The 143,048-nt window shown below is 39.3% G+C and overlaps 4 protein-coding genes and 1 long non-coding RNA gene across 6 annotated transcripts in view; 1 reads left to right on the forward strand and 4 right to left on the reverse strand.

Moving 5' to 3' along the window:
• Nucleotides 1-12,708: 12,708 nt before the first annotated feature.
• chsy1 (chondroitin sulfate synthase 1) lies at nucleotides 12,709-87,428 on the reverse strand. The gene is made up of 4 exons (XM_040139188.1): nucleotides 87,193-87,428; nucleotides 86,734-87,086; nucleotides 83,257-83,752; nucleotides 12,709-15,252 (listed from the first exon to the last, which is right to left on the reverse strand). Exons 2-4 carry the CDS (start codon nucleotides 87,042-87,044, stop codon nucleotides 13,660-13,662), a joined length of 2,400 nt encoding a protein of 799 aa, XP_039995122.1. The 5' UTR covers nucleotides 87,045-87,086; nucleotides 87,193-87,428; the 3' UTR covers nucleotides 12,709-13,659.
• On the reverse strand, nucleotides 51,270-54,166 carry LOC120796396. The gene is made up of 3 exons (XR_005708379.1): nucleotides 53,661-54,166; nucleotides 52,627-52,758; nucleotides 51,270-52,079 (listed from the first exon to the last, which is right to left on the reverse strand). It is a non-coding gene; the product is annotated as an uncharacterized LOC120796396 (long non-coding RNA).
• A 3,527-nt stretch (nucleotides 87,429-90,955) lies between the features above and the next one.
• selenos (selenoprotein S) lies at nucleotides 90,956-101,894 on the reverse strand. 2 transcript variants are annotated; one of them, XM_040131634.1, is made up of 6 exons: nucleotides 101,083-101,894; nucleotides 100,101-100,229; nucleotides 97,542-97,648; nucleotides 97,362-97,451; nucleotides 96,206-96,278; nucleotides 90,956-92,145 (listed from the first exon to the last, which is right to left on the reverse strand). In XM_040131634.1, exons 1-6 carry the CDS (start codon nucleotides 101,177-101,179, stop codon nucleotides 92,066-92,068), a joined length of 576 nt encoding a protein of 191 aa, XP_039987568.1. In that variant the 5' UTR covers nucleotides 101,180-101,894; the 3' UTR covers nucleotides 90,956-92,065. The 2 variants fall into 2 exon arrangements, with proteins under 2 accessions (XP_039987568.1, XP_039987561.1); XM_040131627.1 differs by having other exon boundaries at nucleotides 90,965-92,145; nucleotides 100,101-100,232; nucleotides 101,083-101,891.
• Nucleotides 101,895-106,371: 4,477 nt separating this feature from the next.
• Nucleotides 106,372-114,658, reverse strand: snrpa1 (small nuclear ribonucleoprotein polypeptide A'). Its single transcript, XM_040137041.1, has 9 exons — nucleotides 114,437-114,658; nucleotides 113,249-113,396; nucleotides 111,325-111,403; nucleotides 110,704-110,750; nucleotides 110,500-110,602; nucleotides 110,039-110,118; nucleotides 108,426-108,501; nucleotides 107,500-107,593; nucleotides 106,372-106,655 (listed from the first exon to the last, which is right to left on the reverse strand). Exons 1-9 carry the CDS (start codon nucleotides 114,516-114,518, stop codon nucleotides 106,501-106,503), a joined length of 864 nt encoding a protein of 287 aa, XP_039992975.1. The 5' UTR covers nucleotides 114,519-114,658; the 3' UTR covers nucleotides 106,372-106,500.
• Nucleotides 114,659-138,093: 23,435 nt separating this feature from the next.
• Nucleotides 138,094-143,048, forward strand: part of LOC120789637 (mucin-5B-like) — a 19,286-nt gene continuing 14,331 nt past the window's right edge. Inside the window, exons 1-8 of the mRNA XM_040126471.1 lie at nucleotides 138,094-138,157; nucleotides 138,329-138,388; nucleotides 138,527-138,791; nucleotides 139,314-139,428; nucleotides 139,543-139,633; nucleotides 139,719-139,825; nucleotides 141,759-141,987; nucleotides 142,791-142,916. Coding sequence (XP_039982405.1) covers nucleotides 138,097-138,157; nucleotides 138,329-138,388; nucleotides 138,527-138,791; nucleotides 139,314-139,428; nucleotides 139,543-139,633; nucleotides 139,719-139,825; nucleotides 141,759-141,987; nucleotides 142,791-142,916 — 1,054 coding nt within the window. The 5' untranslated portion in view covers nucleotides 138,094-138,096. The remainder of the gene's footprint in view (nucleotides 138,158-138,328; nucleotides 138,389-138,526; nucleotides 138,792-139,313; nucleotides 139,429-139,542; nucleotides 139,634-139,718; nucleotides 139,826-141,758; nucleotides 141,988-142,790; nucleotides 142,917-143,048) is intronic.

Consider the following 143,048-nt stretch of genomic DNA (forward strand, 5'->3'; position numbering starts at 1 on the left):
GCTAAAGCTGCAGACCCACTGAGTCCATGGGGCATCTTAGACATGCACACATCACCAGACAGGATACCTATCTGAACAGCCTATCGGCTTTCTCACTGCTTAATCTGACAGGAAGACATTTACCAAGCCACTCAACAGGAAGTCAAAAGATATGATAATGGTGTTCCTTCCTTATGCAGTGTAGAGAGTGGTGGCTCAACAGCATGTGTCTGCAAAACTTCATATAGTGTTATCACTTCTTACCTTCATCATTAACACAGCTTACACATTTTGCTGCAGTCATACCAGTCAGACTGACATCTTGCATTAGTGACTGAAATGATGTCCGGTTGTGTGAGTGGATGGAGTGTAGAGGGTCAGAGACCGAGCAAAGAGAGGAAGAAGATAATGCTGTATGGGGAAAACAGAAGCTGTAGCAACAAAATACAATATATTCAGTATACTGTATGTATATACATTGATCAGCCACAACATTAAAAGCAGTTATTGGCTGATCGATGCATTTTTTTTCCTCAACAGAGCCCCTTCATCTCCACTGATGTCCAGTTACACTAACTTCTGCATGTGTCATTTGTCCGGGAGCTTGGTTTCGGTTCTTCTGACTCATCAGACATTCTTTAACCAAAGGCCAGTCTAGACTACCTCCTTCCCTTGACTAACTGACTTAATCTTAGGATTTAAACATATAGATTAAGAGCATTTACAATTATCCGGGATAAAAATACTAAAAAAGCCTTAAGGCTTATTTCCATTGTGATCCCCCACCCTTCTTTTCATTTCAATGCATTCTCTCTCCAGCCTATAGTTCAACTACTTTTAGTTTGATGAAGAGGAAGAACTGGAGATACAAGTGTGTGCATTGTAAGATCAGGTTAAATTTGTTATGTGAGTACTCCAAGCAGCTGAGATGAAAGAGAAAGAGAAGAGCTGAAATTAATTGAACTGTTGATGAGTGAACTTGAGTTGTCACTTGGTGTGCAGGCACTAGAAAGCAGTTTTGCAATTGCATTCAGCTGTCACATGTCAGCAATGGATGAAAACAGTTGAAGTGGCAGGAAAAGTGTAAGGTATAAGAGCATGCAAAACTTGAAACAACAGTGTAAACTTTGACAGCAGCTGAACTGTGAGTTTAAGAGTAATATTGGTTGATGTATAACTTGATGTGTAACTTGAAATGTTAGTTGAAGTGTAAGAACTGACAGCAGATCGAAATGTCTCTTAAAGTGGCAAAATCAGTTATGGCTCAGCAAATAATTAATAGTTTAATGTATTTGAACATGTTTAAAGTGTTTACACCTGTAATTTCGGATACTAGTGAGAACACCTACATTTTCTCAGAGTATCCAGCCTCTTATGGTTTGTAACTGTAAGGTATCATGAACTGTCTGCTACACGGGAGGCATCAGGTACAGTTCTGTACTTTGGTCCTACTGATTAATTTATATGCAAAAGAAAATCAAAAAGAATTCGATTTAGCTTTTCATTTAAATTTTGAAGCTCCTTCATTGCCATTGGATTTGTCCAGAATACTAACTTCTACGTGTGTCATTACACTAAGAGCTTGGCTCTGGTTCTGCGGACTCATCAAATATTCTTGATGTTTCTCCTTCACCTGTCAGTCTAGCTGTAGCACCAGAGCCCTGGTATTCAGGTTCATGTTTCTATTGCAGTCACTGCTGTCACTGTTTGTGTGTCTTTTTCTGCTCCCCCTGGAGTTTCTTAGTAGCTCAACACCTTCTAACATACATCAAAAATCTGTTACTGTATGATTTAAAAAAAATACTTAATTATATAACTTTAGTTTCAAGGTATGATTGCAATGCAAGCTACAACCACATATACTTGTGTTTGTTTGTGTGTATATATGTTCATACAATTACATATATATATATGTATGTATGTGTATGTATAGGTAATTATTGCAGTGTGGCAGGGCGCATTATCCTGCTGAGAGAGGCCTCTGCCACCAGGGAATACCATTGCTATGAAGGGGTGTACTTGGTCTGCAACAATGTTTAGGTAGATGGTACATGTCAAAGTAACACACACATGAACGCCAGGACCAAAGGTTTCCCAGCAAAGCTTTGTCCAGAGCATCACACTGACTCCGCCGGCTTACCTTTTTCTCATAGTGCAATCTGGTGCCATCTCTTCCCCAGGTAAATGATGCACACGCAGCTGCCCATCCACATGATTTAAAAGAAAACGTGATTCATCAGTCCAGGCCACCTTCTTCCATTGCTCCATTGTCCAGTTCTGACACTCACATGCCCATCGTAGGCACTTTTGGCAGTGGTCAGGGGTCAGCATGGGTACTCTGACTGGTCTGTGGCTACGCAGCACCATAAACAGCAAGCTGTGACAGCTTTCTGTCATAGCCAGCATTAAGGTTTTCAGCAATTTGTGCTACAGTAGCTCTTTTGTGGGATTGGAACACACTGGCCAGCCTTTGCTCCCCACAGGCATGAATGAGCCTCGGGTGCCCATGACCCTGTTGCCAGTTCACCGGTTGTCCTTCCTTGGACCACATTTGGTAGTTACTGACCACTGCATACTGGGAACACCCCACAAGGCCTGCCATTTTAGGGATGCTCTGACCCAGTCGTCTAGCCATCACACTTTAGCCTCTGTCAAACTCGCTCAGATGTGTACACTTGCCCATTTTTCCTGCTTCCACGACATCAGCTTCAAGAGCTGACTGTTCACTTGCTGCCTAATATATTCCACTCTTGACAGGTGCCACTGTAATGAGATAATCAATGCTATTCATTTCGCCTCTCAGTTGTTTTAACATTACAGCTGCTAGATGGATGGATAGATAGATGATAGATAGATGGATGGATGGATGGATAGGTAGATGGAAAGATAGATCATTATGATCAAAAGCAGCCACACATGGCAGTACACACACACACACACACACACACACACACACACACACACACACACACACACACACACACACACACACACACACACACATAGTGTGGTTTACAAAGGCTATTCTTTTGAGTGAGCCAAATCTCCTTGAGACACTGAACAAGAAGCAAATGTGGTAAACAAGAGAGGCATTGTCCTGCTCTGAGGGGGTGTTATTTATTTCATAACCCAACCAACCAGCCAAACAACCCCCCCAAATACACCAGATTTATTGCATTATTTAATCTCACTCTAAGTGGTTTCCAACAGTGGATTCGGGCCCCCCAAGCGGTCAGTAAATCTGAGGGGTGGTGAGAGGACTCACAGGATAGGAAATAAGAAAGCAAATTATTTTAATTTCTTCTTGCTTTACTCATCTACTCTGAGAACAGGCTGTCTCTAAGACCGCTTTGTGCTAGGCCCATATGGCTCCCAAAGGACAGGAGTGGGCAGGACGAGTGAAGTAGCTCTGAAACTAAAAGTGGGCAGTAAGTTATTGGCAGTTTTGTAAGCGATCAGCTGTACACTCTTGTGCCTGGGTGAGCAACCAACAAATTGGTTCAAGGTTAAAGGAACCTTCTCAGTTTGTAATAGACTAAAACACACCCAGATCCCAGCAGGGAGCCCCCAGGGAGCTCAGTTTATCCCCATAGAGCGGCTGCATTACACCTAATGAAAAAATTGTGTGGTTGCCTGTCAATTAAACTACGGCTGCGGTCGAATAGTCCTTTTTGCTTAGGAAGGTTCCCAACGGAGTGAAATAGCCCAGAAGTATTTAAGTGGCAGCCAAGATAAATTCTCTGGTCGAATTCTCCAAATGCTAGGGAAAGAAGATTCAATGCTTGCAATCTCATCGTCTTTAGCATAGGATACACTGGACTTTCCTTTATGAAAGGAGATAATACCATCCCACAACTCCTTATGGAAGCAGCATTTAAAGCAACGCACCATTCAGCCGTTCACATAAACAAATGATCATAACCAACAAAGAGACGCAGATCATCATGTAAGAGACTGTTACTTATTGACTCTCAACGATGTTATACTCACAGGTCAACTATGAACATTACGTTGCTGTTGTAAAATTATCAAAGTCAAGTTAATGTTGTAGCGTAACCTATGCTCAGTTTGCATTAGTTATATATCTTTATTTTGAGTGTTGTTGTATTGCCACCCCTTTACGAATATCATCAATTAATTGTACTTCAATCACAGATAATGAAACGTTAAACTGGATCATCCCTTCAGCAATGTATAGCCAGTGGTGGGAGAAGTATTCAGATCCTTTACTTAAGTAAAAGTACCAAAAAGGTACTTTTACTTAAGTAAAACTCAATTAATACTCCATTGAGTAAATACTCCATTTAGTAAAAGTCTTGCATGGAAAATCATACTTAAAAGTACAAGTATTAGCAGACAATTCCTCTGTCTGTCTCTCAAGAAAAAGGTTTATTCAATCAATGGAAACTCTGTAATACTGAAGTTATTGTACTTGGCCCCAAACACCTCAGAAACACATTATCTAATGTTATACTGTAGTTACTCTAGATGGCTTTGCCCTGGCCTCCAGCACCACTGTTACGAATCTCAGAGTTCTCTTTGATCAGGACATGTCCTTTAAATCCCAAATAAAACAAAATTCAAGGACTGCCTTGTTTCACCTATGTAACATTGAAAAAATCAGGCAAATCCTGTCTCAAAAAGATGCAGAAAAACGAGTCCATGCTTTTGTTACTTCTGGGCTGGATTATTGCAACTCCTTATTATCAGGCTGTCCCAACAAATCTTTAAATACTCTTCAGCTGATGCAGAATGCTGCAGTGTGAGTACTGACAGGAACTAGGAAAAGAGATCACTTTTTTCCTGTGTTAGCTTCTCTGCATTGGCTCACTGTAAAATTCAGAATAGAATTTAAAATCTTCCTCTTCACTTACAAAGCCCTTGATGGTCAGGCACCATCATATCTTAAAGAGCTCATAGTACCCTATTACCCCAGCAGAACACTGCGCTCCCAGAAGGCTGGCTTACTTGTGGTTCCTAGAGTCTCCAAAAGTCCAATAGGAGGCAGAGCCTTCAACTTGTCAGGCTCCTCTACTGTGGCACCATCTTCCAGTTTCAGTCCGGGAGGCAGACACCCTCTCCACATTTAAGAGAAGGCTTAAAACCTTCCTTTTTGATAAAGCTTACAGTTAGGGCTGGCTCAGGCTTGGGTTGAACCACCTCCTAGTTATGTCACTATAGGCCTAGACTGCCGGGGGACTTCCCATGATGCACCAAGCTCCTCTCTCCTCCTCTTCCTCTCCAACTGTATACATTCATATCCTATCAATGCTGGTTACTAACTTGACTTCTTCTCTCTCCCGTAGTTTTCTGCTTCCTCCTCTCTCTCGTCTCTCCTCCGGTTGTTTTCTGCAGGTATTTATGCCCCTGGTGCTAGAGTCTGGACCTGTGACTGTAAACCACCTACTGCCCCCATGATCCTGCTCAACACCCACTGCTTCAAATATTATGGTCATCATCTATTATTATATTTAGTTTATTAGTACTATTATTCACCCTATTATTATAATTATGAGTTTATTATTAGTCTCATTATTATTATACATCTTTATGTGGAACCTGTACTGTATTATATCTAAATTCTACTTTGCAGTCAGATCAAACTTCCACTGCTCCTCCACCTGCCGAAGTGATTTTCTTCTCATAGATCATCCCAAAGATGACTCTGGGAGGTCTGTCCCTAAAGTCCTCAGTTACTCGCTAGGTATCCCTCTTTCAAATGAGAAAATGCTTGTTTCCTCCACTAGTCTGGAGTCCCTGAATATTACTCTTGACAGTCACAAGATGTAAATTTCAATTTACTATGTAGCCTATAAGAGTAGGCTAACTAAACATGTCACTGTAAAGGTATCACCATTCAAATGCACTTTAGTACATACAAGAGTAAGTGAACACATCCCTGTTCAAGGCACTGAAGTTCATACAAAACTAAGTGAACACATTACTCTTTAGATACTTCTGTATATACAACAGTAAGTGGAGGTACTAAAATGCTATTCAGTACCGACAGCATTAGGGAATGCATGTCCATTCATAGAGCTCGTCCTTCTCTGTTTCTGTCAGTCTTTTGCTAGACAGAGCTGTTGCTTTCACTTTATTTCAAAACTAACCATAAAGCACATCACACAAGGTTAATAGAGCAGCAGCCTATTATTTACCACAGAGTTATCAGATTGGGATTGATTCTGTTGCTCTGCTGTCTTTTAATACGCTTTCAACAAGGAAGTAACATACCGTGAAGGTAAGCTAAGCTGACAATGGAACTCAGTCACTAGTTAAGAGCTCCACTGCTTCATTTGGTCAGTAACTTTTATTTATTTTGGGAGATCTATCCTATCTTAATATGGGCCTCAGTTAATGAAAGATTCTTCACATTGATGGAGGCTAATTGCCAAAACTCTCTGCTGCTTACCTGAATCATTTTTTTATTCACTTCCATTTCATCCTGAACTAGAGATTATAACAGCCTGTGTGAGTGTGTCACAAATGTTTGGCTGGTTATGAATTTAATGCACACAGGCCATAAATGATTTTCAGATCGGCTTTCAGCCAGTGATGGCCCACGTCCTTTTAGAGAGTCTGCGAACTTTCTTTGATGAAGTTGTGCTTTTCTCAGCTGTTTTGCTGCCAGGTGACTAGTAGCAGCTAATCATTTTCATGCAAGAGTGCAGTCCATTATAACCTGGCACGTCTTACTATTACTCTGCTTAAACTATGTTCATATCAATTTGTTGCTGGGGGTCCCTCCAATAATCCAGCGTCCTAATGTGCAACTTTTTGTTATTGTTAAATCAAGATCTAACTTTCATGTTTATGATCCATTGTATATGTTTTCTAGGGAGGGTTTACTTTTTCAGTGGAATCCTCTTTGCTGCTCAGAGAATTGGACGTCTCCCCTAAAGAGCAGAGCGTTTTCTATCAAATCTAACTGTATAACCATATATTATGAGTCGTCAATTCATTGACAAAACTGTCTCTGACTGAAAGGTAATTTCAGTTTCTTATGCCATTTAACTCCAGATAGGCTGATAGGAGTTTTTGATCCATTTTTATCTAGTAACAACAATCTGTTTACTCTGTTGCGGTTAAAAAGTGATATTGATTAGCACAGGGCATGGATACCTCTCGGAAGTCAGCCAGAAAAGATGGGCAGAGGGAGAGAAGGGTATGATATGTACCATACGTCAACAATCATACAGACACCCTGGCTCTTAGACTACAGGAACTGTGATTGGTCAGCTTGGGCTGCTTGTGTTTTCTTGTACACGTTTGTGATTATTGTGAAGATGACATCAAATTGAAGAAAGTGACTTTCTTTTCAGTAACACATTTGCTCACTGCTATCGCTACCCTCTATCATGGTAAATGAAAGAACATTAACATACTTAGTGTGAGGTATATCATTAAATGAAGATCCAGCCTGTTTTGTAGTGGTGCTATTAACAGGTGAATCTGAATCTGAACATAAACATATCTTCCTGCTCAAAGGGCATCTACGACCACAGCACCATGAACCAGACAAATTTAATTCCACCATTATTCGTACTATAATTTCTTGATTTGACAGGAGTAAACAATTATGCTGGTCACAAAAACCATTGGAAATTGAATTAAAAATGCCAATATATTTTTTTGACTGGACAACGACAAAATGTCTTTGACTGACTGACTGACTAAGTGATCAAGTTTCCCCATTGGCCGTAACTCTTTCAAAATTAATTGGTGCAAAGTTTCTATTACATCATCAGGGGGGGTGATATGTGGCAGTGATGCCAACTTAGCTCTCTTGTCACTAGATTTACAGACATTTTTACATCCCTTTAGCGACTTTTTTTCACAAAAGCACAGAGCAAAAATCTGCCTCTTTTGTTCAAATCTTAGCTACTTTCCGTAGAAGAGAGTCGCCAGTGTTGCCAGGCGAGCGTGAGGCCAGGCTTTCCCTCAGCAGGCACACCTCTGTGTGTGTCTCATTCAAATTATCACATGGTGGCTGCCAAAGACATGAATGAGCTTCTAACTTTCTCTCTGACTGATCATTTTACAAGTAAATTTACAAGTAAATATAAATCCCAGCACAGCCGTTGACTTTAACTTATGTGTACGGGGATTTTGTCAGATGACGTTGTGGTAATAAAATCAAGATTTTAGCAGCAGAGCAGAGCAAAAGCTTGGAAATGGCCTGGAAGTGACTGATTAGTCTTAATGGGCTGCGTGTCAGTCACTATTTCATATTGTTCCATTGTCTGACAAGAGAAACTGAAAAACATGTAAATGAGAACAACTTTATTGGCAGTTCAGCTGTATTAAATTACTGTATATGTGAGCACAGAGAGTAGAGGAGAAGCAAACAGATAAAGGACTGTGCAGCCACATACTAGGTTTTGACATAGTCTTGTTTTAAATAAAAAAAAGAAAATACAGGTGTTGATGCTGGCTACACACACATTATCCTCACTTCTGGCGGACAGACAACCAAATACTGCCAGGTTGGTTGTTTTACATAACTGTCAGCCTGGTCTGTTGGTCATTGTGGTGGGACATCAACACGGAATGAGGCTGGAACCTGCAGGGCAATGTTAGAGCACAGCAATCATTAAAAAGCAGAAGTCATTTTCAGTTGACTAAAAGGGAAGACATTAGGGCAAATTGTGTTTTAGTGTCTTTGAAAGAAAACCCCAACATTTTAGTTAACCCTCTTGTCTTTTTATCTTTCCAAGAGTCAGATAAGAAGGTCAATATCGGCTACATGCTTAGCACAAAGACTGGAAGCAGAAGAACACAGTAAACCTCTGTCAAATATGAAAGAACCCACAACTTGAAATAAGTCCAAAGATGTCTTTAGCTGTAAACAGGATATCCTATACTACTACTAATGATAATAATAATAATAATTATTATTTATTTTATTACTAAGCACCAGTTGAAAAAAAATTCATATTGACCATTTAAAAAAAAAAATAAAGAATAAAATGTGTTGTGTCGTTGTATTTCTGAAGAACTTGTTTCAGAATCATCGGATGAGCTCCAAGTACTCAAGCTTGAGACAGTTTTTAAGGCAATATACCTACAGTATCTACAGGGTTGCCCTTTGTCTTTCCAGGGTTGCTCAGAGGTGACCAGGGTCACCACCACCCACGCCACCCCCATCGCTCACGTTAGAGGTGGACTTTTCAAGCCACCGCACTTGACCTCTACTCGGTTTCTGCCTGTCATGCAGAGCAGAGAGGGGGCTAAACTAGTGATCATTAGCTGATAACACTATTATCCAAAAGATTTAATTTGCATTGCTAATGTTATCATCAATTTTACATTTTCGACTTTTATTTTGAAAATTATATTTCAGTCAAAAAGTAGCAGAATGAACCAAAAAACTGAACAAAACACCAGAAAATATCAGTGACATAATGTGGCTAATAATATGGGAGGTCATAGAGGGCATTCGTGTGTGTGTGTATATAGGGCAATATGTGTGTGTGTGTGTGTGTGTGTGTGTGTGTGTGTATGTGTGTGTGTGTGTGTGTGTTGTCATGATGTCAACTTTGTTCACTCTGAATAAGATAAGACATAAGATAAAAACATTAGCATGGGTGACAAAATAATCTCAGAGTTCCCACTCTCTAGCTTTTGGTTTCAGTTTTCAGCTTTCGGTTGAATCCGCAGTGTTTATCAGCGAATGAGCCGGTTGCATTTGCTGATGATCATGAGAAAGCTCCTAAAAGACTTTTGAGTTGAGATTATTTTGTCACATATTAAAGATTTGTGATGATTTGATTTATAATCAGTGGTTCACCGACAACAAAATCCTGTTTACATATTTATTCATTAATCATTTATCACTGAACAATCTCACAGAATAAGAAAAACTTTTCCTTTCCACACTATGAAAAAAAATTAAAGGAATGCCTGTTTACTTTAACTGTGAGTGTGTATTCAGTAGAATGAGGACATTGTTATTGGTTTGCTGAATTCAGAATCACATGGTGTGCTCAGTGGTGGTTGGGATGCTGTTTGATTGATTATATGTTTATTCCGGAGCTGAACGTTACATCAATGGTTGATTATGAGAATCCGCACTGATGTATGTTTTTAACTTTCAAGTATGCATTAATACTAACTAAATCAGAGCAGCTACTAAACTGACCTTGAGGTGTGACTCATTTGTTAACTTGTTTCAAAGTTCAGGACTGAACATTGAAGCTCAATGCATCAATGCATTTTATAATTTTAAAATGAAGTAAGTTATTGCTTCATTCACACTTCAGTTACTAATAATACATGCAGTGAGAAGAAAAATATAACTGCTGTACATTGTAATTTAATGCATTACAAAAGTCCTGTAATAAATACTACCTTTGTGAAACTTATCATTTTAGACTGTTGTTGACAGGTGTTTTGAATATTTTTGCTCCAAATGAATACCTTTCTAATCCCAGAGTTGGGATGCGTTGGGCTTTATTCTGCAAAACAATGTCTATAGTTATTGGACACCAGAAATAATAAGCATGATTTTCTCTGAGACTGTTGGTCATGTTTTCTGAGGAATTGTCAAATGAGAACAAGCCTTAGAAAGCGTTGAATAAAAAATGGCTTTACAGCCAGTTTATCTTCTCTCTCTTACAAACATACGCACATGCAGAGACAACAGCACAACGTTGTGTCACATGGGTGATCTTCCATGTTTATCAGACATAATCTGTCACTGTCAACCGGTATTATTTTAGTAGATCACTACAGTGTACATAGTACATAAATAAATGACCACACACATAAAGCCATTACAGTTGTTACCTTTACTGCAATCTTCAACACAGTTCACATCACAAATGTGAGCATGTGCAGCCATGTCTAATATGTTCGTGTAGTGAAAGAATTGAGGATGATCATAGTCAATCAAGAATCACTTTTAAGGTCTGGATCAGTTGGAACACAGGGTTGAGACTCTGATGACCTCCGTCTCCCCTGCCCTGCCTGTCTTTACAGCTCTACAGCACACAAAAAGGCAGAGTATTGACTTATCCCAGCACTTGCTTTAGAGGCCCTGTTTTACTGTCCCTGCAGGGGCTTCCTGTGATGGTGGTCCAGCTACAAGAGCAGGCCTCCCTCCACACACTCTCCCTGAGCACAGCTGACTAAAGCAAGAGTGTGCTTTGTGTCTGCTGCTTCTTGTCTTTTAGTAGACAGAGGGATCACACAGACTACACAGAACCTACAATAAGCTTCAAGTCAGCTACTCAACACTTTCCCTCAGAATTTACTCAAAGCTGCTGAGTGAGAAGATTCATTGATTTGTAATATGATATTATTGATGTTATAATTAATCGCACAATCTCAATTACTGGGGAGTCATCGCAGTTGAGCCTTTTGTGAAATGATTCTTTCCTTGGATGGGTAATGAATACCAGCACAGGAATGTCCCCAAGGCTGGATAACTAAAGCAGGCAACTGCTCCAGGCCCCACATACTTTGGGGCTCTGATGACCCCTCATTCACTGTGTCGCTATAGATGAACGGAAAATTTGTTTGGCATTTGTTTTGCACCACTTCAGAGGTCAGTATACTCCATCAGAACTGCTTAGCTTCTGAGATCCCCTCCCCCAATACCTTTCCATGTGGATCAGGGGAGTCTGTGTTCCACCATTTGGGCCAGGTTAAACTAGAAGTTGTTCGTATGACTTGTTGTCTGACCACTTTGACACTGGAAAACAGAGTCAAAAGCTGGCTGTCACAGAAAAGGGGGGAGACACAATATTGTTAAATATGGGGATAATGGTGCAAGTTTCATTTATAGTGTTGCAGGCAGCCACCCCCTAATCCAGCACAGCAAAGATGTGGGGGCAGAGGGTTTGCAAACGTATCCGACAAGCACCTCTGACAGAGCAAATACTGGCCCCTTAACCCAACCCTCAGGCACAATTAAAAACCAAAATGATAATGATGTCTCTGGCATTTTACCTGGTGTTTCTGTAGTGACCATCATCCTGGCACGTGATAACTGAGAATGTAACAGACTGAGAAAAATACCACAAAAGCAGCAGATTTTCATACTTTTCCCCCCATTTTATTTCTTTTTTAAATAGAAAACATTGCCCAGTTGGACAGAGTTGAATGAACAAAAAATACAAAAGTCAAAGAAAATTAAAAAAAACAAAACAAACAAACTGTGATGACAGCACAGTCATTCATCCTGTTATATCAGTCTTAAAAATCAGCCATTCTTGTTGTAATGCTGAAAGAGGAGCATCAACCCGATGGAGTGCTACAATGTACAGTACCTGCCAAAAAGCAACATGGGCAGGAACAGGACGGTGGTTCAGGCCTGCCATGAGGAAAAGTTCTGCCCTAAAACCTGTAACACAGGCACAGGCACAGACAGTGTCACAGTGTGTATCTCAGCTCATTCAGCACAGAATCCAAGCCACACCAGACTTGACCCAGACCAGCCACACAACACTTTGTATTTCAAAAAAAAAAAAAAAAAGAAGAAAGAGACAAAAAAAGTGTGTTGTGTGCTGACCAAGCAGAGAGCACTGCACTTTTCAACACCCCACTGGAATAAAGGCCTGACTGGTTCCCCTATCAGAAAGAAAGAAAGAGCTTTAAAGATTTTGCTTTTTGTTTACTCTCTATTTCATGTTTGTGCCTGCAAATGCCCCAAAACCCCATCCCCCAGCCAACAGCACACGCACACACACACACACACACGCACACACGCACACACACACACACACACACACACACACACACGCACACACACACACACACACACACACACACTCAGGCAACATGATACCTAAAGCAGACTGTGCAAAACTCTTTGGTGATAATGAGTTTAAGAAAAGGAACATGAAAAAAAAAAACTATCCCACAACTGACATGGTTATACAATCTTTCCAATATACATATTTAAACAGTCAGAGAGTAGAAAATGGAGACTGCAAATTCAATAAATTAGACAGCAAAAGATGAATTGCAGATATCAAATCCAGCAGTTGGGTTCACAGAAAATATTATTAAGAAAAATACAAAAACAGTAACAGTGTTATGTTGTATTACCAAAACCATAAAAGCAAATGGAAAAAGAAAACCACTGTAAATCAAAGAAATCAAATTAAATGGCCCTTAGTAATCACTCAGATAGCTGTAATTTGAGTTTTCCTTGATGAAATGTTTTGAATCAGTTTTTTGTAAACATTCACAATCAAGAGTTGAGTTATGTTTCGAGCACTGCTGGTCTGAAAATACATGGACACATGTTCATCTATTTTCTGCATACAGGACAAATGAAATATTTAAGGGCCATGGCAATGTACTTCACTGAGGTACACATTAATAATCCCTGGGTCCCCTTATCCCACTGCCCTGACAGATAACATGTAACAGGCTAGAGAAGCCTCTGGCCCCTGTTTAATCAGGCTAATACAAGAATATCAGTTAATATTCCTTCTATCATGAATCAAAACAGGTACTTCCATATAAGGGCCCAGACTGTCTCTATGAATTGTTCATCATGGCGTTACTGTATATTTTCTTTTAAAAAAAGACACGTTTTCAAAAGATATCCATGTGAAGTCTTTCATTTTAGTAAAAAATAAATTAGGTAGTGAAAACACCACTAAGAAGAGGAAATGAGCACAGAGAAGGTTCAGGTTCAGTTTATGATAGTCTGCAGCCTGGCTTTTTTCACACTGTCCTAACTGAGCCATTATTGCTGGCCAGTCTCCTGAAGCCGAGGTCGTTCTTCTCCAGCCAGAGCTCGGCCAACTGCTGGGCGGAGCCGTGCGATGAGGCTTTGGAGCCCAGGCACATCTTATATTGCTTCGCCTCCAGGTTGGGATCACATATGACCAGGTGGTGAACGTGTACTATGCCTGTGTCTGTACTTCTGAACAACTTAATACCCGACTGGACAAATTTATTAAAAAGGTCGACGTCCTCTAGTCCCCACCCCTGTATGGAGGTATCAAAGCCTCCAGCTTGGACCAAGTCCCCCTTGTAGACACAAACGATCCCAAAGCCGTAGTTCCTCCACAGGCCTGTCTTGGAGGTGAAGACATAGTGGTTGTTGCTAGGGACCTTCCCAGCGTACACCACCTTAGGGTCATACTGGCTGAAGATGATGGGGAAGTAGGTCTGCTCCCCAACGGCCGTGTTTGACCGACATCGTTTGAGGAAGTCGCTGGTGAAAAGCAGATCCACATCACAGTAGAAGAGCAGTGAATCATTAGAGAAATGCAAGGAGCCCACTTCCAAAGCAAGAGCCCTGGAGAAAGAGCCAGCAACAGGCTTTATCTCCATCTCAGCTCGTGGATACTTCATATGATACTCTCTCATGAGCTCCACCTGCTTGACCCGCTCTGTATTGTTGTCTGTGCTGAAGAGCAGGATCAGCAGCTTGACATTCTGGTTTGGGATCAGACAAACTCGTTCAAAGTTGGCCATGAAGCGCACAAAGATATCATAACGTCCCGACAGAGGTACCAAGATGTTGACTTTCTTCTCTTTTGGTTCCCTCTGGTCCTGGCCAGAAGTGGCCAGCTTAAAGGGCACCAGCATCTTGAGGGAGTTTGACAGAAATGAGAGGGAGTCTGACTCCTTGTTAATATGGCTGGCCAGAGCTCTGGCATCCATCTCCTCCTCCTCTCTAAACTGGATCTGGCTAAAGGTCTGCTGCAGGTAGGCGTGCCTCCTCACAGGAACTGTCATGGTCTTTCCTTTGTGTTTCTTGTACAGCAGTAGCAGGTCCAGCACATACTCCGCCCCATATAAAGGATTGACCCTCCGGTAACCATACTGGATTTCTTTGAAATCAATGACCCGGCCCCGTGTCTTCGCATTGGCATTGATCATCTCCATTACTTGCATGATGATGTCATCCAGGGCTTGCCTCTGGGAGGAATCCATCCCACGGCGGGGTGGCTGACCGTCAGATGATGAGAACAGGTACTTCCCTGTCAGGAACTCCCACTCCAGAACCTCCTCTCTCTGTCGTGGGTGGAAGCGCATAAATGAGGGCGGCATGCCGAGCTGGAGGTCGTCTCGGCTAGGCTCAGCTGCTCCGTAGCGTCCCATCTGGACGATCTCTCGGTGGAGCTCAATGGTTCGGTGACGCAGGTCTGCAATCTTGCGGCTGAGCATATAGCTGTGTAGGCGATACTGGTAGGGAGGGTTCTTGTTGGGATGGAGAGTGATGGCCCGATGGATCTTGCTGTTGTGGAGATCTCGTATGTAGCCCTTCTTATTTGGTTCATAGTTCTCATAGAAGAGTTGCTGCATCTGTGGAAACAGGAGATGGATTGCCATTAGTACCACTAAGGCATGTACATTTGGAACACTGGAAGTGTAATTCAAATTGTAATACAAAGTCCACAGCTCACTGTGACAGGACAAATGAAGGTACAGATATGACAAGCAATTTTTGTTCTGAGCTTCACTCAAACCCATGATGTTTTAAGGACATGATAAGTGCCTTGCTGCCCTACTTCCATAGAAGTTCAATTAAGTTTGATTTTGGGTGGCCTACCCAACAGTTCAGACAATACTTAAAGAGATTTAACATAAAATAATAAAACTTCCTTTATTGAATTTTAGCTTGAAAAAGCAAAGTTGTTTTGTAGTCAACTCCTCATTCAAAGACAGTTTCAAAAATCTGGATGTACGTTACATTGTTGGCCGATATATAATTGGCTGATAAATAAGAAAATTAAATTATTGTTATGGTTCCGATAACAAGCCAATAATTACGTCCAATAATATTGATCCTTGACTGTGAACTAAAGACACCACTCGTAACCTGACTCTGAATAGTGATTTTGCTTCTTGTCCTTTCTCTCCTCTCCTTTCTGTGTCACTGCGTATTTACAAGAGGGTTTGGTGGAGCTACCCTTACACACACAGAGCAGACAGCAGTTCAGAGCAGAGGCCACAAAAGAGGGAATGAGACACTGTAGGTGTATTTTTCGTGAGTCAGCGACGACAATGCTCAGTATTATTAAGTCCAACAAAATCCTCCAGTAAGGAAGACAGTATGAACATTTTATCAAACAAGCAGAACATAAACTTGCAAAAATGCAACCATTATACCCACAGTCAAAACCCTCTTCATCCATAGCTGGTATCTTTTGCACAGCTATGGAGCATATTATGCTAAAATTGCTATGAACAAGCTAAACATTGCAACAATGTAATGGTTCCGTTCAATTCAATTCAATTCAATTTTGTTTATATAGCGCCAAATCATAATAGAGATTATCTCAGGGCACTTTTCATATAGCGGTCTAGAACGTAACCTTTATAGTTATATTTACAGAGACCCAACATTCCAACCACGAGCAAGCACTTGGCGACAGCAGCAAGGAAAAAATCCCTTTTAACAATTGTTGAGCACCCATTGCACCCTCTTTTAAGAATGGGGTACAATGGCTTTAGATAACCATTAACAGTCTGTAAAGCTATTCCAATGTCTTTTGTAGCCTATACTGGCTTGTCAATACGGAGATAAAGCCTGGCATTAATTTGTCTATATTAAAAAAACTAAAATAAGGTTATTAGAAACAAATTTACAATAGATGAATATATTCTTTCTTCTTGGGGTGCTGAGGGATCTCTAAACATTGGTGCTGTATTGGCAAAATATATTATCATATTATTAATTTATAATTTATTTACCTTTGTAAGATCAGTTATCCGTTATCTGCCAAGAAATTCCATATCAGTGCATATCTAATTAAAAATACTACACAATGAAGACTTATGTGTATGAAAACACACTTAAGCTTAACCAGTATTCTCCTGTATTTTGCTGATGCAAACTCCAAATTAAGGGCCTCAAGGGGTGTGTTGTACAACACCCACTGCAGTCCACTGCTGACAACAAGTAAGTGAGTGAGTGTTACTGCAGACCTGCTGGAGCTTTACAAACCTACTGTTCCTCAAATTGCAGGAGGCTAAAAGTGTGAACAGTGGGACAGCTGTTTTGGAGCCACTGGCAGGATTTCAACCATGGTCAAGAAGGCAGGGTTTGTGTTGCGTTGCGTCTCAATGAAGGGAGCATCAGAACGGCTGCAGCCCCCAGAAAGTCTAATTTGAGAGGAAGGCTCTGGAATGTAGCCACAAGCCTGATCCCCAGGGAAAGGCCATACGGAGAATAAGACAAGACCTGCCTACGAGCTATGGAAAATGATACTTGAAGCTGAATACGATCACAAGAACTGCCAGATTAACTCTTTGCTTTTCCGCGGCTTTAACCTGTGTACCTCTTTACCAAGAGAGGGCAGCCTGCCAATCAAAACACAATGTAATCTTGTCATTAATGGTAGTCTTGAGCTGAGCTGTGCCTTCAGAGGTGAGCGGCATCTGAAGCCAGGCCACTGCATGTGCAACAACAACAGAAAACACTGCCTGCAGTTTTATCTGAAAAAATTAGCGACCTTTTCAGACAAGGAATATGCAACTTTGCTGGCTTCATCTGTTAAAGTGGTGGCTTTTTGTCATCCAAACATGGGTGATTTTTACATTAATGTTCCTAGCGGCCTTATTCAGATAGAACAGCACAGTTACGGTAAGAGCTGCATGCTCGTGCAATATTTGGCACTTGATACAGGAGAGGAGCAGAGAAAAAGAGAAAGACAGCAGGAAGCTATAAATGTTATGATAGCGAAGAAGACAACTGTTTTCTGTCCTCTTGGAGGCTGCATCACTGATGGATTTTAAAAACTTATTTTGCCATTGAAGCCTTAATTAATAACTACTGTGAGTGCGGGGGAAGCTCACCCCACTTCTCATGCTGACTCCACATGATGTGAAAATGTATTAATCCATTCAGCCAATAATACATTTTCACATCCATTTCATTATTTAAAGGTATAATATGTAATTTTTCTACATTAAAATGTTCAAAAATGACTAGACATGTGCTATCTATTTTGTTGAGTGGTGTAACTACACTATCCCAAATCCATAATTTTAATCAAGGTAATGGTGCATTTCATTTGGTCGTCTTTCAATGGCATCGTATTCCCTTTGCACATACATCAGAGTTGTGGTTTTCTGCCAGAAGCTGTCAAAATTGATCTTTTATCCAGTTATAAGTCACATTTTTCCGATACACTTTTCAAATCTCACTTTATCACTATAAATTTTAACCGGATAAAGGATTTTATTCATTGGATGTGTAGATCTTAAGTTATCAGAGAACGAAGCTGTGCAAACATTAGTGGCAACTTGGCTTGCAGCCCCTGTGAGATGTCTTGTGTTCGTCGAACAGCATCGGAGTAACACTGATTTTTAACAGGAAACTGCTTTATTCAATGTTTTTACAGGGTTTAATCAATGGGTCTGTTTGTTCAGGAGATGGGGATACCTCTTTGGATAATTTGGTTCCCGGTAAAAACCTCTTGAACAATTAACACTGAAGGAATCCAATCCGGGAGAAGCTGACTGCAATGACGGCAACGATGATGAAGACAACTCAAATGATCCCACGCTACTTCACAACGTCACCAAACTCTTTTGTTTTTGTTTCGATTGAGAGACCCATCAAATTACATATTGTGCATTTAAAATTATTACATAGAAAATTCTGCTGCCTGTTTCATAATATCCAACAGTACACAAGCATTGAATGGATAATATGTTGGGCCTTTTGTTTAATTCCTGTTCCTCACATGCTCTATGTAAAGTGCTTTGCTGGATAGTCATACTGTATATTCATCCATGCAGTTGTCATGAATAAACACTGAGAATATATGGATTGACTTAGATTTTTTACTGTGGTTGTGTGATGGAAGATAATTTTTATACTGATATGATTTAAGAAAAAAACCTCCTCAAGAACTTAAAATTATCTTGTTCACAGGGTTTCCTAGTTTATTAAATGGATATTGTGCATAAAAGGTGATGATTGCGATAATAAATGATGATGATATAATTACTAATGAATTAATTATATAAATAATATAATTTGAGGGTTGATGCTCAACAAACTGTGTAGTTTCCCCCCAATTTCCACAGTATTATTCAAGGTAGTTCAGTTGATAGTGATGCTGGAGGAGAGCTCTGTACCGGCTCAGACTGTATCCAGCAGGTTAACACCAGTGGTCATCAGCTGACAGCCAATTGGTCAGGATGTTTATGTCTCTCTCCTGTGGCTTCACCATCATTAGCACGCTTCCTAATTTTATGACCTCCACTTTTGTGGTCACTGTTGCAACTTAAGACTCATTAGTGCGATTTTTTCACAGTCATTAACCTCACAGCAACACTGCCTGCTAATCAATTAAAGTGGTTCTCTAAAAAAGGAAAGACAAAGCTAAGTCACAAGTTATTGCTGGGAGCTGAAGCCTTGTATGCTTCATTTCAGCTGTTATGGAGATAGCTCTGGGATGATAAGCACAACACTGAACTCATTTTAAGTAACCACTGTTAACACACTGTATTAGAACCAACTGTGGAGAAAATCAGGCAAGGCTTGTGCTTAACATTGAATCCTCACACTACAGATCTATATAGGTTTATAGTTTGGTAATAACATAATCCACCATTGTATGTCTCAAACACCCTGTTACACAACTCATACTTTCAACTGAGTAAATACAAACACAATAATCACTGCAAAGCTAAAGAAACAGTATTATCAGACCAATAACACAGTTAATGACAAAGGACAAAGTTATCTGAAGTGAACGGAGATGCCAAACTAATGAACACAGCCTTAGTCAGTGAGAAGGGTCTGTTCTGTGATTACATTGGTGAAATGATACCATTATCCTGAGTGGTTCAGACCCTAAATAAACACACTGCTACGCACCACAAGCAAATGCTATGAAATTGATTCTCTGCAGAGAATTACTCTTCAGTCTGGCAACCCTCAAGACTCACTCAGGACATCCTGCTGGGGGAACCCTGAAAAACCACCATCAGACCACCTTGGTTTACTATTTATTACAAACTGAGACACAGGAAAGAGGATCTGTGACTGGGATTGGTTCCGTAAGTTCTTCCCCCAGCTGTAAATTTCAACTTCAAAGTTTTCTTTCAACGATCTTCTCAGTGTTCTCCAAGACAGAGGGGTGTTGTGACATGCATCAAACTGTGTTGCCCTTCAGGTTTCTACGAAGCCAGCTTACTGTTAGCAGCAACTACACAACAGAATTTCGAGTTCGCTGACTTGGATGTTTCTTACCAAAGGAGTTTTAATTGTTTTCTCTCCTTCAGGTTTTATGTCCATAGACTTGAATCTTTGACTTGTTATGAACGAACCAAATATTTTCTAACACCAAGGCCATCTATGCCTTGAAGTGCTCCAACTGTTACTCACCTACAGCAATACTGTCGAAGAGTTTTGTACTTCTGGAGCCCTAAAATATATGGAATAACTCCAAAAACTTTGTAACACCATTAGTATTATTGGTAAGTATAGAAACTTATTAGGTGGGAGCAATGAAACAGAAAACTAATTCTGAAACTTCTATAGCATTCAAAGACTGTTAAAAATGTGGGTGATGCCTCTAAATAAATAAATAAATGAAATCAGAATTGGAACAAAACGGTGGAAATGAAGCTCTCTCAGTGGAATTCAGATGTCTCGAAATGTCATAAAGTTGTCATTAAGTGACATAATCACATCCCAGTCTTAAAGAATGACTTTCACTTTTAATGGACACCATGTCCAAGTGCCATGTCCAATTGCTAAACTAGCAACTTAACTTTAAAGTGGCAGTCCAACAGTCATCCTCATCAAGATCAGTTTACTGGGAATGGTTAGTACCACTCAGCCTGTGAAAACAGTTGTATAATGTCTTTGTTGGCTCAGGAGGAGTTTTGACAAGTCTGAGAAAATAACCCCTGATGATGTCATAGTGATGTCATCAGCGTTATATCAGCTTGTGCTTTAGGGCCACAAATTTATAACAGAAAGCTTTCCATATTTGGTTTTGAAAGACACAGGCATTTACTGGGCAGAGCAGGCTAATGAAAATTTGCTATTGAGTGCATTATGTTAAATATAGTGATTAAGAACTTACAGTCAGGATATTTTATCCTCTGCGGCTTCAATGTTGACCTTTCTTTTTCTTAATTGGTCTCCTGAGTCCCCTAACGTCATGGAATTGCAGCACTAAATTGCAGGAGTACATCTTTACAATTGAACTTAAACTATGTATATTCTAAGTATGTTTCTTTGTCTGCAAAAAGAAAAACTGTGAATGTCAAGGGCAAGCAGTGTTCAGCCAGCTCTTTAAAGCAGAATCATAGTACTAAATGATGCCCCATTCGCGCAGAGTAAATGCATACTAACAGTACCCATCAGAAGACTATGTGTAAGTGTTTGGATGGACACATACAGTATATGCTTGTGGAAGGACAGCTCGCAGCAAAGGGAGTATGTGCAGGCAGTGGAAGTGAAGCCTGAGGCTCAGTCAGAACAGTAGGTGAGACCAGCAAAGCAGCATTGCTGCCACTCTGGCTGGGTTTAATCTGCAGGACAATAGGCAGTGCCTGCCTCTGAGTGGGCCATGCAAATCTAATTGGAGACAGCATTATACTGTTGTAATTGGTTCCTCTGTAAACGAGGGCGGCCTGTCCAAACTAATTTCTCAACTCAGGGAAAAGCGTCTTACACATAAGACAGCTCAACAATAGGTCTGGTATTGATCTGTGTGATGGGATGTTGTACCATCAACAGCATAATGACACCAGATGACTTCATCAATATTAGCCATCTAACCCGTGGACTGCTGGTGAGTGACACTATACTGTCCACAGAGAGCTGTTGATTCACACTGTCAAGCTGATATCTACACCGGGCTGACCATGTTTCATCAAATCAGAAGTATGTTGATTCAAATCTGACTGGCTCCTCTCAATGGCTAAATCCTACAGTTTCTTAGTGGCAGAGCAGAGCTCCAGTATGACTCATCTTCTGAGAAATTTCACAAAAGAATATGAGCAACCAATTTTATTCCAAGTTTGCTGTCTGCTCCTTCTCCTAATCGTTTCTGTTTAATTCTTCATTCTTCTCAATCTCTACTCTCGTAACATTATTTGTCTTCTGCTACTCACCTGGTGCTAAATCCATAGTTTCAAACTTGCTACTTTCTACTTTGAAACATTCTTAGTGTTACCTGGTAGCCTGCTGCTACCCTGGTTGGAGTTAGGTTAGTTATGGTGGTTTGTGATAACTGTTCGGCTTTTGCAGATGGATGTTGCTTCCAGAAACATATATCTGTCAGTTGGAACGGCTCCTCTCTCTTAATGTTACCTTAAATGTGACAGGCACCGGCCACAGCCTTGATAGGCAGTCAGTTAGCGTTAACACTGGTACAGCGTACGCATAGCGTAGCATATAGCAAGCAACCTATTGTGTAGCCTGGTCTGCTGTTACCCCTCCGGTCTGCAAACCAGTTTTTGACCCTTGCCAGGCCCGTTGGTAGTCCTGTAGGCCTGCGTGTCTCCTCCAACTCCGGCGACAGGGTTAAAGAACCCACAATAATCATAGGGGATTCACCTCACCTGCAACGTTAGATTAGCATTGCCAGCCACTGTTTACTGTCTACCCTGAGCCAGAGCTTCTGACAGAGGGTGCTGGTATAACAAAGGGATATACAGGGAACCAAGACACACTCCACCAGCAGTTTTAGCAACATTGTAATTTATGTCAGCACCGATAACGTTAGTATGAAACAGTCTGAGATCAGAAAAGAAAGCCTAGTCAGGATGCTCTCTCTCTCCCTATGTGTATTTTTTTCTTTGTCCAAGATGTGTAAATGATGTGCTTGGTTCTGCCTCTTGAATGTTTAGATAGTCTGTCATCTTTCCAGGTCTTCATGGTGGAGAAGAGTCCTTGTGGCTCAGGTTCTATCTGTTGGCGGCACCTGGAAGTTGCTCGGCCTCCTCCTAGATCATATTCTTCATTAATGTTTATAATCTTTAATCTTGTCATCCTGATTGTCCATACTACTAACTTAAACTAAAACTATATGCTCTATTCTAGGGCGCTATTCTGTGAGCTAAAGCAGGTCGTTCAGTAACCGGAAGGTCAGTGGTTTGATCCTTGGTATGCATGTCGAAATTTGGGCAAGAACCCCAAATTGCACCTGATGGCTGTACCTGAAGTATGTGTGAGTGTATGAATGGGTGAACGTGGCATGCTTTGAGTGGTTGATAAGACTAAAAAATCTGTATATAAGTGCAGCCCATTTACCACACAATATCTACTGCGTTTCTCAATCCTCAGTTGCTCTTCCTGAGGGTTCTTCCATTTTTCCCCCCATTGAAGGGTTTTATGGCGAGTTCTTCCTTGTAGCACTTCCTCCATTCAAATGAATGACTAAGGCTGTGTTTTTACATAGAGAGCATATGTCTGTGTAAACACGGCCTAAGACTGGGGTGCCCAGTGGAGAGACGTGGACGTTGAGAAAGGTTCAACTTTATGCAAATGTGTTCTGACATGCAAGAGCTCAACCAATCTATGTTGTTTTGATTCCCTTGTAACACAGAAAGTGTTTTGTATTCCACTCAACTACATACAAGAACTACAAACAAAAAGTTAGAGATTGACTGTAAGTTTAACAAAGTTAATGATGATGTCAAATTTTTAGTGAATGCTGAGATTTCAGGGATTCAGATTTAATATGAGAGAAATGACTAAGAATCAGGAGTAATTGCTTGTATATTCCTGCTTTTTCTCTGCAAAGCCTCATCTATAAACTGTTGGTCGAAAACTGTGTGGCTTTAGCACAAACCAATTACAGACTTTATTTACTCTATAACTGTTCCAGCTGTTATTTCATGTCTGTTTGTGTTTAACTACAAAATGTATTTATATTTCTGTCTATGTTATTTCCAGTAACATTCTGTGACACAAACAATAGATCCTGAGGGTCTAGGCTCTGATTTGTGCAGAAATGCCTTAGTTGTCCAGTAATTTTAATGACAGGATTGCCAACCTAGTTCCAATCATAGACAAAAACAAGCAGAGTCAGATTAGTTTAAAGAAGAGTGAAAAGTATAATGCCCATTAAAACATATAAAGACTATGGCAAGAGGAGAGATTCTGTACAAATGATTCTGTGTCAGCATAAGAATCGCAGAGATACTGAAGGTTGTGGCCTGAATTAATTCGATGAACCAAACCAACCAAACAAAGACGCTATGTAATTTGAACGTCATGTGAATATTGTTAAGGACCCAAGGAAGTGCAGTGTAGACTGTAAATGTTTTTGGATGAACGTTCTCAAGAAACATAAAAAGAGAAACATTAAATGACAATTGGTCTGAGCTGACACATTCAAGCAGCCGACATCATTGACTATGACGATGGCACGTTGCAAAGATGGCGGATACAGAACCTGGCATAGGATTATCTAAAGAGGGACTATTTAACACAGAAACCCAAGCTCTGCAAATCAGAAATTGGAAATGGCTTATCACAGCAATACAACTGCTATGCATGGTCTTGAAGTGAAAGCATCCCAGAGCACTTTGTTTAAGACCAGACGCAGCAACAGGAAGACAGCAGCGCTTTGTTTACTTTTTATTCCCATCCAAGCATGATATATTAGGATTATTAACAGGCGGAGTAAGTAATTAAGCATTACTGTTATGGTAAAGTAATGTTACACCCTGTGTCATCTAACGTTGTTATTTGGACGTTGTATATTTTCTGTTTCCTTTACTGACCATTTAATAGTGAGAAAATGGCTTAAAATGACATTAAATATTTTCAAACATCTTCCTTGCTGATGTAAAAATAAATTTGCCATTGATTTTTTTTACTGCATATTACTCCATGTCAATCCATGTCAAACCCATATTAAGTTTTAAGTTTGCACTGCACTGGGTCATACTGAGAGGTGTTCCTAATATTTTGTCAACCTTAATTCATATAAATGGGATGGACAAAATATAAGGAAGACTTCTCAGTATAACCCAGTACAGTTTGAGAGCACCACAAATTACAGCCTCCAAAATGACCAATAAAATAAATCAACATCCTCTGAAACAGAATCAAATAAAAACTGAACATTATAATCCTCATGAAAGGATGATGTATCTCAGGCCTGTTGTATTATACTGCATTCATTTTATCTGGGTGTACCTAATAAATTGGCAAGTGAGTTTATCTTTCACAGCAATCCTTTTAAATTTGTGGTGCAGTGTTTTCTGATCAGGTATCTGACTAATAGGGTCCATCATTATTATTATTAATATCATAACACAGCAGTGACGTGGAAATTAGATGATGATGATTAGATGATTTAATAAAATATTTAACTATTAATGAGATAACAAGCACTTCTGAACAGGCACTGCACTAGTTAAATAAAAAAATAAATACACATACACATACAATAAACAAACATACTGACAGATTCTTATCTTTTCCAAACCACTCTTCCAGAACAAAGCAGAAGTGTGATCAAGCAGCCTGTGGTGTTGCTGTGGTATGAAAATGCCTGTGGGGATAGGATGCAAGCACTAACATGTTCCTGTCAGTTCAGTGAAGCACAACAAGAAGTATCCGACTTGTGCAAATCACAATCACTTTATCTTACATTATGCAATCCTGTTGCAGTATGTCTGAGCTTCATCGTCATCTATCTACTATCTCTATTATTTCTATTCAAGGTTGCTGCTGCTGGTGGTGATTACTGCCACCCTATTGACCAGCTGCCTAATAAAATAGCACAGAGTAAAATCAAAGTAGCACAAGTTCAAAAAGGAAAATATTTATCATTTTATGTCAGGGTATAAAATCTTTGACAGTTGAATTAACTATTGATTTCCTTTACTCTGCAGACATGTTGGATCACTGCTAGTCTTGATGATTCATCACACTGGCAGAGATCCCCAGTTTACAGACCAGCTGGAGAAATTTAAACTAGGAAACTGACTAACACTACTCCCTCCTCCAGCAAATACACTCCCTTATTTCCAGAACGGCAAACTTCTGGGCCTATATTTATCAAACTTCTAACATTTTGGACTTAAAGTGAAAGATCATTATTTTTACCTTAAACTCCAGCACTCACACTTAAGACTTAATATGTAGGATTTGAGGTCTTAAATTTGGTAGTAATTAAACTAATCTAATTAATTAATATATTATTTTCAAAAATTCTTCTGCCTATAAATGTATTACACTGCAGTCTTATGCAGGTACCATAAGACACACTTTTTTGTACATTATATTCTGTACATTAAGACATTTAGACCATAAAATACTGTATGCTGTATCACTTAATGTGACTGTGCTGATTTCAGATGTATGATATATATAAAGGCTTACAGAGACATTACTAGATACTGAGTGGACAGATTGCCGCACAGACTTTTACAGAAAACGACTCAGGGTCTTTTTCAAAATGTTAAAGTATAGGCCTGGTGATGTTCAGTTTTTTTCTTAATGACAACAAATCTCATGGACAGACCCAAACCAACAATCAAAGTATTGTACCTAGAAGCATTATGTGTGTATCCAAAGCCCGATATATCTTATTCCTGTGCTATACTGTAGAGCTTCACTGTTGTCCAAAAAGCTAAACACATCAATAAGCCACACAGTTGCACTGGGTGACATGTTTCTTTATTACCCCAACAAATGCACTAAAAAAAAAAAAAAAAAATCCAAAAAATTACAACTTCAATGGGAACCAATAAGCTTGGAGTTCAGTGCCACAGACAGTTTAGGGAAGTCAGAAAGTATTGAGAGACGGACTACCACATTGTTGGTTTGTGTCTTTTCATGAGATTTGCTGGTAATAAGAAAATACATAATTACCAGACTTATTTTCCAAAATGCCAGTGCATTAATGCAGAGTTAGTTTCAATCTTAATCATAAATCCAAGTATGATGTATCCGGTCAGGCTTTATTGTGATGTGCGACACGCATATCACAATAAGATGATGATCACCATGACAAGTGCCATTATCCCTTATTGCTGCCACTGGATATAAGCTCTTACTACTTCTGCATGATGAGAGCACTAATAAAGGAGAAATACGAAAAGGCCATTTTGTTTGTATGTACACTTAGAATGAGACAGAACTAGGTGACGGGGAGCAGAAAAGGCCCTTTGTTCTCCCCAGCCGATCCCTCTGTCCAGATGTCTTCTTCAGCTCAGGCTCCCAGGGAGGGATGGGAGATATGCGCTGTTACGCAACTCAATTGCAGAGAAGACCACAAGAAAAAAGGGGGTTCTCTGATTTCTCACAGTTTTTAGAAAAGGAAACTCAACTAGAATTTTGACAATAAAGACTGAACTCTGAAACAATATTAAAACTGTGAGATAGATTCTTAGATTCAAGAAATTATATTTTTTTCAGATTCTGATTTAATTCTAAATTTTGTCTTCTGACTTTCTCTCAGAATTGACTTCAGATCAGGGAAAACTGCAAAAACAATTTTTTTATCACTTTACCGAGAGATATCTGCACTGCTGACACTTCACCATCTCCCCAGTACAATGAAGGTTAATGTAATTATTTGTGGTGCTCACAGCATTAAACACATTACATTTGAAAAACTAAAAAGCAACATGTATTTTCACTACTTTTTCATACCTTCAGTTAAAAAACAGCCTCTTTCATCAATGAGAGCAGTTCTTAACTTCTGAAAAAGGCATTTTAAGTTTATAATGAGCCAACGGTCATAAATTACCACTAGGGTTTAAACCGTTACAGTTGAAGAAATCCCTCTAAGATAACAGATACTGAATAAATTCATCCTGACTCTTGATTTTAACATCCTGTCCTGATCCTCATGACTCAGCGTAGCCCAAACATTAGAGATGGATGGATGATTCTGAAGCTCTGAAGCTTGTTTCACTACTGTGAAGCTCACTGTTTCAACACTTCATATGAAGGATATCATGTGACTAATAATCTTCAATGTCAGTGGTGGTACAGAAAGTGCTTCATTCATTTTGACAGTTTTGCAGCTAAACTATGTGATCTAATTTGACGGATTTTAGTGGTATAAGAACAGAGGAGAATAATTAAGAAATACTGCAATGTACAGTGGCAGCACTTAAAAGTCTCATTCTTTTCCACCATGGTGTATTTACAGCATTAAGGACTCTGCACCAATCACATACAATCAAACATGCTGTTGTCTTTTCTGCCACCGATTCAGGGTTTTCCCTAGGTTTCTGGTGGGCATTGTGCCTTGTGAAAATATGCATTTTTACATCATTTTGGACCATTCAGAAATCAGTATATGTATAAAAACACAACACAGGTTGTTGTTTTTCACGGTACACTCAGACATTAGCAAGAAGAAAAGCGAAACAAATATGCTCACTGATGAAGTGAACGCTACGTCCTGAAGTAATCTTTCACATTTTTGTGCGCCACACAAAATAACACTGGGAAAACAAAACTTATTGTAAATGGATTTGAACTGCAATTTTTCTCATCCTCCCATAGCCATCTGACAATGTAGCAGTATTTGGCTGCTTACCAACATTTTTGTTCAGTTGGACGTCTGTAGACAGCTCGCTTTCCCAGTGGCCACTAGTCAGCTGACTGAGTTACTGTAGCGAGTAAGTTCCTCTCCCACTCTCATTCCTCTCGCATAATTATTTTCTCTGACAGTTAACATTTTTCACACTGTATTTTTGATCTGACAGATGTAATTCTTGGCTGTCTGACAGATTTTCTCTCTGGTTTATCTCTGCAGTAAAAACGTCTCTCAACATGAATTTCTTTCTCTGTGGCAACAGAACATATTACACCAGCCTTAAATCCAGTTTAACCTGCTGGTTACACTGGTACTCTCTCAGTTCAAAAAGAATATCTGTTGAAATGAGTCACATATAATTGTCTTGTCCTGAAATATAGGACAAGCCCTAAGTTTTAAAACCCAAGTTTCCAAAAAAAAAAAGAAAAAAAGAAAAAATAGTACTGTCTTAATGTATATTTAGGGTATATTCTTCCTCTCTAGAGCGGTAGAGAACTTTCAGCATAGTTTTTTCCGTTCATTCAGTTTAGGCGGTGCGCAAAAATGCTTAAGCACTGCACCGAGGTCTTATAATGGTAGGGAAAACCCTGCAGGTTTCGTAAAGCCGCCCCCCTCATTGCTGTTCTAAGCTGATGCAGTGAGGAGACCCAAAGCAACTTGTGCTTTGCCTCACTGTATTTCATATGATACAGAGACTCAATTCGGCTGCGGAATTGAAGATATAGTTCCTCAGTATGGGTGACCACAGAGAGGGACAAAACAGAGCAGCGCAGCAGCTTGGGAATGACATTTTGACATTTGAGCCGTGATTTAATCACTGGGCTATTTCTTTATCGCTTAGTAGTCTTACAACATAAACAGACAGATATGTTAATGAGAACTACAACTGTATATCATGAATTAGGTTGTATTAAAACACAGTATAGATGACCAGAGAGGCCAGGAGGCAGGAGATTTGAGGCGCTGATGCTTAAGAGTACTGGATTTCTCAACACTTTTTGGGGGAGTAGCCAGGAAGGGGTTTTTCCTTTTTTTCTGGATTTATACTCAATTTCAGCTTTCCCTTGTGGGGTTTAATATATATTAAAAAAAAATTAAATCGAAAGGACAGATTTTTTTTTGCAACACATAAAGGTGTGTCACTTTTGAGAAACAGAATAGAAGTGGGTTTTGGCTTGGTTGAACATTAGTACTTCACAGAGCACATCATTTCTCACTCACCTACAAGAGCTCCCACTATTTGCATCGTAACGGAAAGAACTGCGGTAAAATGTAAAATGTCATATAGGCTATTAAGTTAAATAATGCAGTGCATGATCCATGTGTGATCTGAACAAATGTTAGTATTACGGAAGATCCAGCTGGGCTTTACTCCACGAAAATAGACCTGAGGTCTCGGAGAAGCCTCAAAAAACCAATAAATAACCATTAGCATTTCTAATGCTGCAATGATATAAGAAATACTTAAAATCAAATTCACTGTACAGTCATTAGGCATTTTAAATATTTGTGTGGCTTTGCCCTGGTCAAGGCATCTAACTTTATCTGCTGTTAATACTGCGCATAACATGAGTAATCTGGACATGTGCAGGGTGTTTTTTTTTTTTTTAATGTACTATGGTTCATGAGCTGCTTTCATGTGTTGTTTTGTTTGTCTATGTGTAATTATCGTATGTGGATTCGGCGATCCGCGCTCTGGAAACTTTGGAGCACACCTCTTGTCAGAGCTTGCCAGAGGTCTCTCTCTTTAATGCTTTCACACAACCATTGCAACCCTTAACTTATCTAGAAATTACCTGGAGCAGCTGTATGTGAGAACACAAATGTCCAAATCACTTGGACCATATATTAAACGGACTTTACCTTGCCAGCTCCCTAGTACAGAGTCTGTGCTATGTCTGACTGAGCCAATGTGTGAATAAAGCAGGTAACTGTCTGGAGAATTCACAGTGAGAGAGTGGATGTGTTGATCAAATTTATAATGTGACTGGCACCAAACTGGAAGAATACAAACATTTGAGGCCGAAAAAGAAGGATCATTTACACAAAGACGCCAACGAAAATGTCTAACTGGAGAGACGACGAGAGTAAAGAACTTGACTCGGTAAGTGCCGACGCTGGAATCTTCAGACAAATTCAAGGAACAGCAAGAGACTTAGTTGTTTATGATGTTAACAAAAAGAGTATTTCCAGTAGTTAAGAATGCATCTGACACGGACAATCTCCTGTTGTGTGCTACATGAGAAAGGGAAACTCTGGAAAATGCCTGGACCTCATTCTCCAGACATTGTCCGGAGTTCATATGAGAAAATGCCTTATCTCTCTCTCTTCATCCCTCCTCCTGAAGTTATCCAGCATGCTGTTGTTCTTATTGTCCTCTGCATGTTTAAATTTTTTTTCCAATAAATAAGCCCAATTAATAAAACGAATCCAGATGAGTCCAGCAAAAAACAGTCCTTATTAAGCTCTTCAACAGTTGTCTTTAAGATCTGTGATATATGATCAGTCATTTTAAATGTTCAGTTCTTATGTTATACAGTTGTTGTCATTAACCTGTTTATGCTGATTTTCTCTGACAAAATTGGGATTATAGTATATATAGTATAGTATAGTATAGTATATATATATAATTATAGTATAGTAATGATTTGCAGCAGCAAAGATTCAGGCTGTAATTCACTGTTCTGAGATATATTCCGTTGGGGCATTTCTTTTTTAACTCAACAACAACAACAACTCAAGTGTAGGATATACATTATATTGCAGACAGTGGAAATGTTTTACACATGATTGAAATAACTGTTATAAATTGTGTATATAATATATATAATTATAAATAAAATGGTTAATGTGTTGTGTTATGTTCCAATTTCAGCTATTTCAGGTACACAAAAACAAGTGTACCTCACTGCTTTGCGGTGGATAGGTGTCCCACTGCCTATGAGGGTCGCACTGATGGGCCATTATTGGAACAATGGGATATGTTGTTTCACTGTGATGTGTGAGACACTACTGCTTCTATGTCCACATAAATTGGCTAAATCCACAGAAAACTGTATTTGTCAAAATGACATTTTCAGATCGTTTTTTTTAAAGACATAAACATCCATGATACATCCATCAAATATATTTTTTTTAATACACATGAAGTCCTCTGGCAAAATAAAAAGCAAGACAAAAAAGTTTATTGACAACAGTTGTTGTCACTGTGAGTGTGCATTTCTGCACATCATGAACTCATATCAAAGCAAAGCTGGATGTCCCCTGTGAAAATGAAGATCTGGACAACTTGAAATAATTCTTCCAACTACCCCACAGACTTTCCCTGCAACAGCAGGTAACGTTTCCAAGACACAAGAGTGTACAGGTGTGAATGCTCGTCCCTTTTAATCCGACTGTGCCGACCCACACAAATGTTTTTACATCATGAATAGACTATGTCAAATACTTCCCTGGCTTTTAAATGAGATTATGGGACACTGAGTATGGTTGGTAAGGGGTGTCTGTTTTTTTCATAATAATATAGTATATCAAAAATGACAAGTTTGTCTGCAGAAACAGCTTGGCAGGGATTTTTCCCTCCCTCCTTGGGGCCTTGTGTGTGTGTGTGTGTGTGTGTGTGTGTGTGTGTGTGTGTGTGTGTGTGTGTGTGTGTGTGTGTCTCTAAAAACCAAAAATTAGTTCTGCTCTGTGTATTATCACAGTCAGTGACGTAGGAATTGCATAATTGAAAAAAGAAATTAGGACAACTGTCAAATATTACAGGCATTTACATTCACAAGTTAATTTCAGGCTTCAGATAGAGATGTGAACCCGGCAGAAATAGAGCCGGCATGTAGAGATAGCGGAATGGAGAGCTGTAGTCGCCCATGGTTCACAGACCCATTGGACACACACACACACACACTCACATACTCGCACAAACATAAACACAGACACACACACGCACACACACACACACGCACACACACACACACACACACACACACACACACACACACACACACACACACACACACACACACACACCTGCTAGAATCACGCAGTAGGAGCAGTGTATGACATACAACAGAGTCAAAAACAGCAACACACACAATCACAGCAACAGAGTAAAAATTAACAGGGTTTACTTTTTGCATGACTTTTAATGGCTTTAATGGATGATTTTTATTTCTTGGTAAACTGGTGATTATTTCACAGCAGCCATCAATGACAGCGACTGCAGGAACGAGTGGCAGCCATCTCTTCCTCCCTTCCACTCCCCTCATATTGTAAGTAAACCGTGAAAGCTGAGCACCACCTACGGACATTGTACTGTAACAAATGCAATGCTGCAGCTCATATGCATCGCAACCGCAGTAAAGGTGCGCCATTATCACTCTTAGGTGTGACACACATGTACTGCCACTGTACAGTAGACATAATCATAAATTTGAGAACATTTAATATCATCATTTAATAGAATTTAACAATATAAAAGTCATCAGATAATGTAATGAATATCATCCTCCAATCAGATCACATTGTAACTCATATGAAATGTTACAAATATATCAACCACAAAGTTAAAATGCATCACTACCTTATATCCTCCCACGTGGGGGACTCATGGGCTCCACGTTCCTCATCAGATGTCAGCCTCTGGTTGACATGCCTAAAGTCTTTATCTCTCACTCTTTAAAGACATTGTGAAATTAAATATGATTTTCCAAGTTCTAGTACTGTGTCCCCACTAAATAAGTGTTCATTTATCTCTTGTTACATGCTAAATATGTCAAAAAATATTTTTTACATATTTTTATATCACAATTTTTCTCTTTTCTCTTTCTGTGCAATGTAAAAATATTTTTGATGACTCATCTTCAATTTACATAAATTTATCCGATCTTTAGCCAATTTAGCCAAATGTGATTTGATTGGCACTTAACCGCAATATCATAATAGGAGGTGAATGTAAAATAGTTTTACATTTTCCAAGAATGTGACTGAGGTTTACTTTATTAATTGAACCCATTTTCTCCTCCTCCTGATCTAAAAAGGTGAGTGAGGCACGTGTGGGTGTGCTCTGTATCCCATCTCTATCTTCTAGCTCCATATTTGTTTTGAATAAGCCATTCACACTTTTGCGTGATTCAATCACATCTGCAGGACTTGATTTAAATCCCTCTCATAATTAAACCCTACCCACATATTCAGTTTTACTTGGAAATACATCACATATCTGAAGCTTAAGACGCTCTACCATCTGTTTCACTGTGAATTTAACATAGCAGTCTCTCTTTTAATTCACCAGTGCCAAAATGGAACTTTGTCGATGGACAGACAGGATATCAGTGGAGGCCTGAGGGACAGCTGATATATCTAACAAAATGAGAGTGGTTCAACTAAGCATAAAGGTTTTGGAAAAAAAAAGCCTATAGAAAGCTTATCCCTGAAGCCCTGTTAATGATGGAGCACCAACTCTCCTTACAATAACTAACATCATCTGTGTAAGTATAGAATAAGAAGAATGTTTTCATGGTACAGTCTGAAAACACTACATAAAAAGAGCCTTTGTCCCAATTTCAATATCTCTACAGCATCTCTCTTATTTTTTAATAAATGAAGACCTAATCTAAGTAGTAGCTTTACCTTTGGCAAAGAATCCTCACACAAAGCTCAGAAAACTGCCACAGAAAAGAGAGGAAAATGTAAAAAGCCTAAAAACTAAACGATTGTTTGGAGATAGGACGACAAAAAGCACTAATGAAAACCCCACATGAACTTGTACCTTATCTCATGGGTCAACAGACTAAGGGGGCCAGTAATGCCTCTGTTGGATGGTTGAATAGATTTGGAAAGTCACCCCATCGACACCTTTCTGATGTCAGAATAGGAGGGGCTGTGTCTGGCCAATTCTGTAACTTTCTGAAACCGAAAATCTGACATTCACATCCACTTCACACCGTGAAAGAAAGGAACCATGCTTTAAACTTCTCTCTCCAAGTCTCCAACAATTGTTTCTGTCACGTTTCATATGTACAATCAATTGAAACCCCATATTTTAACAATATGGCCTCTTCCCCCCTATCTTTCCATTTGCCTTCGAGTGTGGCTGTTTGGATCAGGTATAACACTTAAATTTCTGACGTGGTCGGACAATGCATTGACAAACCTCTTCTCTTCTAGCATAACCCTGCCCTAAGGAAGGCACGCCAAGCACGTGTCAGAAGTACTTCATTGGTGTCACATATCAAAAGCACCCCAAAACACAGGATACAATGCTCTCTTCATTCCAGTTTGCATTTGTTGGAACTTGACTTTTTGAAAAAGTAGCAGCCCCACTAAGTATAAATTCACCAGCACTAACAGCATGAGGCGATGCTGAGTGCGTACGTTGTATACACAGTAAACATTATTAGCTCTATTGAAAGTGCAGTCATTTGTAAAGAACATGGGGGTCGATGTGCAAAGCTGCTTAGTAAAACTGTTAACCCTACCACTCTGTACAAAATGTATAGGGAAACCAAAAGAGAAGGCAACAAGACCACAATGACCTTACACGAGGCAAAAGCAGAACTAGACACTTGCTTCACTTCTGTCTGCACTTTAACAGATACACTCTGTTCAGCCAGTCTAACTTTTCATTTTCCATCAGCTAAAAGAGGAATCAGAGTTTACTGAATATTCACTATTACTAAGAGGTGAGTTCGCAAAGGTCTTGATCACATTGCACTGAATCTATGGGTCAGCAAAATTCAACATAAAAAGACTATAAAATATGCTACCACACGTATTGTTACTACTAACTAATGCTTGCAGGTGCACAGCTCCTTATGGGTCTATGGTGCATATGGTCTCTCTGGGCCTCTTTCCTCTCATCCCTACGGCAAATTTTGACCGCACACACACACACACACACACACAAAAAAAATTTAAACACCTCTCTTTACATGAATTTACTAACCAATTATCATATATATCCACTTTGTACAGTTTACAGCTTAATGAATAATTGTAGTTTTTGACTAGAATACTACCCAGAACCAACTGCACAGTTGATTTTTTAATTTAATTTTTTTATCCGTCTGAGAGAACAACGCTATAAGCGATTGATTAGCAAGCTAATTGGTAAAATAGTCCATAGATAAATTGATAAAAAAATAATCGTTAGAGGCAGCCCTAGTGTAAACTGCGAGAGATTTTTCAACCATGAACAGGGTACGTGAATCTTATCTTTCTCTCAGAACTAAATATATTTGCATTTCTGCGTAGTTAATTCAAAGCTAGGTGACAGGTTTTAATCTGTTTTTCCAGTCAAAATTGACGTGAAAAACAGATTGAGATGCTCCATGTCTGCAAATATCAATAAATGGACCAGCACCAGAGTCATTCCCTTATGCACATGTTCAAACTCTTCTTTGAAAAACCCAGAAAGATTAAGTACTCTGACAAACAGTGCCATCTTTGTACACACTAAAAAGTGTTTGTCTGAACTGGGTTCTTCTGACCCATGCTGAAACTCTTACCCTGTACAAAAACTTATGTGGACTTGAATGACAAGCAAAATGAGAACAAACTGGTGAGGTGACAGTGTGAGGATGGATAGCAGGTCATTCAGAGAGCCTGTCTTTAGTTCAGAGGCAGTGTAATATGGTGGAATGTTGAGGACTCAGGGCCAGGGCTGTGCAGCACAGATACAATCAGTGGAGTGTGACAGAGGGGCAGCAGGCCAACGGGATGAGCATGTCCTAGACAGAACTCTGGCACCACAATAGAGGGATACCACCTCTTCCTCTCTCTCAATCCATCCTTCCTCTAAAAATACCAGTCTACTACCATGAGAGGCCAGGATCCCATTCAGACTTGTCAGCTTCTGACACACCTCCCATTTTCCGGAGCTCCATTTTTGTTCATGTAGCTTTTACAGAGGATTATCTCTCCTTCTGAAACTGATTTCATATATGCATCACACTGAACCTCATCTTAATTGAATCTAATATAAATTTGAAATGACCAAAAATTCAAAATGATTACATGTAATGCATCACAATGTATGTTAATAGCAAAGTGCCACCAGTTCAGTCCTCACCCTACCCCAAAGAAGTGGCTAAAAAGCACTCTTGGTCTTTATTACAATACTCTGGAATACCAGACGGAAACGTTTTTCCTAAGTTTGATCAGGTGTGATATGGATGTTGCTTTCCTTTCGCCTCGGCCATGACAGTCACTTGTCATTTTAAGAAGAAGGCAACAGCTGACAGCTGCTTCATTAATGTCTGACTATGGGCGGATTCACAACATGAACTGCTTTTTGACATCAAAGTAAAAGGCTAAATTAAAACCTTTCCTTAAAAGTGAAGGGAAAAACTACCCAATATTGGTCATTTTTTTCTTTTTTTCTTATTGTTGAAGGTAATTATAGATGTGTGGTGGGTAGCAGCATACTTGTGGAGTCCTGGTGGTCCATGGAGCTAGCATTTAGTGAGCGCCGCCCAAGGAAGCTGGAGGAAGAACAGGAACTGGGATGTGGGTGTAGAAAAGCCTGGAGACAAGTGTTTCTACTCACACATCAATTGCAGAAAGTGAATACAGAATGTTTATGTAAACCTATAATCTGCACCTCAGTTCCTGCCCTAAACAATCCCTCCAATCCAAATGCAACTCTCCTAGGTGAGGAAGTGCATGAAACAGCACTTGCTAAATATGCTTAAGGAAAGTTTAGGTTTAGAAAACTAAAACCACTTAAAGTTAAAGTTAAAGTTAGGGAAAGATCATGGTCAAGGTTAAAAGAAAATCAACATTGACTGCCATAAGGAAATGGGATGTGAATTGTGGTCTAAAGTCTAAAAGTCAGACAGATGTTTTGTGCTGTTCCATCATGCTAATTCTTCTTTGACAAGAGATTAATTAAACAGTTATCAGAGGTGGCTTGTTAGGGAAATGCACATATAAGCCACACAAATACATCAGCACAACACCAATGCTCTTGTTTTTCTGATGAAGACAGACTCATTTTGTCCAACCATCCCAAGGCATTCAGTATAGAGCCACTGACATTAAAACACAAATCCAGTTGGTGAATTTCAAACTTCAAACAAATTTTAACCCTTTGCTTGGAAGGCAGTGCTTATGTGTTCTTCCACATGTGTAATGAATTGTTCCTCCTCAGACAAATGCAGCATCTCAATTGTAGTGATGAATTGAGGTGATGAAAATACTCATTAAATAACTGGCCTTTTTTGTGTTTAACTGCTCCTCTGTCTTTTAGGCATGAAAGTTTTACATCCAGCATACTTGAGTCATTTGTCATGTTTCCAGCGTGAATGAAATACACACTCAAAACAAAGCAAGGCCCCAAAATCTTCTCCTACAGCGAAAGTAGTAAGTTTCACTTTTCCCACTATGTTTGGAGTAAACAAAGAAAAACTGTTTTGCTAATATGTGAGCATGATACAGACCACCTGAATAGACAACAGACAACAGTGCTGCCCTCAGAAGCTTTCAATTCAACAACAGAAAGTCCAGCAGCACAGCAGTGCAAAAACAGATATTTCAGCAACAATGTTGGCAACAAATTAATTTCAGATTACTTATAACTGAAAATGTTGCAGATTATATTTGTATATCGGTCTTTTAACCAAATGTTTACGAAACAAAATCATAGTGTAAATGAGGGTTTCTACAAGACAAATTCCACTCTGTCAAATTTGATGAAAACTATTTATCTCACTGTTCCTGTTAAAACTGCAGAGCAGTGAGGTGTTGCAGGCTCTCAAGGTCCAGGAGTGTTTGGGGAGTTTAGTTGTGGAGCTGAAACATGCATACAGTGATCAGTCCCTCCCCCTAACCCTGAGGCCTGCCCAAGAGGGGATGGTGGGAGTGGGGCACTAATTACAACCCTGCCCTGTTTGATCCCACCGACAGCATGGCCGCCTGACCCCCAGGTAAACAGGGCAACAGCTGTAAACTGATGGTTATGGGTCATGGTCCAGATGTCACCACTGACACACACAGCAGCAAAGATCTTGGATCACTTCAGATTCCTTCCAGCAGCCATGTGACAACCACCCTGCAGAAATGTAAAGTCATGGCCTGTGAATTCAAAGGACAATAAGCTCTCTATGTAATAATACTAAGTGCAATCAAACTTGAGTGTGACCAATTTTCAAATTAGCTTTCCTATGGTGGATGTCACTGCAATTCTATCAAATATATGATCCTCCTGCCAGAAAGAGAGACATCCTGACAGTGGCAGAACGGGGAAACACCGAGGAGGCACAGGGTAAGGGCCAGTTTATGGTCTATCAGAACTTGAGACATGCTGTCTCACCATGTCGAGAAATCAAATGTGTTTATGGTTCTTTCCAATGGCCACACTGGAAGGCAGATTGAAAATCCGACCATGATACAGCTGATATAATATAATATATATATAATATTTTTGATGATCAGTCTCTCCAGCAAGATATTCATAGTGTTGCACTCGGTTGTTCACACTAAAAAGAGTTAGAGAGAAAAGTACAATGCCTGGCTCCTTTCTCACCTCTGCACAGCTGGCAACTCACAGCGTGATAAGGGTGGGAATGTTGGATCGCTAGTTTCGGAAAGTCCATCCGACATGAACTTCGGAAGGAATATAATCCCTCTGAACCCTGTTACATCAGAGACCAGGTGAAGGTCAGCAGGTTGCCTTGGCAGCACTGATGGATGGCTGCAGGGGGATGGGGTGGATGGTGCTACCACTAACTGGATTTACAGAGCTTTGTACTATCTTGATGGTGCCAACTAGGAAAAGAGCCCATTCACTCACACACGCAGACACACGCAGACACACGCACACACACGCACACACTGCAGGTGTAATGGTACAGAACATTCGGTACATGACTTGTTTCGGTCCTGTACACCCAAATGGGTTGGCTTATTAGTTTGTTACCCTTGTTGGATTGATACAGTCTAATTACAACCTGTCCCTGTCTGTCTGTTTATTGGCCCTCTCTGTGTACCTCTCATTCGGGGTGCGCATGAGAGCGTGCTGCGTGCGTGTATCAGGACTGGACTAACTGGCCAGATACAATATATAATCAATATTCATCGACCTGACCCGAGTGCCCAGCAAAAAGTCAAAAGTGCCAGTTCCACTCACCCTACATCATCTTTATGAGAAGTCAGAGCTGGAGGAGCATACCTTTTCATTTAGATATCCTGTTTAAAAGCATTGGGGATTTTTAGTAAATTATTATAACATTGAATCGGACTGAAACTGTTTGTCGACATTGTTTTATTTAAGTCCTATCACGTCTTTGTATCTAATAGCAGAGAATGTCTACAATGGGAGGGGGCAACAACTGCACTCAGATGTTCACATGGAAAGTGAAAGAAATTGTGTCAAGAATTAAAAAAGTCTCTCTGGCTCATTTCTCACCTCTGAGCAGCTGGCCAATCATTGTAGAATTGGGTGTGATGTTGGTCAATTGGTTCGGAAAATTACAGAAATGGTTTGACATTGCCCCCCAATCCAAACTTTTATTCTGATGGAGTGTACCAGCCCCTTAAAACAGGTACGCAGAGCTCCAGCTGTTTGTGCAGAGTACATTGTGATTGAACTTTGATTTGCAAAATAACAGGGCTCTCCAATGCCCAGCCATTTTGAAAGAGGAGTTGGGAATCACCTCTCATTCAGGAAATATCATTTGTTTATATTCTTGTTTTATAACTGCATGGCTAAGTAATACAAGCAGCAGAGAAGAAGGGATTTGGTTTGGCTCTTTTGAGTGTAAAGACAGTGACAGAGGTTAATGAGAATAAAACACTGTATAATTTAAAACTTTGTGGACTGCTGTTGTTAGCTAGCTCCGGCAGTTTATATTCCAATGGAAACACTGCGGCTTTTGGTCTGACTGCACCATAAAGCTGCGTTCAGACTGACTTGAGCGCTGCAAAAAACGCAGCGCTGTCAGTCATTTGAATGGAGTCTGTCTGTCGATGCAGCAGTTTGATTAGTAGAACATTGCTACCTGCTGGATACAGGTGGAAGAAAGACAAACATCCACTGCATTATTAGGTGATATGAATTGTCAATATTTTCTTTTGGGAAAACAAACATTCATTTGTAAAGACGAGTGAATATTTGAAGCCAGTAAAGTAAAATTTGGGCAAGCATTTTATTTTCTGTCTACAAACAGTGAAACATTACTACAGATAAAAACAAATGCGAGTAGGAAATCCCTCAAGACACATTCAGATGCTAGAAGTGAATTGCAAGTCCTCTCAACTGGATCCATAAACACACTGGATATACAGTATGTGAAATCAAGACAACAGGTCTAAAGACTTCCTATGAGACCGTGTTAGGGGATCACTGGTCCCTCTGCCTAATAAGCATCATCCACATCATCACTCAAAGTGGCCACAGTTTATTCAGAGTCACAGCTACTACAGAGCACAATAAACAAGCACAGTCAGTCCACTGATTGTAATGAGGTCTCACACTTCCTAATGAAATATTGTTGTTGGAGGAAGCTTGTGCAGTGCCAGGAGTGCATTAGCCAGGGCTCAAGAGAAAGAAACCTCTTATTGTTCACAGAGGAAACATTCAACAACCACAGTAAATAAAAAGCAACAATAACATGTACATATGTACATAATAATAATGTACATATTTTCATTAGTGTGGCTGTTTACCATTTCAATATGTGCAAACACACATGTCCGTTGTCTATCACTTCCTCCTCTCAACTCCTATTTTGTTACAGAGCGGCGCTAAATGACTGGCTTACAACATATGTAGTGCCAATGTTTGGCTCTAAAAACGACAAGTAATAACTTTCAGCTTTATCCTCCCTCTCTGAAACGACCAGCTGTACCAGATGTAGTACCAGTAGTGGCAATAGTGGTAGAAATATAGTCTCAAATACTATAGATGTGACAGGATGTCATTCACTGAAGTTAAAAAAATTGCTGGCACCACCCACCACAACTCAGCGTGAGAAGTCACCTAGTAATGCGATGTGGAGAAAATCAGTAAGGCTCAGCTTTGTGCAAATGTCCTCTGATGCACAAGGGGCGACAACCAATTGTGCTTGTTTTGTTTCCACTGTGTTTTTTTCTACTCACGCAGAAATATTTCAAACAAAATGAAGGTAAAGCTGATCATTACAGTCAATGATAATTCTCTCCTACGGAACTTAAACCTGCAATTACTGACTTTTTTTTTTTTTTTTGGGGCCACTTGGGGCCAGCAGAAGTAAGTCATGAATGCAATATTTACATATCACCTTTTAAGGTGATCTTGATCTTGTTAGCAAACAGTTCCTTATTTACACATCAAGCAGTTTTGGAGCAGCTTTATTATTCATATGGAAATTAATTCTGTCCACTTAGTCAATGTTGGTCCAAGATTCTTTCTCTTTAAGCTCAACTCAAACGAAGCACATCACAGAAGTGTACCTTAATGGACAGTCAACGGAAAGATTACAGACTTTGATTTATCCACTGCTAAAGCACAAATTAAGCTTTGAAAATCAAGCAACGACAGTTCCAGGATGTGCACCATCAAGTTATCATGCAGGTGATGTCATTCTGTCATCAAATTACCATTCCTGAGCAGATCTCTATCAGCAACTTCACTTGACATGTGAAGTAATGGAGCTGTATATATCATTCAGTTATTTATGTGTGACAAAGTACTTGGCAATTCATATAATAATAATATATTTGCAGTGGAGCACCTGTTATATGGTATTATTTAATAATTCATTTAATTAAGTATGGTTTTAGAAATTTCTGCACATTATTTAAAAATCAAAAAACTGAAATCTCTCATTTACAAAAGTATTAAGACCCTTAATGCAGTACTTTGTAGAAGCCCCTTCGGCAGCAATTACAGCTTTCGGTCTTCTTGGGTAAGTCTCTAAAGCTTTGCACACCGGGATTTAGGCAGTTTATCCCATTCTTCCTGGCACATCCTCTCAAGCTCTGTATGATTGGATGAGAATGGTCTGCGAACTGTCATCTTCAGGCCCCCCACAGATGTTCCATGGGGTGCAAGTCTGGGCTTTGGCTGGGCAACTCAATTACAGTAGCGTAGCGTGCAGTCTGGGGTAGGTTTTCTTCAAGCACCTTTCTGTATTTGGCTACATTCATCCTTCCCTCAATTCAAAGTCAGAACAGAACTCAGAATAGCATGCTGCTGAGATAGTAGCCCTTCTGGCAGGTTCTCCCATCTCTCTAGAGGACTTCTGAAGCTCTGTTAGAGTGACTGTTGGGTTCTTGGCCACCTCCCTGACCAAGGCCCTTTTTGCCCGGTTACTCAGTTTGGCCAGACGGCCAACTCCAGGAGGAGTCCTGGTGGATCCAAACTTTTTCCATTTCACAGTTATTGAGGCCACTGTTCATCTGGGGAGACTCAAAGCTTTAGAATTTTTTTATACCCATGGCATGATCTATGTCACACCACAATTTTATCGCAGAGGTCTACAGAGAGTACCTGACCACAGTTTGGAGTGACACAGCAAAGGGTCTGAATACTTTTGTAAATAAAAGATTTCAGTTTTTGATTTTTAATAAATTTTCAGAAATTTCTAAAAACATGTTTTCACTTTGTCATTATTTGTCAGCCTTCTTTTGTTCAGTAACCTTGGAAATTTTATTAAAAATGTTTTGATTATACAAAATTGGTTAATTTGCATTTATTTCTGAAGATATTCTAAATTCTGAACTTAAAATTCAGGGGTGTCAATAATTTCAACCAGGACTGTACATTCTGAAGCCACTGCATTTATGTACACACACTAGACTGACGCGAGAGACAATAAGATGACGGAAAGTGGAATTTCCTGTAGATTTGATAGAAAAAAACCTTTCCTTCAAGGGTGCATTAACAAATAACGTTGAATTATACACTGAATTTACAAGAAAAGTCCAGTATCCTAAACGTTTATCCATTAAAGTGCTACACTGTCTACTTGATGTCATTAGATTAATTTTGAAAAGGCACAACAACTCCCTTTCAGAAACACCATGTGACTTAAAAAATAGTTCTTAAAATTGCTTTTAGGATCATCTTAGCTTTTAGAAAACGAGGCCCACATGGACCCTAGTGATTAGCCTCCCATTGAATAACTACTGCATTCTGTTTCCTTCTGCTCTGCCCTACAGTCTGCTACTGTCTACAGCTAACAACTAACAGGATGAAGTGTGGCAGCCTTGGCCATGAACACATGGTAGAAATCAAGCATTATGGCACAAAAATGGTTTAGGTCTGCTTGCATTTGGCACTCTAAGCTTGTGTCATATGACTTTCTGCTTGGTTTTAGCAACTAGAATGATGAATGGTAGCTATGCATCAGTGTGAAATGGCTCTCAGGAAGACAGACACGAGAGGAGTCTCAATATGTGATCAGCTAGTGAAACGGACTGGCCTGAGGTGAGGTGTGTCATACAAGGGTAGTTATAAGAAGCTCTGTGTGTGTGTGTGTGTGTGTGTGTGTGTGTGTGTGTGTGTGTGTGTGTGTGTGTGTGTGTGTGTGTGTGTGTGTGTGTGTGTGTGTGTGTGTGTGTGTGTGTGTGTGTGTGTGTGTGTGTGTGTGTCTGTGTATCTACTGGTCCTTTTAAAGCTCTCTTTTTCAGCAGGAATCCATTTAACTTGTTCATTTATAAAATTACAAATTACAGCAATTAGTCTTTGAAGTCAAATCCTTTGACATTAGGCATGAATTCCATCAAGCCTCTGCCTCACACAAACAGAGAGAGAGAGAGAGAAAGAGAGAGACAGGGCAGAGGGAAAAGCAGTTGGTATAATACGTGCTATAATGCATGTCTCAGTATCTCCCAAAGAATTAGATTAAAATATACTTTGTCAGCCTCTAATATACCTGGGCAGCCCACCCAAGTAAATTCTGTGTGCGGGAAACACTGATGTCTGTTTTGCACTTGTGGTTTTAGAAACAAATGATAACCCTTACCCAATAGATAGAGGTAATAATGCAATAAAGAAACAGTCTCTCTGCAGGAGAAATGAGGGCACTGGCTGGTAATGAAAGGGAAGTTTTAGTCTATGCTTTAAAGGACCAGCTGCACAAGGTTTTATTTGGAGTCCAAGCCACAGCAGCTCATTCTAACATCCCTCCAAATGTATTAGTAGTTAAGTTGGGGCTTTCTGAAGACAGTAGTCATGTCTGGCATTTCTAAAGATATTCTGAGGCAACAGCACATCTCCCTAGTCTGAGAAAATGCCTTAAAAATGGCAGTGATGGGTTAAGATTTGTCAGTTGATTTGTTGCTACTATCCTTAGAAAAGAGGCCACTTCTCCCATGGCAATAATAACCATCTCCAAGTCTAATTAAAAGTGTCTCAGTATGGAGCAGATTAGTGGAAGAATATCATGTCTTGCGTGAGGACAGATGACTTTCATATCGCATCTCAAACCATGCACATAGAAAGTGACACTTCACAGTCCAACACTGAATTCACATTCACAAACATTCTATTCTATTCAACACACTTTCATCTTGTCACCAAAATAACTGGCACTGTAACATTCACCAAAGAAGAGGAGATAGAATTCTATCAGAACTCAGGATCCATGTAAAGTGCAGCAGCGATAGCTGCACATGCCACATTTTATTAACATATATGACTTTGCTAGGAGAGTTGATCCCACAGAAAACAAGAATTTGCCTTTGCCAAGAGTTGCTTTGCAAAAATTTGAGACTTGGAGTTATTTTGAATGATTTGAGAGTTGATTTGAATACTTAAAAACAGTTCTAGACCTAAGACAGACGTAAAATAATATTTTTAAATAAGTTAAATCAAATAATAATACTACTACTACTAATAAAGATGATGATACTTATACTAATAATAATTGAGTGACTTGAATAGCCAAGCACAGATGAAATGACATAGGGCAAAAAAAAAAAAACCCTGCACCATAATACTCATGTTCACTACACCTGAAATCAATCAACTTTGAAAGGTTACGCTGTCACTGCCCCTCTTTCTGGCTGTGATGAAGTTCTTTTTATTTATTTGTTTATCTGTTTGTTATTCTTATCCTAATTTCAAGGCAATTCTCAAGTACTGAACCACAATATAGTAATTGCTTGGTAGTGAAATGAATAAAATGAAAGTGGTTGTGAGGGCACTCAAACTTCTGGTACTATTAATGCTGCTGATACTGCCGCTATGGTTACAGCTGATTCTACAGCTAATATCATTATCAACACTATAACTGTTAAGTGTCTATGCCATCACCACTGATCCTATAGCTGTATATCAAGGCCTGATAGTACTGTCTCTCCATGTAGCAACAGAAAAAGAAAAGGCACGAAGTGGAAAGCCAGGATGCCTTGGATTTTGAAACAAGCTCAAGTGGTTTGAGGATTTGCTTCGTCACAACCTGTGGATTTGGTGAGACGACTATTTCCGCTGAGGAAAGCAGAGCAGACAGAGAGGAGTGAGAAGATGGAAAAAATGAATCACTTCTAGACTGCACAGGTTGGAGAGAAAAGAGAGGAGGGAGCTGAGGAAGTGGTAGATGGGTTAATTTGGGGAGTGAGGGAACACGTCATAATAGATGTAATTTTCGAGTGTTGAGGTAAAAAAAAATTATTTCTTCTTCTGCCTGTTTACGCAGGCTGCTTTCTGTCCTCATACTCTCTCTGCAGTAGATATGAATGCAGGTGGCCTGAGGGCGCTACAGTCCCTGTGTTTTATACTGCAAGCAGCTAAGTGCTGTCCAGACTGCTGTCTGTGATAAAAAAAACTGCATTATTAAATAGTAGCTTATATTGACATGTCAGTAATTCAAGATGTTAAATTATGTGGGTATACTCTAGAGCTGCTGAAGGAACTGTGAGGTGACTGATGCCTCAACTATATGTCACATTACAGAAAAAAAGCATAAGCCAGTAGAGCTGGCTCTGATCCTGATACTGTCCAACTGCAAAATGCTAGAATCAGATTACTGGGGGATGTTGAATTACCTACTCAGACCCAGTCAGAACAGGACGACGACAGCATCCAGTCAGCAAACAGTCAGCCCCATACTCCAAAAGGCCTAATGTGTTTCCAATGGCCTTCTTTTTCTATCTGACAGCATCCCTCTGTAGCCTTGAGATTGTCTGCTCTGCTCAGCGGCCCTGCCAGCCATACACCACAAAGCTCCATCATCTAAGAATGCAATCTCAGCTATGCTATTCCTGAAAAGATTTCAGCACCCCAGTTTTGCAGTCCCCTTCTAGACCAATCAGTGACAAATATGGTAGGTACTGGCTATTTATTTCAAACCTAGCAGGAGCTTTCCTTAAGTGGACATGGCCTCCTAAAACATACTTGACTTAGTGTTCAATGCCCTCACACTCCCCCCTTTCTGGGGAAGTCTGCCTAAATCGAAAGTTTGTTAAACCCTTGTGATGAATTTGGACATACAATCTCCATTGAAGTGTTGGTGCAGAACGCAGCCCTGTAAGTGGCTGGAGCTGTCCTGCTCCAAAACAAGAAAGCTGTAGATGTCACCTAGGGCTCTGGGACACTGATGGGCACTGAACTGAAATCTCAAAATGATTAAACAATTACTAATAAAAAAGATTCATTTATATATAAATAATCCTGCATCTGCAGTCCTAATTATATCACCTTTCTGTATCGTTAGGAAATGACTGTACAATCCAGATTCCTAATTTTGTAGCAAATCAGAGGCAGCTACTTGATGATAGTTTCATCTGTAAACAGTAATTACACTGATATCTAAACATGAATGTGGAATTGATTGATTAATATGGAAATACAACAAATAACATCTTTGAGGCATGCCTAAGGACAATTGTTCTCCTGCCTCTGCGCCCTGATCCCTTCCTGCCTCTGAGGCATCCTCACCTCTCCCCTCCAGTCATTCCTCCAGCAGCAACCTGAGCCCTCCACCTAGCTCCAACCTGCTGCAGCTCAAAGACAAAGGCTGCTTTCTAATCCCACAGCCACACATAACACTCTGTATAAGTAGCAAGGAATTCCTTCTTTTAAGTGTAAATGCATAGACACACACCTTACACTCTCAGCCACCGTAATCATACTTTTCTCCCGTCCTGACTTTCATACCTCAGCATAGGTGTTTCTAGGAGCTGAAAAGATCTGGGATTGAACCAAGATCATCCTGGCCTCCTTCTTTTAAATTAATACAAATGTTCTGTAGTGACAAGCAACACCAATGAAAAAAGATATTTATCTCTCTTTGACTATGGTTTTCATAAACAGCATAAAAAAGTTATGCTGTGTACACTTCACCTGTTTTAAACCAATGAGGTATGGTTAATGTGCCAGTCATATCTTGTTTCAAATTTGTGAAATGTTTTTCAGTTGGATAATGAATTATATAATTACTTTTTGTGGTTATACATGTATTGTCAATGTCAACAGTTAGGCAATTCTAGTCATATTTTGGGAGAAGAATCAATCTAACTAAACTAACAAAACCTGGACAAATCAATCCAATAAGGCTACAACAATTGTAATTTATGGTACCATAGAATGTCATTTCCTTAACAATTGACTTCATAGATTACAGAGAGTGTGTTCTGTATATTGATATGCTTCCTTATTGTATTATTATATATTATATCATATTCATTCCATATATTTCCAGAAAAACTGGAAACTTTAATAGTAAACCTGACTGGAGAGATTTTTTCTTGACTATCAAGAGGAGACACAGTTTGGATGTTTGACTACTGAAAATAAATATGGCCTGACAGCTCTGTTGGAGCTCAGGACTCATCTTGAGTCATCCTGGTATCTGTGTGTAATAATATCTTACCCGTCTGATAGAAAACACAACAGATTAATTACTTGGTATGTCGGAATATTTAAATAATTACTCCGACTTTACGATGTGCTATCCATGTATAAATGCAGGCAGCGCTTCTCTCAATTTAGAAATGCAAATATGGTTCCTTCTGTTGTGCACTGACTATAGGTATTTAATAAAGTCAAAGGCAATAATCCTACACAGCTGTGGGCAACGAAAAGAACATCAGTTCAGTATTGTTGTTTCTACAAAACCCGGATTACATTCAGTGACAAGTCAACAACATTTATGATTTGTATTTTGGAGCTCTTTGTGTTTATACTCCTGTGCCAGCTATAGCCATGCAAACTCTGGCTATTGCATTCTGTAATGTTTATGGGCCAATTTTGGTGTTGAAATGTAGAGAAAAGCCAGAAACACCGATGGCAGCAGCGGCAACTATTCCACTTGCTGTCTGTAAGTAACTTTACTCTGTATCTGTATATGCCTCGTCATTTGTAGCACGTTATTACTCCCTCTCCCTCTGACGTTGTAAAGTTCTGCTATGCTACATTAAAATGCCGATTTTTGAAGATCAAAAATATCTGGGGTTAGGCTCAAAATAGACTGGTTAATCTGTATGAAAGGATTTGGTGCCTTTGCTATGGCAGGCTGTATTACAGGTTTGTAAGCAAATCCAGTTTTCTCGTACATTCAAGAGCAAATCTAGCCCTGTCATCAATTATCTGCATACTAGACATGCTGATGTTCTTGGGGTTTCCCAACTGGGTTGTGATAGATTACTCTATCAAGGGAAGCTGATGCCATCTGTTTTTCCCACATACACCAAGGGGAGTAAGCCGTAGTGCAATTCTTAACTAGAAATCATTTAATGCAGTTGGCTGGATATTGGACCTCAATCAGTTTAGAGTACTGGCAAAACTGTGTCCATAGCATCAAGTATCAAAAAGTGAAAGCTGACAATAGATGTCTGGTGAATTTCTTGGTCTTTTTTTTTTTTTTTTTTTTTTATTTATTCTTTGGTCAAATATTTGGTCAAATATATTTACTACACCTTCTTATCCTGTTCAGGGCTGCAAGGAGCTTGATCCTGAGGTGTAAACGTAGGTAGGAATTAAAGTGCAAGGTCTTTCCATTCTTCACACAACTACTGTCACTTCCGACAGTACTGTCTTCAAGGAGAGACTGTCTGAAAGCGTGCTCTGTCTTCCCTACTTGGAGGATTAATCGCATTGAGACAACAAATACACACACAAAAGACAGAGTTCTTTGCAGGAAATGCAGATACTGAACCCCTCACACCTACAAATGGGTTACGAAGAGTTAATCTAACCTGCATGCCTTTGGATTGCAGACAGAAAACGCAAAAAGAACATACAAACTCCTCACAGAGAGCCAGAAGGCCAGAACCTAAGACAACATAAAAAAGAGGAAGGAGTGAGGATCAACGTCAGTGCTGATCAGCTGGCGGCGAGTCAGTGGAGTATGTGGCTGATAGATGCTTAGACCTTGGATTGCTATCAGATTTCATTTCTGTAAAGTCAACCATGAATTAAACATCTGTGCACAGATGGAGAGTGGTGACAGCAGACTTTATCCTCACACCCAATGTATACATGATCCAGCTGGGTCACATCCTGGCTCCGTTGAAGCCATCGGAGACAATCCATAGCCATTATAGCTGGTGTTTGTCTGTCCATGGGCGCCATGACCAGAGAATATCACACTCTCATCCCTGTACTGCTATCTATATGTGCCAGGTCTATTTTTTCCGGTGCAGCTCTTATCTCTGAAGCATGAAATTCACTTGTAAATGTAATATAATAAATGTATATATTTTCATTTGGTATGGCAATTTCTACTTATATGCTTAGTACTTGTGTTAAGTCCTAGCCTGGAACAATTGACTAGCAGTGTTGGCTTGCCACCCACTTGAAACTGAGGCCTGTATTTGATGGGCCACAGCACAACTGGGAGTAGTGTAAGTTTCTGTCACGCTAACTAAGCCTTCATCTTGCTAACTTCTGGGTGGTGCCTCCACTTCTCCAGGTTATAAAAATCAGTTCAGGTGTACCACACTTTCAAGGTGGAGGGATTCAGGGTCAGAATTCCTAGACTTCACCTTGATTTGGCTGAGTAGATTCTTGTCAGAATAGGTTTAGTCTGGAACACTCAATCAATGACTGCAAGGCAGTTTTTTTTTCTCCACACACTTGAGAGTTTCATCAGGTTTGTCTTAGTTAACAATACATCTCCAACACATACAGTTAGGTCGATAAGTATTTGGACAAAGACACAGTTTTTGTAATTTTGCCTCTGTACACCACCATGATGGCTTTGATACAAAGCCATCAACTGACATAGTAACTGCAACCAGCAGTTCTTCAGCTTATCCACATTATCATGTGGATTGTTAGTGTGGAGTGCCGATTATGGCTGAGCTGTATTTGTTTGGTAGGGCTTTATGACAAAATCTTAAAGAAACGACACACACTGTGCCACTGACAATGGCTTTTCTTTACACACATCATTCACAGGAGCACACATAGGGGATACGCTGCTACAGTGAGTGTTACTTCCTCTGACTGGTGGTCTCCTCTGGTATATTTTTATATAGTATGTGTATACTTGAAAAAAAATGCATTTAATGCATACAGTGTGTATATACGGTCATCTTAGATCAGCTGTATTTTCTACACCTCAGTTACCATCATTTTTCCCTGGCTCAGGTCCAGGCCTGGTCTAAATATGAGAGCAATAGAGGACTAGGTGTCATCCACTCAACTATGAGATTGTAACAAAGCTAATTCGACAACATGTGAACCTCAGAAAAGCAACTGCATGCAAATACACATACATTAAACATACAATAAACACACTGTCTCTTATTGTCTCTCCCTCACCACAACTCTGTATTTAGTCATATCGATCAGATATGGGTTGTCGTACTAAAGAACACAATGATCAGAAAAAGTATTCATTCTGGTTATAAGCTTTTATTTTATAAATTAAACAGGATTAGAAAAGACTTGTTGAAAAACCTTTAGTGTGAGGATGAATTTTGAGCAAAAATTATGTGACATTGTTTTAAAAATAAGTTTTATTAATTTATTTTTACTTCACTTCATGACTAAATTACAAGACTAATGTGTGGTGTGCAGTCATCTTATTGCTACTTGCAGCTACAAGTAAATGGTAATGTTTAAATGACTGAACAGTGACACCAAAATACTGTTTTTAGGTGGTACAATCAACAAACTTTGATTTATGCTTTCAAACATCCATGTTAAATCCTCTTTACACAACAACATATGGCATGCACGTAAAAGGCCATGGTGATTTGAACATGAATCGGTATCAGTGCCAGCTCCTCTGTGATCCATGTATGAGGAGGAAACACATGGTGAGGACCTGTATGGTCATTGTAAGACTCTTAGAAAGTAATCTCCTCTAATTGGATGCTGGAGGCTTAACAACACCGCTATGATTGACTGTGATAGGTGCCATGATGCATCGTGCACAGTGAATGGACCAGCCTCAGGGCCCCTGCTGCAGCTCTGCCAGGCCCCAGTGCTCCAACTGGATTCTTGTATACTGCTTGCATATTACAGTTGTGTCAGCTGGTGCTGGTGCTCTCAGGGCAGAGAGTCAGACTGGTCATCCTGGCATGTCTTCTTGTGGATTCCTTCCTGATGCTGCTGGATGCTTTGTCGTCTTCAGGATGTCACTTGACTGAAGCACAACACCCACCCAGCGATAACTTCCTCTTCTGATGGTCTCTCATAATGTGAGGAGAGTCTGATGGGTCCCAGAACACCTGATCAAACACAGGCTTCATTCAGGTCACTTGGATGATCTGTAAAACATTTCAGATTCGGTGTTACTGGTACATTATACTGTTTCACCGTCTCATTTACATTTGGACTTGAATGAAAGAAGCATCTACTTAACAGGATGTATGGTGATCACATTACTAATGTCACTGTACAGTATGACAAGAAGAAACCAAAATGACAACAACATTTGCAATTGAATAAAGTGACCAGTGAAGCAACCTGCTAACCGTAACTTACATCTAGCTTTCAAAGAATACTATATATTTAATTTCAAGGTGATCTGGTCATAGTTACTGACATTTAAATATTTTCCTTCTTTAATTCCACTTCTTCAAGGACCACTACGAGTGTTGATACAGCCTGATAAATGTGATAAAAGTGTTACCTTTGGACAGTTGTTTTTAATATGTTTATTTTAGTATTTACAGTAATTATAGTGGCCATGATCTAATTTCATTTTTTATTATTTTGCGCACTGAAAAAACTTTTCCTTATTTCTTTATTATGTACGCATCTTTCAGCGCATACATATGCTGTACTTATCCATATTTTTTTAAAAATCTTTACCTCTCAACATGTTCTTTCTGTGATTCCATGGACAGCAGTGTACCCACAGATACTGTTGGTGGTGGGTCTGTCTGGCATCGTAAATGCTGGTAACATGCTGTAATGCTGCTACAGGGGTCTTGCTGTGATATACTGTATTAAGGAAAAATGAAAAGACTAGCTTCAGTTTCATAAACTTCAGCCTCTTATCAAAAAAAAAAAAAAGGTCCTGTCAATATTACAATAATCAGTTCACACATACACACAGTTTCTCAAAGCTCACCAGTATAGCAGAGGGTAACCATGATGTAGGAAAAAGTGGGCCACATCTAGCTTTTTACTCATGTGAAACCCATCAATGGCTCTTTGAGATAAATTGATATCAGTGACTAATTTATCATCAATTCATCATCAGCACCAAGATCAAAAATCTGATAATGTTACACCACTCTTGTTTCCAATATACCCTTATGGCAATAAGAATCAGTATATGCAGCTGGACAGTGTTATCTGACATATAAAAAAGAGTGACATGTTGTTTATATGGAGTTACTGAAACAACACTAATATACAATTAGTCACCTTACAAATTCATGCAGACAGCCTAACGTTAACCACTTAAGATTTCTTGCTCCCATAGAACTTGTTAATGTCACTTCTAAACCCTAATTCAGGGCTGTACCATTGACTGAGAATCCTGGATCAGAGCTAATGTTACTCTGCGACTAATATCAATAGCTAGGTTACATACTAACATATGCTACTAAGGCAGCTGAGGCTGCTTAATGCTGTGAGAGAAAGAAAAGGGGAGGACTGGCCTCCTCTTTACACTGTGAAAAGACTGACTGGAGCTGAAATTGTTTGAAATTGTTTGTGCACGAATGCACAAACTCATCAGCAAGCTAGTGAGTTTGCGTTAGCAAGCTATCATCTCTGCAGGCACAGTTCAGCTTAAAATAGAAACCCACCAGCACATTTTCTCAAAGAAATACCTAGTTATGTGTAGGCTGATGATAAAAAGCCACAAAGAAAAAATGTTTTAGTTATATACTTACAGATTGGGGTTCTGAATTGACACACTGGCCCAATAAAGTTGGTGCGGCCCATCCTTCAGTAGCAGTGTAACCGACATCATGGCAAGCCAGCTAAGCAGGCGGTGGTCGCTGAAACGGCCAATCTCGTGAAACGGAAAGTCCAGACAAAAATGTAGGTGTTGTACTGCTGTATGGAGGTCCAAAAATACAAATGATATTCACTGGTGTCCATTGTTGCCTTCCTTCCACTGCAGCAACAACAGAAAAACTTTCTTCTTTATATTGTGGTCGCTAATGTAGCAGTCCCTGCAGCCTGTAATTTGTTTGCCTGCTCCGGTGCTGGGGTCTGCTGAACCTGGAGCTGAGGCCGGAGTGGTGATCTGTTTATGGACTTTAATGACGTTTCATACATTGCAGTGTCGGGAATGTAGAAATATAAACGTTGGGAAGAAGCATTCAGAGCAGACTGAAACCTTTTGTGTTACGGGGAGAATTTTAACATACGTTCACCTCAAGTTTTGTAACTTTGGTTATGTTTAGCATTGACGTCCACCATCTCAATGGAGACCCAAAAAAAGCACAATATGTCTCCTTTAGCTAAGTAACCTCAACAAATTCCAAGTAAAGTCAAGATTCAGTTTCTGTGTGCTGGGTGAAATATGAGAAAGAGCTCAATAGAAGCATTTGATACATGATTTTTGAACAAACATGCAAACCCAGAGACTTTTGCAATCAAAGATCCTGTGTATTAACTGCTCTTTCCAGGGTGAATAATGATGGGAGGTGCAGACAGCAACTAAAACTCAGCAAATCGCCAATGGCTGAGCTGTCGGAGAGGAGAGGAGTTATCAGTAGGAGGAGTGTGGGGGAGGCGAGCAAAGATATCTTACACATCAAGATGCCATTCAGCAAACACCAATATACTCAAACATGAAGCAGAACAAGTGGGTGGATTGACATACAGACATGCAAATACATTCTAGCATGGATGGATAAAGATTATGGCTTACTGGTTAGTGCACAGCCCCTAATGTAGGCCAACAACAGCAGCAGAGCTTAAATCTGGTTTATCTGCTGGGTAGATGAGTAGCTGTTCTCTGCTGAGCAGAGAGAGCTGCTCTGAAGACAAGGAGGAAGAGCTTTTGAACACTTTACACCAGGTCACAACCAACCAGTACTGTAACCAGTTCTGTTATTTCTATGCCCTTTTCAGACATGGAATATGTAACATTACTAGCTTCATCTATCTCTTAAAGTGATGGCTTTTTCCACTCAGACATAGGTGTGAAATGTCAGGATATATTGAAGAGTAGGAGTGTTTTCTATCCTCTCACTGGCTGAATCACTGACTTTAAAACCTATGCTAAAACTTGCTAAGCTGTGGAAGCCTCAATGACTGTTGTGTACGCAAGGGATGCTCAACCCCTTTTCCTACAGCAATCCACTAATACGTTGAACACACTAATACATCAATTTCCTCATTTAATTTTAAAAGATGGAAAATTCTGATGCCTGTTTTTATAGTGGAGTGCACAAGCATTGAATGACACAGGATTTTAGGTCGGGAGTCTTGTTTAATTCTTATTTGCTCACATGCTGTATGTAAAAGGTTTTGTTGGGTATTCATTTATTCGTCCACACAGCTGGCATGACTGAAAATTAATGAAAACGGGTATGGACTGCTTGTCAGAGTATTACTTTGGTTGTACAAAGGTTTTTTAAACCTCTTCTCTCAAGTCACTCTTTGAGGGAAAAAGGTTTTTATAGAGGGATCCTATTTGAGAAGAATCTCAAAAACTTAAACTTGTCTCTTTCACAGTTTCATATTCTGTTAAACTATGTCATTTTTTTCTTTGCTTATAAGAGATAGTGATTAAGAAATTAAATTTTTGCAGTGATATTAAAAGGAGGTACAAGCCACGCATTTCTCTCTCTCACTCTCTCTCTCTGCATGTTTTACCTTGTGTTGCTGGAGCCTTTACTTTAATCCGATGGCATTCAATTCAGACTTGTGCTGAGTTGAAAGTGATATGAAATATTACTATGTCCGACCTTGTAAGATTGTCGCTTTGAACTCTATTTAAAAGTCACTGACTGAGGAACATCACAACTACCTGAAACACCTGTGCTGGAACAACTAACATATTCATGATGCATACCCTTGGAATCCCTCCAAAAACACTGACAATGTACTCGGAAGATACATTCACACTAAACATAGTCCACAACATTATGCAACTGTAATAAATACGCAGGACTAAAATACAAAAAATTGAAAAACATGAATAAATAAAACAATTACAGAATACACCTAAACTCAAAATGAAGACATGCTGCTCAGCATTACTTATGTCACTGGGTTTTGCTAATTCCTCAAAATACTCTGCAATAATGGTGAAGGGTAGAGTTTCCGGACTTTCATTTTAATTTCTCCAGTGCTAAAACACAATGTTTAAAATAGGCCCTACCTGAAATAGTGCTAACAACAGCAGCCTTTATAGACTAACATCAGTCCAAGTATAATGTCAGCAGAGTGTAAAATGGTAAGGTACAGTCTTTCTGCAGCACTAACTGGCCTAGATAGTTGGCTGCTTTGTTCATGTCTATCCACAGCTTCTCATCTGCACACAACCAGGACAACTAACAAATGCTAGTTTTGTAGCTTGTTCCACTACTTGAAGAGAGGAGCAGGAGTGTTTACCTTCACTTGGCTCAGCTAGATATTTCCAGCCAGATTTCAAAGCGGCAACTTTCCAGTGATTCTGCTGCTGCCTCAGTCCCAAAAGCTGATCGGTTTATATTCAACGCTCTGAGACTTTATTTTAAATACATTTTAAACTGGCTGATTAGTGTGTGTGTGTGGTTTTTTTTAAATATATATATAAAAAATATGAATAATAACAAACAATACCAGGTACAGTATTAGCCTTAAGGTAAAGGTTAGTAATGGTTTGCTGAGATTTTAACAAGTGGAGCTTGTTCAGGGCCATAAACAGACTGAGAGTAAAATCTGCCTGAAAAGAGTCTTTGGCACTAAGGAGAAAAAGTGGAGGAGAACAGAGAACAATCGCTCGTAGATATGCTGCCTGCGGTTTGCTGTCCAAACCTGCCTGGGACCCGCTGCCTGGCAGGTGATTGAATGGCACACGCACACACACACACGCACACGCGCATACACACAATTTTCTGTCCTTATGTAACATGAGCTTGAAAGTTTTTAAGTTTACTTTCTTCTGAGCCCAAATTTGGCTGAACCCCATCTGAGACAACTGATAATCATCTTCCTTTGGGTGGACGTATTCCCACCTGTATCATGACAAACAGCAGAAAGGGTGACTTTTCCTGGGTCACAGTATCCAAAGCGCTGTTTCAGATATGTCCTTCACATATCTGTGAAACCATGGAATGCAAAAGACAGCATTCTCTGCATGGAATAGATGCCTGTAACTAGGCAGAAGAGTTGATTAAGACAATGAAAGAGATATTTACCAAGGATTTAAAGCCTTTTTTTTTGGGTGCTAAAAAGTGAAATTGAGCTTATTTACCAAAAGACTGCACTGAGGTTTTATACCGGTAAAATGGACAAAGTGGCATCCTGAAAATTGCGTGTTTGGTCTCATGAAATATGTGTTTCAAGGCGTTCCAGCATAATATGGGAAGAGCAAATGGTAATTTATAGAACTGCACTCAGTGTCTGATCTTTTGACAGCATCAGGCTATTCAGCTAAAATTTCCTCATCAACAGCCTTCCTCTTGTGGGAAGAATACACACTTTCAGTTGCCATTGTGTCTTCTCTTAAGCCAATATATAAAGACAGCTGCTGGAAACATTTTCTATTATTCCTTGCTTTCCAGACATGCACAGCATATGTTACAACAGTGGGGCATCAGATTGTATTTAGTGGCATTTTATGCAACTCAGACTAAGTGTAGGCTCATTTAGATCTTGATTCTTAGTAAATACCCCACTAAATAAAAAGTTGCAATAATGCAAATATTTGCATTTAATTTAATTTGCAACAGGCTTTGTAAAAATACCCCTAAAACACTACTCTTTCTACACAAAGGAGTGAAATATTAGAGGAAGTACTAATTAAATCTCCTAATTTGATATTTGTCAGATCAGAACTATTATTGTATATTTATGTATTTATAGCTTTGGTCGGTCAACAATAATCAGTTAATTTCAGCTGCCAACTGTCTGAATTTTCATTCTCCCCTTCTATTTTTTGTAGTCCTACATAGAACATCCTCATATACGGATTGCTTTACACGGAATGTTTATTTCAGGGCTTTCACACAATTTTAATGGTTCTGTCATTTTATCAGTGAAAAAAACTCTGTGCGGCCCAACAGTTAATATGATCAAACAATGTTCGGCTACTTAATGCCAAAAAAGGTCTGCTTATCCTCAGGAAATATGCCCCCATGTAAACGCCACTTTAGAGGTTTAATGGAAAAATAAAGAAGCAGAGAAAAATCGTAATGAATTAACGAGATCAAGAACCTAAAGCTGTAATAAGTCATGTTACTGGAATAGGTAATACATTCAGTAAGTCATGCTACTGGAATGAGTGATATAGATAAATAAACGCTTACTTCTACTGACTGTACTGTGTTTTAAGTTTCACTGAAATTTGTGCCAGCTGAGCAGCTGCGGAAGAAATTCAGGTTGATTCATTAGTTTGGGTTCAAGCAGAAACCTTTTAAAGACGTGGTTTAGCTCACTGAGGCTGCTCCATATTGTTTTAATTGTTTTAAGGCCCTTGACATTAAAAGATAGACACGGAAACACATAATGATGAGTAATGGCAGCCAGGCCGAAGCCAGCAGCAAGCTGACAACTGCTCAGCCCAATTAAACAAACTGAATGGGCTAATCCTCCCCTAAACGCCAAACACAAGGAGATAACTGCCTACTTGGCCAGTTCACACGCATGTCTAAAATATCAATAGTGATTTGTCAAATCAAAAGAAAGAGATCAGTCAGATCGAACACAAGGGCAAACTACACATACCTTAGTTCTGAATCAAATGATATGATATGCCACCATACAAACTAGAATTACTGCCTCGCAGTTGTATGCCTCCTTCAACCAAGTTGCACTTTACATCCATGTCTGTCCAGACTCATAGAATATATGTAAGGAAGACTTTGAAGGAATTTAATAAAAAGGTATTTAGTTTATTTGCAGAACATAATGATGTCACAGAGAAGTTGACCTGTGAACTTTAGGACATTAAATGTCATCATTTCATCATTTTATCCTATTACATATTTGTATGAAGTTTTTTTATAATTAGCATATTAATTCTAGAGTTATGGCCAAAAACGTGTTTTGTAAGGTCACAGTGACCTTGGTCTTTGACCTCTGAGCACCAAAATCGAATCAGTTCATCCGTGAGTCCAATTGAACATTTGTGCCAAAAGAAGTTCCCTCAAAGCATTTCTGAGATATCAAGTTCATAAGAATGGGACGGACAGACGGACGGACAAACTGACAACATGATAACTCCGGCCATGGCTGTCATTGGTGCGGAGGCATAAAACTGCTAACCATATTGAACATTAGGATTTGCCCTCACAGACCTACATGTTGCCAGGCCCCAAATGCTTCTTCCAAGGTTAAACACAAGACTAATGTACACATTCAAATGGAGGGTATACTGCAAGTTGGTTTAAGCAGTTCCTTTAGAGATAGATGCTAGAAAGGTTCACAAGTCAATGACGTGGCACTAATTTTTTTGTGTCCATACGGTTTCATTAGTTTTAAGAAGATTAAAGTTTGAAAATATTTTGAGAGAATATCTGCAGGATGATGGCAAAAATGTAAATGTGGTGTAACATTTAAAACTTTATACCAAATAATTAAACTTGCTTAAAAAAGGTGAAATTCTCACCATATCACCTAGTTTGGCAAAATCTTACATTAGAATTATTTAATAGTGAATAAAAGTAATGGAAAACCATTGTTCTGTATATTATAATTAATTTGGGGAATCATGTCAGTCAAGTCAACTTCCTAAAGTGTCAAGGTGATGTAACCAACATTCAAGGAGCCATTTTGTTAATATTTTGCAAGAAGACCATATGATAGGAAATTATATCACAGAAAAGAACCCCTGATAAGCCTAACTGCTGCATGCCAAGGTTAATAACTCTCTTTCAAATATGAAATAGTTTTACATTTTTAGGGTACGATCAACTTACAGTTTTAACCAAGATATAATGTAAAATATGTATGTAATTTCATAATGTAGCTAAATGAAGTGGGTGAACAGTGACACCCCCCAGCAGCTTTAAGAGACCTAAAACCCCCATAATTTAGTGATAGGAGAAATGTTACTCAAAGATTAAAATTTACATCTGTAAAATACAATTTATTAAATGTATGCTATTTCATAAATAATACAATATAATAGAGCCTGTTTTCCCCCAATAGATGCCACTTTCAAGCAAGAAAAAAGTGGCTTGTCAAAGTACATGTGTGAACGCCGATCCTGCTGAATTTACCCTGATGAATCTTGATGTTAGATGTTTTTTCTACATTGAAATAAAAAAAAAAATACCCCTGTCAAGTTCAGTTGACCTTGTTGACTCTCATGCTTGATTTTTAGCATCAATTTCTTCAAGAAACAATGACCTTTGACTGTAGAAGCAACATGGTCAGGTGGTGTAACTGGTTTGTGCCAATTGTTGGAACCTATCATAATATACAATAATGTAATGATTACTTATTATTGATTACTATAAAATGTAAACCTCTATTGCAGTGTGATAGCATGATTTTTTTAAACAAATTTTGACATAATTCATCAAAGATTATTTCCAAAACAGAGGTGTTTTCATCATATTTCCGGCTCAATACTGCAAAAATGCATAAAATTTAAATGTAAAGATAATCCTAATAAAATTTATTTTCATGTGATATTTCAAAGTGAAGTTTTTATTTTTATGAGTACACTTAGATACAATCTAGATGGATAAAATATTTAATATTTCTCATTCTTCTGTGTTTTACACTGTGCATTCAGTCTTTCCTTTTGTAAAAAATGCGGCAAATGTAATTTCAAATATCATGAAACCAAAATAAATACAAAATGCACATAACATAACAAACTTGATGCATGCTTTTAAAACAAGTTTTTAAAAGATTTTTGAATTGCTCCTCTTGTCAACCCTTATTAGTTCAGAGTTCACATTATCAAGACAACTCAAGATAGTAACTCATGTGAGGGTTGAAAATACTGTGCACTGACAATGGTCGTGCTGTGAGGCTTCTATGTTTGTTTGTCATTTCTGGCATTTTCCCCATTCGTATTTATGACCTAGATGTTGAGGTGAACAGCATTTAAGTCAGAAATAACTAATTACAGTAAATGTTCCTTGCATGCTTCAAACACATTAGTTTGTATTAGTTTGTATCAAAAGTCAGAATTGTTCTACCTGTTCTGACTGGAACAGGTATTCACACTCAAAGGTGGAATGAAAAGCCTGCTGTCATAGAGAGGGGCACATATCACTCATCCATGGCTGCCTCTGACAAAGTCTTCATTGTCTGCTTCAGGTTCCGCCACAAACATATAACCAAAGAGAGCTGCAGTTGATCTATCAACAGTGCCTCACTCCACTGCCACGAAGAACTCGGCACACTTGAGCATATTTTTTTTCTTGAGCGACATTCAATACATCTTTCCATACAAATTTGAGCTCCAAAAAGAAAACTTTCTGCTGGGATTCAGTACCCTGTTTAGCTTTAGTTGTCTAGAAATTATAGAATGGAAGTAAGGAGAAATACTAAAATAAGATGAGCAAAAGCAAAAACACATGATGTAAGCCTAGAAAACAAGAACAAAAGCAATACATGACAAACATGTTTACAAGACAGAATTGGACAGAAATGGTCATCTGATAAGCAAAAACTCAGTATAATATTTTTAAATCTAGACTGTGGCCAGTAGGAATCAGCGGTTCTATTGTAGATCTAGACTTTGGAACAGCCAACAGGAAAATTATTAAGTCAGGAAATTAATAGATCTTCAGTTTAAAGGATAAGGTGAAAGTGATTTTTGATATTTTTTATTGTCAAAATAATTCCATTAAAAGACAAAACAACAATGAATGTATCCTACTAACAAGTATTGTGTGTATATCCAAAACGTGATTTAGCTTATTTGTCTGTGCCATAGAGCTCCATTGTTGTTCAAAAATTATTCAACACATCAATGAGCCAAACTGAATATTTTCATTATAGCAAATATGGGAACTGTAGTTTACTTAGTAACAGCTCCACAGATTAGAAACGGCGATGATTTTCACAGTATCTGGAAAGCGGTTCCCGTAGGGCAAAGGCCACTGTGCATCCCAGGGAACACAGTTCGTATTGCAAACAATCAATGTCAACATGTCATGAACAACATGATTTTTCACTCTCCCCCTTTGGATCCTGTTTTATACTGTCCATTTTGTACAACCTAAAGAAAGTCTCCAACACTGTGGGGCTCAGGTGTGGTGAGAAGTCGGGGTGGTGTGTGAGACATGACAGTTCATCCTGGTCTCTCCCATCTTGCAACTCCTGCGGCCCTGCAGAATAGACTCTACAATGTCTCATTCATTGCACCATCTACGTTCTGCTTCTGTTGACATTGCTGAGCACTGACTGCAGATGCACCCCAAAAAGGACTACAGGAGACCACCAGTTACTCTTTGGGGTGCTCAATGCCTTGCTATCAGTCCATGAGGTAACATTAGTGCCTGTTGTCCTAAGTCTCTCCCTCTCAGCACATCTCTGTTGTATTTCCTCTTCTGAATCCCCCAACTCATACAAGTATGGTTCTATGAATCCATCACATATGACAATTTCGTTCTTACTCTTCCAAGCATGTGCAGTGGCCTCTGCCTCGCAGGAACTGTTCTCCGGAGACAGTGAAAGTGATCGCCTTTATTATTCTGTGGGGCTGTACAGTGCACATATTTTTCTAAATGAAGAAACATGTTATCCAGTGCAACGGTGTGGTTCAAAAATGTGTTTTTAATAGTTTTTGGACAACAAAGGAGTTCTATGTCATAGACGAATAAGCTAAGTCAGGTTTTGGATACACACACGATACTTGTTAGAATGATATATCCATTGTTGTTTGGTTTTTTCATTGAATTTGTTGACAGTAAGAAAAACATAGAAAATCACCAGCCTTATCCTTTAAATGCATTAAAATCATCCATCTGTATAAATACTGCTTCATTTTTGAAATACTTTCTTTGCATCACATCTTCTATTTGAATACAGGAATTTGAAAAGATGTACAGGGCCACCTGATTCTGGGCAGACGATGACTCTGCAGTCAGCAGATGGCAGAAAGAGGATGGCCTTCCCACTGGGCTGCTGGCCAGGGTTTTAACAAGCCCGTTTACCAGAATGGCTCGATCAACTTGGACCTGGGCTAAACTTGGAGATGCTGTGACGTGCAAACCCCTTATCATGCTAGGCCTTAAAAGTCCCTGCAGTGTGTCTACTGTATTGGTAGAACCTGGATTGAACTGATGTTGGGTTTGAAAAGTCTACCATAATTCATATTTTTGGAGTGAAGCTATGGACTCCCCAGTGTCATTATGTCATTAAATCAACGGTTTCTTTTTTTTTTTTTGTGTCTATACATTCTCTATAATTCTCCTAAATTTCCAAACAGTCAGTGCTTACCCTATGGTTTAATTCTTGTCCGGGCTTTGTCAGTGTTGAAGGAGGGAGAAAAAAAATCTTATGAGGGAGGAGGAGGAGGAGTCCAGGAGCATGACTAAGGCCTACAGTGGCAGAGCCAGTAAATGCCAGCAGCTTTGGCCAAGCAGACAGGAAAGAAGAGAAGGCTGCTGGGTACAAGAAACGCAAAAGGGGAGGAGGTGAAAGCAGACAGTCAAACTGGAGAAGAACAAAGGTCTGAGGGAAAAATGGGATGTGTGAAAGGAAGAGTCATTTAAATACGACTGCAAAAGGTTGAATTCAATATTAAATTTCATAGATGGGCTACATTTTCACTGAATGTGTTCTGAAATTCCTCCTGAGTGTCTCCTCTAGAGGGACTGTGTATGTTGACTGTGATAATGAAAAGATGAAGAACCTAAGAGAAGGAGACACTGGTTGTCTCTTGACCACGCATAAGATTAAAACAGATTCTTTCACAATTAGCCACATTTAATGTGTCTCAAATAGCCTGAGGAAAAAAAAAAAAAAAAAAGAAAACTCACTGCCCTCACCCTAACCCGTCTAATATTTCTGGATAATGGTGATAACAGTTTAGCTGGTTACTACAAGCACACAGACACATAAATGACATCATAAAACTCTGGGACTAGTGAAATAAGCCCTGTGTCTTTAATTATTGCCTGTCATTATCACAAGGGCAAGACTGTGGAGGTGGTTTCTTTCACATATAACTTACCAATCCAGTTACACTTTTTTTTTCTTTAAACCTTATCAACATCTGGCTAGAATATGCCCCCTATTTTGTAGTGGAACAGCTGGACTATATTTTGTCCTAATTGTTTCTTGGTTGCATTTAAACTTGTTTTTTTTTTTCTTTTTTTTTCCCCATTGTGGATAGCTATCTGATCTAAATGAGGTAAAAAAAAAACTGTGTCCTACTAAACCTAAACTGCTTAACCATTAAACCAGTTTTACATGTTTAAATTTTGTATTTAAGTGAAAATAGTGGCTTTGAGAATGGAGAAGAGAAAAGAGAAAAAAAAATTCCAGCTTTCTGCTTCAATAGTCCTGGCAGAGTTGGTAGGCATACAATTAGAGAGGGAAAAGGAGGTGGTATAAAAAAGAAAAGCAGGAGCATGAGCTGGCAGTGGGCTGGACACAAAGGAGGAGCCTGGCTTGCTCTGCAGCTCCTTCTCTCTAGCTGCACTGTCTGGGCCAGGCTTGCCCAGCGGGGTTAACCTCAGGCTGGAATAAAGAACTGGCCTTGAGAAAGGCTGTTTGAAAAGAACAGAGCAAAACAGCCCTCATGCAAGAACATTTTCATATTCGCATCCTAAAACTCACTTACGTGTTTCTGTGAAGTTTGCTAGTTTGAGTGTTCCAAGTCAGAATCACCAAACTCTCTTAACTGGACAAAAGTTTTTAGTTTTCATTTCAGCCTGATGAATACCACCTTGTGTGAGTAGATGCAAGTTTGTGAGATATGATCAGTAGCATAATAGATGCTCCTAAAATTGCCATATAATGTTATCTATTCTGCTCCATTTGTGAGTAAGTTTCATTCACAAAAATGTTACCAAAGATTAAAAAGAAGAATTTCACGTCATGAGGCAAAAGGATAACAAATTTAGCAGCATCAGTTCTCGTATTAGGGGACCAGAAAGATTGAGAAAATAGTAATAGTACAGCTGCCAATGACGTGTCATCAGAGACGACACCTGTGCTTATTACTGTGTGCAATATAACTTTTGTGAGTAAAAAGCAAATGAGAGTAATTTGTCGAAGCAACTGTTCAACAAGCATACATTTGTAGAAAATTTCGGTATCGTAACTGCTCTCCCCCTACTCTCACATCCACTGCTGGTATGTTTTAGCCACATCACACTTGTTAGGCTAATGGAAATTTGTTTTGAACAATGTAAAACTAAAGCTGACATTTTGCATTCTAACTGTTAAACCTAAATAGTCATGTATCTTAAAACTTTGGCAAATTCTTGAGTCGTCCTGGCTGAGACAGCAGCCCACACTCCGAAACCAGCACCTCCTCCCCTTTACTAGCCTTACCTAGGCAGCAATTAATCCACATTAGCAGAAAGAGAGAGGATAACAGAGGTCATGACAGATGACAGATTGATGACTGATATTTTACGATCTTTTTAAACTTTACTCAGTGTTTTAATTTCAGGAATATAATTGATTTTATTAAGTATAAAATTTATATTTGTTTCCAGGGAGATATTTTTTTTTACTTATAATGACTTACCTTTTCTAAACGTTACTGTTACTGCTCTCAAAACAATATTTTTTAATGTAAAAAATATAAATAAATTCTAATCCTGTTCTGAATTTATTATTTTTCTGGCAAAGTTACAAAAAAGAACAGATAAGAGTATTGATAAAGTACCAGTCAAATGAGGCGTATTGATAAGATACGATAGAAATACCCATCGCTACTAATATGAGGGGCGGGGGGGTATGAAACTCAAAGAGACACTGGACAAGAGAATATTATAGCCTACAGTAGGTGATGTTTGACTGTTGAGTAAATCAGAGGATGATACTGAACAGAGACCGGCATAAAGACCCTTAGGCAGCTGTCAGAGTGAGAGAATTTTCCTAACAGCTACTGAATTGTAGAAATTTGTGAGCCGGAAAATGCCAACAACAATCTAAAAAAAAAACCTTGCAGTCAGTTGGCATACTTCATAATGATGATATAGTGAACAGAATATTAATTTAGCATTAAGTCTGTCTTAGTTATATATATTTATTTATTTTATTTCAGTATCATATTTACAATGCACACTCATTCAGATTAAGGCATTGTGACTGCAGGTCAAAGGACTTTTTCCCTGAGCTGGTCTGGGTCTGGGGCCACTGGTATATTTTGTTCATACCTGAGACAAAATTCTCAGAATAAGAAGATTGATGAATGCTACTATTTCTCTTGAATCACTCGTACGAACCTCTTAAGAACTAATGTGTTCATACAAGTTGTTCTTGAGTGAGGCCCTGTGATAGCTGCTAATGCTTTCATGTTTTCAAACATATTCCCATGCTGAAGTCTGCCACATCAAAAAGACAGTGGCTGGTTGCTGGGAGCCAAGACCTTTGAAAACCAAATCAGCCAGAAACGCCATCTCTAATATGATTTATTTTACTACTCATTAATTATATAATTGAAGAGATTTGTACGGGGGACGCAGTGTGTTCATTCTGGCTGGCACTGTTGATGCTCAGGTAGTCTCTTTTCACTTGCAAGTCCTCTTAGACACATAATAACAGCTTGGCCACAGTCTTGGCTTCGGGTCTGAAACATCTTCATAAAAAACACATTTTTCACTTACACACAGTCATTCAACACTTTGCAAACCAGATACTCACCCCAAGATACAAGCACAATGGAACTGATACGATCAAAATGGCACTACAGTGATCTGACGACCTACTTTATACAGGACTGTAAACCAGGCCAGGCTCCAGTAAATGCTACCACCTTCCATTCACTGCACTCTAGCTTTCCACAACACAACAAAGAAAATCATTCCACAGTAACCTAATTTGCCCTCTTTTGATAAAATATAGACAGTGACAGAATACACCTCTGCATTCAAATGACAACGTATTCAGATTTCTAGCCTTGATTACATATCCTTTATTGATCTACTTATCCATTAAAAGGGATTAACTCAATGGCTTAATATTTAATCACTGAAAAATATTTCTGGCTTTGAGATTATTATCCACTTAAAAGGATGATTTCCTTACTATATCTAAAGCCGGCCCTTGTCCAATCAGCTGCTAGACCTTACCTCCTTTTTTTATTAACTTGATCTCACCTGGGAATGTTAAATAACGCACTGACATTGTTCACTGAGTAAATTAATTCCTAAAAATGATTTAATAAGATACACATTTCATTTAGGGTTCTGCAAATGCTTAAATTGAGTGTCAGCCTCAGTGTAGACCTTACTCCCGGTGCTGTGTGGTGGCAGCTGATGTCTGTGGCATGTCAGATATGTTTGTTTGTTTGTTCTTGTTCTGTGCCTTTTGTTTGCCTGTAATCAAAGTGTGACACCAACTACTGATTTTGGACTGTCTGGCATCTGAAATACACCAATTGCATTATAGATGCATCCAATAATGGCCCGGTATGGGCTGATGTTTGCTGTCCACCTGGTGTTGCTGGCTCCGATGCAAACTTGGACTCTAACAGCAGGAGAGCACACTTCCACAACTGAGTTGTTGCTGCAGGCCGTGTCAGTGAATGGCTTTCTCCACTACAGCCATGAACAACTTTAGCAACTGAGGCAGTGTGATGATGGTACCAATGTCTCACTGGAACTGCCAAGGGAATGTAGGAGAAGAACGAATATGTCGGCAAGAAAAAGGCAGAGAGGTCGACATGCGGAGGTTGCAATGGAGACTCCAGGCCCATGGTAGGAGGATGCCTCTACCAACCTTGCAAACATATGCTCCCTCCCCAAGCAAAGCTTTACTTGGCCGTGAGGTATTTCACTGAGTACAGGGAAAGCTGCCAGTTGTGTTTTATTGAAACATGTCTAAATGACACAATAGATAGATTTCTCGCTTCATGTTACAGAGTTTAAGGACTGTGATCCACTAGGGTTTGTACGTTTAAACAAGAGATGGTGCAAAATGGAGCTTCAACTAACAATTATTTTCATTATCTAATCATCTGCAGATTATTTTTTTGATTATTTGACAATCATTTTGTCTACAAAATGTTACAAAAAAAGTGATAAATGTCTTAAAATTTCCCACAGCCCAAAGACATCAAATGTCTTATGTTGTGCAACCAACAATCCAAGTGTAATAGTGGTCTGAGGATATTGAGCTTCTGCTGATGTCATTTAGACTTTTTACTACCCTAGGGAGTTTAGACAGTTAATCATTAATGTAGTTTATATTAATCAGACAGCAAACATCCACACTGCCACATACTAATACTGAGGTTAAGTTAGAAAACACTGCCCCTGTCTTTGTACAGGGGCACTTCAATATTTGTTCCCTAACACATGTATTACTGAATTGCTGCTCCCCTATGAACTGAACGTCTGAGACCTGCATAATAACTGTCATCCTTTAAATCACTTCTCAAAACTCATCTTTTTTGTCTTATCTGCTTTATTATTGGGGGACAATGCACAAACGGTGTTGAGAACCCTATTTTTTTCACTCGGATTATCATTATTTTTATTATTAGGGTCCAAGCACGAATGGTCTTTGAACCCAATTGTTGTTATGTATTATTATCATTATCGTTATTGTGGTAATTGTTATTGTTATTATTGTTATCGTTATTGTTGTTATGGTTGTTGTTGTTGTTATTATTGTTATTATTACTATTCTGCTTCACTACGTTGAAGCTGTTGTGCGGACTAAACTGTGATGGTGCAAAAGTGAAATTTTATTTAATAAAGCGCACAAATATTCTACAAGGGAAAAAAAAAAAGGCCCATTCCAACCATGGGGGGGTGTATAATGCACTAACCATAAGCTATGTGTTCCCTATATTGAGCTGCATCTTCTGGTACAAGCAACACTAGTTTCAGCCTGTAAAAATTGTTGACAAATACGCGAAATAAGCAAAATCAACCTTTTTGTAATAATGTGTGGGTTTTTGACGAAGAGACAGAATTGGTGCCAAATGATTCTCTAGACCCTCCTTTTTGATAATTATTTCAAAAATTGCATGAGATTTTACAAGCAGCTAAAGTATGAGTTGCTGATTTACTCTGGAAATTTCGATGTAAATCATGCAGTAGTTAACCAAGTTATGATTAGGAAGTTTTAGAATGTTTTGTAGAAATGACTTAGTAGCCCAAATGTTTTAGACACACTGTATTTCAACCTGACGCACAGGGATTTTATGATCTCATATGTGACTCAATGGAAATGACATTAGAAACACAATTAAGCTGTGTTTACTGCTGAAAGACATCAGGCTCACCTCCTTCACTGACTGTAATATTATTTATGACACAGATTCAAAGGAGAAATAACAGATCATGAAGAAAAAAATCTCATCAGTGAAAGAAGAAAGTTGTTAATGGTTCTTTTGTCAGTCTGGCTTACAGATCCACATTTTGTAACTAGACGGTGAATGTGAAAACATATAAAATCTAATGCCACTACATTACATCCATTATATCATTTATCATTTTGAGTTCACTGTAGTATATATATAAGTTTGTGCCAGTCCAGATCAGGTTTTCTACTGCATGATATTTGGTGCAGATGCTGACATCTCAGTACAGTGATTTCTTCGCAATTTCTTTTAACTTAAGTCTATCAAAAAGCTGATGCCAAGTGTTCAAAGTAACTGAGGCAGCAACTGTAATGTACAAACCACGGGACTAATGCAGAACACTTGCAAAGTCATTGTCTACCTGACCAAGTGGATCCTTAAAACCTTCCCCAAGTGTCACATTGCTGCCTCAAGTAAAAACAAATTTCTGTTTAGTCATACGCAGCTCAATTAATTCACCATTTATAGTAAAAAGCTAGTGGCTTTGCATTTAAAAAGGGTAGAAATGGCAATGCTCTTTGTGGTGGCTCTCAAAGAATTTGAGCAGCTACTAGGATTGAAGACAAAACAAAAGAACTAATCCTTTCTTGATAAACAAATGAATGAATATTAAATCTTAAATCATTAATAAAATTATTAAATCAATAATACCAAAACACTTAGCAGATAAGGTGGTGGAGGGACAGATTATAATGGCACCGCTTTACACCTGCATGAACATGATTGGAGACCTCTATCCCTATTATCTCTTTCTTGACAGGATACAGACACACAATTCCAATACTGTGCTGTATAGGGACTGATACTACAGTGATGCTGATACTAGACAAAAATATCATCAATTTACTGTTGAGTTGCTACAACAGAACGTATTATACTCATTATCTTTAATTAGTTACAGCCACCTTTGCATATAGCTTTGCTGGTCTTTGTACCAGCACATACCACTGTACTATAAAGCTAAAGGCCTATATTTTTTGTGACAGTTCCACTCCATCAAATGGAAATAATCAAGATGTCTCTACATCATTTTATAGAAATTTTCCCTAAAACATGCATCATATATTTGGCATCTTTGAAATCCTCCACGATATAAAGTTCTGTAAGAATGACAATAACGTAGAGCGTAATAAAAAATAGGCTTAATTTAAAATATGTTTTATCTATTGCTTGAATGATTATTTACCACTGCTTCCTCTAGTCTTTCACTAACATCCCTTCTAGGATTTAAGGGGAAGCAACACAGACAACATATAGATTAGATTAGGTATGAAGCCATTTGTTGCTGGCTGTGAAAGAGCAGCCAATTATTATGTACACATTGAATTGAAATAGAAATGGAGAAATGGGAAAGCCATTAGTCCTGAAGAAAAGTGTTAGTAAGGCTAGAATACAATGGTGCTGTTGTTGGCAGGATGAGAGCACATGCAGCACGTGCACAGTGAGTGGGTTGGCCGCAGGTTTGGCAGGCCTGCAGGCCACTCAGGAGAAATTAGGATTAGGAAGTGGGCCCATAGCTCTCAGCAATGTAGCCTTGTGATTCCCATTAGCTGTGTTGGAGCTTGTTTTTCAGATGGCATGCAGGGTGGTAATAGAATTGTCTCAGTGCTGTTGAGGAAAGCAGACTGCTGCTCACCTCAAAGACATTATCACCACTAGCAGTGAGCAGGCCACAGGGTCACAGCAGGCCTCAGACCTTTGACATTCAGGCAGGGCTGGGCTGGATGCCTTGTCTTTTAAAATTATTTTTTTCAATCAGATTTCATTAATCATATTGGCAGTAATTTTAAGATTTAAGATTCAAGGATTTATTTATCACATATTCATATTTATCAGAATGTGCAGTGACATGCAGGGGCATTCTCCAGAGGATGTGCTAAAAGGTGTGTGTGTAATAATAATAATGATAATAATGATAGTATGAATAATAATAATAATAATAATAATAATAATAATAATAATAATAAGATAATAAACAGAGTCTACTGAACAACTTTGACTATATGTCTCAACCTGTAGGACACCGCCTTGTATTCCTTTACATCCTTAACAACAAGTCCCGAAGCGCAAACAGCAGCACGCCCAGACGGCGCAAATGGATCCATTAAGCCATGGTTTCTGGTTGGGAAATTACTGTACAGTCACAGCAGGGATGATATTGTTGACCGTACTTGCTAGGTAGCTTATCATTAGTTCCCTAAACTCACTGATGTTGTCAGAGCTAGATTGGAACTATTCCAGTTGACGTCAGCATCTGGCTGCGAAGGTACATCACAGCAGAGATGACGACCAAAGTGAACTCCTGATGGAGGCAGAATGGATGGAATGAGACAGATGGTGAGTCAGATGCTAAAAACCAGATGATTGTTTTAGTTTCTGTGGGATTACAGCAATTGCTGTTCATTATGAAACAGACTCCACCACCTTTCGACCTGCCAAGATCTACCTGATATCACTGAGGCTGCAGTCAACCGAAAAAAATCTGAGTGAGATTTTGGTCGGTAAACAGCATAATGACCAACAGATTGACCAGTCAACCAGGAGCCTACAGCCCTAGAGATCATCCATCCTGTTCACCAAAAACTAGACAACTGCAAACAGAATACTGGCAAAATGTGTGACTGTCAGAGAGACAGGTTAATTCTCTGTCTGCATGTATATAAACTGACAAACACTGGTGTCATTAAAAGACGTCTGCATAGCTAACTTTTAAACTTTTGATTTTGGGTAGAACCAGCTCGAGAGATTTAAGAGGTACGCGAGCCCGTGAAGTGTGGTTACCCATAACACCCTGCTCTGTGTCTCAGAGAGAGATTTGTGTGTGTGCATTTATACTGAGCTATAATTCCCGGTTTATGCATATGATAAATTCAACTTTAAAAAAATTTTTTTTTTTAAATCATCCACAAAAGGTATCAAAAAATTGTTCTGTATCTGTGCCAAAATTCATATATTGTATAGACATTGATATCAAATATTTTGGATGATAATAAGGCTGCAACTAATGATTACTCTTATTATTCAGTAATCATCATTTATCATCATTAATCATTAAAGGGGCAATATGTAAGTATTTTAGTTTCAAAGTATTCAAAAATTAATTAAGATTATCAACAGAATGTGAATAACGGTTTTAACGTTATGTCAGAGACATTTATGTATTGTGTTGCAGAGATATCCACTGAAGTTAGCATGCTAACCAGCTAGCCCCTGCCTGTCCCATCTCGTACTACTACTTTGCACCTCAAGAGTCACCAGTGAGTCACTAAAGCTTCCGGTCTGGCCTCAGTCCAACATGAGAGGAGGAAGAAGTCGTAGCTGCGAATAGGCTATAAACCTGTGTTAGCTGCTCTCCCCCCTCCCTGGCGTTTCTCAACTAATACTCCTGCCACCACTATTTTTGATGGTCTACTGGCCCACCGATGCAGCAGCCTGCCAGGATTTGTCCTGGTATGCACGATGGCCAACCAACTATGGCACAGGGGAAGGGGACACCCCAATTTTCTGGTAATATGCTGCCCCCTATTTGTTTGGATGATGAATTCAAAAGTTGGCCATTTCTTACACATTACCCTTTTAACAATGGATTACTGGATGCTCTTAGAAGGCAGAAAAAGAAATGCACTTATATTATTTAAGCTTGTGTTGCAGCTTTTGTGTTAGTCTGATAGCACTCAGTCAGATGTGCCATGTAGAAAGTGTTACACAAATGTTTCAGGTCTGACCTCATCGACACTGTGACTTTATGTGAAAGGGACTCAGGTGATTATTCAGACAAGAGACCGAAAATGTAAAATTGTTATCACCTTCATGTAACTAGGTGCCTGTCTGGTTAGGGGTCTAGACCGAGTCCAGTGGTCAGGCCAGTGCTCCATAGTGTCTTACTGTATGTGCAAAACAACAAGCACATAGTTTAAAGAAGGAGCATGCCTGTCACGAGCACACAGATATTTAAAAAAAGTTAATAAATAAAACAAGTGGTTACATTGCAACACAGTGGAAGGTGCCATGCTCTGGAAGAAGCTAAATCTTTTACAGAATGAGATATGACTGAACTATGACAGCAGTAATAAAGGCTTTTACAGGTTTTAGGTAGTCATCACTACAAGACCTATGAAATCTCTGCCTTATTAACTCAACCCCCCTCCCAAAAAGTCACCATCCTGCATACCAGTTCACTGCTACTGCAGCCACACACAGCCTACACTTCATGCTGCAGTGCTGTAATTCGTGGTAATTCAGCACTCTGGCCTTCCATTTCTGTTTATTTTTGAATCACAAGTGTAAACATTTATTTACTCATTGGGCCTCGCTCGCAGGGCCTACTTTTAGCACAATGCGGAGAGGCAGAGGAGAAGCAGAGGCCACAGGATGCCTGAAAATATATGAGGATCACCACATGTTGGGTTACAGGGCACAGACACATACAGTCCACAGATGCAGACAGAACGGTTAACCCTCTAATTAGTAACATAATAGTAAGAGAGACAATAATAATAAAGACATAATAAGACACATGTCAGTGATATGTGCTGCAAATTTTTAATGTCTTCCAAAATAAAACTATTGAATTTAGTTATAAGTTAGTGAAAGAATAGCCCCTGTACAGTAGAGCCTGACCAATACACTGACTGACCAATTTATTGGCCAATTAAAGGTAACATCAGATAAATCGGTATTAGCGTTTAAAACGGCCGATAAGTAACAAGTAATTAAAGAAATGGAAAGCTACAAAAGTAGGTAATTGAGCTATTTTATTACCAGTGTCACATTTGCATAGGTTGTCTACCAGAAAGTACTGTGACCCTACTATATGCAGCATGTGAGTTCACCAAACACAAAGCTCAGCTGACCGCTGCAGAACATAACTGAGTTGATGCTTGTAGAGTTGTGTCTTTTATGGTAAGGGGCTCATTTTCAGGTGTAATATTCATTACATCAGTGATAGTAAACCTCATCCACTCCTGTATCCTTTCTTATAACCTAAATAAGAATGACAGGCTTATTCCAAGAACCAGTGGCGTCTCACACTTCAGAACTCTACTGAGAGTAACAGCAAGAGTGTGGGAAAGGGCCAGGGGAGAAACAGTCAGATAGATAAGAGCATGTTGAGGCATTGCTCATGAGTGTGGGCGGCTGACTTCCTGTGCATTGGTCTGGTATTAGCTAGCATGACTGATCAAGAAATATAGGCCCTCTATGAGCTGAAAAATTGAAACCAGAAAAAAAAAAAAAAAAAACTCAATCCATAATGACAAAGCAAAAACATGTTTTTTGAAATTTGTGCAATTTTATTAAAAATCAAAAACCGACATCTCATAACAGAAGTATTCAGACCCTTTGCTGTGGCTCCAAACTGTGGTTTGGAGCATCCTTTTTGCTTTTATCATCCTTGAGATATGTCCACTGGATTTGAGTACACCTGTGGGAAACTGAACTGATTGGAGATAGTTTAGAAAAGCACCTGTGTAGATAAGGTCCCACAATTCACACTGCATGTCCTCTGTGACAAAATTGTGGTGAGGATTAGATCGGGGCAAAGGTCAAACCATTTCTAAAGCTACGAGTGGTCCCAGGACCACATTGGCCTAAATAATTGTGAAATGGCAAAAATTTGGAAGTTTTGATGACCAAGATCCCAACGGTCACTCTAACAGGGCTTCAGAAGTCCTCTGCAGAGATAGGGGAGCCAGCCGGGAAGACAACCATCTCAGCAGCACTCCGTCAAACAGGCCTTTAGGGTAGAGTGGCTAGACGGAAGCCACTCTTGAGTAAAAGGAAGATGACAGCCTGCTTTGAGTTTGCCAAACAGCATAAAGGACTCTGAGAGCATGAGGAAAAACATTTTCTGGTCTGATGCATCAAAAATTGAGCCCTTTGGAAAGAACTTGAAGCACTATGTCTGGTGAATACCAGGCACTGCTCATCACCTGGCAAATACCATCCCTTCAGTGAAGCATGGTAGTGGCAGCATCATGCTATGGAGATGCTTCTCAGTGCCAGGGACAGGAAGACTGTTCAGAATTGAGGAAAGGATGAATGTGAGATGTCCTTAAGAAAACCTTCTCCAGAGTGTACACAACCTGAGACTGGGGCAATGGTTCACCTTTCAGCACAACAATGACCCGAAGCACACAGCCAAAAAAAACGCTGGAGTGGCTTCAGGACAAGTCTCTGACTGTCCTTGAGTGGCCCTGCCAAAGGCCAAACTTAAACCCCATAGAACATCTGTGGGGAGACTGGAAAAGGCAGTTCACAGACATCTCCCACCCAATCTGATGAAACTCGAGAGAATTTGTTGGGAAGAATGGGTTAAACTGCCCAAATCCAGGTGTGCAAACTTGTAGAGACTTGCCAATGACTGGAAGCTGCAATTGCTGCCAAAGGGGCTTCTACAGAGAACTAAGTCAAGGATCTGAATACTTATGTAAATCAAAGATTTCAATTTTTTGATTTTTACAAATTTGCAAAAACTTCTGACAACATGTTTTCCCTTCGTCATTATGGGTTAGTGTAGATTAAGGGGCATATATGTCAATTTTATCAATTAGCATTTAATCTACAACACAATAAAGTGTGCAAAACATGAAGCATATGAATACTTTCGGAAGTAATTGTACATGTGTGAAATCTACAAGGTGGATATGCAATCAATCAATGAAAAAAGCAGCTATAGTTGATATGTTTAATATCACATTGTATCAAATTACAATGTGAAGATGATGTGACAATGTGAGAACTACACAATTCTTGGACTTCCTGAAAGTTATGTATTACTGACCATTACAAGAAAAGTCCAAGAGAATATTTCCAATAGTCACTTTTATATATGATTACTCCTTCAAGGTTTTCATTTAAAATTATCATAAAATACAGCCTGAGCAGCCAGACTGGGACACAGATTCAGCAGTGGCTGTAATGATAGCCAGTTTTATCAAAGTTTATTAACAATACGTATATTTCTAACAACACATTAAGCGTAAATGACGTATAAATATACCAATAATGATTACTTAAAGGACAAAAATCAACACTTCCTGAGATGCCACGGTTGAAATAAAAAGTATTTATGGACTAACCTGATAGACATGAACCCTTCACACCAACACACTGTACTAACTGAGGGCCTGAACACATGAAGAAAAAAAAAAAACTGAAAACATATTAGCAGAGCCAGGAGATGAGAGCAATATGGACTGATGTAATGTGAGCTGCATTTTTGTATGACTAATGTGATGTGGAAGCTAACAGGCTGGGAATTTGTTGTGTATTACAGGCACATGCTATCACTTTATACTGGATAAAAATGTTGATCATTCTGACTACTAAAAAGATGTGTGAAAGGATGTGACTTAATTATATGTAAGCAGCAGTTAAAAAAAACAAAAAAACTTCAGCCTCATCAATCTGCTCCTCACCAATAACTGTGATATCAGCTCTTTTTCTCATCTTTATAAGTTAATTGAACATTTCATGCTGGATTTATATTGTGTGTGATTCTGTGAATGTGATTCTGTAATCAAACTACTTTGCACCACATTTAGCGCGATGTAGGAAAAAACTGCATTCCATCTCAACTGTAAACTTAAGTCAAAAGGATAAAAACATTTTGGTTGTCCCATAAAAATGTTTGTAATCGTTATGTTTGTATAGATAATTTGACAATTACCAATATAATTTGTACTACATATTGTTTACCGACTACTGCATCTTCCATGCCCACTACAACATTTGAGAGTTTTACCTTGGAGTCCGCATTAAAGGACATAAAAAAGGTGAATTGTGCATCACTATCCATCAATACAATTCCTCCTTTTGTCTGACAGCACAGACTGGCTGAGAAAATGATGATTCAATCATTCACAGATCAGATCTCCTATCATCTCCTACAGTCTCTTCATTAGACCTCCACATTACTGTATATTTTGCATTAGCTCTGATTCATGTTAAGACCAGTCATATCAGCAACAGGTCTATGGCACAGCCGAGTCTAGACATGTCAGAGAACAGGTTGGTTGGAGTAAAGACTCAACTACAGCACACACAGAAACAATCACTCCTCTGATGACAAAGCTGCAGCATTCTTTTTTAATTCTGTCCCAGCATGGGGACATAATGGGCTGTATTGGTTAGCAGTGTTGTCTTAATACATTTTCTTCATCTCCTCAATAACAACACTCACACAAGTCTCAACAATGACTGAATGGCATAAAATCCAGCTGGCACGGTGCAACCATTTCAGCTGCCTGCTGAATCATATAACTGACCTACAGTTAAACCTCATAGTGATGAAGAAGCCTTAAGTGTGAAGGAGGGTGTCCTCCTTTTTCACACTAACACTCACAGAATATGCATTTTACTCTTTGAACTGAAAACATGCCAGTTTAGGCGATTTCCCCCCTTAACTAATATTATATTGTACGTAGATTAATTTGAATTTAATATTTATGTTTGTAATTGCACATCAGAAGTGAGCCTTGTGGGCTATAAGAGATATATGTGTAAGCAATCAAACCAGTTGAAAAATGACATACCTGTGTGCCACTAAACAAAACAAAACCTTGTCATGTAAACATCACACAATAGTGTAAGCTGGACAAACTGTACCAGCCAATGGAATGCTATTCTGTAAACCATGACTCAGAAAAAGGTCAGCCCAAAGGACTGAGCAAATACACAAAAACAAGGATAACTGTGACCTTGTGGTAATCTACAACTAGACAAAATTCAGTAACACAGAGATTAAAACAAACAGTCTTTGATATGTTATTCCATCCAAAAAGACACATATCTATCCAGCAAGGAAGTAACAGTTAAAACCCAACAACACCCTTTTACCAAGCTGCAACATACACTTAGCTGAACTCAAAATGATGATCACTTTCTTATTAAGTTGGAAGCGATACTAGCCTGTCCTTATACATTGGTGCTGATGCATTTACCACTCATCTGCTTTCACTGCTCTTGCTGGGTGACTGCTTGTGGTTCCTGCTCTTTTCACTGTAGCGACAGGCCCTGATGAAGGCTGTACCACTGACTTAAACACAGCTCTCTACAATCTCCTGGATTCAGTTGCGACTGAAAGAATACAGTGTGTTTCCTATACATCATAACTTTCTGATGTGAAGTATGGAGGACCTCAGGGCTCTGTTCTTGTCCCTGTTTTTCTCTATATATTTTACTGAGCTAAATTATATGCGGTCATGGAAATAATTTCCAGTCCTACGCTGATGATATTCTGAATGCTCTGTACGTGGGCACGATTGTTCTAAAATTATTAAATTAGAGGCCTGTGTCTGCTTTGAAAATTGGATGCCACATAATTTCCTGCAAATAAATTCTGATAAAAACTGAGATGCTGGTCGTTGACCTGGCCTGACATAGACATCAGCTTGTTCAGTAAACACTAACTCTTGACAACGGTGATTTCTCAATGTCTGACAGTCAAGAATCTCAATGTTATGTTTGATCCTACCTTCTCTTTTGATCAGTATATTAAAGACATCACCACAACCAGCTGTTTTATTTCCGGGCTTGCCACACACTGCTATTACTAAATGTCTTCAAATGGTTTACAATTTTGCAGCAGAATTTTAACTAAAACTACTGTCTACTCCTGTCTTTTCACTCAGGCTCCTCTGTGTTGGACCATCGATCATCCTATGACCTCTCTCTGTCCTCTCGCTTTCGGTTCTTTATTCCAGAAGTTTTGGAGCAGGACCTTCATCCTCCAGGATAAGCAGCCTCTTCTTTTGTGTCTCTCTCTCTCCGTCGCTCTCCCTCTCTCTCCCTCGCCCTCCCTCTCTCTCCCTCTGCTGTGTTTGTTCCTTTCTCCTGTATGTCATTGATGCGCTTGAGTTTGCCTCTTGCGTGTTTGTGTTGTCTGTCTTCTGTCCATGTCTCCATTGTGGAGAGGTCATGTGACTCAAGTACCATCTGTTTGGGGGCATCTGGAAGCTGCTCAAGATCCTCAGGATCATATTCTTCATATATGGTTACGGTCAATTTCTAATTTTGCCATCTAGATTGTCCATACTGTAAATTTACTACGGATCCACACTCTGTTCCTCTTCCTGAGGATTATTCCTTTTTTTCATCTCTTGAAGGGTTTTTTGGGGGAGCTTTTCCTTATCCAATTCAAGGGTCTAAAGACAGAGGGTATTCTATGCCATAAGATTAGAAAGCTCCCAGAACCAAATTTGTGACAATGGGATGTAAAAATATAACTGACTTGACTTACTAAACACATAAAAAACCATGACATAAGCAGATCTTGTTAATGCACATACACATACAGTACTGTGCAAAGGTTTTAGGCACTAAGAAAAAGTGAGGACTGCTTTCAAAAATAATGCCATGGACATTTATTATTGATCAAATGACTTCATATGAAGTGCAGTAAACATAAAAACCTAAATCAAATTAATATTTGGTTTGATCACCCTTTGCCCTTACAACAGCACCAATTTTTCCTCGGTACGCTTATTAACAGTGTTTTAAGATACTTGGCAGGTAGGTTGTTGCAAGCATTTTGGAGAACTTGCCACAGCTCTTCTATGGATTTTGGCTGTCTCAGTGTCTCAGTTCTGTCTCTTCATTTAATCCCAGACTGACTCATACGTTACATCTGACTGATATTGAGATCAGGGCTCTGTGGGGGCCATACCATCTGTTGTAGGGGTACTTGGCCTTCTTGGCACTGAAGACAGTTCTTTATGACTCCCACTGCAGAATGAATTTGGGATCAATCAGACACCTCCCTTATAGAATTTTGTGGTGGATGAGAATCTAAACATCTTAAATGCCTAAAATTGTTTTCACAGAAGTGTACATTGTGACTACCTGACAAGGGACTGCAGGAGCTCCATTCGGTGTTTTTGTGTGTTTTGTTTTTTTTTGAGAAAAGAGACATTCCCATTCAGAGCAGCATTTTTGGACTTCTTCTTTTAAAGATTACTGAGGGAGTCGTCAAACCATAAGAACATCTGTAACATAATTATTCTCATCATGCAGTCCTCTGTACTTCCTGGTGAACCATTGTAGCCGATAGGGCTATTCAAATAACCGCAATATTGCAAATCAGCGCTGTTGACAAGCAAACTGCAGGGGATGACAAGCAACCGCCACAACCACTATGTTCACGGTTTTTCTTTTATTCATGAGGCTAGGTCCTTCTTGTTTTACACTTCAATGCGTGCGTACTGAATGCTAAACCCCTCGGGTCGCTCCAGTCGCTGACGACTGGGAAAGCAATTATTTGATACTTTGATTAATATTTCTGTAACAGATTTATGTAGAGACTTACTTTAAAAACCGTCTTACAGTGCAACGTTTTTCCGTTACAATGAGCGATTATAATCCTTCCCGGGGCTTTGTAATCCATCATGGAAACTGGTGTTATTACCAGCCACCTTGTGAGTCTGTGGGACTCTGTGTGACTCTGTGTGTGTGTGTGTGTGTGTGTGTGTGTGTGTGTGTGTGTGTGTGTGTGTGTGTGTGTGTGTGTGTGTGTGTGTGTGTGTGTGTGTGTGTGTTTGTGTGTGTGTGTGTGTGTGTGTGTACTTTGGCAGGTGTTTATCTGCCTGTCTGTCTGTAGACAGATATTGTCACCGAGATAGCGTCACAATCGTGCAACATACAGTCACAAAACTTTACAGGCGTGTAGTTGAGATCAAAATGAAGGCCAAATTCGAAGATGGTCAAGCCAATGAGTACTGAGTACACGTGTAATAATGTAGTAATGACTACTGAATACTCATTAATGGGAACGTCAACATGTTGAATGGAGTTGCAGCTAGTGTGATCCCATTGCAACATGGTCTCTAGTTTTTCGATATTTGCTGGAGAAAATAAATAAATCAGTGTTTTGTGTCCTTTTTCATCTATTGTTTAGAGTAAAAATAAGTGTTATCTTGTTCTGATGAAGGAAATTGATGGCAGCCATACTGACACTATCTCTACCTACCACTATCTCATAAGATGTGTTATTAAACTGTGCCTCAAGAGCTGAGTCAATGAGGGTCACAAAATTTACAAACACCCTGTCCCTAGCATTTAGAAAATGTAGTGCAGCAGGAAAACAACCTTCAGAGGTGAAATTATCTGTAAAGATAGTAATCTGAAAGTTGTGTGTGGCACTTATCCTGGATAGAAACTGGTTTGCAGGATGGCACTATAGAAAAAAAATGGTGCACAATAAACAGGTATTTAAGTTGTTTTAAAACTGTGTCATCTTTGTCAATCAAAATGAACAGTATAACTAATAATAGCCTAACATTAAGATTATTTATATAGCACTTAAATTAGGATAAATGAAGTAACATATATGCGCAAATACTGCATATCATGCTGTTGAGCCCTAAATTCCTTCACCTTCACCTTCATTCCTTCATCATGAAATCTTTCATGATTCACAATACAAAGTTAAGGATTTCTTACCATCTGTATGCCAGTGCGGTATAATACAGTCCTAAAACACTCATACGGTATATCATCTTATTCTGAGGCTTCTAATGTTCAGGTTTGTTGACATTGTCTCAGTTACGTTACATAAACTCAACTATTGTCATTTTCAAGTTTGGACTGTATGGGGGTGTTGAATTATACTGCTTTATATTCAATAAAGAATTCTCTGACTAATGACTTGTGGCACAACATGTAGCCAGCAGCCAAAAAGATATGACTTGGGTCAAGTCGAGGGAACTTAAGTATATGTCATTTACAGGCATAGGATATGGCAGTTATAGCGTTAAATGGCTTACATTAGCTACAAGCATCTTTAAGTCCTCAGCACAGGATGAGGCTGTTTACAGCAAGCAGGTTATCACCTGCATTATCACCTACAGTTTCTGTTCTAATTTGATTGAAATTCACTATTTGGGTGGTGGTCTGCTAAAGCACACCTTGTGTCAGCTGCATACAAGGCAGGATTGCCAACCTAGAAAAGCAGGGCCAGTAATGTTACAACTTGCATCACTGAAATACAAGACCCAAGTGTGATAAACTGCTAAACAATTGAGTGTAGAATGTTAATGCAACTACCAAAACACGCATGCAGCACGCTCTCACTCTCACCCCAAATGAGAGGCACACAGTGAGGGCCGGTAAAGAGACAGACAGGGATGGTAAAAAATTGATTTTTTGACGGCAGCTGGTGGAGGCAGCTGAGAAAAGAGCGGATAGTGTGTACACGTCCTTAGCCTACATGAATATTTGCGTTTGGGTCATTAATTGCCTGTTCACCTTTCAAATAGCCTACATTCTACATCTCACGGTTTTATACAGTCGCCAGGCTCATGGTGTCATGACCCCCTCTCCTTGCTTTTATTTCCTTTCGGATATACACTGATCTCATAAATGGACTCTTTGGAACCCAACTGACAGAAATTCACTGTAGTGACAGAGAACTTTAATCCCTGTGCCATGGACTCAGTTAGCCGTGGGCTACAACTTGAGCCCCGTTCTTTTAGCCGTATTAGTTTACCATTTGGCAAATTGGCACCGTTAAAACTATGCCAAATTAGTAGCTCCTGTTTGCAGTGTACCCATGGATACACAGACAACTATCACTGGATTAAATTGATACTGACGAAAACTTGCTGTTGGCTAGTGTTAAGTGCCGGGGTCTTTACTCTACGATATCTAAGGGGATTTATGGATATTTATTCATGATGGACATTGGAGATAATGGTATGCCTCTCAGTTTGAAAACCTCTGGTGTAGACAGTTTAAAACTCAAAACTCAATTTTTTTTTTCTATATTAGTTTTGCTAATTCTTAAATGTAGTTGGATTCTGTATCCTGAAATATGTGTTTTGGAGTCAACGACCTAAAAAATATGATATGAAAACAAAATTAAACCACCTTACCTCATAGGACCAGACACACTGGACACCGGCAAACCTCCTGACACACCGGCCCACCTCCACGTCTTCATGGGTAGTATACATCTCCTGTAGACACTCTCGGATGTGGGGCACCATCCTCTTGAGGACCTCACGGCTCATGATGACCCCTGGCCCCCCCATGCAGAAGTTTTCCCCAGGCTCCAGGGCCAGTTTCCCCAACTCGTCCCGGGCCCCCATGCCTGTTTGGCCAAGAAAGATGGCCTCACTACTGTTGAGGCTGCGCAGGAAGCTCTCCAGCTTCTCACTCTTAATATAGACATCGTCATCAGCCCTCATGAACCACTCATACCTGTCCAGATAATGGTCATGCATGTACTTGAGCATCATGAAAGATTTCTTCTGGGGTGGGTACGAGTCATCCACATTCCTCAAAGCCACTATGGGAATGGGTATGGAGGTGTCTGAGCCCTCACTGGAGAAGAACTCCACATGACCTGGAATTGTCTGTGCCCAGGTCCTGTAAACACATAAAAATAAATAAATAAATAAATTAAAACACACAAACACACAAACACACACACACACACACACACACACACACACACACACACACACACACACAAACACACACACACACACACACACACACACAGTCGTTAAGTCTGGACAATGACATGAGCAGCTGATTAAATTTACATAACAAAGACCCTAGGGGGTCCCAAGGGTTCCTGGTTAGAAATGGCTTAGCTTGTATAGTAGTATATGGTGTCAACTAGTTCTAAACACAATAAAAAATCCATATTTTTCGCCCAAAGCAGTGTACATGCTAAAACAATCATTTCTCAATAGGCTTGGGAGTGAAACCTCTTGTCTACAAAGGCTTCATAACTAAAACAGCCTTTAACAGCCAAATAGTTGCTTTCACACACTGTACGGAGAATTCACAACGAGCGAGGGGTGGCGCTCTCCCTGGCGCCACCCCTCGCCTAAACCAAACGGAGTATTTCTAGTAGGTGTGAACGCGTCTCACACGGACTATCTCCAGCTGTGTGCTGCATGTGTGAAAGGGCAAACAACAGTTGTCTGTAATGTTGGATCATTACCAAATGCAATAAAGCCGTTTTCCCATATGAACCCGAGTACATATGGGAAAACAGTTCAAATTGGTGGTGATCCAACATTACAGACAACTGTTGTAATTCAATGCATTCACAATTACTGAAAAGACTGCAAGCAATTTTGTCATGGAGAGACAGTGTTATTTGCCCCTGCAATTCCCTCTTAGCCCACAAGAAAATTCCAATCAAACCTAAAATGAGCATTCATTCTAGGTGTTGAGCATTTGAATCTGGTGGAATTAAAAGAATCAATAGGTTTATCACCATCAGGTTTAAATAGAATAAACAACTAATCTGCATCTACTGCTGATGGATTTTTTCATATACAGCGCAATGATTGATTTGGAAAAGGAAGAGGCAAGACTCATTTGCTTCTGGGCTGGCTGCTTTGGTGTTTTATTTGATGTGGGCGGAGATGGGGACATGCAGAGTTTCAGGCATTCTTCCTTTTTGTATTGGGTGGCATTTCAAGTGTACCGCTACACTTTTTGCTGCATATTTTGCATATATCTGTGGTTATTCATGATGGCCTTAGGAGATAATGATATGCAAGTCACACTGAGTTTAGAAACAGACATATGTTCTCCTTATGATACCCAAACCACTGCCAGACGATAGATGCAGTGCTGTTTTCTTTTCTGAACCAATTTGTGTCTCATCTTCTACTACTGTTTCCGAACTCAACACGTATAAACTCCCTTTGGTGCTTCACTTCTTCTCGCTCTCTCCAGGCTCTTTTCCCGTTCCCTCCAGATACAATAACACACATCTCACCTATATACATCACACACACTCACCCAGGAGAGTGGTTTGGATGCATGTGCAACTGTGTGTGATGTACACTGGGTTCTGAGACTGACTTTTGGACCCTACTGTATATATGTGAGTTTTTCTTTTTTTGTGTCTTTGAGAGGGAGAGAGCCATAGCAGAGAGTGAGAGAAGGGAAACACCAAGGCCAGTCTCATGCCGGCGCCTTACAAAAAATTACTTGACAATTTGTACTCGCTGTTTGCTATATAGTCATTACTACATCCCACACAGAACAAGACGCAATACATGTAGTACATTCAACATATTGCTCATCCCTACTTCACTATACACAGGAAGGAATATTTTTTTTAGTGGCAGATTAGGAGACTCTTGATGGAGTATGGACATACGTATCTGCTTCTCTAAGTTGTACTTTGATTTATTTTTGAGGACGCCTCCCCGGAAACATACCAAGTACTGACAGTATGACCCCTGTATATGGCTAGTACTGAGGAAATCCCAGCACTCAGTCAGAGCTCTCATGCGATTCTGTCAGGTAGCTGCTGAAGTGAGAAGGTCTGAGAAGCCCTGATTAGGCATATCGTCTTGGTAGACCTGTAGTCCAAGCAGGACCAGCGGAGCCAATATATCGTGTTCTGTACACTAGAACAGATCTGACACTTCAAGTCGCCCAGCTTAACCTCTTAAACTCCACTGACTTGCCTGCAGGTCAGTCAGTACAAAGTCATACTGTCCAGCTAAACACTGTTCATAGAGCTGTATTTTAAATGCTAGTGGAGATGCTAAAGTAATAATGAAACAACCAGTAAATTAATTAATTAATCATGAAGGAGAAAAATTAATCGAAATTGTTTTTAAATTATCAATAAATCATTTTAGTCTTTTGTCAAGCAAGACTGTCGACCGTTCTGACTGAATACATTTAGGTTTGGACTGTTGGTCGGACTAAACATCCATCCATCCAATGGACGGAATGGTGCAGCCATTAAGAAAAAAAAAGAAAAAAAGAAAAAAAAACACGAATCTTGGGTTTGGTAATTTCAGACAGTGTTAATATAATATAACTTCCATGAAAATATACAACATGCTGCACAATATTTCTGAGACTGTCAGAAAGGTTGGAATGACATTATTTTACCCACCTTAACGCTACTTAAGGGGACATAAAGGGAAACTGGATCTTCGGGGGTTTTTAATGGCAGTTTTACAGTACATAGCGAACAGTTAACTGGTAGAGCATAATCTGACATTCTAACAAATCGCTGGGCTGTTCCAGTAATTTCAGCATACCGGTACATAGACTAGGACATGTCACGCAGCACCTGAACCGGACCATCTTAGTCTTTTCTTATTGAATTCCGTGTCAGAAAAAGCTCGTTGGCAGCAGTCAGTGTGGACCAATGACGAAAGCTGAAAATGGGTTGGTAGCTAGCTGCCTAATGACAGTGTTTATATCGAATTCCTTCCAGGCAGACTTATAATGAAAGCCACATTAAAGTGCTAAGCTTTAAATTGGGGATTGGTGAACCGTTACCTTCCATATAAGAGATAAAGCGGAATTGGTAAATCGTGGGGGGGGGCTAGATTCTTCTCGGACACATTACATACCTGTATGCCGCCACGGCTCGACTGTTCAGGTACTTCTGGGCAGTCATTACACCAACGAACAGGAAATTATTGGACCTGGAGCCAGGTTTCTCGGTCACCGGTGAACCGTTATCTTGCGGTGGCCATAGGACTCCGCCGTATTCCTTTCTGAGACCCCCGTTCAGCCCACAACCGGCGGGGTTGGCTTTTCGTTTTTGTCCAGCTTTCTTCAACTCGGTCGCCTTGGGTAAAATGAGTCTGGAAGCCAGGGTGAACCCGACAACCAGTCCCAACAGAACACTAAACCATGCTCTTCGGCTTCGACCTGCCATTCCCCAAAACTTCACCAGCTCGCTGTGTATCCTCACTGTATCCTAAACAACGAAAAACAAGCCAATACACAAAATAAAAAATGAAACTACAACAACAAAAACCGGATCGGTAGAGCTGCTGTGTCTCCAGAAAACCGGGCTCACACACACTCTCTCATGGTAGAAAAGCCCTTTTCTTCCAGTTGCCTACGTAGCATCACAGCAGTCTCCTTGAAGCCGCCACCTGAATCGTTCTCTGTCGCTTTGCCCTCTGCTCATCAACCTGTCTGTCGTTATCGACCATCGGCAAACTTCAACGCCAATCGACAAATGCAGCACCTCTTTTCATTGCCTTGAATAGCGACCCCATTTTCGCCATTATCTCGCCACTGGAAGGATGTCAGACTGTCGATTTCGCTGTTCGCGAAGGGTTTAACATTGATTTGACCCAACGGAATTTCCGTAGAAGCGCTCTGACTGGTTGGCTAGATGAATCCCTTCGAGCCATTGGACCTAACGATGCAGCGTTCATGTTTTACGGGAAAATTCCGCTGCGCAGGACCACTGATTACATTTGCAACATGTCTATAAACTTGGGTTCCTTGTGAAAAGGGGTGTTTTGTTGCCATTGTTTTAAGCCGTATGTGTATTTCTGTCAGTTTACCTGAAAATTTATATTTGGAACTGCGTGTAAAAACACTGAGGCCAATAAAGCTGAATCTGATGAGGATATTTATGAGATCCAGTTTTTATACCATAGTAATTACTGCTATGACTTTAATCATTATTATAACACCAGAATGTATGGTTGGCCACTGATTTACCAAGTAGTAGGCCCCTGAAAGATAAACCGGACAGCAGAAATTAAAATAAAATAAAACCCAGACCAAAAAATTAAAACTTAGAAACAAATCCCATGAAACAACTAAGGAATGTAGTATGGACGTGTAAAGATGAAATACAATTCAAATGGTGCATTTTTTCTTTATTGTATGAGAGGTATATATTTTTTTCTTTTTATTTATTTGTTTTTTGCCACTTAACCTGTATCTACTTTTGTGCCACATGACAGATTATCATCACAATTAGTGCTTTTACAGTAGAACGTTCTCAAACGCAGCACGTCTCTCAGCCAGCTCTCTAGTCTGGAGCGCCCCCATCTGGTCTGCGTCTCATTGTCGTCTCATTATTTCGTTGGTTTTCTTTCTCTGTAAACACAAAATTCTTCCAAGCCCATCGGACTTGTCCCACAGATGAAATTTCACCAGGACGTGTTTTCCGAGTTGCGGAACAGTTCCAATTTTGACGCGTGCGGGGCTGGTTCTTCTTGTGCAGAGCAACTTTTTCAATGGACGCTACAAGATGAAGAACTAGATCAAACTGGTCATTGTATTCTCTCTTCAAACCATTCCCAACACAACAACCGCAGTCTGTTGTTGTCAGCGATAGATTTCCTCTGTGGTCTCAGCTCACTTCTGTCATACTGTGCGTACACACATCTACCGCCTGCAGAGCCGTCAGCCTCTCGCTTGTCATCTTCCTCTATTGATTATTTATTTATTGTATAATTCTCTTGTATTTCCTGCTTTCCGTCATGGGGTTGATGGATGACAACTGTCTGCACGATAATAGGCACAGCTTATACAGTATTAAGTATGTTGTATTCAGGCTTGAATTTAAATGAAATTTCAGAAGTGGGGGCCATTTTATTATTACATAAAATATGTTTCGAAAAAAAACTTAAGACTGACACAACAACCTTAATTGGGAGAACAGCAAAAAGGACCTTTCATTACCAGTTCAGTTAAATTTTCAGGGTTTTTTTTTTTTTTTTTGAATGGAGACATTGATCACAAAACATTATTTACTTTTTATTTTGCATTTCATGTTGATGTGGTCAAACATTAATACTGAAAAGTACACCGAGGCATGTCAAGACACTAATCGTAGTTTTCTAGTTTTCACCCTAGCCCCTGTAGACCAATCATGGTTGGATTACCAACTTAGGTCATTACATTAGACTGAAACATTGCAAAGTTATGTTTTCTAGTTTTTATTTTTACTGAATTATACCCAGATGTGAATAAAAAGAGATCAGGACCTGAACTTTAAAATGTTTAAACTTTTGTAGCACCCCAGAACAACCCGAGAGGAAGTTCTGGGGGGGGGGGGGGGGGTCTCTGACAAATTGTCAGGTACAATTCCAGACTGTTCAAAGTAAACTTAGAGGAGATGCAGGGTATATGGGAGGATCGCAAAGTGCAGAGGCCACAAAGACTACAAAGCAACTGGGACTCTCAGAGTAGGTGAATTATCACCATCACCTGGACTGATATGAAGCAGCCAACCATGATAAATTGTGGGTTATACTAAGAAGAGAATCAGGGTAAATACACATCAAGTATGTGTTATGTGTACTACGTTGGCATTTCTCACAGGTGGGTCTCACTTGTCTGCTTACCTGCTGGCACATGCATTTAGCAGCATAAGACTGGTCACATTACATATTGTTCTTATTGTCAACAAATGGAATGTGCAGACCCAAACCAGCAATGACTTTAATCCTACTAAGAAGTACTGTGCATGTGTCCAAAGCCTGATACATCTTATCCCTCTGTGCCACAAAATCCCATTGTTGTCCAATAACAATTTAAAATGATGAGAGCCACAGACAGGGTAGGGAAGTCAACATATTGGTGTTTTTTTAAACTTTTCGGGGGATTTTTTACTGTTAGAAAATAAGCGAATAAAAACCAGCCAAAAAATACTCCAAATTCGGGTTACAGGAACATGGCCTTAGTCTGATGGAACAGGATAGGATTTTAAAAACTATAAATGTAACAAAAGAAATCAACCTGGATTCTTATACCAGCATGGATATTTCTCATTTAATAAGACAGACATCAGAGCAGTCTACAATACTCTCTCCCCTAAATGATGGAGATATCCTGTATGCTGAGACTGCTGCCACTACTCTTAAATCACTGGACACTACTCACCTATCACACTAGGCATGATTAACTATATAAAAAAATAAGACTGACATCTGTGTTTTCGTTTAGGTCTTGTCATCTAAGTCGCTAAGATATTAAACATCAGATCACAGTTTGTCTTAGCTTTGAAAGTTCCTCATACCATCTTTGAACTAGGACCGACTGGCTTCCAGCAACATGCGCCTCACCACTGGAATGAACTGTAACGTAAACTGAAGTTAGAAACACACATCCATTCGAGGCACTGTCAATATTGATAATATTTCAAATGGTTTTAACTGGTATGTCTGTATCAATCTGCTAGGGGCCCATATTAATCCCAATTTCTCCCACTCCATGTGGGTCAAGTGTAGTGCATTCAGTAGAATACTTGACATCTTTATTTTATTTAGCATAGCACCTAAGAACCACCAGTACCCCTGTACTGGAAAACCTGGGCCTCAAAAAATGCAGAACCTGCATTAAGGCCTTTATCCTTTCAGTTCACATTTTGCTTTAGTGTATCAGATTCCGAAACAAATCTGCAGTTAATCATCACAAACAATCTGACACACTGAAACTGGGGCTTTTTGCCTTCAACCACAAAGAACAACCAGTACTCCTAAGCTGAAAAACCTGGTTTCAGGTCTGCTGGGAAATAATGAGGATCTTAAAACTAGACTTTTTTTTGTCATACTAAATCTAGCCCCTCCACAAGGCAGGGACCCAGGTTAGGTAATAATGCAGGGCCTGCCTTAAGGCCCTTATTCTGTCCACATTTTGCTTTAGTTCAGCACGTACAGAAACAAATCGTCATTTATCTCAAGTTATCTAGCAGCACAATGGAGCAATTTCTTAAATACGGGTCCCCGTTTTGTGTGTTTTGGGCTTTTAGTCAATGGTTTCACAGTATTCCGCTGATCCACAGGTGGTGGTAATGTACTTAAAAAAAAAAAAAAAGTAACCCCCCCCCAATGCAGCATTGACGATAAAGGCAGTGAAAAAGAAGACTGTTAACTTGTAAACATGAATGTAAAAAAAGAGACATTTTCTAACTTTTAAGAAAAATCAGCTTTGCAAAATTTATGAGAAAGGAAATGCATTCAACATGTTTGTCAGACCTGAAGGACACGCACAATGTAAACCGTAACCTGTTTTCAAGACAACTCCACGGGGCAGTTGTAAACCATCACGGACATGGGGCCTTTGGGCCCCTTGGCATGTGGAGCCCCGATGCAAATGCACAGTTGGTAATCCAGCCTTGGTGAGTTTTGTGACTGACTCACCTTGTTTTGATATTGTGTATGTGTTTGATGTTATCTGTTCACAGATCTTGGTCTCAATTAGATTTCCTGGATATATAAAGGTTAAGTAATGCTTACAAAGAGTTTTCAACAGCCCCACCGAGCATGTTGCACCTTCACACCACCTTCAGGCGCTTGCAGATTCCCAGCTAGACAAATTCAAACTCCTGGTGAACATATTTTTATTGCATAAAAATGCTTGCAACACTATAGACATGCCCTCCTTACATTTAGATAGATCAAAATGTTTGCAACTATATAATGAGAATGTACTATTTCTTGTTATTAACCATTGTCCACCAGCTACAGCTGCTGTAGTAATATAAGCTCTAAAGCTATGGTTGTACATATTGATAGACATATTAAAATATATCAAAAAGCACACAGACTGTGAAATTTATCAGCCAAACTTAGTGGTTATGTACCATTTACAGGAATGGCTTCATTAAAAGCTTTCAAGTCCACAATTCATTTACCCCTTAAAGTCATGATTCAAGATTATCATATTATCTTTGAAGCTTAACAATGCAGCAGCATAGAGAGATTAGAGCGTAAGTAACAGTAGAGAAAATCAAAGCGGATAGCAGGTATGTGCTATTAATAATGCTAACTGATCAACACACATTAGAAGTACGGAGCAAGTTAAAAAAAATCTTAATAAAAAGTGGGCTTGGTGACATTGTCAGCTTGGTTCAGTCAGTCAGTGTGCACATCCGGATGTCAGAGATCAAAGGTCATACAGACCAATCTCTGACCTTCTTTAACCTCATCCACCAGATGATGGTCCTCTCCTGCCAGGTCTCCAGGAGCAGGAGCCTCCTCCCTGTCCAGACAGGGGACTGTAGTCTGAAAAACACACAGAAGAACAGGATGCAGACTGCTGATATGGGACACACCGCTTATACCGTTTGCTTATGACGGTATAAGCAGATTGCACATGCACACGTGTACATACATACATATACACACACATACACACATATACACATACATATAAATATATATATATACACATATACACACACATACATATGTCCAAAGTTACTGAACAACAAAAACAAAAAAAGCTTGCATAGGGTGAAATTATTGGCACCCTTTTGCTTAAGTTCACATGACCTGAATTAACCAATGAATGATGGTTTTACTGCATTAAAAAGGGGCTGATTGTTTCCAGGTTCTTTTTCACAATGGCAAAGACGAGAGAGCATCACAAATGCTATTATCAAAAAAACGCAAAGATTTTGAAATCCCTGTTTCAACAGTTTGTAATGTTAATAAGTTTCACAGTTAAACGCTTCCAGGATGTGCTGCTGAGAAGAAACTCAATGAGAAAAGTCTGCAAAGGTTGATGTGGATTGTGAAAAAAAACCCACGCAAGGCATCTAAAGAGCTTCAGGCTGACCTGGAGCTATCTGGAGAGGTGGTTTCAAACCAAGTAAAGCTCCAAGGCCAAGGAGGAAACCACAATTGAAAGAAAGGCATAAAAAGGCAGGTGTAATGGTTGCGAAGATTTTCATAGATAAGCCACAGTCTTTCTGGGATAATGTTCTATGGAGAGATGAAACCAAAGTAGAGCTCTTTGGGAACGCAGTGCATCAGTTTGTTTATAGGCCATGAAATAAAGTCCATAAGGAAAAGAACACCCTACCTACAATAAAACATGGTGGAGGTTCTATCATGCTGGTGGGGCTGCTTTGCTGCCTCTGGTACTCTGGCATTGGTGTTAAACAGTGTTAGAAAACTAGGTTTAATGCGAAGTTCTTGGGTCTTTCAGCAAGACAACAACCCAAAGCACATATCCAGCATCACACAGAGGAATGGTTGAAAAGGAAAAGATGGTCTGTTCTAAACTGGCCAGCAATGAGTCCTGTCCTAAATCCCATTGAAAACCTTTGTAAAAGGACTCCTGCAAACTTAAAAGAGCTTGAACAGAGAGCAATGGAAGAGTGGCAGAAAAAACCAGCAGACAGGTACAAGAAACTTCTAGGTGGCCAGAAGAAACGTTTAGAGGTTGTCAAAGGCTCTGCAACCAAATATTAGTGAAGGGTGCCAGTAACTGTGTCTGGGGTACATTTTGTGTTTGTATTATTTTGCTATTATGCAAGTTTTTTTTAATTTTCTTTTGTTCAGTAACCTTGGACATTTTGTTAAAACATTTTGATAATACAATTGATTATTTCTGAAGATATTTAAATCAGGGCTGCCAATAATTTTAACTAAGACTGTACTTAACTGTAGGGTTATGATCGATAAACTTCAGAGGGATATTTAATACTAGCGAACACCCTTTGCAGGTAAATGGCCGAATTAATGCCATAAAAATGATGACCGAGGTTTTTGTTTTTATTTTAAAACATATTAATTCTTCTGCCTAAGGCCTTCTTTACAACACTGGATTCAATTACCATGTTTTTTATCGGGGGTTACAAAAAACACATCAGTTAAAAAAAAAAACATTTTTCCAAGTTTAAAGACCTAGGAGGGCTGGCCCTACCTGTGTTCCAACACTATTACTGGGCAACCAATGCCTGAGCCCTTGTTTACTGTAGAGCTTAAAGTCCCAATCCCATCATGGTCGGCTATAGAGGAGGACATTAGCGGCACATCCCTTTCAGTGCTACTTCATGCAGAAGAAAATGGTTTTATATTCAAAACTCATTAAAAGTGTAGTAGCAAATAAAAAAAAACATTCAAGTTACCAAACACTTCCATTTTAGCCCCTGTTTGTCTTAATCATGCATTTGCCCCTTCAGAACTATACACTGTTTTATTTAACCTGGGAAAGGAATGGCCTTGTTTCTATTAATGACCTGTACATTGATAATGTATTCTAGGCATTTGCTCATCTTAAAGCTAAATTTACACTGCAGTCATTTCTTCAGGTATTTGCAAATAAGGGACTACCCCAGAGGAAACATTTCAAATTTTGAAACTTATAATTCTCCTGATGAATTTCAGTTCCTATTGACAACTGAACCTAACACCAAAACGCTGGTTTCTGTTTCTAAATGTATATCCGGGCCAGACTGCACCATCTATACAGCACCTGAAGGCATCATGGGAGAGTGAAATTGCAGCAGGAACTTCAGAAGACGCATGGGCTAAATGTCTTCACAGCATAAAGTCTTTTTCAATTAACTGGTCGTTTCAATTAACTCAAGACATCAGTTAATTCAGGATAAGGTCTTACACAGGCTCCGTCATTCATGTTTTAAACTACATACATACTACCCATCCCTATCACCACCAGACTCTACAACTTTTGGTCAGACCTTTTTTGTTGCTACTCAGATGTTTATGAACAGGGCTCCCTCTTTATCCAGAAATGGCCTTTTCCAGGCTGGTCACAACAACTAGAAACTCTAAGTCATTTGAAAACTGTCGATCCAGTGCGGAATGGTCATTGCACAGAAAATTATTCTTAAGGTCTGGAACAAAGAAATATCCCCTTGTTTTGAAACCTCGTTCTTAGCATTCTCTAGTACGTAATGGAGAAAAACCATTTGGAGAAAATCCAACATGAGATAATAGAAAAAACAAGTTGAAATGATTACATGTTCTGTGAAAAATTTCCAATTAGTGTTTGTGTAACATCTGATTATCTCAGCCACTTGCAGCTCTTAATTCAAAATGTATATTATTTTGGCAAAGGATTTATTTGACTCTTTGGATTGCATTCAAATGAACATTGGACTGAGATTTTTCCAGTAACGTTGGTCTGCTCTGTTCATTCATGTAAATAAAAGTGTGGCAATCAACCAGGCAATGTGCACCTTTCCATGTGAGCTTGAAAGTGTTGTGCATGAGAATTAACATGGAAGTTGTGTTTTTAAATCATTTTGGAGAAGATATGGCAGTTTTGCACATACTGCTAGGAAGTGGGTTGTGCTGCAAAAATGGTCTCAGAAGCTTCTATGGAGGTTTTGAATCTTTTTGAAGTAAAAACTCTTCACTTTGTTGCAGAGGCCCTAGTCCATAGGAACAGCCAGGGCTAAAGTCACCCCCCTATCCTCCTCCTCCCTGTGCACTCAAACTGACAAACAGGTACAACATCCTGGATGAGCAGAATCCCCCCCCCACTGTCTGGAGACTTCCATCTAAACTCCTCCTCGCAGTCATCTCCTGTCCCCGCACCAGTGCTCCCCGGTCTCTCGGCACTGTCTGGCCGCCTGGATAATCCCCCAAATCCCCCTGCCCACAGATTGCTGCTTATCACTCCTGCTGAAATGGCAAGAGGTCACAACGCTCCCCAGGCTCTCACCACCTCCTCATCCCGTAAACCTTCACTCTGCCCCCCTACATCCCTGATCATCGGTGAATCCTTCATGAAAATATCTGTGATCCATTGCTTCCCCAGTGCCAAAACTGAAAACATTTTGCAGCATAACCTGTGGCTTCTCTGTAGTTGACCTAGTTTTAAGAAATGGCCCTCATTCCAGCAGATTAAAAATGACTAAGTAGTAGCAACAGGAAATAACCAGTGAAATAGAACAGTATGTCTCTTAAAAGAGGAAAACACACTGTAAATAGGTGAAAGTCATACTTCTTATCGTAATTTGCCTAACATACACTCGTTGCTGGCATGGTGTGTATCTGTGTAATGTACTACTGTGTGTAACTAAGTTACTTGTCTTGTTTGTCTAGTGTAGTGTTGTTCTGTCCCTGTGACCTGCCTAGGGAGTGCAGATGAAAACTAGCTTTAAGCTTAGTCAAATAGCATGGTACCTTACAAACAAGATAAAATATACAGGTTCATTGTGTAGATGAAAGGGCTTGTCAATTATTTTTAAAAATTTAAAAAAAGTATAAAAAATGAAGAGCAGGAACTAGCAGCATATAATTAACCCTTCATTAACATTTTCCCTTGGTAAATATTTAAAGCTTCAGTACATCCATACATACATACCAGCACTGCGAAGTGGCTTCTTGTCCGTCTTTGGTTTCAGCGCTGTTGTTGATGAGCTGGCCTCTTCGGTGGTCTGCAGCGATATGCATTAATCAGGCACTACAGTGAGGGACTTGGACCATGACCACACTGATGTGTGTGAATGTGGTTAGCCTTGTTTAACAGCCCTTCCAACCTTTGATCAATCACTGTTTCACACTAAAGATGTCATCTGATAGCAGAAGCTGACATCTATGCCAGGGACAACAGTTGCGTGATCAACGATAAAAGAATACACTAAAGTGATATCTGAGAAATCTGACCTGCTGAGACCAAACAGAGTAACATTATCAGCCAATGTTAGTCTAGTTCTCATTAAGAGCGTTGTACTGTCTAACATGGGGTGGCTTTTATTGTCGCAGGCAATGATGTGACAAGTAGGAGCTGTTAGACGAAGAGACACCTACAGCCCCTCAGCAAGCTCACAAACTCCTTTTAAGGTGTCCTGCTGCTGTGTGGAAAGCTACTCAGGCGGTGTGTAGCATGAAATCAGATCATGGTTGTAATTATTATTAATTGACTTCTTTATGAAACGTAACTTTCTTTGGCTGCAGTGTAAACGGATATACCAGCTGCTTTTCGGTTGTATTTCTGACGTCGTAGCTGATCGGGGAGTGAGGTTACTGTATTAAACCGTACATGCTGTTACCACCAGTAACCACAGATGTCACCACATCAAAGAGGACTGAAATTTGAAGGATTATACATAAAAATCAAGATTTCATTTTACACTACAACTACAAATGGACAAACTGAAAGAGTCTTTGCACACTTTATCGCTGTAGGGAGGAATAAATAAGGAGTTTGCACTGACATGATTTTATTTTCCAATTAATCTTTCGTTAAATATGTATCATGAATGTATTGAACCATGATCTCTGTATCAAACTGTAATGTGGGCTGACTGTATCATCAATTTTGGAATTTTCATTTTGGTCTTTTGTGTGGATGGTGAACCTCTAGAGAATGATTTGAAATTGGTAAAATTTCTTCTGTTCAACCATGTTTGAAATGTTAATGTATTTTTAAAAAACGTTTCCACACCTGTGGGTAAGGCCTTAGAATAAAGGAACTATGATAGAAGACAAAGATACAGATGAATACACTTGAAACTCACCTGAGAGAGTTTTGCTGTTCCTTTGTAACTCTTTCCCTGTTGCATACTCTCCCATATCTCTATTTTCTGCCTCCTCTTCTCTTCTTCTTGCTGTTAAGAAAATACATCCCACATTCAGTTTAGGTCTAACATTATGGGCAATTCCTCTTTCTTTCAAGCATTTCTTTTTCACTTCTGTACCTCTTTCTGTTTCTCTTTGAAGATGGCTGCTTTGGCATCAAGCTGCTCTTGCATCTTTCTCCGAGCCGCTTCCATGGCCTCTTGTCTTCTTGCCACTAACGCAGCATCTTCACAAAAAAAAACAAAAAACATTACATTTATCCTTCACAAAAATAAGCACTAGATCACAATGCACAAATGATGGCTAGTAGACAGAAAATTTATCAACATTTCTGATTATTACAATTCAGGATTAGGGTTAAGACCCTTATGAAGAAAAGATGCCAACATTCTGTTGCCTGAGCTTTTCCAGTGTGATGATTTGTAGCTTTTCAATGCTTTATATCATTGTAAATGGAATATCTATGGTTTTGGACTGTTGGTCAGACAAAATTTAAAGATATCACTTTGGACTCTGATGAATCTGTGTTGGACATTTTTCAGTATTTGGTAGCATTTTATAGACATATTAATTAAAAAGTTACAGTTTTTCTCAGTTAATTTGGCACAATGGTGAATGAAAATCAAGATTTTCAAAGTACTTTGCAATTCTCACATCTATAGATCAGACCCCTTCACTTTCTGCACAATTCACTGTGCTGTAGATTTCATTTTAAATGGATAAAATTGACATTCTGCCCATCAATCTACACTCAGTAACCCATAATGACAAAGTGAAAACATGTTTTTAGAAATTGTGTATATTTATTAAAAATCAAGAACTGAAATCTCTTGTTTACACAGTATTCAGACTCTTTGCTGTGGCTCCAAATTGTGGTCAGATGCATCCTTTTGGCTTTAATTTTCCTTGAGATTTGTTTAGAATTTGACTGGAATTCACCTGTGGCAAACTGAATTGATTGGACATAGTTTAGAAAAGGCACACAGCTGTGGATACAAGGTTCCACAATTCAAACTGCATGTCAGTGCAAAAAGCAAGACACAAAGTCCAAGGAATTGTCTCTAGAGCTCCACGATAAAAATCTTGTGTCGAGGCATAGATCTGGGCAAGGTATAAAAGGAGGTGACCAAGAAAACAAGGGTCATTCTTTTAACAGAGTTTCAGAAGTCCTCTGCAGAGATGGGAGAACCTGCCAGAAGGACGACCATCTCAGATGCACTCAATCAATCAGGCCTCAATGGTAGAGCGGCCAGTTGGAAGCCACTTTGATTAAAAGGAGGATGACAGCCCAGTTGGAGTTTGCCAGACAGCATAAAGGACCCTGAGAGAATAAGGATAAAGATTCTCTGCGCTATGCACTATGTCTGGTGAATACCAGGCACTGCTCATCACCTGGCAAATACCATCCCTTCAGTGAAGCATGGTAGTGGCAGCATCATGCTATGGGGATGCTTCTCAGTGGCAGGGACAGGAAGACTGTTCAGAATTGAGGAAAGGATGAATGTGAGAAGTCCTTAAGAAAACCTTCTCCAGAGTGCACACAACCTGAGACTGGGGCAATGGTTCACCTTTCAGCACAACAATGACCCGAAGCACACAGCCAAAAAAAACGCTGGAGTGGCTTCAGGACAAGTCTCTGACTGTCCTTGAGTGGCCCTGCCAAAGGCCAGACGTAAACCCCATAGAACATCTCTGGAGAGACCTGAAGATGGCAGTTTATAGACACTTCCCATCCAATCTGAAGCATCATGAAAGGATCTGCCAGGAAGAATGGGATAAACTGCCCAAATCCAGGTGTGCTATTTTATCCATTTAAAATAAAATCCAAAACGTGTGTAAAAAGTGAATGGAATCTGAAGATTTTTTTCAGGATCAAATGACGCACCATGTTAGTCTCTGTGATCAGCATCAGTCAAAGTTCTTTTCTATTGAACTGTATAATTCTTGGATGTGTTCATCAACATGTTCACTGTGTACATCCTCACATGCAAAATATTTGGGCCCGTTGTCAGAACCTTTCAAAGAGAAATGTATCATTTCAGATTTCAGTAACGTGGTAGTGTCAACAGTGTTTCAGAAAATATGCTCAAGCAATTAAGAGAAACTCATTGGAAAAAATAATCAATTGATTATTCAATGATATGAGGCTTCAATCTAAATGAGAAGAAATGGGCATGTGCGTATTTTCCAAAGTCACTGTCTTTGAAGTACAAAATTCTCTCTCTGTGTTTCCACAGACAGTGTCTTCTCACTAAGCCACAGCAGAGGGATACATCCTGGTGGCTTAGTGAGTTCATTCCCAGGAAAAAACACCCTAAATTCCCCTGCACATGACTCCCAGGACGGAGAAATCCACTTAATGCAAAGACTCACACTAGCTTGAGCTGAACTTAAAAAAAGGCATTTTTTCAGAGAATGAGGACTGAGTCATGTTACAAAGGAATTACTTCACGAACAGTATGAACAGGAATCATTACAGCCACCAATTACTCTGTCAATATGAATATGGAATGTTTACTCTTATTGTATTAAGATAAACCCTTAAGAAATCCAAACCTATCCTTTACTGGTGAGTCCACAATAATGTACTTACTACTTACAAAGTACTGATCTGACCTTTGTCCTGTTAACTTTGTATCAGATATATAAACAGGTATTGGTAAAAGGCTGGTGCTGACCTTGCACTGTTTGTTGGGGTGAATTGTGGCAGCTCTGGCTGGATCTCCTCCTGCTCAGGTGCTGGATGAGCAGGTAGACCAGCACAGTCACAACCAGCAGGTACCACCCATACTGGGACAGAAGCTCTCCTACTGTGGGATGGGGATTGAGGGGGGGTTCACAAAAACATATGTTTGTTGTTGTAAAACAACTCTGACGTATGCGAGATATAAAATGATTTACAATGAAAGTTAATAGCCCAGGTCACGTTAATACAAAGAAACTGAGATGACAGAAAAATATCAGTTAAAATATGACAAACGAATTATTCTTGAATTCATTCATTAAGTTAAGGAGGGTTTCTGGCTCTTCTATTTACATGACTGAGTATATTTACCCATAATAATGACCACATTTACCAGATATTTCGTTTGAGAGACTCCATATCAACTAGGATCCAGATTATGGAATAAATCAAAGGATGAGATATTACTGGTTTTACTACGATTGAAAAACAGCTATGAAGATACGATCCATTTTCCCCTCACAGTAACGAGTACATGTTATTAAATGGCGTATGTTTTAGCACGTCCACCCGGACCAGACTTACAACACTGCACTGGACACCGCTAGGCCTCTACACCTTTCCAATGAGAAAAGATCCCAGCAGACAGAATAATGTATGACTGTCAACTGTGGTGTACTGATGGAAAGAGAACTGAAACAGATGGAAGCACACGCCACCGAAAGGTTCGATATTAGATTTACTTGGATTTGATTTAGGTTTGCTTTTAATCGACATCTAATCTTAATCTAGCCTCACACAGGAAGACGAGCTAAACTGGAGTCAAGCTATATCAGGCTGGTATATCAACTACACTAGCAGCTGGTGTTTTTCAAAACGTGCTACCCTTTATCGTAACTAAACGGCTTCTCTGGTTCAATCAGAAGTCACGGTGATCCGACAGTAAACACAGTGGCCATGTTATCATGTGAAATTACCAAACAGGTTCAGGGAACTCAGATCCTGGTTTTTGAGGGGCGGTTTCTCCACCTGATGGCCACGTTCATTGACATCTGTGATCACCACATCTTCCATTTCAGACAAAAATAAATAAACGCCGCCTGTGTAGGGCTCCCGCGCTGAGAAACAAACGTTATCGTCTGTTAGGCTACTAGTCGTGGCGGAGACTCCTTCCTATGTCAACCATCTTTGATACAACTGAACGCAGAGCAGCAAATATGACGTGTTAGACTTGCGTTGCGTTTCATTATCATCTTCTTGTGCTTCCGGCTTCTTCTTCTTCTTCGGTGGTTTTTGGCAGTGTGGACGCCACTGGGCGTAGTACTGCCCTCCGCAGGATAAAGACTAACTGGTTCAATCACATTTCCTTTTGTTGTCTAGAGACCTGTATCGTGCAGGAACTGTTTTTCTAGTCATATGATGCTTCTCATTTTTGCCAAAGAGAGATTTAACAGAGAGACACAAGATTCCTTGGTCTGACAGTCTCTTATAATAAGCTTTTTCTTTCAGTTATACTTGCTACATTCTAGGTATCACGACTGAAACCACAAGCCAGGGACTCAAACACACGACTCAGACAAAAAAAAAAGGGGGTTCCAAAAAACTGAGAAGAATTGTTTGGTAAACAGGAAGGCAATCAGGAACAGGCAGACAAAACCAACGGGCTAGACTAAGGCGCGGTCAAAAAAACTAGAAAACAGTCACACGGAGAACAGTAACGCTCGGGAAAAGACTGAAACGCTTGATGCAGAGGACGGAGGCGAACGGCCACAGAGGGGAGGGACCGCAGAGACACTAGGAGTGGGGAGACTGTGAGAAACAGGGGCAACAAATCAGGGGCGGGGAGGACAATCACAGTGGCAGGAAACACGAGGGCAGGAAGTGGGGATCAAAACCGAGAGGAAAAGGGGTAAGGGACACAATAACAAATACGGCTTTTCCAAGCACTGCCTTAGCAGCAGAGCCATAGAACAAACATCCATAATCAAGTATAGACCTTATCATTGCTTGGTATATTAAATCCATGGTCTCCCTCTCTTCCCCCAAGTCACATCCAGCCGGATCTCTCATGACATCTGACACCACCCATCGCAAATCTTTCAATTGTTTTTGCCAAATGAAATGTCCAAGTGATTCTTTGACCAAACCAAACACCCCAAACTGTTCATTCTTTCACCCTCTACAGGAGATCACTAAGGACAGGTAACTTTCTCCCGAAGCCAGAGATCATGAATTTAGAATCTGCGGCTGAGATTTTACAGCCCCATTTATCTGCGCATCCCTCTACAGAAACGAAAAGCCCTCTGAACTTGTTTTAGTGTAACCTCTGCATTTCTTCCTCCTCTCCAAATGGCACAAAGAATCATAAGATCTCTCAATAGCTAAAAACTCACTTACTACTATTCATTTAAGAAATGTCCTTTTAATATCTTGACCTAAAACTGCAACTGATTCCATTGTTGACTTTCCGTTTCTAAAACACTTTTGATCATCTGCAAAAACACCCTTACTTTCTAAAAAAAATAAACAAGCCCATTGGTGATCACCCATTCCATGATTTTGCAAAACACGGATGCTAAAGTTATAGATCCATATGAACTGAGCCTAGATTACCTGGTTTCAAGATGAGAGCGTTAAAAGCATGTTTCCATTCTGCTGGCAAACAGCCCTCTGCCCACACTGAACTGAACAAAGACATCATTTCCTCTACTACCAAATCAACCAAATGTTTAAATGATTCATAAGACAACCCATTGTAGTGTCTGCTCCAGTATGAATGAAAAACACATGAATTGCTTATCATTTTCTAAACTCCTACACTTCTGTCCAACTTCCAGTGATTTATTAACAACAATTTGCTCCTCTTCATAACTTAGATACTGCTTCCACCTCTCCATTCTGTAAAACTAGTAGAGAATTTCTTTTATAGATTCCTGAAATTCTGAGTCTTAGCCTGGAATCCCTTGATTATCTGACCCCCAAAAGCAGTGGTAACGTTTATGTATGTGAAAGTGTCCCTGGGCAAGATACTGCGACCCCCTGCGTGTGTGATCGAAAAGCGCCGTGTGAATGTGGCTTGTAGAGTAAAGCACGTTGGGTGGTGGATAAGACTAGAAAAGCGCTATACAAATGCAGCCCAGGTACCACTTTGCTCAATTTGTTTTTCCCGCTCACACCTGACAAACCCACCCTTTTAATCGATCCTTTTTTGGCTACCCACCATGCACAACCCCAGCACCCCGTCCGGTAGCCATAGGCTACAGAAGTACTTCCCTTCCCTGAACAACTTCAAATAGTATTAAAAAAAATAAACAGTAAAAGGTAAAAGCAAAAGTGTCCAGGAAAAAATGAATTTGATAAACCACCCCTCAATACACACAGAGACTTCTTTGTGTATTTTCCCAGTCGGTTTGGTATCTCAATCCAGCTCCCTCAGTTCAAAAACTTCTCGGGGAAAACTACTCTTCTTCTTGTGGTAACACGCAACAATCACGGGCTCCTCTAAACAACTGACCGAAAATAAACATAATGGATGCCTACAAAGCAGGGGAGGGCTGTAAAAAGATATCAGATTCGGAAACTGTTGAAGTCAAGACAAAGGTCTGGAAGACCAAGAAAACGTTCAGATAAAATCTGCATGTATGCCGAGTAGGAAGGTAAAACAAAAACTAAATATCAGCAAACGTCAATATTACGTCATCTAGGGACGTTTAGCGACATTTCGAGCAGGCTTTATCTACTTTCCATTGAAAGTTATTGTTTAAGGTGGTTCCACAACGGTTTTCAACTCCTTCATTTTGCCCATTGACCATACGCTGTCGAGCCATGTACTGGGTTTTAATCTATTCCTGTTTAATTTTAGAACGTCAAAATGGAAGTGCAATATGTATTTCAAGCTTAATAGCACACTGACTTGAAAAGAGGACACTTGGATTTAAGTTTGTTCATGAGAAATTTGTGGTAAGCCTTGGAATGTAGCATTTGTATGACGATTGCCTGTTTCTGTTGTTCAAATGATTTATGACTTCAGTCTTACCTGATAATATTTACGTGTGAAGGAGGCAGCTGGTTAAAATGGTTTTGTAAAAGCACCCAGGCCTTCCGGTGTCTGCGTCATTTCTGCCTTTGAAAGAGAATGTCATCTTCAGATACATCAACAAAGCGGACAATGTACTGTTGGAGTTCGTGCATGGTTCCAGTTGTTGTGTGGGGAGGCATCGATGATACTTAATCTGCACTGCTTTCTCAACATGCACAGACGGTGAAGTGTGGGGGCCACCCTGGAGAAACTCAGCATTTGTGGATACAGCAATACCACACTCCACCACAAAGTATGAAGTTGGTTAGTTAGTATGTCAAGAGGTTCTGTTCGGAACTGAAAAATAACCCAGGTGTACATAGTTTTACAAGTGTTAAGATAAAGACTGTTCCGGATAACGGCAGGGTGACAGAGACTGCTGAGGATGAGAAAAGTGCTGTCGTTTTTGCAGGAAAACATGCACCAAATGAAACTGTAGTGCAAAGGAGAACTGTGCATAAGGGACTGGTTTATACCAGCAAAAGCTAACATGGTCTTTGATGAGACCTTGCTGGCGGACCAGTTTCATCAGCTTAACTCTGCTGGTCCCAATGCAGGGTCTGTTGCTGGTTTAGCCCATGAAAATAGATGCATAATATCTTCGCTGGTTCTGAAGCTGCTTTGTCAGTCTGAAAATAACCCTGATGATATTATACAGCAATTAATAGGGTTATCTCAGCTCATGCTTGGAGACTAACAATTTACAGTCCTGACCTTAAGTATTTGGACAGTTACACGTGTTTCTGTTCTTCGGGCTGAGCTTCAGCCCATTCAATTTGAAATAAAATAATGGATACTACACTAAAGTGCAAAGTCTCAGCTTTAATTTGAGTGGGTTTACATCAATATAGAAAGAACTGTGTGGGAGATACAGCCCTTTAAATACATAGTGCCCAAAGTTTAGGGGTTCACAGCTCATTGGAGAAATATTTATGTAGTCAAACAAAATCACCTCATTAATATTTTGTGGAAAACTCTTTGCAGTAAATGATCCACAGACATCAGCAGACACTATCTTCCCTGGTGATGCTCTCCCAGAGCTTCACTGCAGCCTCCTTCAGCTCTTGCTTGTTGTGGGGTCTCTCTGCTTTCAGTCCTCACCGAGTGGAATGCTGCTCAGTCGGACTGAGATCAGGTGATTGACTCGTCCAGTTGAGGATATTCCACCTGTTTACCCTTTAAAGCTCTGTGGTCGTTTCTGGTATGTTTAGGGTTGTTGTCCTGCTTAATGATGAAACATCATCCAATGACTTTTGATGCATTTGACTGAATCCGAGCACAGAATGCTCCTGTGAACCTCTGCATCCATCCAGTTGCTTCTGAGAGCAGTGAAATCATCAATAAATGTCTGCGTACATCCTAGAGAGCATTCTTGGCGTACAGTCATAAAGGGTTTTTTTCTTCACCATGCAAATTATTTTCTAGTCATTTAAAAGACTTGTGCTCCTAGGTCTACCAGGTCATTTGCCATTTTCTAGCTTTCATGTTCGTGACTTTCTTAGAATTCACCCAAATGTTTATTTTGGCAAACCAATTACTTGTGATATTTGATTTTTGCTTCTTGTTGAGCCTCATTATCTTCTTCACTTGTATGGTCGCCTGTTCACTCCTCATAGTAGCAGACAACTCCACCTCAATCTAAATGGCAACTCTGAGTCACATGACCTCTTTTTAACCCTATAAATTTGGGTGTTACGTTTTAAAAGGGCAAATATCTCACAATTCTTTCTAAATCGACATAGACCTCCTTAAACGTGAGAGTTTACACTTTAATCCAATATCCTTTATTTTAACTCAAATTGAATGTGCTAAAGCTCAGAGCCTGAAAAACAAAAAATGTGTAACTGTCCAGACACTTAGTCTGGACTGTCTAACAGAAAGTCTGCCTTACGAATGGGGGCATGAAAGGTGTGCAGCAGGGTCAAATGGAATGATGCTATTGGTCCCATTTCGGGGACTGTAGGATCCACTGCTCCAAGGAGTATGACCCGTTCTAGTGACTAAATAGTAAGGATATCCTGCTCTTATTGTTCTGATTTTGACCTCTTTTTCAATCCATCTCTTGTGAATGCACCGTCTTTTGGAAGTGAAGCAGCCTTCTAAAATATTGGACATTTAGAGACTATATAGGACTGCATTCAGCTGGAAATGTCACCTGACTGCTTAAAGAAAAAGGTCCCACTCAAAGCAATATTAAAAATCTGTTTAATGTACGCCATTTTACAAAAAAACAAACAAAAAAAAAAAACAACAGCCCTGTATGTTCAACACAAGAAATCTACAACATAGAAAAAAAAAAGAAATTCTTTCAGGGTACTCAGGAGCCATTAACATGTTGCTCTTCTTCCATATCTTCATCCTCCTCCTCTTGATCTCCCTCATTCATCTCCTCTCCAGCACCTCCATCCATATGTGCCTCCATCTGTGCAGTTTCATCTTCTTCCTCTTCTTCCTCCACCATCCCAGCTGGACCTAATTTTACAAATGAATATATTCATCCATCCATCTATCAAAATACAATGATGTTATAGAAGAAAAGCAAATCAAATTCAGATGAAGTTAGGGGTGAAGCTGGGGTTGTTTCTTTATTCATTTCTCAGAAATTTATGATCTCCCTACCCTGTCTGTGGCTCTCAGCCCAAAGTCCACCGGTTCCTACTGAAGACGGAAATCTTTAAAAACGGCTCACAATTTTTTTTTGTTTTTTTGTTTTGTCTTTTAGGGCCCGATAATTTACCATAACAGCTGGATACTCATTTTTAGCAAACATTACTCAACAGGAGGTAACTGTTTGGTACTATTTCCAGTGGTGGATTAATCCACATTTGGTTCTCTAGTGAGTATTCGCAGCAGCAGGACAGTGTATGTGGGACTGAGCCAAAATAAACCTCAGTGTGTCTTTCATGGTAATGAAGGAACATGTCAGTCAGTGCAACTCTGTGGTTCACTGATGTGTTTTTAATAGTTTGTAGACAACAATGGAGTTCTGTGGCAAAGAAGAACAAAATATATCAGGCTTTTGATACACACACACACAACACTTGTTAGTAGGATCAATTCATTGCTGATTTAGTCTTTTTATTATAAAAAGGTGGTTAAAATCTACTACTGCCAACTACAATTCAGAAACTACTACTGTGATTTTTTGGCAATATTACTTCCTCAGCACATATTTTGATCACAATGTCTGAATAAGCCAATGTAAGGAATCCTGGCCAAATGCGTTGATACAGACAAAGTGATACATCAGCCTAAAGAATTCACGAGGTTCCACAGCATTAGTTGAGTTCTGAAATAGTATTTGCTAAGCACTGACCTTGTCTGAGATCTCTGCCTGGAATCTGACCGGCCTGCAGCATCCCTTTCAACCTCTCCACCTCTGCCAATGATGAAGCATTGGCAATTGCATTCTGAAACAAACACGCGCACGTAAAACACGGTTAGTATGTTCTGACATTCTATTCATCACTTTATATTCTGCAAATTCACAACTAAAGATCTGAATCTCCATCCAGATTACGTCGTACATCAGCGATTCTTCATCTCCACTGTGGTTGTATGACAATTATTTAGTAAATTTGATTATCTGTATCATATGTCAACTGGAACATGCTTCAAAGCTACATAGTGACCAACATACTGTATATTTAGAGTGAAACATGACAACGTTGAAACTCTGAATAAATCTTCATTCTTCATCCTGGATACTGTGGTTTGGCCAAAGTGTCTTTCACTCAAATTTCCCTACTGGCTTTTTCAAGAGCTTTTAACATCATCTCACTGTTATTCATTAGTGGGTGGAGCCGGCCAGTAGCCATGGAGTTGGTTGAATTGTTATCACGCGATTGTTACCCATGTCTTCTATCAAGGATGTTCTTTGGCTATCTGAACATCAGACCAGAGCCAATCACAGCAAGGTCGTCCGCCAATCTTTGAAGTGAAACAAGTTACCCCCTCCCACCATAAACAAACCACCTCTTTAATTATTAGGTCACATGATGACCAATGAGTAAACTCCACCCTCAGAGGAAGACTGTGAAATGTGGTTGAAAACTTCAGAAAAAGCTAATGAGTAAACCTTTCATTAAGATGTATACACGTATATGTTCTTTTTTTGTTAGGTGACATACATGCACCCATGTCCCGTTCAGGACGACAGAGGGATGTAAAGGAAAACTCAGCACTCAAAATCTAAACACCCCAAACATTCGGTGCCAAGATGTTTCATGTCAACAAGCAAACCTTGACAGCTTCCACATCTGCTTGAGACGGCCCCGTCCTCTTCTTCTCAAGCTGTGCTGCCACTCCAGGAGTGAATCTGAAAGGAACACACCTCAATTAGATAACATGGACAAACACGGCTTCTCTGACCTCTCAACCAGTGTAGTCAATCTCATGTGTAGTGTCTTTTCTTAAGTCAAATAAACTGATACATCGTCCACAGACAGCAGTCCTAATGCAACACTGTGGTGAATGTTACTGGCTTCAGGTTTAAATGGATAAGGCCAATTCATACATTTATTATTACCTCCACTAAGAGAGGTTAGTTTTAGCTCACATTTTGCTGGGACAAGGAACAAGTGATTATCCTCTGGTGCAGATCACAGATTTTTAAATTATTTCCTTGTACCACGAAATACTCTGAAACGATTTGAAAGTACAATTTAGACTGTAGTATATTCACAGTTACATGTTTTTTTGTTCTTCATGCTCTTTGCTTCAACACATTCAATTTGAAATAAAATAATGGATACTACATTCAAGTTTCGGTCTCAGCTTTGACTAGGTTCACATCAAGAGAGGAAGAACGGTGTGGGAGATATAGCCCTTTAGACACACAGTGCCCATAGTTTAGGGGTTCAAAAGTAGTTGGACAGATACACGAAGTTGAACAAAATCTTTTTTCAGTCAATGACTAGCTGAAGTCTTCGACCCATAGACATCACTGGATGCTTTGTATCTTTCCCGGTCTGGTCTTCACCAAGTAGAATACAAGCTCAGTCGGACTGAGATCAGGTGATTGACTCGTCCAGTTGAGGATATTCCACCTCTTTACCCTTTAAAGCTCTGTGATCGTTTTGGTCGTACGTTTAGGATTGTTGTCCTGCTTAATGATGAAACGTCGTCCAATGACTTTTGATGCATTTGACTGAATCTGAGGACAGAATGCTCCTGTAAACCTCTGCATTCATCCTGTTGCTTCTGTCAGCAGTGAAATCATTGATAAATGCCAATGTGTTAGTTCCATTGACAGCCATACATGCCCAAGCCATAACAGAACCACCACCATGTTTGACAGGTGAGATTGGCCGTTGCTAATGAGATGTTCCTTTTTTTTTTTTGAGGTTGACCCCCCCCAATCAGGCCATAGAAATTTGTTCCAGAACTCTACCGGTTTGCAACACGATCTGTTTTTGAGTTTTACCAGAGGTCTGCATCTTGTGGTTAGTTATGGTCATGAAGTCTTCTCTTGATCGTTGACAAACATCTACACCTACATCATCCTGGAGAGCATTCGTGAGTCCTTATCATGCAGTCCTGTTATTTTAAATTGAATGTACTATAGCAAAAGTCTGAAGAACAACAAAAAAAAAAAAGAAAAAGAAAAAAAAATCGTAACTGTCCAAATACTTATGGTCTGGACAGTGTGTTTCAAAATTTGGGGAACTGTATCATGAACCGATGCAGCCAAAAGAAAAACATATGGCAGATCTCGCTTGTCAATGGATGTTGGTCTATCACTATGTTTATTCTGGTGTGCATAACATAAATAGTTTTGCATTATTTCAACTGCTCCGTCAGCCAGGATCCAGCGATTCTGAGGAGCTGCTGTCTGACATGGACTTTTATCTTACGTTTTTGTTCGCCTGGCAATATCCTTTGCAAGTTGAGCACCTCGTTTGCCTTTGAACATTTTCTCTGCCTCCTGGCGTTCCTATGATGATATCACACAGTTAAAGTGAAAACCCTCATTAATTACAGACTGAGCTTTCATCCAAGGGGGGCAAGGCCTGGCAGGAAAATGCACAATTCACCACAATTACTTTGGACGTGCAACAGGATGATAACTCTCGAGTTTAACATATTGTCAGTTACCAGTGCAATGTTTAAAAGTTAATCAGCCAGTGTAAAGTCAATACTTCTGTTATAGCTTCCATCTCCTAAACACATAATCCATGACTAACACCCCATGCCAGGCCTTGATATAGTGCACAGGGTCAATGAGGAGTGATCAACAGCTCTGTATCCCATATTATTTCACATTTAATTGAGACTTTCACAAATTGGCACAATATACCTGCTCTCTTGCACTTACCTTGAGCTTTACCTTCTGGAAGTCAAGCACACGGATCTGTGGGATTTTGTTGATGACATAGAGCCTGTAATGCTTCTTGTTTGTCACTGGATTCCTTAACAGGCTGCAATTTCAGTAATTATTATAAAACGTGTACAATCATAATTAAGTGGTGCACAAGACAGTTCAAAAACGAGTTTCTCTTTGAGTACTGTTGATTCATACCTGAGAAGGGTCAATGTTTTCACGGAGGCCAGTGGGTCCAAGTCACCCTACACATGAAAAGAACAACCATTCAGAAAAATGTACAATGGCAAGAGAGATGTAAGGTGCCTGTGTCTGATGTTACATTTCCACCGATGAAGTCATATCAAACTAATTTAGAGGGGATTCATTAATAAAGGGCATTGGTCCAGATGAATTATATTAACAAGGGCAACTACATACACTGAAATACCAGAGAAATAGAACGTGAAATTTAACCCGATATAACATCATGAAAATAAATTCTACCCTTATGTAGCTGATCTTACTCAGCTTTTTTGACGCTGCCAGAAACAAGCGTATAGTCAACATTACGCTGTACTTGTGCTGCTATGTAAAGTTGTTTATAATATTTTCCTCAGTGAGGCAATTACGCCAAAAAGATGGCAGATGTGAATACACAAAAATTAGAATAACCTTCACAGAGGTAACAATTACAGAAGGGCATCAGATTGTGGAGGAATTTGTATTTTTCTGGTATTTCAGAGTAAATAAATACATTTTGTATGCACCATTTTGATCACAAATATAAAAACCTATAACAATGGGATGGTCCAGTTGCACTAAAACAAATATACTCACCAGCTCCTGAATGTTGTTGCTTGTGAGAACCAGCTCTGTCAGACTTGGCAGAGATTGCTCCAGATTCTCCCCTATGCGACTGGAAAAAAAAAAAAAACACATTTCATTTGGTTTCAAGCACACAGCCATGTACATGTACCACAGTATACTGTGGCCAATTTAAAAAAAGGCAGCACTTCATTAAGACAGTCTGACACAGTATACAGCACTTTTTACCATCTCATAAAGCGCACACACACATAGATACTTGTATAGTGAATGTTTGCAGTGCCTATGTTTCTTGATGAGACTCAAATAAAACAGGCCTGCAGTGAGAGCAGACCAGCCCCAACAGCTGACCAACGTGCACTCACACAGATGGATGTGCTGTAGAAAGGCTGTTGATGCCAAACCGCAGCTTGTCTTAAGGTATGCACTTTGTGCAAATTAAGTAAGTTAGTTAACATCAATATAATGTCAGTTTATATTACACTCATTTTGTTCATTTTCTACTGTTATATCCTGAATCTACTCTTCTCCCATGGCCCTACTTAGTGTTTCAGACCAAAAACAGCACTGTTAAATAGTACGGCTGAGACGATAATTTACAATCTGGAAAGCCAATCTGAAGTCTTCTCAGACACGAAAACACTGCACAGTGATTTAGAAATGTTATGACAAAAGCCTTACAAGTTATAACATGGCTATCAAAGGCAATTAGAAGCCATCAGACACTAGCTAAACACTGCATCTGTGAGCAATGATTAGGCACGCAAGGCACTATAACACCAGATTATGGCAAACTGTTATAAGTGACTTATTTGTTTCATCTGTCATTGACATGCATTTGTCAAACACGTACAGTGATCCCCCTATACACAGCTATATGTAGGGCATGGCCACCACACTATCATTTATAAAGGGACTTTTATTATGAAATCTTAAACCATTTCTTAAAACTGTTCCAAGTACAGCAAAACAGGGAAACAAAGCTGATGTTATTGATGGAGAGGAAGTTTGTCAAGACAGAGAGGCAATGTTTTCGAAGTGTTTGATAGTATATCATCATCTATGAAACCACACTGAACCCACTCAGAGGGGAATTCATTAATAAAGGCCATTCATCCAGATGAAATTTTATGTAGTGCAAAATTATATCAAGGGGTTTGGAATAGTCAACACATTTCCAAGCCTATTACACATCAAATCGGGTAATATTAAGACAGACTCCTTTCTGGAGAGAAAGCTTTGCTTACAACAGTCCGCTTAGAAATACACATACACCGGGCTTCCAACAAGGACTGTACGTGTCACACGGTTAGCTAGAAAAGTTATCTAAAAATATTCATGTACAGTGTCTATCTTTAAGAGACTTTAACAAACCAAACAGATATTTACCTCCGCCAAGGTCAACTTTCCCCCCATGTCTGTCGTTTTGTTTATTTGTGAGCAGGATTACGCACAAAGTACTGAAGTGATTTGCACCAAACTTGGTGGAGGGATGAGGCAAGGGCCAGACAGGAACCCATTAAATTGTGGGGCGGATCCAGATCATTGTCTAGGAATATGAATTTTTTTTTTCTGAAGTCTGGTGTATGTTGTTTGACATGGGCCTTGGCAGAGGTGTGTGCTCTACTGAGTGCATTTTCTACTTGGAGCTGTAATTAATACTGAAAGGTAGGGAGGGGAAATTTTCATGTATGCTCCAAATGGGAGGACATTTATTGAAAAGCAACTGCAATATTAAATCCATCATACCTGATCTTAAAAAAATAAACCACTTAAATATGAATTGTAACCCCAAGTTTATTTTGGATCGGTAGAAGGTACTGGAATACTCCTTGGTCTGAGTATGTAACCTCAACATGATTTTCTCTTTTCTCTGGAAGAGCATATTGAATTTTTTCCATTCAAGACAGTGGAGAGTGCTGTAGCTATAACTTACCAAATCCTGTTGTTATTCATTAGCAATGTTTTCAGTCTTTTGAGCAGAGGGAATCCATCCAGTTTCCTGACTTCATTATCAGAAAAGTCAATAGTGTCAAACTGGTCCAGAGTAGCCCCAAGATTTTCAAGCACTGGGATTTTATAACCTGTGACATGAAAAAACAGTTTTGTCTCCAGAAATCAGTGTGAAGTAGGATAAAGTAAATGACAGATATACTTCCGATTTTTTTTACACAGTAGACTACCATGAGTGGTGGGTTTTTAAAAAGATATATGTTTGAAAATGTTGTTTTAAACATGCTTAAAATGGCACAACAGCGTTTATGATTGACGACACAAAAGGGATACAACACACTTCGGGTTTAAGGGGGGGAGAACAGCATTGGACATTATCTTTCTTCTACTACAAAAAGTAAGCACTTGCTTATTCATAGAGTTTGTTCGCTTTTCCCGTTGTAGGCTACATATTCAAAACTGGGTCCGAATTGAAGTGAGTAATTATATTAGGCTTTCACGCTTCTTGCGAACAAACTTAACGCGATCAACCGCGATGACGCCGGGCTCCATGCGCCCCCCAGCGGTCGGACGGAGATCTGTTAAAACGCATCGTCTGTTCAAAGTCCAACTTCAAACTGATTTCACCGCGGTGAAAGATTCAAGCGTTCACGTATACCCAGCACACGACGCATTCCACAAGGTCTCCGCCAGTTTGGCTGGTACAAGCCGTGCTGATAAGCTATGCTAACACTGGCTAGCCCTACAAAAGACCGGCTTCTCTGGTACCTTGACGACGTTTCAGTGACAATTTCATACTCCCACAGTGTTTCCGCAATGTTCGTTCAGTCTTGTTGATCCGCGGCAGCACTCCCCTCCCCTATGGATACAGTCGTCTTCGTATCGTTTTTACTTTGGCTCGCAAAGCTGATGCTACACACAACGGTAAAGTAGTTGGGTGGCTTTCAGACCCTTATTACCCACTGCTATGTTGTAGCTAACGGCTACGCAGTAAAACAATTTTAACGTAATTCAGGCCTATATTAAAGTCACTTTGCTGTTCTAAATCAGAAAGTAAAAAACTCTAATTTGTCGAGCTTTTGAATGGAGCGCAACGCGAGGCCTGCATAATAGCCTATGCAAGCTAACTTAACATATCCAGCTACGCAGTCGTGAAGAAAGTTTACCTAACCTCGTAAATCCAACTCTCTGTCTCTCACAGGGTTGGTATATTGAGCAGCTTGCTCAATTAGCTCCGCAGATAATTTCACCATGTCGAAGCCAAGAACAGACGTAGACAACTTTATCTCCTTGCAGCGAAACGTCCGGGGACATGCAAAACTGCAAACACGCTGTTGCCCGGAACAAAGATTTCTTCTTCTTCTTCTTCTTTATTGAGGTTTTTGGCGGTTGGCAAACAGCGAATTGGTGCATTATCGCCACCAACTGGTATGGAGTGTGGGTCAGACTATCTAGCACCTGCAATATTCTAAAATAAATTCATTTATCTTCTCAGTCAAATTAGTTAAATAATACATTTTTTTTTTTTTTAGAATATCTATTAGATCAAAGCGTACTTTTATCTCTCCGGGGTTTTGAATCAGATAAGGTGTGGCATAACTGGCTCTTCTGTGTCTTCTTGCCAGCAGTAGTCACATCTGCCTGTATTATGTTACCCTGTTTTGAATAGTGCACTGTTCAGTCCAGTGTGTCAATATCAAAGTCTTAATATTATTGTCTCATCTCTCCTACTCCTTTGTGCAAACCTCATTTCTCCCACTTTCCCTTGAAGGCTGTAAAAACCCTCATCCTCTACTCTCTTCCTCCCACTGCGTTTGCAAACTTTCCCTCAGTCTCTGTTTCATAATGCTATCGATCTCTGTCCTGCTGAGGCTAATTGCCATATCAGTGTTAGTATTCTCGAGGCCTCCATTGCAGCCTTTTCTGCCATTTCATTTCCTTTGCTAGCAACATGTGCTGGTACCCATAAGAATATTATGCAATATTATGAATATTATTATTATTCATCTGAATTCTGTTCAATGTTTGTTGTACTTCTATCAAAATGCCAGCTCTGCTGTCTGAGGGACTGTACTGTAAACTGGCTGGTTATGAGCCTGAGTCTGAACAAACAATTGCTCTCAATGGTCTTGTATCCTCCATCCACTGCACTGCCAGCAATATTGCAGGCTTCTCTCCTGTGTATACTGAGAGTCATTCACTGATCCTTTTCCCTACTTTGATATGAGACTCTGAAACAGTAAATGCTACTCCAATTTTATTAACGAAACTCTTTGATGCATCTGTGTAGGTCTGGACGCAACTGTGGCAACTATCAATGCATGCCTGTAATGCATGTGAATTAAAAATAAAATCCCTGTCCTCGTTCTTGTTTTCTAACAGTGTAAAATGTACTGGCAGAAGAATCCAAGGTGGTATTGCAGGCAATGGTACAGTCGGATTAAAGTTTAATTGAGCTACTTTAAATTCTGTCGCTTTCGGTGTCACTCTCCATCCAAAAGTGTTTGTGTTCCTCCTCTCCCTCGCCCAACAAGGTTTTAAAGTGTCCTGTATGGAGGGATTTTGACTCTGGCCCTGTAAATTAATCCAGCAATTCAGTGATAGCTATATCCTTCTCATTTCATTAGTGGCATTTCTCCACCTGCAATGTTGCTGTTGGGGTTGTTTTAAATGAACCTGTGCATAATATCAAAGCCTGATACTGAATATTAACTAACACTTTGAGAGATGTGCTTGCTGCTGATCCATACACCACACAACTATAATCTAATACTGAGCTAATTAATCCACCGTATTTGACCTTCAAAGCAGTTCTGTCTGCCTGCCCCCAAATTCACTTCCAACCGAACACCTCATTACATTTAGTACTCTTACTCCTGCCACGACTTTCTGAATAGGTAAAGCCCATGTAATTCTTCAACAAACCATAACGCTAGAAACTTAGTGTTTCACTCTATCCAGTTCTTGATTATATAATTTTGTTTTACCTCACAAGCAATTCTTTTCTTTTCAAAGAAAATTGTCTTTGTCTTATCAAATGAAAATTTAAAACCCCATTTATATGATCCCTCTTGTACTAGCATAATTAGCCCCCTGCATTTTATTTACATTTAATTCCAAATTCCTGCCTCTGTGCTTTTCTAATTTCATGTTCTAAACATAAAGCTGTATCCATAGCATTTCTTCCTTTCCTAAAGCCACTCTTTTATTTGGATATATATCCTTTATTTTCTATATAATGTGTTAACGTTTCATTTATCACTTTGTCCATTATTTTGCATACACTGGAGGTTGAAGAAATTGGTCTATAATTCCCTGGGTCTGTACAATGTTTCCCCGGTTTGTGTATTGGAGCTACAACAGCCTCTTTCCAGCTGTGTGGCAATTTCCCATCCTTCCAAACTCTATAATATATTTCCAGTAAAATATCCTTGGATGGTTCACAGAGATGGTTTATCATAATATAACTGATCTGATCTTTGCCTGGTGCTGACATCTGGTTTTCTTAAGAGAGCGATTCAGTTCTGTCCATGTAAACGGTTTGTTTAGTAGGTCACTGGTGTCTTCCTCGTGCTGTAATAGCGCTGCATTCTCTGCTATCATAGTTTCCCTTCCTGTTTCCCCTCTTCACTAATATTTTCCAAACTAGGAATTTTAACGAAAGTTTTTGACAGCATCTCTTCTTTCTCCTCGTCTCTCACTGCTGTTGTTAAAACTGGACACTCATACTCTCTTTTAATCCCATTCATTCTTTATATCATTTTCCAAATTTGATCAATTTCTGCCTCTCTTCCCACTAAACTACAAAATTTCCTCCAAAAGTCATTCTTTGCATTTTTTTTATGATTCTCCTTACATTTGCCTTTCAAACACTTTAACTGTTTTAATTTGAGTTCTTAATTGCTTTATCACATTACTTTGTTCTGCACGGTGCAACCTTCTTTTTGTGCGTACCTCCCCTCCTCTGAACTGACTGCTTTGCACCCTCTAGATTAGCTTTACAAACAGAAAATTTAATTATTATGTAAAATATAAACATTTTCATTCATATCATTTTTTGCCTTTCTTGATCACTAACATACAGTACCTAAAAGTCTCCCAATCATCACTACTGAAAGACCGGAACAAAGGCTTTGAGCGCTTCTTCTTCTTCTTTGATCTTGATGGCGGGCTACAAACCAAAGTGAAAGATGTATCTCCTGTATCTCCTGTACCAGAGTATATTACATCATGACTGTACAAGGAGTTCATATTCCTTGAATCTGAACAAATCACGATTTGAAGTGGTTTATCCTCCTCTACCTAAACTTCTATCTAGACTGATGTGAAAATATCTGTGAAAATATTTAGGTAATTGTAGTAGCGGTCCTTCAAATATTCTTGAACTAAATACCCGGTATTGAAATTCTTCTCTGTCAACTCTGCCATCTTTTCCAATATCATAGGATTTACTTTTGGTTCTGGAAATATCCACGGGGAGATGCTGCTACTAATAACTGTTGGACTGTGATGTATGGTATCTAGTTTGTATTGTTTCACTTTCTTGTTTATGTCGCATCCCAAACCTTTACCAGAGAATCCAGTGTACTCCCAGCAATTCTGCAGAACGGTTGAAGCTAAGTTTCCGGTCCTCCTACCGGAATTCTTATCCAATATGTTAAATATAGCTTCATTCTCCTCAGACGTAATTGCAATTCATTGGCCTCAAATAGTAAAGTGTTAATGGGCGTGGTTTTGACTGCTCCAAAACCAAATCTTAATGCTCTGTATCGTATTCTGTCCAGTTTTTCCAGTTTTTGCTGCTGCTTCATAAACCTTGCAAACATAATAAATAGTGGATCTCATCCAAGCAATCTATATGTGTAACAGTGCCTCTTTGTCAGGTCCCCATTCATAACCAATAACCCGCTCACTTTTTTACATTTGGTCTCAATAACATTTTTCCATGTATATTTTTCACCCAGCCATGAACTGCGATATTTAAATACTCTAATTCTTTCCATGGGCTTGCTATATAGTGTTAACCTCTGTCCATTACCTGTTTTCTTTTTAGTGACATAGCACATAGCATGACTTTGCTACTGAGATTTTGAATACCGTTATCATAGGACCATCTCTCTACACTAAATATTGCTTTCTGTATACTTTTAATCACATGTGAGAAGTTTCTTCCCCTTTCCCAGATTGCATCATCGTCTGTATACATTGAGGATTGTCTACCTTTTTCTGTATTTGCAAAAATATTGTTAATCATAATATTAAATGGTGGTGGACTGATGCCTTGTGGTATTCCGTTGATAATGTCAAGACATTCTGAGATTTCTGACAGTAGGGTAAACTCCATATCCTGGGCTGTGCTGATTTTTATCTTTTTCTTATGCATCTTTATATTCTCTATAAGGACTTCACCTTTCCTTTGTTTATGCAAATCAGTAGGGTGATTGCCAGTGTGAATACTAGCAAGCAATCTTCCTAGAAGGTTGGCTTTTTAAGCATCTGTTATTGCTAAACTATCTCTATCTGCATGTGGAGATATTGTATTGATTATTCTTCTTCCACTCATTTTTTTGATTATATTACATACATGTCCCACATCACTCTCTCTTCCAAAAGAAGAACAAAACTGTCTCCAGACATTCCTTTTAGCTGTTTTAAACATTTTACATGCTATGGCTCTCTTCCTTTTATAGTCTACACAATTTGTCCGTGTTCATGTTACATCTGAAATTTCTGAAAGCATAGTGTCTGTCTTTGATAGCTTAACTACACTCTTCATTCCACCACGACACCATTGTCTTATTCCCTGTTTTCACTGTTATACTTTCTGAAGCTTCGATTATCATATAACTTAACTCGTGCATTCATCCACATAACCAATCATTTTAATGTTATTAGCGAATTCCCTAGAACATTCTTTGAATTTGTCCCATTGAGCCTTTTGAAAACAACATCAATAGACAGGAGTACTTTATTGGATAAATTTGTCAGTTTTTATAGAGCATATAATGGGAAAGTGATCACTGTGTTATCATTGCAGATTTTCCATTCCCTATGGCTAGAAGAGACCAGGCTTAAATCAATACATGGCAACTTGTTCTTATTCATATCTAGTCTCGTTCCTCTTCCATTTAAAAAAAAAACAGGATTTCTTGTGTCATTCATTTGTTCAATCACTGCACCACTGTTATCAGTATGAATGCTTCCCCGTAAGCTCTTACGTGCATTGAAATCGCCACACCAAACTTCTCTTTGACTCTCCTCTTCAACTATTTACTTAAATACTGAAGCTGTTAATTATGACTTGGGTTGTAAAAAATAACTATTTAGATTGAGCCTTGTGTCCTATACACCTCAAAAACCGTGCATTTGTACCTATATGGAGGATTTATTCTTGTGTGTGCTAAGCCACCTTTTAGGAATGTGACACGGCCACCACTTGATTGTTTACTCTGTCATATCTGATTGAGTTGTATCCTGCCAGAACAAAATCTAGATGGAGTCTCAGCCAATTGCCTTGAATACATATTATATCTTTTTTTATTTATTTATGTCCTCTATAACCTTCTTAAATTCCTGTCAATTTGCTGTTAAATTTCTGGCATTCTACTGAAATACTGTATGTTCAGTTCCATTAGTATTTTAATCACTAGACAAATTGTATGTCAGTCAATCACTAATTTCTCTCTTTAACGGTAGTGTGTTTTTTCCATAAGCGTTTATCCAAAAAGTAATCATTTCAAAATATAGGCCTTAATGTAAATGTATCGGAATTGTTGAAGAAAATGTATAAATATAATTTGGGGAAAATATGAAAAGATCACTTACTAAACCTCTGCAAGGGATGAGAGAAAGAAAAATGTGAGAGAAAAAAAATAACACAAGCCACTAAAACTGACCTGAGATAAGAGAGTAAAATGAAATCTTTCCTAATTAAATCAGGTGATTGGTGGGAAAGGAAAAACAAAGCTTTTTCTAAAAAAACAGTCAATAAAGGATGCCTCACGGGATGGTGAGAAACAAAAAAAAATACATGAAACTAAGCACAAAAAGCAATGAAAACACCCAACACACACCCACAGTCATACCTCCACAGCCAATCACACAGTGCTTTTTTTGTGAATTTTAATGTACGTGAGTCTTTATTTGTTCTCCTCTCTGTTTTTTGTTATTTGGTATTTTCTATGGCTACATATGAAAGCACAAGGGCTGATCAACAGATGACACCATTGCCTTTGAACACTGCTCTCGCCCACCTGGTCAAGAGGAACGCTTATGCGAGGATGCTATTTTTCAACTGATGTTCAAGTTTAGACAACTAAGTTGAGGCAATTAAAAAACTTGGTTAATTTGGGAAGGGATTGTTGCCAAGGGTAACTGGCATTGGAAGTCCTTCCAACCACCGTAGGGTTAGCCAGTCTGTAGGCCTTCCCGCTCCCTGGTTACTATTGCACACTCAGGCCTTATATAAGCTGTTTATGGCTGCGGTCGAATAGTCCTTTTTGCTTAGGAAGGTTCCCAACGGAGTGAAATAGCCCAGAAGTATCTAAGTGGCAGCCATGATAAATTCTCTGGTTGAATTCTCTAAATGCTAAGGAAAGAAGATTCAATGCTTGCAATCTCATCGTCTTTAGCATAGGATACACTGGACTTTCCTTTATGAAAGGAGATAATGCCATCCCGCAACTCCTTATGGCAGCAGCATTTAAAGCAACGCACCATTCAGCCGTTCACAAAAACAAATGATCATAACCAACAAAGAGACGCAGATCATCATGTAAGAGACTGTTACTTATTGACTCTCAACGATGTTATACTCACAGGTCAACTCTGTACATTACTTTTGCTGTTGTAAAATTATCAAAGTCAAGTTAATGTTGTAGCGTAACCTATGCTCAGTTTGCATTAGTTATATATCTTTATTTTGAGTGTTGTTGTATTGCCAGCCTTTACGAATATCATTAATTAATTGTACTTCAATCACAGATAATGAAACGTTAAACTGGATCATCCCTTTAGCTATGTATAATCAGATAATTAAACAACAAGGTGAGAACGCACAGGGCGAGGTCCATTTTCGGAACATTGTTTTATTTATCATTGCATCAACCATCTCATAATTATGTAGCCTAGTGTAAGTGCAATCGGATTCTCTTTGCAGTTGTCGCAGATGCCCTTTCCGAAGTACTTACAAATTCTCCTTCGCATCTTTCCTCGACCTTATGATGTTTTCCATTGAGGTCAAGGAAAAGTGGTTAGGAAAGGAGATTTTTTTTAACTTTTCGACCGCAGCCCTTACTAGCTCTCTAACAAGGCTGTAGGCTGCCCTTCCTCTCCGGGTCGGTGTCTTGACCATTCCCTGGGGGCGCAAAGTTTCCCTACAAGCTGAGTAGACCTCGTGCTACAGTTATTGTTTGCTCTGTGTTTTACCCTCATCTCACACCAATCTTTTAGGTCTTGCTTCCAAGCTAGCCAGTGCTCCAGTGCGTGGAGCCCGCTGTGACAAGTTAGGACTGTTTACTCATCCATGAGACAGCCAAGGTAATTGCAGCTCTCCTTATGTGGTGTTGGTAATTTATTTTGCGGCAGACAGAAATGAACCCTGTTGTCGTCATTCCCTTTAGATACTACACTGCCACTGCCGCTTTTATTTGCTCTCGTTGGTTCTGTTTGCTTTTTTTGTGTTTGATTTTGCTTTGTTTTGTTTGTTTAGTATATTTTTCTTTGATAGCAGCACTGGCGATTGTATTATCTTTCTTTTTGATTTGTGTAGAAACAAAAGAAACCTTTCCCTTGAGAAGGAGCATGAAGTTTTAGATTTGTGTGTAGGATTATTTCTGTATACTGACATTTTGTATCTTTTTAGTACAAATATTTCTTTATTTTCTCCTGTTTTGAGCACCACAGGTCCAGTAGTGAGTGCGGTCTGCTCATTGTGGGAAAGCCTAGAGGTGAGGTCCCCTCCCCGGCACCTGCTACCCTCTTACCTGTGTGTCTACGGTTATCTTTATTCCCCCCTCACTGATTATTTTGGGTTTTCTTGGGGGTTTACATTTTGTGTTTGGGCTGCAGAGTATGTGTGTGTGTCGGGCGCTGGCGTGTGGTGAGGCTGCTCATCTCCCGCTGGTAACTATCCCTTCCCACACTAGCAGCCGCACTCCCCAGCTTCCAGTATAGTTACATTATCCTCCTTATCTAGTTAAGGTTCTTATGCTTGCTTCATTTTTAGCCCTTGTTACGATAATAAATTGTCATTTTAGAACCCTTGTAAATACCTATGTCATAGTTTTAAGAGTGTTTAATAAATTTGTAATCCTGGAAACTCTGCCGAGACTCATCCTTTGTCTGCCAGATGTATCGATGGTATAGGTGGTGTTTAGCTGCGTTGGTGTGTGTTCTAAGAGTACCTCCAGTGTTGATCAAAGTAATGCTAAACTTTCGGCCTTAATCAGTAGGGGCTACTTGTACTGTCCCGCGCCCAACCAGCCACAAAAGGTTAAATATTAGAGGAAGCCATGCAACCGCTGACCTCTGTCAAAAATGAATTGTACATCCATCCACAAGCCTCTGTTAAGTTTCCGCTCTTCTGTATGAATGTACCACAACTTCATATACTGGAACAAAGTACTGGCTTTGCATCTTAATCAGGCAGAGCAAAATTATCCAATATGATTCATACCCCTGCATTTACTGTGGGCAAGGCTAGTGCTGTTTCTCTTCTTTCTGTGCTTTGCCTTAAGTTCAGATTTCCCAGATTTCTTTCTGGCTTCTTACCCCTCAGGTTTCACTCCCTGTCCAGCACCCCTCCTGCTAGACAAACAGTAGCACCCAGCATCGCCCAGAGCTATCAGTGCAACCTGATAGACACTGATAACAGCTCAAACACCTACACATCAGGCTCATCTCTCTTGTGTTTATCCATACCTGTGGCATCTGTGTACTGTGGACAGATAATCATTTGTGGCTTTCAAAAGAACAAGAAGTCTGTCTTCTTATTGCAGTTGAAAAAGCATAATTGTAGGTGAAGCAAACCATCATTCAATTTTAAGCTCTTGAAAGTTTCAGCCCCTTGTTGTGGCACAGCACCATGAATCACCTCTTTAACAGCTGAAAATGTGTACTGTTATCTCTACCACAATGGTAGAGGGAAACTGTTGCTCATACAGCAACTGCAACTCGGAACAAAGGAACAACTCCTGCCCACGTGGCAGAACCAAATATGTTTATATCCAGTGGTGGAAAGTAACTACGTATATTTACTCAAGTATTATACTCAAGGACAATTCCAAATTTGAGTGTTTCTACTACAAGCTACGTGATACTTGTACTCCACCAATTTATCTGATAGCTGGCATTAATGGTTACTTCGAAGGATGACTTTTAAGTTTTTACATTCAAAGTTGATAAGCTTATAAAATATGAGGCACGTTTAAAGACTTAGTGAACGTTATATTTTAAATAATTAAAATTAGCTCCATCTTTGCAAGATGTGAGTGTAATAGGTATACTGTAATGAGTATCAATTGGAGGTGATAAACTTGTGTTCTCTTTGTCAGCAAATCAAGGAGCTAGGAGGTATTTCTGCAACTATGACACTTAAAGGATAGGTTCATATTTTTTCAAGCCTGTTTTAAAACAAAACTGACCACTTCTAAAATTTTACGCAGTATATTGCATGAAATTGTGTGTTGGGCTGTGTTCAGACTGACTGTAGACCTTGGTGAAAAGCGCAGACTCTTAAAATTAAATCAACTGAGGTCGATAGTTGGCTAAAACATCTGGATCAAGAGTAGGCTTTTTAAGAGGAGGTTTAATACAGATAATTTAAAGGACTGCGGTATATAGCCTGTTAATAAAGAAATATTGATTATATCTAGTAAACTAAGGGTAAAACTTCCTTAAGCAACCTAGTTGGGATGGGTTCTAAGAGACAGGTCGATGTTTTGGATGAAGACATTGTTCAAGTTAGTTGGCAAAGGTTGATGGGAGAAAAACCGTCCAAGTATATATCAGGTTTTACAGCTGATTCTAAGTTTCCTGCGTTTGAATATAAATCTGTGTCTGTTGAGGGCGGGAGGTGGTGAATGTTGTCTCTAATGGTTAGAATTTTATCATTAAAGAAGCTCATGAAATTGTCACTACTGAGAGCTACGGGAATACATGGATCAATGGAGCCATGACTCTCTGTCAGCCTGGCTACAGTGCTGAAACAAAACCTAGGGTTGTTTTTATTTTCCTCTATTAGAGATGAGTAATAGGCTGCTTTGGCATTACAGAGAGCCTTCCTATATGTTTTAAGACTATCAGTAGTACTATGTAGTTTGCTTTAATATACGGGTTTGGGAGTTAAACCATGGAACTAACCTCCTTTGTTTTATTATCTTCTCTCTGAGAGGGGCAATAGACTCAAGTGTCATTCTCATTGAGCCTGCAGTACTATCAACAAGATGATCAATTTGGGAGGGACTAAAGTTAGCATAGGAGTCCTCTGTTATATTGAAACATGGCAGTGAATTAAGTGCTGATGGAACCAGTTCCTTAAATTAGCTACAGCACTATCAGATAGACATCTAGAAAAGACATTTTTGCCTAATGGTGTGTAGTCCATTAACATGAAGTCAAAAGTTATTAAATAATGGTCCAATAAAAGAGGATTCTATCGAAAGACTATTAAATGTTCCATTTCGATGCCATAAGTCAGAACGAGGTCGAGGGTGTGGTTAAAACAGTGACTGAGTTCATCTAGTTCATCACTCTGAGCGAAGCCATTTGAATCTAATAATGAGATAAACGCAGTTCTAAGGCTCATTATCGACATCCACATGAATATTGAAATCACCTACAATAATTATTTTATCTTTAATAAGGAATAAACTTGATAAAAACTCTGAGAATTGAGGTATAAATTCAGAGTATGGGCCAGGAGCACAGTACACTATAACAAATAGAATAAGCTTTAATGTTTTCCAGGTTTGGTGTGTAAGATTAAGAACCAGGCTTTCAAATTAGTTATAATGAATTTAGGTTTAGGGTTGATTATTAGGCTTGAGTTGAAAATGGCTGCAACTCCACCTCCTCAGCCAGTGCCCCAGGGAATGTGAGTATTAATATGACTGGGGGAGTGGTTTGATTTAGGCTAACATATACACCATGACACAGCGAGGTTTCAGTAAGACTAAATATATCAATATAATGACCTCATATTAGATTATTTACTAATACGGCTTTGGATGGGAGTGATCTAATGTTTAAAAGTCCACATTTCTTATTTTGTTGTACTTCTGCAGTGGTAGTCTTAATTTTTATCAGGTTTTTTGTAAACTTCCTCTTCTGTTTATCTTTGAGTAAATATAATTAGGTGGTCGGGGGGCAGACGAAGTCTCTATGGGATTTTGGGTTGGTGACTGCTGAAATGGAAGCGCAGAGAAGCATGTAAGAATGCAACTCTGCCTCCTGCTCTCAACTCTGGGTTGTCAGATTTGTAGGTATGAGAGCTGCTCCATCCAATGTGATGTGTATGCCGTCTCTCCTAATCAGACCAGGTCTTCCCAAAAAAGTACAGCAATTATCTAAAAAGCCCACATCCTTTGCTCAACACCACCTCAACAGCCAGCGGTTTAATGATGACATGTGGCTATACATGTCATCGCTCGTCAGATTAGGCAGGGGCCCATAAAACTACCGAGTCCGATATTGTCTTTGCATATGTACACACTGACTCAACATTAATTTTTGTGACCTCCAATTGGCGTCATCCGGTGGTGTTACTGCCGACGTGAATAACAATCTCATTGAATTTATGTTTATCCTTAGCCAGCAGTTTCAAATACTGTTATCAGTTCATCCAGACCTCCAAAAGGGATCTTCCATGTTTTGGTGCCAAGCTGGTATTCCCCTTGGTTCCGTGGGAAAAAAAACATGCAGGTCAGATATTTCTTCCTTAATGTGTTCAACGTTTTAAAAGACTTGTTGTCTAATTGGGAGATGAAAAAGTGTCATCAGCCAAACAAGGTTGAAATATCTTCTTCCACCACCTGGGGTTCTACCAATGCTGGTTCACTTTAAAAAATGTGTGGGTGTAGTTCCCGGTACAGAGGAGGCGGTCAGCTGGCTGACCCAATATGTCTACAGTGCCTCTCATCTGGGAAGAGAATATAAAGTATCACATCAGCCAACATCCTACAACAGGTCCCCTGTTGGGTTTGGACGTGTCTGGGGCAGAATGTAACAGTCTTTGAATTTAAATCTAGATATATTTGTTTACTTACTGACTGGTACTTCCAGTGTATTGCAAATGGGTGTTTCACACAACCTCTGCTGGGTCACTTACAGCATAAACACACTACGGCCGACATATTAAAAGAAGATGTTTGGACATTTAACCTACCTCTTACCCAGAGGCTAAATTGTCATCCCATGTGTCTCTTCTTGGTTAGAGAAGGACATGCCAAAATCTATTATTCCTGAGCATCAAATGCTGTCAGATGCTCCAGAGACAAAGGACACAATGTAGATGGTTAAAGAGACCATTGACCAGGGTGTGGGCTTAAACAGATCACGAAGAAATACAGCCGTTTTTCTTCAGTATGTAACTTGTTTCTCAGCTGGCTGAGTATATTGTAATTACTTGTTGATAGATTGATCAAAGCCACATAGTCTTTACCTGGTGTGTTATTGGCCGCATACTGCTGAGAGACAGCAGCTTCTAGTGTCGTTCTTAGAGCAACTGAAAAACACTCCTGTCCAGGATTTCAAACACTAGACAGGTATGTCCTTTGTGTTCAAACTTTTCAAAGAACTGAACCACGTTCTTCATGACTGGGTCAAGAACGCTCACTACTTCAAGTATTTTGATCTTTGGAGAAAATAGGAAACACGACATTGGGCTTTGTAAGTGACCTAGCATGGTCAGCATTTCATCATTTATCATCGTTAACTTAAACAAAAGTTAAAGATGATACACTTTTTAAAATAATTAATGTAAGATTACTTTTTAATTTCTTACAGTTCAAAATAACTAAAAAGGGCCCAAAAAAGGGCCTGAAACAAAAGTTTTGGCACCCTGCACCACAGCATGTAAACTCTTTTTGTAGCCAGCTAAGAGTCTTTCTGTTCTTGTTTGAGGGTTTTTCAGCCATTCTTCCTGCAAAAGGCTTCGAGTTCTGTAAGATTCCTGGGCCGCCTTGTATGCACTGTTCTTTTGAAGTCTATCCACGGATGTTTGATGATGGTTAGGTTGGGGGACTATGAGGGCCATGGCAAAACCTTCAGCTTGCACCTCTTGGGGGAGTCCATTGTGGATTTTGAGCTTTGTTTAGGATCATTATCCTGTTGTACAAGCCATCCTCATCTTCATTTTCAGCTTTTTTACAGACGATGTGATGTTTGATTCCAGAATTTACTTGAATCCATTCTTCCTTCTACCGGTGTAATATTCTCACTGGCAGCAACAATAGCCCAAAGCATGATCGATCCAACCCCATGCTTAAAAGTTGAGAAGGGCTCTTTTCATGAAATTCTTTTTTTTCCAAAAACACCTTTGCTCATTGCAGCCAGAAAGTTCTATTTTAACTTCATCAGACCACGGGACCTGCATCTGGCGTATTTAGATGTTGCTTTGCAAACTTCTGACTCTAAATTTTGTGGTGAGGATGCAGGAAAGATTTTCTTCTGATGACTCTTCCATGAAGGTCATATTTGTGCTTGTGTCGCTGCACAGTATAACACTGCACCACCACTCCAGAGTCTGTTAAATCTTGAAGATCTATATGTAAATCATGAGAATAAAGGTATCAAGATACAGGTGATTTCCTGATATACTGCAAGACAACTATGGTCCTCACCGAATCTGTGTGAGGAAAACTGACTTCTGAGATGGCAAAATGTTTTTAAAAAGCAGAAATCATTATATACTGAATTGTAATACAAGTCATTATACAACTGAATTGAATGTGTTTCTGATACATATTAACATACACAGCACTGTGTACTGTTGGCTACATGCCAAACAACTGTAAAACAGCCATAAAACTGTGAAAAGGCTGAACTGACAAACAGCAAAAAAAAGTTTTCTATATGGACACATCGCTCATTTGGGTCCTGGCTCCATTTGCTTTAATGTTATTCAAGTTTGTGTACAAGAACCTATCACTGGATTGTGCGTAAATGCCAGCATAGTTACCGTTTTTTGAACATGTGACAATAGGAACCTGTATTCTACTAGTGTAATTGTGCAAAGTGATCAAATGAAAGACCCTTTGTGACTAACAACTAAAAAGAGGATGTTAAGAAAAACTTGCACTGTAGCCTCATATTTAAAGGGGACTTTCCTGCTAGAGAAATTCATTTCTGACACGACACAAAATCTTTGGCCACGTTTTCAAGAATGACTGAATTTCTTTTCTGATTCACAACGGTGCATGGATCTCAAAAAGTGTCAAGAGTTTGTCGGCACTGATGGAGAATGGCTGTCACCGAGCTGAACTGTGCTGTCTTTTGCTTTTCTAAATCTGTCTGCCCTCAGGCATCAGAATAGTAATTGTGGCTGGAATTTCAGAGAAAGTTCAGGAAGTTTAGTTCTGAACTGGCAATAAATAGAACTTCTGATGGACTGGAGCAAGTAACAAAGTGAGGGCTGCTGTGGTAGGCCACAAGAGAACAATCAAGCTAAGTGCGCCAGTCTTTACCTTCAGTGTGAGATTCATTAATGGCCTTACAAAGTTTTTCAGCTTCACCTGTGTGCCTGAGGCCAATATGGCATGACATGGCTTGTGGTCAATGACATTTTAAGTCTTTTCCATAGAGGAATGCAACTTTTCACACGCCCACACAATGGCAAGGGCTTCTCTTTTAGTATGAGAGTAGCGGTGCGCTACATCAGACATTGCTCAGACGGAATAATACAAAGTTCTGTGTGTTCCATCACTTTGTTTTTGGCTCATTATTGTTCCTAATCCCACTGAATTAGCATAAACTATTAGATTTATGTCAACATCTTGATCGAAATATGCCATTACTTGTTGAGATGGAAATCTTGTGAGCTGCTGGAAGAAGGTTCAGTAGATCCAAATGGCTTAAGCAGAAGCATTTATTGATGCATGGGAAGAGTGATGAGCAATACAAATGTCTACAAATTGGCCCGTGTAAAGACAACCCAAATCTGAAGGAATTATTCCTGTTGACCACATTTAACTCTATAACCACGTCATACTCGCTACTTAATCCAAATAAAACTATTCTTCGTGGGACTACATTGCATTGTGAAGACTATTTTGGATAACTGTTTCAAAACACTAACTCACATTTTACCTAATTCACATTGTATCCCAATTACCTCTGTCCCAATAAGAGAGACTCACTCACCATAAGACACAGAGATACAGGCTGTTTGTTATGGCTATCTACCTTATCAGTACCTTCACAGCTATTTTATAGTGAGTGACATGTGAGTGTGAACACAGACTAAATGAAAGATAATAGACTAAGTGAAAAAAAAGACTTGTGAACTAGCCAGCTGTCTCTCTCTAGAAAATGCTGTTTCCTGTGCGGATCCCCATATCCATTTGCAGGATTTCCTTGTGAGTGTACTCAGTGACTCTTAAGTAGTGGACAGATTAGGAATAATTCTGCCACAGTAGTTCACAAGAACCCAGAGGACTTCTCACCTCAGCATAAATTTTTGGGATGAACATCTGGCTGCTCTTGCACTATGGCTTCATTTGCTCTGCACATTTCCACATCCACACACAGTATCAGCTCTTTCTTAACATGTACCTCTACTAATGGTGATACCTGTGGTTTTGGCAAATTTACCCTCTCAGTTACATCCATGTCCGCAAGTTGTTGAGTTTCTCATCTACCTGTTTCCTTACACTGAATGGTACTCTGCGAACAGGCTGGGCCACTGGTGTAACAGTGCCATCTACATGAAGCTCTAACTAAAAATCTCTCAGTTTGCCTTAGCCCTGTAAACAGTTTTTTGTATTTCTTGTAATACTCGGCTGTGAAATGTGCTGTCTCTTTTTTTTTTTTTCTTTTTTTTTGAATGAATGTAGCAGATTCGCAAGAATTTAGTTGGGTGGATGGCGGCCATATAAAGTGCACAACAATCACACCAGAGACCAACGTTTGCATCCACTGTCCCATCTGTGGTTCGGTTTAGGCAACAAAAACACTTTGGTTAAGGTTAGGGAAAGATGGTGCTTTTGGTTAAATGTAAGTGAACTTTTTCTGCATTAAACCGGACCACAATCTTTTACTAACTTAGCCAAGTTTTTTAAGAGTCTAAACATGGCAATAAAAAAGTTTAATAACGCTGCAGTAATTACAAGTGGATATTGTACTGGAAGGTCAGATATTTTGGCAAAAAACAAATATGTTGTCTGTGAACATTTTATTTATACGTTCAGTATCAACATATTTGTGACTTACCAAATATGCAAATTAACAATATCTCCTGATTAAGAAAATAGAAAACAATTTCATATAATATTATGTAATAACATTTCCTACAAAGCCTATTTGCTCTTGCAGTTTAATTGTATGTAATACAATAATTTCTGTGAGACACGGTTGAATATTTTATGCCTTGCACATCACTTGGTGAATGATCCTGAGGTGTAGAGAATCAGGGTTTTGCCTTTTTGATCCACCCTTTAATAAATCTTTTCTCCACTGAATTGACAGTTAATTTTCTCCATCTTGCTGATCTTGTTGTTCATCCGCTTCGTTGATCTGCTGTCTCCTTTGCCCTTTTGTAGGTACATGTTTCTTGTAGGGGATGTTTTTCTGAGGCATGAAATATGCATCCAACTAGTTTAACGCCAGCTCATAGTCTTCCTCTTCTCCCGTGTCATCAAATGTAAAAAAAAAAATCTTGCACTTCAGTGTAGCATCAAACCTCTTCTCTTTGCAGCATCGCAAACTTCCCATGTGGTTTAAAACACTAGCTGAGTTGGAATACACATCGAAGGGAGCAACTACAGGCAAATCAAGGCCTTTTTTTAAAAAACAAAACAAAAAAAACACCAAGCACTTGACTGTAGCACTGAACACGATTGTTTGTTTTGGAGGGATGCTTTTCGAATTTTTCTCTATTGATGCATCCGCTAAATTAATCAGTTCATTTACATGCACTTAAGTAACCTGGTTACAATAAATCTGCGTATACATGCAGCAGGGCAGTAATCAAATTTCTCAGAGTGCGAATGTGTCTGAATATAAAAGTCAAATAGTCCAATGTTCAGCATGAAAGCCAACTTACTTATGATTCTAGTCAGACTTTGGATGGAGTTGTTTTAAATACACAGATGCATCGCTCTGTATCATGATCTCTCCATTTATCCAGCTGCTCCGCTTTTACTTTCCCTGTCTGAAGTCTAATTTCATGCACATGCATACTTGTAAAAAGCTGATTAGAAACCTGGTCACCCATATACATGGCAAAGAAATCTGAGTTATATCTGGGGAAATCAAGTTTCTCTAATCCCCTACCTCATTTAGGGAAACCAGGTTTCTCGTTTACATGACAATTATGAAATCATCTTCCTACCAAAAGGCAACTGTAACACGGTTACGTAAGTGCAAAAAAAATGCACTGTCTCACATCTGCATCTAATTCACACTAGTAGTTTATATATGTGACTCAGTGGGATTAGACCCTGTTACTGTTACACATTGTTTTTTCAATTAGCTAAATTGCACTACGTGATACAAATCCTATATTTCTATCCTATGTCAAGTTCTGTTTACAATATATAGTAATGACAAACAGCTGTTACACATAAATTAAAGTAAAGCCTACATGTGTGGCACTCAAATCTATTTTTGGACTTTCCATTACTAAATCAACTGACTAGTCATATTCCTTAACAATTATTTTATAAAAGAAAAGTCTGGATGATATAAGAGTTTCCACTGAAACTTTTGTTAAATGTACACATGATTTAAGCATGCTAGCTTTATTTTCACCTTATCATATATTTGCTGTGTAACCTTACTTTGATAAAAAAATTACATTCTCCACATTAATCCAGGTCAAACCACAGGTGGTAGTTGGTTGTCAAAGTCTCAGCCCAGTTATCACTGTTGGTTAAAGGAGGCAAACACTGTCCAAACACACTTTGAACATGTGTTGTCAGATCTCAGGCTGACTCAGAAGATTTCAGTATTGTGCAAGTTTTTCACATTAGATTCAAGTCAGAGCCAACTCTACCACTGAACGGGCTAGGGTTGTGTTCTGTTGCCTTTTTACAAAGCCTCTACCACTATCAGTTTCACCTATCATTTTCTCACTTACTAGTGACTGAAGTTATTATATTGTTTTGATTTATTGTACATGTATTGCACATTCAGTATATTGTTTACTTTCATGGTCTGTTTCAACCTATTAATTTTTTTTCCTACAGTGACATAGTTCACAAATTTTGCACTAGCGATTTGCCGTAGTACTGATTATGATATGTAACCCTTGTTAGTTAGGTGAAAAGTGCTACAAGGCTTCATTCTCCAAACAAAAATATGTGTAAAGGATAATTTGCCAGTAAAATATACAAGACATCTAGCTATCATGACACACTATTTGAACAGGTGAAAGAGAGGAGAATGGATGAGATGGTGACTTTCAGTGGTCCTGCCAGAAAAATCAACATTCCAAATCTTCCAAGGAACAGTGTTTTGGTGTAGAGGCCACCAAAAGAGGACCTTGTCAAGGAGTTACAATACAGATAATGATTTGAAATACTCTAACTGAGCACTTTATTAGGAACATCATAGTAATACTGGGTAGGGCCAACCTTTGCTCTCAAAACAGCCTCAGTTTTTTGTGGTATGGATTCCACAAGATGCTGGATGTCTACGTTGACGTCAGAATTAGAAAAACTTTATTGATATCTCCAGGGAAATTGTTTTGTTGCAACTGTTAAACACTGAGTTACAAAAGAGGATGTAAATAAATAGAAAAGCAAAAAACTACTATAAAATTGTAATAAAAATAAATACACAGTGATTAGAAAAACTTAAAAATGCAATTGTGCAAAAAGTATTGTGTTAATTAGAATCACAGGACCAAAGTCCATACTGTAGATAAAGGAAATCTACTTTGCATATGTAAACATGCAAAATAGATTTACAATAATTTAAGAGTAAATTAAACTGAATGTCAACAATGAATTAACAGTAGTTTAACAGCAGATTACTGATGGAGATCTGCAGAAGTAACACAAACCACCATCTCAATGTGCAATTTAGCTGTTTACCACACCAACGAGCAAAATAGACCAGACTAAAACATACCTTTTCATGACAGTGGTTGAAGCAAATCTCACTTAAATTCAGGGCCTGTCCTGTCTAATGATTTTGTGCTACCTGTCTTTCCTGTGCTGAGAGTCTCTATCCTGGATCTTGCTGCACTCTGCCTGCACATCCTCACCTTTCTGCACTCCTTCCTGGCTGTCGAGGTATTATTATTCCTACACGTATCAGTTGTGGAGTATATATATGGAAAACTTCTATTGTAATCTTCGAAATATTTACCATAAATTGACAATGACACACTTCACTGGAAGGCAAGATGGGATATATGAATTTTGATTACAGAATTTAGAATATATTCAGAAATATATGCAGTTTAACCAATTTTGTATTATCAGAATATTTCCTGTGTTTTGAATGATGGTTGGCTGATTGTTTTTTCTGAGAGCAGGCAATCACCAAAGATCTTGAAAATCCTGTTTCAGTTTCACAGTCATAAGACTGTTAAGATGCTTCTAGGACGTGGCAGGCTGACCTGGAGCCATCTGTCGTGGTGGTTTTGGCCTATACCATACGCTGCACACTAAACCAAGTAGGGCTCCATGGGCGAAGGCCAAGGAGGACACTGCTATTGAAACAATCACACAAAAAGGCAAGACTGAAGTTTGCAAAGACTCATAGATAAGCCACAGTCTTTCAGGGGCGATGCTCTATGGACAGATTAATCCAAAGTAGAGCTCTTTGGGAATGCAGTGCATCAGTTTGTTTATAGGCCACGAAATGAAGTCCATAAGGATAAGAACACCCTACCTACAGTAAAACATGGTAGAGGTTCTATCATGCTGTGGGGCTGCTTTGCTGCCTTTGGTACTGGAGACACTGAATGTATCAAAGGATCAAATCAGAAGATTACCGTAGCATTTTAGAGTAAAACCCAGTTACCCAGTGTCAGAAAACTAGGTTTAATGCAAAGTTCTTGGGTCTTTCAGCAGGGCAATGACCCAGAACACACATTCAGCAGCACAAAGGAATGGTTGAAAAGGAAAAGATGTACTGTTTTATACCGGCCAGTAATGAGTCTTGACCTAAATCCCATTAAAAACCTTTGTAGAAAGCTGAAATCTGCCATTGTAAAAAGGACTCCTTCAAACATGAAAGAGCTTGAACAAACAGCAATGGAAGAGTGGCAGAAACTACCAGCAGACAGGTGCAAGAGGCTTCTAGATGGCTACAAGAAACATTTATAGACTGTCAAAGGTTCTGCAACCAAATATTGGAAAGGGTGCAATAAATGTGTCTTGGGTACATTTTGTCCTTGTATCATTATGCAAATTTAGTTTTTTATTTTCTTTTGTTCAGTAACCTTGGACATTTTATTAAAATATTTAGATTTTACAAAATTAATTAATTTGTATTTATCTCTGAAGATATTATAAATTCTGTACTTAAAATTTAGGGGTGCCAGTAATTTCAACCAGGACTGTACCAGAGTGGCTTTAGGAGAGGAACAAATACTATGTATCCAGGTTTATGTTTAGCACATTAACTTCTTCTTTTCAAAGTGAGGGTGCAGCAGCTCTACTCCCTGCAAAAGTCTGAGCTCCTTACCCTGTCTATAAAGTTGGGGCCAGCCACCTTACAGAGGAAACTCATTTTACGGTTGCTTTGCAAACCATTCAAGTGCATACTGTAGGTTGCAGTCTGATGATGCCAAAGAAACCGCACCGTTTGCAAAAACCAGAGAGGTAATTCTGAGGCCCCCAAACTTGACATTCTCCTCCCCCTGGCTGCGCATTGAGATCCTGTCCATGAAAATCACAAACAAAATCAGTGACAAGAGACAGCCCTGGCGGAAGCCAACACCAGCTGGAAATGTGCTTCACTTCCTGCTGAGAATACAAATACAATTCTCATTCTGGTTATATGAGGACCAAATGTCTTGTATTAACAGCCCTGGTACCCCACACTGCAGCTGTGCCCCATATAAAACGCCCACATCACCTGATGGAACCATGGTACATGCAATTAGAGATAGCCTCTATATATTGAAGTAAAAAAAGGTCAATATTTGTGATGTTTGGGCTGCTTTTTGGATATGCAGCAGTCAACTGTAAACTGCTTGTGCTGCAACACTTGATTGAAGAAATATCTCCTGCATATTTTACTATCTTCTGCATATGTAAGAATGGATGGTCCCCATGAGAGCTGAACCCCTTCAGAAGTGTAATCCTAAAGCCATATTTCTTCTACAATGTTATTTCACAAGTTCTACAGAATACATACAGTGCACATAATACCCATTTTAAAGGGAAATTCCAGTTACAGTTTGAGTCTTACTTTCATATTTTGATCATTATTCTTAAAATTGTACTCACTGAGTTAACCGCATAGATCGAAGAAAACCGCAACATCACTAACAAGAAACAGGAGTACTCAGACAATAATACAGGATTATAATAAATCCTCGGGTTAGCTAAACTTCTTTGAAAGAGAAAACAAAGGCATACAGTAAAATTATCACCCAAACTACCCCAAACAGTGTAAGAATCAGCCATGACCTGTACAATGAGGGATTATTACTGTGGCTAAATCAATCAAATGATTCTGTATGGTTGGCAAATGTAATTTTCCCAACTCAACTCTAAAATATTGCCACATAATCTAATGAGTCTGAAATCCCTAGGACCAGTGTGGGATTGGGCATCTATGTCCCCGCCTTTGCCGACCATGATTCCTATCCCTGTAGGTAGTGGGTCCACAGGGTGGCAGGCCGATGAGATTTTTTCAGGCTGTGCCCAACTAGGCTCCATGGGTCAAGTCCCAACCACCAGATGCTCCCCTTCCAGGTCTGGCTCCAGGTGGGGGCCCCAGTTTCCCTAGTCTAAGCGAGGTGACACATCTCTGAAAAAAACATCTATTGGGATTGTATGAGTCGGTCTTACTCTGGCCCCTTCTTAGGGACCAATTTGCTTTGGAAGACCGTAGAAGGGATCACCTCTTCTTGAAGGAAAGTAGAAAACAACAAGAGAATCTTTAACTGTGCTTCACAGCTGTTGCATATCCCACACCAGATATCCATAAAAAATTTGACTCAAATTTGGCTAGAGAAGACAATAAAATAAAATAAAAACTGGAAACTGCTGCCTAAATTATTATGAGCTATGTTGCGGGTGTGATTTACAGAACTTCCTTTGAAACAACAGAATTCAAACAGCAGGGCTGATAAACAATTGCTGATTATTGCTGCTGTTTGATACACCCATGTCTGTGTAACATAGAGCAGACCCACGTCAGCTAGTCTTATAATCTCATTTTGTTGGACAGTGAAACAATACTAATGGATCTGTAATGAGCTGAAGTGAATTTAAGTAATCTTAGCTTTCGATTCATGTTGAGTCATTGTTAAGTCTTGCTATTGTTAAAGATGGCTACTGGTGATAAGAAAACAAAAGACAAAAAAAGTTAATCAGTGAGATCTGAACACACCTTGGATTGGTTTAAGATTTTATCACTGTGGTCAAAATATAATAAAGCAAAGCAAATTAAACCACTCAGGAGAGTATTTGGTGAAGTCTTTATTTATCTAAAGCCTTATATTGTATCAATACATAATTGGTCATAGACCAATATTATCTACTATTCCTACAGGTCTAAATCAGATTTGGACGTAGTGGGTGTTTTCTACTTGAACCTTGAATAATGCCGAAGCTGTATCCTCAGGCTCCGAGCCTGAAAAGGCAGAACCTTTGCTTTCCTTCTTACTGGTCATTGCTACAGGTAGAAACTAGCTGAATACACCTACTCAAATACAGGAGATACTGTAATAGTAGTGGTATAGTGTGTGGTCTTCATTAAGTTTTTTTTTTGCACTTTGGTAGAACTGAACCAGTTTTAGGATGTGGTGCGTGGTCCTTATTTAACTGTGCAAAGTATACAGTTAAATAAATATTAAGTCTTTGAGACTGCAATTAAGTTAAAGTATTCATTTTATGTTCAGTTTTATTATGCAGTGAAGTAAAAATAAATTTAATCACAAAGATCTATTTTGTGAGTAAATTACAATTTTTGTCGGATCATATTTCAATTCAATTCAATTCAATTTGATTTATATGGTGCCAAATCATAACCGAGGTTACCTCAGGGCACTTTTCATGTAGAGCAGGTGTAGACCATACTCATATTTCTACATCATTCGGTATGTTGTATGCATACATAAAGTTATGAAACTGGATGGACCAGGGAAAAACACCAACACCATGCTAGTTCAGCCTTCATTGTGGATATTGATTCCAGATTCATTAATTATTGGCTGTGGCCTTTAGGTATCAGTTTAGCTGCATCACAGCTTTGAGGTGAACATCAGTTTGTATGCTCAGTAACCTTGTCCTTCATATCAGGTGTGTGAGTGAACCATGGACCATGGAAATAAATGGCACATAGGGCAGGACCAGCAGTCATGAACTACTATGTGAAGCTATGCGAATGCCACTCCCTCACCTGCCACACTAAGACCGTGCCCCCTGGTATAAAGAACTGAGCCTCCCTCCCATTTTCCTCAGTTTTCCTGTGGAGAAGCAAGTAGCCATGGCTAACAAGTGGCTGCTATGGCTGACCCTGTCTGCCATCACAGCTGCTTTGCAAAGCGGTACATACATTATACTCCATTAGGCAGCCTGACAAATGTGACAAATAGGACAGTTCAGCAGTTTAACATTTCAAATGTTTATTCGTGTGCTACATCATCCTTATTGTGTTTAGTGTAGCTTGAGATTTGATTATTGATTAGTTGACAAATAATTATGATTTCTTTCAACAGAGGCAAAGTCTGCTGTGAACATGTTCTCCTCCATGTCCCAGATTCCTGAAAAAATAACAGGTGAGCTTGTTGGTTGTTGGTAGTAACTGTAAACTGACTATTTCCTTATGTAGGCAATGTGTGAGCATTCATTCATGTAAATAAAGACTTGTGTACAATATGGTCAACTTTGTTGTATCACATACTGGTTTGTCTTAGTAGGTGTGAGTCCCATCCACAATGGTCAAGTTTGCAGTACATGGGGTAACTTCCACTTCAAGACGTTTGATGGGGATATCTTCCAATTGCACTCCACCTGCAACTACATCCTGACCTCTTCGTGCAGGGGCAGTTACAAGGAATTCAACATCCAGATAAGAAGATCGGAGGCTGCCGGCAAACCCACCATCAAAAACATCATTATGAAGCTGGAGGGTTTAGCGGTCGAGCTCTCCAATGGCTCAGTGGTCATTAATGGAATATTGTAAGTTTACTCTAACAACCCTAAACCCTTTCCACTCTGCCTGCATAAATTCTTGCTTTAGACTGGATGGTACATATGGATCATATTTAATAATATCTCATACGCTCACCAATAGAAAAAGAAAAAAACACCAGCAGGACTTTAAATTGTTACCTTAGAAATCTATTTGTTATGTTTCTATAAACACTGCTGAGTACTGTCCTTAAGTCAATAAATGTTGGAAAAGAAATCTTTTGAAGAAAAACTTCTCTTTTATGAAAATGTTTTATGCTTTCTGATGCTTTATGCAGCCTGAGCTTGAGAACTGTGCTTTGTTAAAATGCTTGCCTGAAGTGATAATTGTTAGAACAGCATAGTTAGAACCTAAAAAATGTTCATGTGTACTGACAATCGATGCCTTCATACCTCCCCACATGGTTAGATACAACTAATAGCTCCATTCACAATCCCCCTTTGGCTCTAGGAACAAAAGTTAGAAAACACATAATGGCCAAAATATGACTTGTTTTTTTCTTTTTACAGAGTAGATTTACCGGTCAGTCGAAAAGGATTGTTCATCGAGAAAACTCCCACCTACATCAAAATCAAAGCTAACCTGGGATTGGTTGCTGTCTGGAATGAGGAGGACTCTTTTATGGTAAAAAATAAATGTATATAAAAATGTATATATATATGTATATATATATATATTGTATCTATATATAAATGTGTGCATGTGTCTGTGTGTGTGTGTATGGTTTTTTCATCACAGGTGGAGCTAGACCTGAAGTACAAGAACCAAACCTGTGGTCTTTGTGGAGACTTTAATGGGGTCCAGCTCTACAACGAGTTCTACAGTCATGGTACACTTTGAAACGCTTTAACAAGTAAGTCACTGTAGGCATGGCCACAGATCTGAACTGTGTTTCTTTGATATTATCCAAACAGGTGTGAAAATTTCCCCCCTGGATTTTGCCAACTTCTGGAAAATGGATGGTCCAACTGAATTGTGTTCTGACTACACATTGGAATCAACACAAAACTGCAATGACATGGTGAGGCTTCACCCAGTTATATGGAAATTAAAATGTAAAAATTCATTCTACACAATACTATATCACTACTATAACATGTATCGTGTTGCAATGAACCTTATTTGTTTTGGGGTTACAATATCTTCAGATAACTGCATGTCTCGTGGTATCACCACAGTGGCTTCATCACTGCTCTATATTTGGAGGCTACTGATTTCAGCAACCATGTTCTAGCAGTAGTTTTTGACTATATGTTGGAGAAGTAAACTAATAGTTACAAGACTTACACACATATTGCCAACATAAAGTTTGTTATGAAGAGTCTTTTAACCCAAAACATGAATAATGAAAGTCTACCTGTACTCTGAATACTGTCATGTGTCCCTGTACACCACAATTAGCTCAAACCAGTGCAAATAGAGGGTGTGTGTCACCCCATCATCCACAAAGCTCAAATGGCCATGTGGAGTTTTCTTTTAAACAAACAAATATTTAAATTCAGTGATATTCAACAAAAAACACTGTATGTATCCTTGATGTCTAATGAACATGAGGAATGCATTTCTTTCCTCAGAAAACATTTTCAAAGCCAATTTTTGAAGTTTTTTAAATTCAGTGTTGTTTCTGGACTTGTTCTTTCCTGGCTTTGTGGACACATTTCCAACCCAGCCGTCACGTTTAGTTACATAACAAACTTCCGTGAATTGATTCGTGTACATGGACAGCATGCATAAGCATGAGGTCTAAAACTCCACAGGGAACCCTTAAGAAATTATTGAACATTTGAAATGAGCAAACGCTTCCCAGCATGCACTGCACCAATAGAATTACCATTACTATCATGTTTTTCTGTGTTGCTACTCTGTTATTGGTACTTACCAGTGTGCACGATTATTGAAATTGTCTCCCTTTACAATGATTTGATTAACTGATGCAACATTGATAGTTAATACAGTTCAATCACTAAATTACACTGAGTGACAAACTGTGTCGCAATTAAATATTTTCCTGTTTGAAAATCGTATTTTGACAGAACAATGCTTTACTATTTGTCTACTTGCATGTGTGATAGTTGACTACCACTACCATTTAGTAATATTGTCCTAATTTTTTCAATCAAATATACATCACATTGTAGCACATTTGCTCCTGTGTTTCCTTTCAGTCTATTGCAGTATCAATAATCTGGAGTATTATCTTACACTAAAACTGCAATTGGAATTGTTCTGACAATACATATTTGGTTTTTGATTTTGTGACTTATTCATCACAGGGCAAATAACCACATGTCCTTGCAGGCACTCGACTTGTGGCGGTGCATTGATTAAGAACTGGTTGCTATGTTTGTCAGATAATCAGTACACCTGTTTCTGGTATCAAAAATAAATTGAGTAGAAGTGAGTTATTTAATTGTAAATACACAATTACATAAGTTTGACACTTGATTATAGTGTTGACAAAAAAATATATTTATGGTAAAAGATATGAAATTTGAGAAATGAATAAAATGATGGCGGCTGTATAAATCTGTCCTTACACTGAATTTTATGAGCTTAAACCTCAGTTAAACCATTTCTACAGTATTTACATTTAACCGCAGACGCAGTGAGTTTAGGTTATTTCTGTAGGTCACAGCAAGTGGGTTTAGACTAAAATACTGGTGCAGTTTAAACCACAGCCTCTGAGAGATTTAAGTTATCATTTGCCTTTGACGTGGACAACGGAGGTTTAAATCTTAAATCATAGCTAATCTAGTGACAGAGCAATAGCCCCCTATAGTTGGAGTCAAAGCTGGGTCGTACTTTAGTTTTCAGTGACTCCACAAGTTGGTGAGGGTTATCCCTGGACAATATGTGTGGCCTTTGTTACAATTTGTGCCAAATCCTTTACTCTCCTGTCTTTGCTTTTCCTCTGTTTCCATTCCTGTGTGTCCATCGATCTGTCTGTCTTGTAGAAACCTCTGTGTGAGCAGATCCTTACAGGGCCGGCCTTCAACAGCTGTCACAGTCTGCTGGACGTTGCCGTCTTCACTTCCGCCTGTGTTGCGGACCTCTGCCATTGTGGCAATGGCATAGGGGAACATGCAGACCCCTTCTGCCTGTGCGACACCGTGTCTGAGTTTTCCAGACAGTGTGTCCATGCTGGTGGTAAGCCCCACAACTGGAGAACCAAAGCGCTCTGCTGTGAGTACACTCAATGAACTCTGTTAAATAAATATTGGTTCACTGACTCAAAACACACAAAATCCAAAAATCACACTATAAAATTGAAAGAAATCAAAGAAGAGGCCAAATTAGAAAAATTGTGACATAAAGGTGAAAAAATAAAATTTTTCAGCCATCATCTGATACACAAGAGGAATTTCAAGCCACTGTGACATATTTTTTTCAGTCAATACTGAGGTTTGTACGACAAGCATATGCAAAAAATTTTTTCTCCTAAATTTCAATGGAGAATGAGGAGTCTAATTCACTTAACATAGTTGATTAAAGAAATCTTGAAGCTTGACTTATAGCGATTAAACTGTCAATGGCAACTAACCAATGTCGGGCCTACCCACTCCCACACTGATAGCCCAACTGTTTCTCCACCCAAGAAAAAGCAAGACAAGGGAAACACCCTGGCTGTATTCACAAAACACCTCGCGACTAACGAGATGTGTACTTGTAACTTTAAGACTGTGCTACTGGGCCAGTGGAAGAATGCAGTATCTACTGAATTTGTCTTTTTCACTTCTGTATATATTGAAATATTTTATTTCACATTCACTTACACAGACTAGATCCTCCTTAATCAAACAATGAGGTCAGAGTGTGTAAGCTGATTCATAAAGGAGTGCATAAAGGAGAGCTTAGGAGTTCTGCAGTAGAAGACTCTTTAGAACACTGGGCAGGCAATTCATGGGCAGGAACCAGGATACAATAATATAACTTGTGTAAAGGAATGCTATCTGAGAGGTTATGTAAGTGAACCGGTGTATTCACAGGGAAGCCATGTCCCTACAAAATGGAGTACAAAGAGTGTGGAAGCTCCTGTGCTGATACCTGCTCCAACCCAGCGGCCAGCCACACCTGTGACAGCCACTGTATCGACGGATGCTTCTGCCCTGCAGGTACAGCAGAGTGAAACACACACACACATACATGCACTGAGTTGCACACACACACACACACACACACACACACACACACACACACACACACACACACACACACACACACACACACACACACACACACACACA

The sequence above is a fragment of the Xiphias gladius genome, chromosome 1 (assembly GCF_016859285.1).
Source record: "Xiphias gladius isolate SHS-SW01 ecotype Sanya breed wild chromosome 1, ASM1685928v1, whole genome shotgun sequence".
Classification (NCBI taxonomy): domain Eukaryota; kingdom Metazoa; phylum Chordata; class Actinopteri; order Istiophoriformes; family Xiphiidae; genus Xiphias; species Xiphias gladius.

What these genes read in the sequence shown, in the direction of transcription:
- chsy1 (XM_040139188.1), bottom strand. Translation starts at nt 87,044, where the DNA reads ATGGCAGGTCGAAGCCGAAGAGCATGGTTTAGTGTTCTGTTGGGACTG. An exon ending in CGAGCCGTGGCGGCATACAG is followed by an intron (nt 83,753 to 86,733) that starts GTATGTAATGTG and finishes ATGTGTTTACAG; the next exon opens with GACCTGGGCACAGACAATTC. An exon ending in AGTGTGTCTGGTCCTATGAG is followed by an intron (nt 15,253 to 83,256) that starts GTAAGGTGGTTT and finishes CTGTTTCCACAG; the next exon opens with ATGCAGCAACTCTTCTATGA.
- selenos (XM_040131627.1), bottom strand. Translation starts at nt 101,179, where the DNA reads ATGGAAGATGTGGTGATCACAGATGTCAATGAACGTGGCCATCAGGTG. An exon ending in TCAAAGAGAAACAGAAAGAG is followed by an intron (nt 97,452 to 97,541) that starts GTACAGAAGTGA and finishes TTTTCTTAACAG; the next exon opens with CAAGAAGAAGAGAAGAGGAG. An exon ending in GAAGCCACTTCGCAGTGCTG is followed by an intron (nt 92,146 to 96,205) that starts GTATGTATGTAT and finishes TGTGTTTTTCAG; the next exon opens with ACTACAGTCCCCTGTCTGGA.
- snrpa1 (XM_040137041.1), bottom strand. Translation starts at nt 114,518, where the DNA reads ATGGTGAAATTATCTGCGGAGCTAATTGAGCAAGCTGCTCAATATACC. An exon ending in ATGAATAACAACAGGATTTG is followed by an intron (nt 111,404 to 113,248) that starts GTAAGTTATAGC and finishes TTTTTTTTCCAG; the next exon opens with TCGCATAGGGGAGAATCTGG. An exon ending in AGGCAGAGATCTCAGACAAG is followed by an intron (nt 106,656 to 107,499) that starts GTCAGTGCTTAG and finishes TTGTAAAATTAG; the next exon opens with GTCCAGCTGGGATGGTGGAG.